This window comes from Aythya fuligula, chromosome 14 (assembly GCF_009819795.1).
Source record: "Aythya fuligula isolate bAytFul2 chromosome 14, bAytFul2.pri, whole genome shotgun sequence".
Lineage (NCBI taxonomy): Eukaryota > Metazoa > Chordata > Aves > Anseriformes > Anatidae > Aythya > Aythya fuligula.
The window spans coordinates 9,679,955-9,810,726 of NC_045572.1; the positions used below are offsets into that span (position 1 = coordinate 9,679,955).

General features: G+C 44.0%; 5 protein-coding genes across 5 annotated transcripts; all 5 read left to right on the forward strand.

The window, feature by feature from the left end:
• Nucleotides 1-3,889: 3,889 nt before the first annotated feature.
• Nucleotides 3,890-63,306, forward strand: ERGIC1 (endoplasmic reticulum-golgi intermediate compartment 1). The gene is made up of 10 exons (XM_032196699.1): nt 3,890-4,001; nt 25,239-25,300; nt 31,700-31,772; nt 42,015-42,109; nt 42,737-42,861; nt 45,529-45,633; nt 49,644-49,704; nt 50,738-50,838; nt 53,579-53,701; nt 59,447-63,306. Exons 1-10 carry the CDS (start codon nt 3,982-3,984, stop codon nt 59,552-59,554), a joined length of 873 nt encoding a protein of 290 aa, XP_032052590.1. The 5' UTR covers nt 3,890-3,981; the 3' UTR covers nt 59,555-63,306.
• Nucleotides 63,307-64,217: 911 nt separating this feature from the next.
• Nucleotides 64,218-68,509, forward strand: RPL26L1 (ribosomal protein L26 like 1). The gene is made up of 4 exons (XM_032197215.1): nt 64,218-64,273; nt 65,117-65,289; nt 65,984-66,124; nt 68,338-68,509. Exons 2-4 carry the CDS (start codon nt 65,122-65,124, stop codon nt 68,464-68,466), a joined length of 438 nt encoding a protein of 145 aa, XP_032053106.1. The 5' UTR covers nt 64,218-64,273; nt 65,117-65,121; the 3' UTR covers nt 68,467-68,509.
• A 709-nt stretch (nt 68,510-69,218) lies between these two features.
• Nucleotides 69,219-78,411, forward strand: ATP6V0E1 (ATPase H+ transporting V0 subunit e1). The gene is made up of 4 exons (XM_032197173.1): nt 69,219-69,353; nt 70,845-70,892; nt 75,232-75,359; nt 78,153-78,411. The coding sequence occupies exons 1-3, from the start codon at nt 69,250-69,252 to the stop codon at nt 75,323-75,325; spliced, it is 246 nt and encodes an 81-aa protein (XP_032053064.1). The 5' UTR covers nt 69,219-69,249; the 3' UTR covers nt 75,326-75,359; nt 78,153-78,411.
• A 1,941-nt stretch (nt 78,412-80,352) lies between these two features.
• CREBRF (CREB3 regulatory factor) lies at nt 80,353-99,546 on the forward strand. Its single transcript, XM_032196799.1, has 9 exons — nt 80,353-80,445; nt 87,390-87,567; nt 88,619-88,744; nt 89,362-90,439; nt 95,286-95,480; nt 97,238-97,427; nt 97,859-97,932; nt 98,069-98,191; nt 98,433-99,546. Exons 2-9 carry the CDS (start codon nt 87,559-87,561, stop codon nt 98,546-98,548), a joined length of 1,911 nt encoding a protein of 636 aa, XP_032052690.1. The 5' UTR covers nt 80,353-80,445; nt 87,390-87,558; the 3' UTR covers nt 98,549-99,546.
• A 5,565-nt stretch (nt 99,547-105,111) lies between these two features.
• Nucleotides 105,112-109,791, forward strand: BNIP1 (BCL2 interacting protein 1). The gene is made up of 6 exons (XM_032197240.1): nt 105,112-105,195; nt 105,324-105,416; nt 105,592-105,683; nt 106,148-106,249; nt 106,929-107,047; nt 109,140-109,791. Exons 1-6 carry the CDS (start codon nt 105,112-105,114, stop codon nt 109,334-109,336), a joined length of 687 nt encoding a protein of 228 aa, XP_032053131.1. The 3' UTR covers nt 109,337-109,791.
• The last annotated feature ends 20,981 nt before the right edge of the window (nt 109,792-130,772 follow it).

A 130,772-nucleotide genomic window follows, 5' to 3' on the forward strand; every position in this document is an offset into this window, starting at 1 on the left:
CATACTGTGTCAAGACTTAAGGCTTGGTTTTCTGTTCCCCAGTATTTGTAAAGTATTATCAACAAGCAGCTTACTAAAATCCAAAGAGGAAGGGCTGAACTTTCATTACTGATTATACTTAGCACAGCACTTGTATTTGAATTCCTCACCTCCATGCGCATCCTGTTCCTTCAAAAAGACTTCCTCATATGCTGTTATTTATATTTTTTAATGTTTTATAACATTTTCTGTTCATTCTCTAAAATGTTTTTTCCTTTTCCTGAACGGCAGTTGTTTAATGCTTCATGCAGCCAGCGACACACCCAGCAGAATACAACACATAATCAAGTAAACACACCCTGCAAAGCAATGCGCTCACTTAAATCCCAAACCCACCCTGACACAAGTGCTGCAAGCATGTCCTGTGAATACATGCACAATGGTAAAATGTCGCAGCGTATATACCCTGCCACACACTGTCCCAAAGTAAAAGCCTCAGATCAGCTGTGAGCAAACACCTCGGTAGCAGGAGCAGAAGTGAATAAGCACTGCACCTTCCTTAACAGTCACTTCACATTCCCAAATGATGAACAAAACCTAGGTGACCTAAACGATGACTGTATGTGCCCTGCTTTACCTTTAGCAAACAATGCTGCTCATGACCCAGTCACAGCACTTACAATATGTTCTCAGTTCGAGAGCTGTAGTACGAGCCAGAGGCTCACATAAAACTCAGCCATGTGTAAGGAATCGCAAACAAAACAAAAGAGGAAATCACACATGAGTGTTACAGGGCATTTTATTATATAAAGTTATACTTAATGGGTTACACTTTCTTAGGAACAAAGGTGACAAAATAGAGGTCATCAGAATTAGCACAGATTACTATAAACTGTATTAGCATGAAGTTAAAAGTAAAGAATAGCATGTCACTGAGAAATGAGGAAGATCTAGAAAACCTGGACAGGCAAAAACTTACTTGTAAGAACAACTTTATGTAGTAAGTATTAAGGAAGATGATTAAAATAAAGCACTTGTGGGTCACTTTCTTTCTGTCTCTCCTTTCTTTCTCTCCTTTCTTTCTGTCTTTCTTTCTGTCTTTCTGTCTTTGTCTTCCCTAGGAAGGGGGCAGCAGTTTTGTTTCTATAAAGCATTAGTTACGAATCCAGATAGTCATCCATGATCTGATTTATCTATAAGAAAATGAACTAAAATGAGGAAAATATTCATTTTTGTGCGTGTGTGTGTGAGATCAGAATGATGAACACAGAATTAGAAATGAGGGGATTTGTTTGCTAATTTTAGAGGTGAAGGTGACCTTACTCTGTAATCTTAGGTGAGTCAATTCATCCCTCTGCTTCAGTTTCTTCATTAGTGAAAGAGTTCTCAAAATTTTTACTTACTGATTTCAGAGTACTAGTTTGGCTCAACACTATTAATGCTATTTGAAGAGAAATGATTAATAGTTTTAAGGCTACTATTATCAGGAAAATATTACCTTATTACTTACATGAAAAAAATATATAGTTAACTTTTAAATCAGTTGTCAGTATCGGTTTACTTATTCCAGTTCTAATGATGTGACAAGCACCTCAAATAAATCCGGGCTTTCAGTTCCCATTCTAATACACAACATGATCTAAGCAGCCGCACCCAGCTGGACTGAGGACAAATTCCAGTGCTTATCTCAGTCTCACTAGAAGCCTTATGTAATTAAACAATATTGTGACGAGGGTCTTATCTCAGAGCATTAACTTCTTCTTCCCTTGGCAAGGATGTAAGTGAACTGGATCAAATTGGAAAGCTGTCCTGGCGCTGCTCTGAGTCCATTAGTTCCTTCAGAGTTTGACCCTTTAGTTGCAAATAAAATCTTCCCAATGTGAGCTCTTACTACTTGCAGAACAAAAACATTCAAGGCCACCTCCAGATTTCTCTACCGTACAAGTTAAGTGCTTCTGTAACCACTTCAGCACTATCTTGGCTCCTGACAGAGTTTGTCTTTGCACCAGATGGTTAATAATAGTTAATGATATCCGGGCCTTGCCAGGAGCCCAGACTAGCACTTGGTTGTGTAACTACAACTTGATAGGCACTGTTTTGTTGTGTGTTGCCTTTTTTTTTTTTTTTTTTTTTTTTTCCACTACAGATAGTACCCGCTGGCTATGCCTACGTAATCGGTTTGACCTCATGAGAGATGAGAACTGTCTCATTAATTTCAGCGTGTTGTTCAATTTTGGAGCACAATGCAAAGTGCAGCAGGATTTCGTGGCCGATCAGTTTGCAATCTGCTGAATATGCTTGCACAATGCAGTTTGGATCATTTAGATGTCTGAGATCAAAAAAACAATTAGGTATTTTTATCTGTTCCCTGGGGGCTTCTGAGGGATTGTGCCTTGTTATCTCATCCCTGGGATTCCTCCACTTTAGTTTTAAATACTCCCAGCAAGAATTATTCTCTCTTCCTTTGAAAGGCTATGGCATTGATTGGCATTGATTAACAGCTCTGACTCTTAGGTAGTTTTCCTGTGCTTGTTTCAATCTGGAATTTTTTTTCCAAGTATGGGTCGGGTTTCTGGGTGAAAGGGAAGAGTGGAAAGATGTGAATCTCTAAGCATGGAGATGATGATAACATGAGAAAGCAAGCTGCAGAACCAAGAAGAAAAGCTGTATTTAGCAGAAAGCATATTTAGACTGCTGTCATTTCTGCTTTTAGAGTGAGAAGACAAAAGTAGTTGTGTTCTGTTCCTGCACTGTAATTGAACATTCACAGTATGTGAGTGATACCACTCCCAATTGCAGTCCTGGACACAGTTTATCTGCAGCAAAAAGTCCCTGGCTGATGCTATTAGCTGGAGACATTAGGAAACAACCTGTGGTGCAGGCTCGTACACGGAGCAGTGTGGCACTAGCGATGTGCATTGCATTAAACCCAGCAGGGATGAAGCCAGACAAAAGCATCAGTGCTTCAGGCAACATGGCAAGACAGCAGATCAGAGAGACGCTGGTGATGGGGAAATGTCTTGCCTGCGGAATAGGGAGCTTTTTCATACTTTAAGTCTTTGTCCTCCTACAAAACTGCAGAAAGATATTCAGGAGAAAGCAAAGAGCCGTGCTGGCACCAAAAGAGTTCACCCAGCGCGTGTCAGCAGGTGCAGCAGCGATGCCAGGGTGCTTCTCCGTCCTTTACGGTCACTTTGAACCCTGACACATCTCCCTGTCTATCACTGCAGCTTTCCTCTGTCCCCAAACATAAGCTGTCATTACTGGGATGCTGAAAGCACAAGAGATGCCTGACAAAACCCACAACACCGCACCCATGTGAGCCGCCACGCTGCGACCCACGTGCCTGGCCGTTCCCACTGGATCATCCAGGGCAGGCCGTGATTTGGATCTTTACATCTCTCTCTCTTTCTATATATATATATATAATTTTTTTGAGGACTGCTGAGGAGCCGGTGACCTCTCGCAAACACAGATGGTGCCTGTGGAAAGCCAGGGAGTGGGGAGCTAGGCAGGATCACCTCCCTGCAGGACAGGGGCTGTGTGGCAGCGGATCCTAAGGGTGTGGATCCCAAGGGTGCAGATCCCAAGGGTTTTGGGCTCCCAAGGGTTTTGGGCTCCCCAGGGTGTTCATCGGGGTGCTGCAGGCGCTGAGAGGACCCGGGGAGGCGCTGAGGGAGCCATGAGCACCCCTCACAGCCTCGGGGTGCCTGCGGGGCGCCATGGCGGGGGCTGCCTCAGGGCTGCGGGGCACCGCCAGACCCCGGGGCTCCTCCAGCCCATCGGGGCGGCTTCCTCCGGACCCGGTGGGCATAACCGGGGCCGTCGCCCCCTCGATGCCCGTTAACCCGGCGGCGGAAACGACGGCCGGGCCGGGCCGCCCAATGGGTTGGTGCAGCGCGGCGGCGGGGCCGGCACTTCCTGGGCCTTGCAGCCGGCGGCAGCGGGGCGAGAGCCGGGGCCGGGGGCCCGCAGCTGAGCCCGGCGCCCTCCACCAGCACCATGCCCTTTGACTTCAGGAGGTGAGCACGGCCCGGCCGGGCGGAGCAGGGCATAGGGATAGGGATGGGGATGGAGCCGCCGCCTCCTCCTCCTCCTCCTCCTCTTCTTCTCCCCGCCCGGCCCCGAGGCCTCCCCCGGGTGGGTGAAGCCGGGCGGCTCGTCCCGGGGTAGGGAGGAGCGGCAGGGAGGCGAGAAGTAGGGCTGGGAAGGGACGTGGGAAAGGCAGGCGGGCGGTAATTAGCCTTATATAATGGCGTTGTGCAAAGGGGAGCGGGGCGTGCGGAGTTTCGGGCGCCCCCGGGGGCCGGGGGTGGAGCGGCGGGGGCTGCACGGCCGCAGGCAGCGCCTCGGTCCCGGGGGGGCTCCTCCTGCAGGGCCCCGGGGCTGGAGCCCTCCTGGTGGGAGCTGCTGAATGCCCAGAGACCCCTCGGGTTATGGTGGAGCCGGGGGAGAAACCATTCGTTTCCCGCATGACCCTCTCCAGACCCTAAGAGCTGTCCAAATCCATGCACGTTGCATGCAAAGTGCAAGGATTTGTACACATTGCATGCACAGTGCACAGATTTGTACACGTTGCATGCACAGTGCACAGATTTGTACACATTGCACGCAGAGTGCATGGATTTGTACGCATTGCATGCAAAGTGCACGGATTTGTACACACTACATACACACGACGTGCAAAGTGCACAGATTTGTAAGCACTACATGCAAACTGCACAGACTGATGCACTTTGCATGCAGAGTGCACAGATTTGTACACACTTCATGCACACTACATGCAGACTGCACAGATTCATACGCATTGCAGGCAAAGTACGTCGATTTGTATGCACTTCATACACACTACATGCAAAGTGCACAGATTCGTACACACTACATGAAAACTGCTCAGATAAGTCTCACCTAGGTTTCATCAGAACGTTAGGATTTCAATAAGAATACATGAGGTTGGGGGAATTCAGAGGTGTCAGGTGCTTCTTGGTGCTTCACATGTTAAACCATCACGAGCCATCCAAAACCAACCCTGTGAGGTGGCCGGAGAAAACAGCGATAGGGTGTTGTTTTTTAGTTCTCCCAAACAAAAGCTGTGTACTGTGTTTTTGCTGTAATTCTAAATCAGGCCTCTCATTTATACAGGCTAACATGATCTTGTATGTGATCCGTGAGGCACTATTGAACATGGAGGCAGTTGCTTCTGAATGAAAACTTGCTGACGCTGGAAACAGCATCTGCTGGATCATGTGGGATCCGGGTCCCAGAGCCCTGTTTCTGCTTTTGTCTAAAAGTTGGTAGAAAAAATCTTCTCGGCTTTGGAGACATTCTGCCAGCTGCAAGTCCTGTTGCCGTCTGTTTTCAGACTTGTAGAATACACGAACAATGAGGAATCCTGGGTTGTGGCTGTCACTTTATAATAGCAGATACAGAAAGTGTTATTTCTAATGTCTATAAAATGTAATTTTTGTTGGGTCTCAAAATGCACATGTGGAAAACAGGCTCTTAAAGAGTAATCACCCTAAGAGAAAGCACTAGTGATAAACTTCAGAGTGGTACAAAGGCATTGAATAAAAGCTGAGTTTCAGAGGTTGGATTATTGAGTTATAAAAACATAGAGGCATCAGTTCCAGTCTACATTCTAAAGATTCACAGTCCCAAGTAATTTCTATGTCACCAGGTTGGAGGATTCGAAGTAGGCATTTCAAAGCACCTGCTGGTATGATGTAAGCGTACTGAGGTTCATCTTTTCTGCAGAGATGAGACTTCAAAAGGCTGCAGTTGGTATAGCCAAGAACTATATTTTATTGTACAGAGAGACTGTTGTCATGTGCAACAAACTGCTTTCCTGTTTTAGCAACATGAACAAAGTTCAGGAACAAAATTTTTTCAAAGGTTAGAGACAGTCTTTTTAGCTGATGTGGTTTTTGTTCATTGTGCTGCCAGTGGAACAAAATCTGTTGAGGTTGGAAAATTTTACTGTCGTAGGTAAAGAATGATGCATGCATTAAAGAACTTACAGTTGCTTCCTGACAATGACATAACACACAGCACAATATTCTTAGAGAAAGAAAGTTACCACCTGTAACGTTTCTCAATGAAGAGGTGAAGAGGTTTTTTGTCACGTAAAATGCGAGGATTTTCTTTCAGAGATTTCAATTGGATGTTCCCTTGGCAAGGTACAGCTTGGCACCTTAAAATAATACTTGAATACTTTAAAGTGTATTACCCTTTTGTATAATTAGAGGGTTGGATTGTTTAAAAAATGTTTTTAAAATGCCCCTACATATCTTTTAGAGTCCAAAATTTAGAGGTTCAGGTGGAAAGGTATTGTTATTTTCTGGAAGCCACAGGTTTCACCAAAGAAATCTCTATTCTTCAAGTAAAAATCAAAACATTTCCAGCCATTTGACTAAATCTTTTGTATCTCCTAGACTCTAGGTTCAAATTTGTCCAGATTGAAGAACCCAAAGTGCTTAAACCAGTTTCTTGGAAGTTATCTACCAGGTTCAGGGTCTGAGGCATATTGGTTGGTATCAGATGTGGAAATAGTTTGTTTTGTTGCTTGTTCTGTACTTTTTCTGTAAGACGTCTGTGTTCTTGGCTTATCAATGATACTCTTTGCTGATAAAAAGTACATTTAACTCATAAATAAAAGAATATCTTTTACAGCAAAGTAATTTCAAGTGAATAAATAATTAATTCTGTCCCGAGTAACTTTAGGCCATTAGTAATCCTTAGTACTTGCCTAATGCTTTTCACTTTTTCAAAGCATTTCATGTTCACTAATCTCTACAGTCCTGCTGTGATGTTAGTAAGGAACCAAGCTTTTATTTTCCAGACTGGAGGCTTCGGTACAGGTCTGTTCGGTGCCTGGCATGAGACACCAGCCCTCCTGTGGAACTACTAAATCAGTTTGTATTTCTGGAATGCCCGGTTCCTTCTTAATTTTTAGAACATATTTGGCTGAGAGAGCAAAAGAGGTTTTTGCTTGTTGCATTTCCCCCTGTGTGTTAGAACTTGTGTCGGCAGAGCAGCTTCATACCTATTTGAGGATTTGGAGGTATGCAGCTGGAGCAGAAAGGGTGCTTCCCCCTCAAGCCTTTAAGACTCGGTGTCACCTGTGTTTGTGCAGCTTCCCTAGATGTAAAAATCATAATGAGATTAAACTATAAAGCCTGGGTCATCTTGAATGGTGATCGCAGGCCAGGTTTCTCACATGTTGTGTGATCCACTTAGCAGGGAGGCTTAGCTTCGGTGGTGCACAGCAGTGCTGGAACTGAGCCTGCTCTGGTGCTGGGAATTACAGAAGTAAAAATGAAGTGACTCCTGCACACTGGAAGTGGACGTGGCATAGAGAAACGTGGCTCTTGAACCTGGTGGCTTTTCTTGGCAGCTGCCTATTTGCATGAAGGTTCCTGATGGCTTTGTAGCAGCTTCTGAAACTTCGGAACTATTTTGGTAACCATAACTGATTGGACCAGGAGGAACTAAAATAGACCATTCCGAAAGCAAGTTTTTGTTCTAATTGCAGGCAATTCTCAGTTATGTTCTGACCACTGTTTCACGGGCATAGAGCAGCAAATACCTGTGAATCCTCATTGTTATATTCAATTGAACAGTTTAGAATTTATTTCCCACTACGAATCATCATGATGTTTTGATTAGGGTTTTTCTTGTTTTGTTTTTTTTCCCCCTTACGGCTTAACAACCTAACTGAAGTACTGTTGTTCACCAGTATGTTATACCTGGATTTTGGGGGTCATGGGAAAGGAACCAGGCTTAAAAAGGATTTTGACTTAAGCGCTAACTTGGAGTGGAAGTTCTTTGTGGCAAAGACTCTTACTCCCTCTGCACAGTACAATGGGGCCCCAGTCTGCCGTTTTTTGCAAGAATAGTAATAATTGATGCATTCTGCATGGGTATTCTGATTCAAATCTAAATAATATATATATATATTTATTGTTTTGGGACACAGGAAGGTCTTGGCTTTGTTTCCCCATAGTCTTTTTTTAAATCAAGTTGTCCAGTCTTAACAGAAGCTGACACACTTTCGACGTGATTGCTTTCAGGAGAGGCAGTATGTTTATGAATGTTTTTAATTTCGACCTGCAAGGTGTGATGGCTAATAGGCAGACTGATGCTCGAGACAGCTGACCTGGCATGGTTGCGAAACTGGCGATACGGCAGCAGCAGGGAGGTCTGCTTGTCCACCTTTGGTTCCCCACCAGATCAGTGAGATCAAACCGGCGGATTGTTGGCGATTTGGAGGCTAAAGAGAAAAACCTTTTTCTGAACTAAGCAGCCCCTTGGACAACGATTTCCCATTCACTTGCAAGCTGAAGGAAAATAGCTTGCTTTTAGTCTTCAGGCTTAAGGAAAGAAGGAGCAAAGCTCTCCTAATCGTACTGTTTGACGGGTTTGTGGGGGTCACGGCTTCAAATCTGAGGGGTTACAGAAAGATTTGGCTTAGATTTTTGGGGAGCTGTTCAGCTTGCGTTTGAACATTTTCCAGTTGTAAAGCAACAATAATGACTAAATGACGTTTTGGCACTGCCTAGCGAGTATCAGATGCTGGTGGAAATGTACATATTTGTTCAGGAGCTTTAATTTGCAGTCTCTTTGTGAAGTCTGAGGCGGTTCAGCTTCCCATCAGACTGCAGCACTCCATCCACCTGTTTGCTCTCTCTCAGCACATTGTTTAACAAGCCACATAAATACATAGTGGTTCCTTTGGCAAAATTACTCACTGAACTTTACAAATGAGCTCCCGGTGTCTGTCCCGCAGAGTGTGTGCAGTGGTGATAGCAGCAGGTATCACCTGCTCTTGGCTGAAACGGCGTGGGGAGGATAAGAAAGGAGAATGAGCAGCCGAGGCCAGCTGGGATGGTTTCTCCTGGTTAGATGCCTTGTGCATGCAGCAGTGGTGTAACAACAAGGTTTGCATGTGCCCTGTACTAAGTTGTCTGTGGTCATGCTCCTTTCCGCAGCCCTAAACTTTTTGCCTCTTGTATAACTCTGTTCAAGATCTTAAATCCTCTATGGGATTTACTTGGTAGCTGACTTCCTAAAGCAGCTCCTACATTTCCAACTCGTGGTGTTACACCGTGCTGTGTCAGTTAGATGTCTGCCTCTCTCCACTTTGCAGAGACCCACACTTTTGTCTTTAGCCTCTGCAATGCCAGCTGACTGTTTCAGCCCACCTGCTAACTCTACAAGCATATTTCCATAGTGAACTTAACCATGCCTGGCAAGCGTGCTCCTCTCGGCGTTGTGCAACGTGCTGGTAAACAAGCCTTCCCAGGGCTATTGCTGCTGCCTTACGTAATGGCCAGGGTTGGTGGTGGTGCCAGGCAGCAGCGTGACTAACTTAAAACAATAGCCCTTTGAGAGCACCTGAAAAATTATTCTGCAGTCGGATGGGCACACGGAGTTGTACAGACAGAGCCTGTTGATGTTTATGCCACCAATAACTGAGTATACAGTGCATGTGTGTAAATATTTCTTCCCAAGTTTCCTTAACCCTTGTCTTAAAATAGAAGTTACCTACTCCAGCTGAGTAAGTACAGGAGCATTAAAGTCTGGCTTTGTAGGAAAGTTTTGAATTGTTCCTTCTGAACTTTAACTGTCCTGCTTTGTTCATTCGTTGATGACACAGATGCTTTCTTCATGGCATCATAGTTCATTGCTGTAAAAATGACTGAATCACACAGTAAACAGAGTTGAAGCAATCCCATGGAGTGAGAGAAGCTGCACAAGTTGTACAGCTTGTATTTTGAAGAGTGCATGTGTGTTTTTTTAGGTATGTAATTCAAACAGCGGAGGTGGCGAGAAAAGAATAGTCTTGCAACCAAAGAAGAAGTCATCTGTTTTTTTTGTCTTCTATCCAAGCACAAGCTCTGAAGTGTTGTCTAGGTATTCCTGCACCAAGCCAGCTGCCCCTGGAATGGAAAACTTATTCTGCCAAAAAAACTATTAACAACAATCTTGTCGCGATCTACAGAATCTTCTTATACTGAAATATTTGACTATTTCAGTAGTGCTCATGGCAGACACGTACCAGGAAGGACTGCAGTCAGGTGGACAGTGCAGTTGGCTGCATTTGAACTGTGTGTTGGGATGTTGCTCATTTTGCTTCACTTTTTTTTTAAGGATATTTCCAAATTTTGGTGTATATAGTTTAATCCAGAGCAGGTAGAAACACAGAGTGGCTTTTGATACAGGAGGCTTCGAAATGCTGTGTTAATGTAGAACTGGTAACAGGCTTTCAGGCAGTCATGGTTGGTTGGTATTTATTTCATAGTCATGTCCTAAGGCAGATCACTTGCATTCTGAATTGCTGTCCATCTCCACTAAAACACCAGTGCAGCCAGTAATGTAAATATAACTTCGTGATATCAGATAAAGATGCGGTCCCAGAGCCTCATTGATTGATTCCACGTTGCTAAATCAAACGTGAGCAAACTGAACGGGCACCTCAGTCTGGCTGCTGGGTTGTGGCAGGCGATATCTCGACCAACAAGCGCTGGGAAACCCGGTCCCAGCTCCAAGCTGTGGCTCTGGTTTGGGTCTGTGTCGGCCGGGTTTCTGTAGGGGGTGGGATCGATGTGGGGGCTGCTTGAAAACCGAGTCAAAGCCAGGAGCTGCACGGGGAAGCCAGGTGATACTGCTGAGCTGTACTTGCTTGTAGGGAGTGCAGTTACGTGCAGCTGAAAAACAGCACTGAGTTGGTGAGGCATGGACAGGAATTCTTTTAGATTGGGATTTAAATAGGAGAACCTGAACTGGTCACGTCAGGGATTCCCTGCTGATACAGAAAAATCTGCTGTCCCGCAGCAGTGTGGACCAGTCTTTGTGCTTTTGGGGCAAAGCCTTATGAAGCTGGAGCTATTCTTCCCTTTTTTTTAGTGTCCTCTACTTTTTTTTGGCAGAGGTTATTTGTTTTCTTTGTGCAGTTCTGGGGAACGTAGAGGTGCATGGTCCAAATCTCCGATTTGTGGGGTGTCCTAGGGCATCTGGGGCTTAAACCTTTCAGAAGGTTTAGCACAAAGGAAAGGTACAAGGGTCTGATGCTACATTCCTGTTACAACATCATGTTTCAAGGTGTTCAGCAGTACTGGGCAGAAACAAAGTCTTCATGTTTGGTGATTTCTAGAAAATATGGGAAGATACCTTACAATTTTTTTCATTTACTTTTTTTTTTTTTTTTTAACTTTTAAGGATTGCAGCAATTTAATTAGTTTGGGGAGCAGCTGTATATGTTTTATCCTGTTCTCTCTTCCTCCATTCTCTCAGATCTCCAGGATATGGTGGTACCACACAGAAGTATGATCTTTTACTTTCAGTCTAGTGCAGGGCTGGGTCTCTTTAAATGCCAGTCCCCTTACTTGAACATTTTTATTTCGTGACTCTTTTCCCCTGTTTTGATGAAGCAGAGCATAGTTTGTTCACTTTATTAAAAATACATTTCTCTTTCATCCTTCATTTTGACACCTGCCTCACTGCCTAAGAGGAAATAAAATGCTTGCTGGCAGGACTCCACCATTGAGTATCTGAGATTATAAGTACATTCCTCTTCATAATTATCTTTGAAATATGCTTGAGCCTAATGTTTTATTTTGAAAAAAAATCGTGTTGTACTGCTTCCTCTCTTCCATTCTTTGGTGACATATGAAGTAGTTTACACAATTGGGGTAGCTCAGCAGTAGCGATTGCTACGTGTTCCTGGGCCATAAAGACCAAGCTCCTTACACACACTGAAAGAATAAGAGCACAAAATTTAGCAGATGGTAGACAAAAATACATTGTGCAGGGCAGCACAGTGGAGTGAGGGAGGCTGGCAGAAGGGAGGAACCAGGAGAAATAGCTCCTTGGTAAGAAATCAGTTCAAACAGGAGCGGAATCTAAGCATTTTGTGCCTTCCTTCTGCAAGTGCTGTGAGGGTTCGTAGTCTGTTGTCCTAGAAATAAATGGTTTTGCTGTTTTTCTGTTCAAATTCTTTCCTATACAAATCCCATACCTGCCAAGTAACTAGAAGCCCAGATGACATAACGCCGCAGAAGCGGCCGCCGAGCATACTTCCGAGGTTCTCTCGGCCCCTTTCCCTAAATGTCCAATTACCCAAAGGCTGAATTATATAATGAATGACAGTCCTCGTGGCTAACCTTGTTTTCTCATTCTCAGTACTCCTCCTTGTTTCAGAAACTTCCTCTGTTAGTTTCATTATGTTCTTGGAACTAGAATTAAGAGGGAGGAGCTGGCTGGCAAGGAAACCTATTCCTGCATTTCACTCCTTGGCCTATGAGTGTGGAGAGTCAGCAGGTCAAAAAAAAAAAAAAAGAAGGAAAATTGCTGGAGGATTATGCTTTAAAAATGGCGTGATGTGATGTTGGGATGTAATGTAAGTCGTGCAAAATTTGAGAATTCCAGACTTTGCTTGCTTGCAGTATAGATAAGATGGTTAAATCTGTATTAGCTCCTCCACCTCCTTGTCTAGTCCTTTGCATCCCAGAATTGGCTCAAAATAGCTCAGGATTAAGCAGTTTCCAATGTGGTTTTGAAGCCTTGAGAGTTTGTTCGTTAAAGCTCAACTTGTGCAGTATTGGTGTTAATACTTCATTGTGTGTAAATGAGGACTAGCTGATTACTTAATGATGTTTGTATGTTATCTGCTGTTACGCAGGTGTTAATCTTATTAAATGTGTTAATAACAGCTTGGTATTTACAAGTATCAATTTATTAGTCCTGCTTTGAATCTTTATTTGCATCTTGAACTCACATTCAGGGCCCGACTTTGATAGCTGTATATTACATGTTTACTTTCCATGTGTAAACACTTGCATTAACAGGATCTTTTTTTTTTTTTTTTGGGTCCCGGTTGAGGAAACCATTCCTAATCAAGGTTGTTCATAAACGTGCACTCTAGGCACAACCCTGTCACTGAACCAAGGCTCGGCTCATACGGTGCACATCACAGTTTGTTTTCATAAAAACATCTTCCTGGAGGTTTCCTTCTGGAGGCTTTCAAAGAAATTGGGACTTTGATCAGTCATACTTCATGCTTTTGCAGAGTTTTTAGTCTGTAGATTTCAACGTGCTTGATGAAAAGCGGGCAGATGTCTCCAGGTGCCTCTCTGCAAAATGAAGAAGCTAAAGAAGAAAGACTTAATTGGCCGGAGGAGAAATTACGCCGTGAGTCAGTGCCGGGAGCAGGACAGAGTTCAGGTCTGTTGGCTCCCACTGCTGCATCCCATCCGTGATCCCAGCCTCTTGCTGTGCCAGAAGCTGTCCTGAGCTGCTCTCTGCACATTATGTTCTCATCTGCCGTCAGACAGGAAACACAGAAATTTCATTTAAACAAAGAATTATCAATCTCAAAATGAAGCGTTCGGAGTCAGCAGTTCCTATTTTCTTCCCCTGCTGCTGACTTCCTGACATTGTTCTTCTCGGTCTATAAACCAGGGTGATAGATCTCACCTACTCTGCTGGCAGGGTTGGTTCTTTTTATCTGTGCTGGATTGGGTAAGGGCTGAGTGTGCCTGCAGAGCCGTCAGAGGAGGTGCTTGCCTTTGGATGGACAGGAAAGCAGTGTGATCTAAAGGAAGGATTTTGGAAAGAACTCTTGAATTTCCCCCTCAAAACTGATAATGCTTCCTATATATGTGTAGAAGAAGGTGTTAGGATAAGGCATCTGTCAATTTCCTATTGACTGTTCCAGGGTGGATTTACTGGTATGTATAAATTCTTTGTTTGACAGATCTGTAGAATAAAATTCTGGATTTATGTCCAGAACAAACAGCTACAGTGAAGGCAGTAAGGAGCTGAAAAGCCTATGCAGCTGGAAGTCACTGCTTTTTTTTAGAGTCAGGTAAGAAAGATGTGCTTCAAGAGAAGCTTTCCCAATTAAAATTGAAATAAAATCAACCAAGCAATTTAGTTCTGACAGAAATTCTACTTCCTAAACCTTGTAATTTGATTTCCATGTTCTTTCACACATTCCTGAGAGGAATTGGACCCTCTTTATTCTGACATTATTTAGGAGGGAATACAACACATCAGGTGGGTTCCTTCTCTGTGTCATTTAGGGGTCCCTAGCTCCATCAGAGATGACAGCTACTCTCAGCTCATGCTTTCCCAACATAGTGATTCGCTCCAAACTGCTGGTCAGGCCAGGTCTGACTTTTTTTGTGTTGCAGCTCTCAGACACCCGAGGTGCACAATCCTGCCCGCAACGATCGCTGAGCTGTGCTGTGTCACCTGTCCAGCCGTCTGCTCGTCCCTGTCCTCTCGCCCACGCCAGCCTAATGACGTCTGAGCCCTATCTGGGTCAGTAGGCAGAGGGGAGTCTTCCCCGCTCGTTCCTTTATCACCATTGTCCCAGGTACTCGCAGTTCTCTGGGGCCATCTTCTTTGCTATTGTGATTATTTCAGACATTCTGTCATTAGGTGCTTGGAACAGGGTAATTGGTCCTTAAGGCCACCTCGCATATCCTCAGAGTCAGCCTGCTGTTATGCTGTTGAATAAAATCAATTTAACAAGTAAAGGGAATAATCTTTTTCTCTCTGGTCATGGTCACAGTAGTTGCAGGTATGGTTTTAACAACGGTGAATGGTAGCAGTCCCTGTCCCCCCCCAGCTTCAAGTGGATGACTGGGATTTTATTTTTAAGTAGATTTTTTTTTCGTTAATCAAAAGAGCATTATGTGTGCAAACCTGCCTGGCTGTGCTGTTTGTTCTACCTTGACATTTCACTCAGCCTGAACAGTCACATTGAAAACTAAATTGGTGTTTTTGGATTTGTTCATTATACAAAAGTAACAGCTGTGCTTTTAAGGATCTTTCTGTGCGATGTGCTTCGTAGGAAAGAACAAAGCCGGAAAGGTACGCTCCGTGTTCGAGGGACCTGCCTGTGTTTGGTGGAGTAAAGGCGTATGTATTAGCCTGCTTGTTTTTATTTGCAGTTAAATGGCCTCTGAAGAGGTTAAAAGCTAGCAAGCCAGGGTTGAATGCCTGGCAGCTTGTGTTGTTCTGCTGGCATTGCCTGCCTGCTCTTACTGCCTGGTGTTCAAAAGCTGTTAAAGCAGCTTTATTGACAAGCAGGGATGAATTGTCCCAAAGCCATTATTTGAGAGCAGTGACCCAAGGAAATGGAGAAATGGTTGCTGCCTGTTAAACAGCTTTTTTTTTTTTTTCTTTTTTTTTTGAATCACTCTTAGCTGAGTGATTTTTTTGTTGTTGTTGTTTTGGTTAAAAATCTTTTCTTCTTCTGGTAGCCCTGGAGTATTCTGAATGCCTTCCTAGTTTCTGTCTGTCATCTTTCTGTCTTTCTGTCTCCATTAAAGAAGCGCTGAGGTGTCATGTTCTGGGGCAGCGATTTCTTCCCTTCTCCATCTAGTGGCTACAGCCCGAGAGTCTGTTTTCCTTCCTACTTGTGTTGTTGAATATCAGTAGATGGATGGGGGTTGCCAGTTACTGGATGTTTTGGTGGGTACTTTCTGTAATCCAGTGCCCAGTTGCTTTGTGAGACTTCTACTACATCGGTGAGCACAGACCCCACGGCATCTCGAGCTGCTGGAGAGGTAGGTTTCCACTTAGGTGATCTGTACACCTGGTTCGTAGGCTTTGGTTAGGTAACGGACATCTCCTTGCCCAAGCAGCCACATATCACACAGATACAAATGCGCCTTGACACCAAACAGCATGCTTTTGGTGGGAAGGTTTCTCTAGAAATGCCACTGGGGAGTGAAAGAAGGGTGTTTCCCTTCTGCCATTAGTCTCCAGCCTGAATGATCTTGCTCTGACAACAGTGTGTTTGTAGCTTTGTTTTGATTCTGTGAATGCACAGAGAAGGCGTCCAGCGTGGCCTCTGTATTGCTATTTTTTCCTTCTGCCTCCAAGCTACCCTGATGGTGATGGTGCAGAAAGAGGCTTCTGAGACAAACACGGTGACTAAATTCTAAGCTCCCCTTCGCAATGCCAACCTCCACTAACATTTTCCTGGGGAGAGAGACTAGGGTCTGGTTGCACACGGTTGTCTTTGAATGTCAGTAGGACTTAATCCAACTTACATTTATAATGACTGAGTTTCTTCCTGCATCCCGTGTCCTCCTTAGAAATGATAAATCATTTCATGCAAAGCGTATTGCAGGGTTCTAAGCTGTAAGTGGTATCCCTGGTAAGAGCCTTAATAGCAGCAGGTACTGAGTGAATCATAGTCCGTGAACTCTTCCCGTCTCCAGGGATGCTTCTCCCAGAGGTGGGAGCAGCAGTAATGAGAGGAAGGCAAGTTGTGCAGTCAGCTTTGCTGCGGGCTGCTTGAAAACTCCTGGGGGCCACTGTTCCAGCTCATCCCGTGTGCACTTAAACGTGGCTCCTGGAGCAGGGTCGAGGTTGCTCATTCTCCTCTCCTCACTTCACACCTGCCTTGGTTTCCTGAACTGCTAATGCAGCTCTTCTGTCGTGAAATGACAAACTTAAAAATAGACACGGCCGCACAGATCTTGTGGGAAGAGCTGGCTGTGTGTCTTTGTGCATCAGGCTTAGAGCTCCTGTGAGGAGCAGAATGAAGGTGACTGAACCAACCGTCTCCGTGCTCTGAATCATATGCCTGTACCACGACGATAAAACAGAAGTGTTTGAGAAGGCAGATAGGTAAGCAGCAAGAGGAGGAATAAAAGCATGCGGAGAGTGACGAATCCCAAGGTTATGTCCCTGTCTCCAGGGGGAGTTAATCCTTCTAAGAGTTAAGGATGATTTGTCTCTGCTATGGCATCTGAATAAAAATGTGAGTTGGCTGAATTCGCTGATGTCTGCATGAAGTAATTAAAGAGCATAGTGTAATTCAGAAGGATGTGGCCTAGAAATGAATTTATTTAGAATGTCTAAATTTAGATGTAGGATGTCTAGCTGCTTACCAGGAAAAGATACTCAATGTTTTCTAACCTGATACCAGGTGGAGCTGCCTCGGGATGCCTGCTACTGAGGATGAAGTGGATGCTGGGGTGGATTTGGCTCCTTGAGGCCCTCCCATGGTGTAGGCAGATTTCATGAAGCGCAGTCTGCGGTGGTTGTTCCAAGTGATGTTCCTAGCGTGTTCCTAGAAATTCCCCGTGTGGCAGTTGTCCTACCCATCTGGAAAAAGGCAGTAGAATCAACAAATAGAGTGCCTTATCTTTTGAGGAAAAACTTTTTTTTATGAGTTTGTTAGTGTGTAATCTGCATGAGATACCTCTCTCTGTATTTCTTGAATGTAAGTACAGTGTGTAACGGTAGAAGTTGTCTCTTCCACGTTGTAACTCCGTTTGCTGGGGAGTACGTAATGAATGGACTGTGTGAGGAACAGGCAAGCTTTGTTGTGTTAGTCAGGAATTGGCGTGTGTGTGGAGAAACACTGACATCAGGCCTTCTTGGATCGCTTTTACTTGAGGCCTGCAGCCACACTGATTCACTTCTCTTTGGTTTGCAAGAAGGACTTGACAAATAGGAAAAAAAAACAGCAGTGGTATTGCACTTGGAGATATCTCCTGTTCGTAGGAGCTGTGCTACTTGCTGTTGAATTGGGTAAGGGCATTACCAGCACGTGGGCAGAAGCACAAGGGGAAATAAGTTTTGAAAACTCTGACAAATCTATATTCCCCTGTGTAGTGGCAAGGAACATTTCTTGTGTGAAATAGTTCTTCAAATACCAACCTAATTTTGTTCTACTTCACTTCAGGACAAAAATCCTGTCTGTGTGTGTCACAGATGTCCTGCCTTTCTCTTTTTCAGCCTGCAGCCCCTCTGTTTCTCCAAGCAGTGATGTTTATTGCCAAGAAGGAACCAGCTGAGGATGGAGTTCTTATTGACCCTAAAAGCCCCTTGGGACAGTTCAGGCTGCAAGACTTCACCAGTGGGCTCTTTTTAACCTTTTTTTTTTCCTTAAAAACCTTAGGGAGATCTCCCCCACACCCTTTATTTGGGAGATGTTGTTGTATCTGATGGATTTTGATGCTCCCTGCTCGCACTGAATGAGTCCTTCTTGTTGTGCTTTACCCTGACAGGCAGCTGGGCATCACCTAGCCACTCATTCTCTTTCCCCAGGTGGAATAGGGGACAGAAGTGGAAAGGTAAAAGTGACAGAACTCACGGGATGAGGTAAAGCAAAAGCCGCTTGCACAAGCGAAGCAAAACAAGGAATCCATTCACCACGTCCCACCATCAGGCAGGTGTGCAGCCACTCCCAGGAAAGCAGGGCTCAGCATGCATAATGGGTTCTTGGGAAAGCAAACGTCACTCCAAACATCCCCCCTTCCTTCTGCTTTACTCCGGTTCTATCTTTGGCCAGTCTGAGCCATCTGTCCTGGCTCTGTCCCCTCCCAGCTCCTTGTACACCCCTGTCTCCTTGCTGGGGAGGAGCACGAGGAGCTGAAAATTCCCCGGCTCTGTGTAAGCACTGCTCTGCAATAACTGAAACATTAGTGTGTTATCACTGCTGTTTTCATCAGAAATCCAAAACAGATAAAACAGAAATCCAAAAAATATGAGCCTCTACAAAGAAAATTAACTCTATCCCAGCCAAAACCGTGACACATTTTTAGCAGTGGGCCTACAATATACAGCATGCTGGAATATTAACTCGGGCTCTGCAGTACTTCAGACTTCTTATTGTAGTAAAATGAGGATCTTTATACTATTTTCAGAGTTATTTTTCTGTATCTGTACTCAGTAGCCTCTTCTTTGTCCAGTTTAGTCATATCTGCTGTAGAATCACAGAATGTTCGGGACTGGGAGGGACCTTGGGGGATCTAGTCCAATCCCCCAATCTTTGAATCTTTGGTTTCTCAGTAAACTTAATAGTGAAGTTACATTTCTGCTTTTAGATGTGTGGTACTTGGCAGATCACTTCAAGTAGAGTTATTAGTTAATGAAGCAAATTGGTTCAATAGTACCACATCATCTTTTTTTTCAAACAGACATCAAAGCTACTGATGCATAGTAAAATCAAGGTAGTTTTTCACTGTGCCGTGGACCAGCTATTGAGAGTGAGTAATGGCACCAGAAATTAGTGGCCTCAACTTGAAATGCAGTATCTGCTGAAAAACAGATGCTGCTTCAAAAAGCTGGTTAATGTGGGAGGTGGAGGAACCGAGCATTGTTTAAACACCCACATTCTTCTGTGTGAATCACAGCCACGGACCCTTGCTGCTAAGACAAGATGACATGTTGTATTTACGCCACTGTTGACCAGCTAGAGGTGGAATGTCAGACCTTATATCATTTTTTTAATTGTTTTTGACATCAGAAATGTAATTTCCTGTAATGTATGATCGTGTCCTCTAGACACCTTCCCTCTTCAGTGCGTGCTGCAGACCTACCTGTGATAGAGCCAATATGCTTCAAAAAGAAGACTGATGTTTAAATATTTGTTTTTATTCTGGCAAGAAATAAACTCTGCATAAAGCATAAAAATGTTTTTCCCCTGTCTGCAAGCATTAAAGCTAAATTTCTGAATCACCTGAGAAGTGGCGAGGGAAGAAAATTAATCTGCTGCTGACTTGGAGTGCCCAGATTCTGCTCTGTGACCAAGTGCAATGTGAGTGCATTGCACTTCAGCGTGGCTGCTTGGTTAACTGGAATCTGTGTTTGTCCTTCTCTGATATTAGCTCCTTTACATATCCAACTTTCCCTTTGCTACCAGACATTCAAATCACCATTGAGTTGTACTTACAAGTACTGTTGTTGTGTTTTTTTTTTGTATTGCCTCAATTTTTTAACTTCCTGCTCCCAAAAAAAGATAACAGCATCTTACAGAGGTGTTACTCTAGTGTTTTATTGAAGCTTCTTTCAGACTCCAAATATAACAGACAGGATATTTCTATTCAGGGAGGTGGTAATCTTGAACAGAATAAAGTATTTATTGCTTAATTTCCTGAAATATTTCAGATCCAGACTTGAAACTGTTCAGGTGTATGCAAAGCACGCCTTGGCAGGAAGCCCAACCTGTAGGAGCTCCTGCTGCAGGAGTGAGCTCATCCCTCTTCTCCAGGCAGACATTTTGAGTATCCACTCTAGAAGAAAATTTAACGTTTGGGTAGGCATCCTCTGCCCTCTCTGTCACCCATCTTGCTCTGTCAATCAGATGGATTTGAAAGGAAAGTCAGGAACCACCCCGGGGCTGGGGATGTCGACTTGCTTCATTCTGTTGGTTTGACCGACCAGCGCCTTTGCTGAGCTGGCTCTGGACGTAATTGCTCATGGCTGTCCCATTCAGACGAGTGCTGCTGCATCTGCCTGGGGCTTGTTAAACATTTTGATGCTCTCTGTGGCCCTAGGAGACCCTGAAAACTGAACAGGAAGAGCATATACTTCTAAGAAAAAATGCTTGAATAGTAACAGCTCATGTTAGTCTAGATACAGCCTGAAGTTCATCTACTAGTTGCTGGCACTTTGCATGTGCCATCTATTTCTTGGGTCCATCGAGGTACGCCTGCCTGCAGTTTTACCTGGCCATCCACTTGTGCAACTGCGGGAAGGTGAGACCAGACATGTCACGTCCGTGTTTCGGAGAGGACTATTGCACACCTGTCCGTCAGACAGCCTGAGCTCTGCCTCGGATCTCCTTTAATCATCTTAAGGTTTGTGGATTCTGTTTGAGCTTCCTAAAGAAGAGCTGCTCGAGGATCATTGTTAAACATGCTGCTTGACCAGTTCATTGACATTCCTGCCAGGGAGGTGAGAAAGTTTCTGGTTTTGTCCTTCCAGCTTTGGAGAGGGGAAAAAAGTATTGTAGTGTTCCCTGACGTTAATCATCGATGTTGGTTCCAGTGGAACTCTGACATTACCACCAGCCCTTTTTCGTTTCTTTGTTTGTAACCATGCTGTCCATTGAAACACAAGACAATAGATACACTGGATGTGTCAGGAAATTCCTTTGTTATACTGATGACAGCCCAGTGCTATCTTTAGCCTTGTATTCTGGTACTGCGAGGTCCAGCTCTGCCTTTATGCGGCTCTGTGTGACCTGGAGGAGAAGCTTTCCTAGCGAAAAGTTTGTTGTTTCCATCCTACAACCGTGTCAGCTGTAGGATGTTATTTTGCCTTACAAGTCTCGCCTATCTGAGCAAAGGAAGAAAGCTGCCAAAAGCTCGATATAAATAACCTGCTGTCCCTCCTGTGGAAACTGTCCGTGTGCACTCTTTGGAAGCGTAAAGTGATGCATCCCTTTGTGAGAGCGGGGTAAACTCTACACGATGCTGCCAGCTGAGTTCCCTTCGCCGTTACTGAGAGGTGATGAACATGCTGTAAATCTACGCCCTGGTTTCTCGTGATTGTTTAGGATCTAACTGCACAAATACCAAAGTGGGTATTCACAGCGTAGTACAGTGTGTCTCGCTGCATCGTGAGCTGTCTGGTAGAACTTTTCCGAACATCCCGTCTTCCTCCGGCGTTAGTAATACCTTCCACTGCTTTTAACGTGCTGGTATCAGACATCCATAAGGCAGCTTTTGCAACATAGAGGGCACAAGGTTCCTGTCTGTTCCCAGGGTATAAATACTCCTCCAAGTGACCAATGCTTCAGGAACCTTGAGGCTTTCTGGAATTTTTACTGCAGGTGCTTGCAGGAACATCTGACCTGAGGGCAAGTAAAACCTGTTCCCCTTTTCCATGCATCCAACTGCAGGCCTCCTCCCTCCTAGGTTACAAATCATCTGTGATGGCTAATCCTCATTCTTTCCTCTTCCCAGGACAGTGTAAGTGATCCCCTGGAATTGCTTTGAACTCTGTGACAGAGGCAAGAAGCCAGTGGCTTTGAGTGAAGCATAGAAATTAATCAGATTTTTAAACCTTAGTTCTGATAGGAGCTTTGGCTTTCACACATACCTGATTTCTTGGGGCATAGGCTCTCCTGTTACAGTAACTCTTCCCAACTTCACAAAATTAAGAAGTTTGCTTGATTTATTTATTTGCTAAAATGATTTCTAATTAATGAAGTCTTGTTTTGGTTATTGCTGGGATCTCATCTCTCTGCTGTCCCACAAGCATGCTTTTCCAGCTGTCATTGAATCCTGTGCAATTTTTAATCTCCTTTTAACTGTGAGTTTAAATTAGAGTTAACTGAAGGTACCTTTTTTCCCTGACCAGGCCAGTATCTCCATCATTCTTTTCAATGTCCAACGTCTTGCTCTCCTTTTTGTTTTCCCCTTTCTTCTCTAAATGTGCAAACCCAGCTGCTGCCTCCATCTTCCTGGATCAGACTGAGTTACACTTCCTCAAGCTGTGGCCAGTGCCATATGCTTTATGTGAAGATACCTGGTACCTGCAGAGTATTTTTCAGTTACCAAACCATAAACCCTCTGAACCCAGAGCATGTCTTTTCAAAGCAGATGAATATTCTGTCAGGATACTTGCATATATCCAGTCCTTTTTCTTCTGATCTGCTGGTCTCTTGGACTTCGTAGTATCAAGGGTCAGTGAGCAATGTGAGCCAGTAGTGTTTGTCTCTAATTCCAAACCTGTCTCTTTCCATTCCCTTTCTGTTAATCATTTTGACCACTTCAGCATCCTTTTCCAGGCTTAAACACACCTCCCCTGTTGGCGTTCCCTTCTGCTGCTTGAGTCCGGCTCTGGACATCATCCTTCAAGCTCCTGCACTCGTCTGTAAGATCTCGGCTGAGCTCTCCTTCCTCCCTGCCACCCAGGCTGCTCTCGTGGCCTCTCCTGGAGATCTTGTCCACTCTTGGTTCAGCGTGGGTACTTAGTGCCTGTTCTTTTCTAGAAACATGTTAATTCTCTGAAATGTACCCATTTATGCAGTCCTCCTGGGTTGTTCTGTACTGTATGAGCCTCTAGACTGTAAATTCAAGGCCGGGAAGTTGTTAGCCCAATGTTCATGCCTCGTTAGCAGTGTCTGTTCACTGTGCTCGTATATTAAATGATCCTTGAAGTGTTTTAAGGGCCTCGTGAGACAAATGCTGCACATATGCCATACTGTCCTTACAGAGAGGCTTGAGCCTCTAAGGATAGACCTAGAAGTTTTCAAAACTCTAGGCAAATCAGATCTGGAGATTTGCTTAAATCTTTTCTTAGTTGTGGCATGAGAAGGAGAGAGGGAACGTAACATAGCTGAAGAGATGGGAAGCAGAAGAGCACGCTGAGAGGGTGAACTGCCTTTTAAGCACTTAAAGCCAGGAGATGAATGTGGCTGGCAGACGCTGATCATCAGCTTTCTCTAGTGTAGCCTATTCCTAGCGTACTTTAGCCACGTAAAACTTGATTTGTGTGTTTTGGTTGTTACTTATGTGATTAAAATGACAGAGGAGAGAGCCACACTGTGACATTGGCTTTCCACTGAGTTATTTAAAAAGCTGGGTTGCTTTTTTTAAACCTGCGATAGGTCATCCTTTCAAAACTCGTAAATATTTCTGATCGTAAGAAAAAAACTTCCTTTTATAGTATCCCCATACTGCTGTTTCTACTGAATCCGCTGTAGAGCTATTTCCTATTTCTAATTGCTCACTCACCAAACAGCTCTTTTTTTTTTTTTTTTTTTTTTAATGTGCTCTTTCTTTCTCAGCTTTTTCTCCCCGGTGCTCCATTATTGTGACTGTAGTGAGAGGACGCCAGCTTTCAGCATTTAATGGGCTGCGAGGAGGAAAGATCAGCTACTTCCTCTGCCCGTGAGACCGTGATGTCAGCAGCTGCTCCGGGCTGCTTTATCATCCGCTGCTGCTGTTGCTGTGGTGCACAGGGAAGGAATGTAAACAGCTCTTTCCAGATGTTCTCGGGGCAGCTGGAGATCCATAAATGGCCTCTTTGGTTCAGGAATGTTACTGATCCATCTAGGGGATGGCAGGGAGTGGAGTCATAAAAACATACAGCTCCGTGCCTATCCTGTGCAGCATGCTCTGTCAATTTTATCTCATGAGCAAGAGCTGTGTGCTGCTGGCAAATGTGCCGGCTTCATCTCGCTCTGTGCTGGTGTGGCCACGGCAGCACAGGGCCTGGATGTGCTGCAGATACTGAGCTCATCCTCACGAGACCCTTCAGGGATGTACTCTTCCTACTTTATAGGTAAAAAGGATGGGTGAGCATGCTCGGGGCTTGAATTGCACAGGCGAGCTACCATAATAACCAGCTCTCCTTCCTTGGCCTACCCGTTCTTCCTCCAGCTTCGACTCCTGGGCAAGCACAGCAATAGTGTCCCAATCCTGTGTGTGACAAACGCTGTTTTGTTCACCCGTTGTACCCATGATTTAATTAGATACAGAGTAAAGGAAAGAAGGCTGATGTAGTTTTGGAGCTCTGAATATAAAATTTGGCGTAGTAGGAAGCACTGAATCAACATGGGGCTGTTTCATCTTGGTGCTGGATAGAGCAGAAATTTGGAAGCCAGCGTCTCTCATGCTTGTTCAGGACTGGAAAAAGCATCAAATCTCACTTGCTAATGGCGTATCCAAAAAAAGTCTATTCTGGGGGAGAACCAGTCACTTCCTTCTTTAGGGTGTGTGTGTTTTTAATGCATTAATTAATTTTTATTGAGTGGTGGAAAAACTGATGTCAGCGCTGCATTGCGGCTGGACATGCAGCAACACAAGGTGGTAGGAAATAATACAGCTAACATCATAAGGGCAGTGAAAGTTTAACCACGGAGAGTTTAAAATAGCAAAGTTGAGCCATATGGATATTAAAAGGTATGACTGAATCAAAACAACTGTCTAATATTAAGTTGGATTTTGTTGGGGGAGTAGCAGACTTCTTGGGTTAACTGAACTTCTGTGTATCCAATGTCCAAGGGTAGGTTTCTTGCCTCAACACCTTGATTTCTGGCTTTGGTATTGGCAGTCTTTGGCTACCGTGGGATACAAAACACTAAGTGCAATGTAGATTGTCTCTCCCTGTATTTTTTGTGAGGCCTTTATTATATTCAGGAGTCTGTAGAGTATCGTTTTCCTTTTACGGTGGTCTGTAAACTTGTCCAGCGTGACTTCTTCCCTGGCACCTGTAGCAGCTCAGATTGCAAAGATCCATGACAGCAAAGCAGAGGGAGGTGGAGGGAAGTGCTCTGGAAACTGGAGCCAAAAAGCAGAGCAGTTACATAATTGTACAGAAGAAAAAGCACTCTTTTTTTTTTTGTTTTGTTTTTCCTTTTCACATCCGTCTGCAGACTGAAAAAATGCTGTTGGAAAGCTGGATGGAAAAACGTTCAGCATCGTTCATCCCTGTGGGGACATGAAATGTATTGAAATATTCCACCTGTTTTATGGCTGTTACTTTTCCTTTTTCAGGTTTGACATCTACAGGAAGGTGCCAAAAGACCTTACACAGCCAACCTACACAGGGGCTATTAGTAAGTAGCACTTCATTTTGCTGTCCTTGCATACCCCTGATCTAAAATTAAAGATCTTTTGGCTTCTGTGTCTTTAAAGATATTTTTAAAGGGATATTAAACACTGGAAATGGTATCCTTTGTTGCTGAGACAGCTCATTTTACCCAATCTGTAAGGTTGCACTAAACGACGGGGTAGTTTGCATGGGTTTTAGGGATATGGTTTAGTGGGGACTGTTAGCGTTAGGTCAGAGGTTGGACTTGATGATCTTGAGGTCTCTTCCAACCTAGAAATTCTGTGATTCTGTGATTTGGAATTTCGGTAACAAAAAGTAGCAAAGATATATTGTTATGAAAGGCAGCTCCTAAAAGCTAATGCTGAAATACCTACTCTGCTAGCTACTGAAGTAGCTAGTGAAGCTTTCTGCTAATCTTCCCAGGAACAGAAGCTATGAGTCTGCTCCAAACACTGGGGGAGTGAACGACGGCAGGTTTTTTTTGCCTTTCTGTGATAGGCATCCTCTTAGTGTGAAAAACAGCCGATAACAGTTGTGTTCACAGTTACTGAGCTCAAGTTTTTGCTTGCTGAAGAGACACGAGGAATCAAGCTGCTACAAACGGGGAATCCAGGTTTGAATTCTGGATCCATAAGAGCGGGGCTGATGGCAACATGCAGTGGCCAACAGTGAGGATGGTTTGAAAAATGGATATTTCTGACATCCTAAGGGGATTCATTTGATGTTTTAGATAGGACTTAATGAACAGAGATCTTTCTTTGTCATTATTTCTCATGCTTTTAAAGGAGAAAAGTTACTTTGTCAGAAGCCACCGATAGTGATCCACTCTCACTCCCATGTATCAATACATAGACTTCAGCTGATATAAATCTCTTGCCTTGGGCCTCTTTTCCTTCCTTCCTTCTCCCAAGGTAGGCTGTAGGCTGAGTAATGCAATTTCACACAATTATATCCAGTGAGTGCACTGTGCAGAGGTAAACATTGATCAGGTTGATCCTGCCAAGTCTGTAATTAGGCGCCTATTGCAGCTTTCCTGTTCCATTGAACAGTGACTTCCTTTGATCACAGAGCTGTGATCCATTCATCCATTCTTGTAGATGGGTCAGTAGCCCTGTATGTCACGGCTGACGTGAGTGATGTCATATCCCTTGATGACAGCAGGCATCAAATAGAACTGAGTCAATAGCAGTGAATCAATGGGGCACAAAGCAAAGCCTTTCGTGAGCTGGAGAAACTCCTCGCTCCTTGCTGTGAGGGTGGCTGAACACTAAAATAGGTTGCCCAGAGTGGTGTGGAGTCTCCAACCTTGGAGATACTCAAAACAACCAGATCCAGCCCCAAGCAAAACCGGGGTGTTGGATGGGATGATCTCCAGAGGTCCCTGCCAGCCTCAACTATTCTGTGCTTCTGTGTAGATAGCACCGTACTGTAAATATTTACTTTCATGGAGTCCTTGTCCTCCCTGTTCTCCTGACCACTGAATTACTTGAATGTTGACTCCCTCCTAGGTTTGCTGAGACGGTGAACAAAGCTTGAGTAAAATTGTTTAGTAATTTAGAGGCGTATAAGATTTAGTGTTCTTTCAAGAACACTTTGAACTTGCTTAGTGATCCTGCCTTCTCTTCTGTTTTGGAAACGAAGAGTTCCCACACTGTAACTGGTTTCCCTTTGAGAATTTGTCTTGTTATGAATCACCTGCAAAAGAGAATGTTTTAGAAACAAAAAACCCATCAAAGGCCATCCAGCAGTGTTAGGCTTTCAGATCTGCAGTAAACAGCTCAAGTGATAAGTGTGTTGTGGGAAGGCTTGGAGGCTGTGACTCTTACTTAAAATTATTAGCTGACTTATTTCTTTCTATTGTTATTTGCAGCTTCTCAGGCTTTGATTTTCTTCTCTAACTGGTTCTCCTTCTTTTTGTCAGTGTTTGCAGACAGGTTGATAGAAGCTTTTGAACCACACGGGCAGCCAACAACCTGTAGTGGCTTTGCATATGAGGATCCTGGCTGCAGCTTTCCTAATGGGCTTTCTGTCTGACCAAGCCTGTGACTTGTAATTTGAAATCCAGTAATCTTGAGTGTTGTAGGAGGCCATGAATGAGACCGGCCCATTGCCATGCCAGTTTGAAGTCTGGGAAGGTCTCATGATTTTGTGATAAATGCTTCAGGGTATTCAGATGGTAAGAATAATAGGGGCTTTAGGCAGGGGAAGGTGCTTCCTCATAGAAAATCTGGTAGGGTGTAGTAAATCTGAAATGGCTATGGCAGCATCTGTATTTTGTCTTTCTTTAAGTCTTCCAAAGTTTACAGAGCAGATCCAAACTGCAGTAGCTGACTATTGACCTAAGCCCTCTTCACGGGATTTCTCTTGAGACTTCAGCTCAGTATCAGTTCTGGTGCTGAAAGCTTTGAAGGCTTTCTGGAATGAGAATGGCTTTTCTGCAGGATTCCTCCAGTTGCTTTTGGTCTGTAAGAAGCTTGATGTTTATCAGGGAAGAAGGAATAGATCAAATTACAGCGGAAAAGAGATGTAAGTACCAACACTGCCTCCACCCACCATGGATGAAGTGGCCAGCTCCTGTTGGAAAGACGCAGCTCAGAATAAGTGTCTGCTCTTCTCCACCAAAACACCGTAACAGTGTCGAACACAGGCAAGTTCAGAAGCCAACTGGCAGGTTATTGAGAGTCTTTCTGTTATGTAGGTTTTTGTAATTTCAAAAGTTACAGTGAACACTGCATATAAGGTGTTTCAGATCTGTGTAGAAACCCTTCTGGCTACTCAAAACTGGTGGGAACTAAGGAAACAAGAAACATCCCCTGTAGTTCAGTGGAGTGGGTTTTGCACAGAACAACACACCCACTGCCCTGGACTTCTCCGAAACGCACGTGGTAGTTAGGCATCCCCTTTTTCTCAATACAGATCTCTTCTTCCAGACCACGTTGTAGTCTGTGTGCCACTCAGCTGTGCTATTGCTGTCCCTCTTCCACCAGGTGCTTGTGCCAGTCTTCGCGAGCCTTCCCACCCCTGTGCAGTGTGTATGTGATGCCAGCACACGGCCGTTCTAACAGACCTGAGTGTCATGGTGACAGATTGGCCATGTTAGGGTATGTAGGCAGCAGTGGCACGTGCCATCTGGCAGCTGGACAGCAGCAGTGTGACTTCTTAAGAGAGGGGCTTGCAACTCGGGCAGCTGCTGTAGCGATCCTTCTGTGCAACAGTCAGTGTGGACGCATAGTTTGCGTGCACGTGTTGTATGCACACATGGTAATGTTATCCAGAAATACTCCATGCTGTATGGAGGCTGGAGTTTTAAATACACATCAGGAAATATCAAAGTTATGATTCACATGGCATCCGTAACGAGACCCAATCCTTGCACTTCGTAGCAGTTTGCTTCATTGTACAATAAATACTATTAATTTTATGCCTTAATATAGACATGGGTTCACATTCTCAGTCTGCATGCTGTGTTAAACAGTTTGCATTTCTTTCATTTCTTGCAGGGTGGGGAGGAAGAGTCAGGAATGTACCTCGATGGAGCGTATATCAGAAGGGGATTTGTACAAAAGGGCTAGGTTCTAGAAAACAGAGTAGGAAAAAATGCTTGGGAGAGCTTCTTATCCTTTTGGGGTTTCTAATCAACCAACAGCAGTATGTTCCTGTGTGCCTAATGCCAACAGCCTTTGATATATTGATCGTGTTATCATACTAAAAGAAAAAAGAAAAAGAAACCTTTAAGAAACCTGTCTTAGATGGTCTTTCAAGCTCTGTGGGAACACCACAGCACTCTTGCAGTTAAGTTAAGCTTTATGCATTAATTTTTATTGTTTTGTCTGATCTCAGTTTTTAATCTACATTTCCAAATGTAATACAATTGTCAAATTGTGGATGGCAGGAACTGTGCATTACATGGAAGCAAGTAAAGTCCTTCACTATGGAATAAGTAGCTGAAGCAGAGTGTGTAGATCGTTACACTGGGAATGTTGTGTGTGCCTGCAGTTCCACACGAAGGACAGGAATGTGTGTTCTGTGTGAAAAAACTTTGGCACAAGAGTCTGTTCAAGACACTAAACTTTCACTAAAGACACCCCCTGCTCTGAAGATTCTTTTTGGAAGTCTTGCAGACTTTTTCTAGTGTCCACAATGTCCATTGTCAAGAAGTTTCAGAACTTACGTAGGTGTCATGTAGAGGAAAACCTTCCTCCTCTTGTTTTGAACTGCCACCTTCCATCCTGTTTTTGTAGTAGAAGAGACAGCAAGTGGTTGTTCCCATTCATCTCCTCCAGGCTGCTCATGACTTTATAGACCCCTGTCATGACCACTATCTGTAAGCTCTTTTTTAAGGTTGAAAACTGACTGCAGTTCAGAGACTGGCAAAAGTATAGAAAGCCTTTGAAAGTCCCTGACAGGTGTTTTGGGGTATTCTTATGGGACTTAAATACAGGTTCCTATAATTTTATTGTGCTGTATTTGGTAAGTATCATAACAAGTCTTCACTGGAAGAGTTGAATTGGAAAGTGAGCTTGAGGGAGATGATACTTTCTATACCAGGAAAGAAGAAGGGAGTTTGATGATGGAAATGGTAGAAAAGAAAGTGAAAAGTTGGAAGAGAAAGAACGCTCTGGCAAGGAATTTATAACAGCAGTACCAGGCTGTGCAGAAGTGATGGAGAGCAGAGCTGCTGCTGTGGAAAGCCCTTGCAGGATGAGAGCAGGGCAGAGGGGAATACGGGAAGCAGTTAAAGAAGAAAGAGTTGTCTCTCTCATAATGTTCTCCCCTGCTTTCTGCCAAAGATCAGAGATCCTCTGTGTCTGCTCTTGGGTGATTAATGGTACGAAACACTGGATCAACTAGTCCTGTGTCTGACTGGTTGCTTTTTTGTGCTCTTACGTAGGAGTAGATGTTCTCAGAAGAATTTGCTGCTGTGCTTTAAGTAGACCTTCCTCCACCCCCATGCTGCATGATGCACTGTGCCAGCGGCTCAGCTGGGTTACAGCAGTGCTCTTCTGTGCCTTCACAGCCAGGAAATGTGTGACCATCTGAGGGTTTTCTTTTCCTATGAATATCCCCTCTTGCTTCCCATTTTCCTACTGGTCTTTGGGTTTGTTTTTTCCTTTTCTCCTCTTCTTCATCCTACCTAATGAATTTTGGGGGCGTCTCTCTTAATCTGTTGCACTTCTGAAAGGGTCAGTAAATGAACCCACCCTTGGAGTGACAGACGAGGAAGGGGAAGCAGTGCACTTCTCCTTCCTCAGAACTATCGGCTGACTAATGTGATGGATGAGGCACAAGGCTCTGGGTCACTCAGGCGTCTGTCTCAGCATTCGCCCTGAGTACCTCCTCTTTCCTTCCCATGCCTCTCACATTCTCCACCGAGGCAGTTTGGTTAAAATTGCTCCCTGGCCAGTTGTGGCTTGAACCTTCCAACGGAATGGGTTTTCGGGCTGTATAGGTCATGTGGAATAAAGTTGAGGAACCCGTTTTTTTTTTTCTTATTTATTTCTCAACCTTAATTAGTGGCTATGGTAAAATGGTCTTGTCCAAAGAGTGCTTGGTCATCGTTACTGTGCTGGGACTGAGGGGTGAACCAGACTGTATGCCTGCTGTCACAATCCTGGAATAGCATGCCATTGCCCTCTTCACTCTTTTTCATAGTGATTCACGGTGAACTTGGATATTTTATTGAATGTAAATGCACGCTGCAACCCTGTCTCTTTGAATTGACACATCCCTGTCTGCTCCAGTCATCCCTACTCAGTAAGATTTCCAGCTGTCCTTCCTCCCAGCCTTTGTTGTGTAGGACACTGCCCATCACTGCTGCATGAAGGGCACCCTGCAATGCTTTGAACAGTTTTCTGATGAAGATTAACCAGTAATACACCAGTAACTTTTGGTTCCCTTCTTTTAACCGTAGGTTGGCTTTCTTAGAAATAACATGAGCCCTGTGTCCAGGTACTTAGCATTTACTTTATTAGGAATTTTTCTTTTCTAAAGAGTCAATTTGTTGCCAAATGGAGAAATTAGAGAAGTATCAGGCGTTATTTAGATGAGTCCATTATAGCAGTGACTCTGCTGTACCGACTCAATCTAGTGGTTAGTGGAGGGAGGCTGCAAGATGACTTACAGATAGCCTTAGGAATTGACAAAGAACTGAAATGCCTCCTAATTCATGAAATATTGCATAGCTGACTAGGGTTAAGATACACAGCAGGATGCTGGGTGTTGGTATGCCATGGAAGTCACTGCTCTGATGGCCTCATCTCGGTCATTGTCTCAGGAGAGTGTTAGTTCTCAAGTATGTCTGGGTGGCATATGTACAGGGGGAATAATCTGCCTGCGTGAAAACAGTTTGTGTCTTTGTTAGAGATATGAAATTAACCTTTTCCTCTACTCTCCTCTTTTCCAGTCTCTGTCTGCTGCTGTCTCTTCATACTGTTTCTCTTCCTGTCTGAGCTCACCGGATTCATAGCCACTGAAATGTAAGTAAAAATCACGTTTTCCTTTGTTGGAATGTATTTTTATAGATGATTCTTTACAGCTTTACTCTGTTATATTGGAAAAATATGCCAGTAATTTCACTGGCCCAGTTAGTTGGCTAATAGTTTAGGATTCCTTTAGGTTGAGTTAAAATTCTCAGACACTCATACAGCTTTCAGATTTACTAAGGTAGACTGGGCAAACTTGATTCTAAAATAATTTTGTTAGAGAAAATTGTTCCAGACTTGCTTGATCATTTATCAGTTGCATACTAGATTTTTCTGTTGAGCAAGGTGGATATTTTTGATGTGACCACAGATCCCATAAAAAGCTTTCATCCCCTTTCAGTCCTCTGATGATAGGCGTAAGGCACTGTGAGCGCTAAGATCAATGCCAGTCAGCTGACATTCCCTTTTTCTCCTTAAGTTCTTGATTTCTTGTCCTCATCTGGGATTTGTTTCTGCTCTCCTCCTGACTACGTGCTTTTCTCTACCGATTCAAAGTGATTCTGGAAAAATAGTGTCTTTTTTTTTCACTGGTGCCTCCTGTTTAAATGTGTGGTGCCAACTGGTTGAAACCTTGTGGTCTGTGCTCCGAGACTGTTGGGTCTTGTTGCTGATAAGGCAACAAGGCTGATCTCGGACAAGTCATTCTCTTTTCCCCTCACTTCCCTGTGGGTAGAATGGGTACCCCATTCTGCCAGTCTTCACTGGATGTCTTCAGAGATGCTTTTGGGGAAAAGGAATTGCATAAAATAGGAATGCTTACTAGTTTAGTGTTAATAATAGCATTTTTGCTATGTCAGGTAGAACTGGATGTCTAATACATTTAGGTAGCTTTACTCATGCAATGAGTTTTATCTTATTTCTTTGTACCTGTTAAGCCTTATTTGAAAACTTAGTTGACAGGTTTTTTGTCTGAAGAGTTGTCCCTAAGTGACCTCTTTGGGATCTGCTCTGAGCAAAATAGAAATTATTTCTGCTTTTAAAAATTGCTCATAGAATAAATATTTTAGTTAAATGGATTTTTTTTTTCCTGTTCTTACGTTCCTCCTGTCTTGAAGTTAACTTTTCTTAGTAACTATTTACCTAAGTAGCTTCAGGGTTCTAGGAAACATTCTCCATCATCCTGCTGATGTGGCAGTGAGCTCACTGGACTGTGATGCGGTTTTCCTGGAGAGTCAGGAAGGGTGGAACTTCTGTCAGACTTGTGTACTGGTTGATAGACACACATGTCACTGTGAGCACAAAAGCTCTGAAAGCCACTGAACTCGTGTGCCATAGTTTCACTGATCATGCTTTGTGTTGCTTGTGATGACCATGTAATTTTTCAGTGTTTTTATGTATCTCTGACTTGGGTCAGGAGTTTAACTTCAAGAATAACTTTAACCTTGAGTAATGTTTAATGTTAAGACAGTACTGTAATCTAGCTCTAGCTATTTTTATGCCTATTGCTCAATTGCTTCAGAGATCATGTCCCTTAGTCCTTGAAAGTTTCTTTGAATTCAGTTCCATGCATTTGCTTGTGAAATACTAGGGTCACCCTATCAAACCACTTCTCTCAGGAGCTAAATTTTCTTGTTTTTCTTGTTTATAAAAAATAGAGAAAAGCAAGACAAATTGCTTCAAGTAAAATAGTACTTATCTTGCTATCCTTTTAGATCTCATTTTCTTAATTTTTTTTTAGCTAATGTTTTATCGGAGGAATGAGTAATATTTACCTAATTTTGATCAAATTGAGCGTCTGTGCCGTTAGGTAGTGATAGTTTCCTGACTACAGGTTTCTTTTTTGAACAGCAAAGTTGTATAATTCTCTGACGCCTCTTCATGCTTGTTTCACCTTGTGACTTTCTGAACAAGATGATGCATTTTCCACAAAGATGTTAGAAGTGCTCTAAGTTCCTGAACGTTCAGCTGACAGGATTCTTGTTAAAACCTCAGAGAGTTGGTAACTGTCTTTCCCAGCAGGAACTGGGAAGAGGGAGGAGGTGTCTACAAGCAATAAAACAGTAAAATTTTAGAGGGGATGTCATGGAAGAGACTGAGACAAATGAATGCAGGAAAACTGCTTCGTCATGGGCAGACCAACACAACAGCTCGCTGAATATGCAAACCTCCTTTCGATGAGTTATAGGTCAGCAAAATCTCTTGCTGGGAAAGATCAGCCACAGCATTTGTGAATAGGCTCCCCCTGTAACAGTGGAAATACTTCAGAATGTCATACAGCAAAGTGCTTCCCAGTTCAGTAACTCTAAAGCAGAAGTACACTTTTCTTTTTCCATTTCTTACTCATTGCTTTCTCTTCTGGGAAATTCATGCCTTAAAAGTGTACAAAGATGTTGCTAACCTTTTTTTTTCCTCTAGTGCATTACTGGCACTATGTTGTGAGGCAGTATAGTCTCATGGTTTGGAACATGGGTGCAGAAGTGTGGAGCTATATGTGGTCTGGAACAGTGTGAGAACTCTGTACCACCATTATAAACTGGGTGGTGGTAGGTAACAAGGGAGATGCTAGCTCAGAAATATTTTTGAGCCTTGTTTGCCCACAAATCAAATACTTTTGAAGATTCAGGAGATGCCTTTTGTGCAAACGGTTCAATTCCCATCACCTTTTATTGCAGGTTTCAAGTTTCTTTTGCACCAGGTTTCTTTTTTATATCTGTTACATCTCTTGCAACACATATCCCTCCCATCTTGAAACTTCCTAGGTCAGCCAGGATTTGAATGATTAACCAGTGTGTGCACCAGCATGGGGTGAGCTTTCCTGCTTTGCTAGTGCCAGCTGTATCAGTCTTTCTCCTCTTGTGTAACATTTCCCTTAAAGCAGTCACGTGCTTTACAGAGCCAGATTGCATGGGGATAGCTGCACATTTTTGATAGCAAGGTGAAACTGAGAGCACTTGGCCTGGTGCCTTACAGCCTCAGAGAAGTACCAGGTTTGCTGATACGGACTCGCACTTGCCTCACAGCCCTATTACAGCCGGTAATTGTGTGCGGCGTGTGTGCACTGACAGCCCGCTTGAGGGCAAGTCAGCAGCAACCTCAACAGCAGTGGTACCCAGAGGATTAACTGTCTGACTCTTACCAATGGCTTTTTTTGGTATATGGATCTGAAGCAGGAGGTTGGTGTGGTTTGCTGAGCTCATGTTCACTGTACCATGAGAAAGTAAGATCAGCTCTGCACCACACTAAGCCCTGATACTTGCTAGTTTCTCCCCACTGTTGGACTTCCTTCTACATTCATGTGACTGTAGCAACTTAAATTCCTGCTATTACTAGAAGTCTGTTTGGTCACTCTTGCCCAACTCCAAATCTGTTTTTCCTTGACCAGCCCGTTGTCTTAGTGCTTACAGTCTCGACTACTAAAGACTTGTCTGGGTGGCAGAAAGCCAAGAAATTACACCTTCATCTTGAGGATAACAGTCATAACACTGAACCCAAACAGATTGCCAATGTGAGGAAACCAGCGTGCATCACGGTGGTTACGTCACAGCTCAGCGTGTGGGCATTTCTAATGAGCGTTCAGATTGCGTCTGTGGCGGGGAGCTTGCTTCAGCTAGGAAGCTGAATTAAGATGCTGTACACGTTACAGAGGACATGCAGGAAGTTAATGTGGCATAGGTAACGCACTATAACTGCACATCCTATTTTGCTGCTTACTGGCTTCCTGTGTAGATGAGCCCTGAGCAGGCTAGAAACGTCCTAGCTGCTCGTGTTAAGGATCCACTGCATGACCCTAGCAGGCAGTCCTCTGAGCAGCCACAAAGGAAACCAAAGCTTGGTTCTTAGGTGGGACTAGATCCTCTTCCGGAAAAGCACAGCGAAATTCTGGTGAGGGAAGAGATTTTTGTTTCTTTACTCAACCACAACCTATCATTGCCCTTAAGGAGGGGGTGAGTTTAACTCTGGAAATCAAAGATAGTCATGATTTTTTTTTTTCGACCCATACTGGAAGTGACTGAAGACTTCAGAACGGCCCAAAACAAGACCTTAGATCAAACTCCTTAATTCTGTAAAAGACAGATAAAGAAAAGGAGGTCCTTGTCCCACATTCGAACATCTGCAAAACTGGCAGTACCGAACACATTTGCCCCACTGAGCAAATGACTCAAATGGCTGCAGACATAAAGCCAAAGTGTTAACTGTGTCCGGTATTTCCTGGGCAGGATTGACAGGTTGAGAGTAGATTGAAGGGTAGAAATTGCTTGGCATACCTTTAACGGCCTTCCTCATTCATCTTGCTGTCATGCTGCAAATCAAGAACGTAGAAATCACCTCTCTTTTCTAATTAACCCAGATCAGTTCCAGAAGTTAATAGCCGGCAAGATGATAATCCTGGAGTTTTATGGCCGTAATTAGGTCATGAATTATGTTCTGCAGGATCAATAAGAGTTTTCCAAGTATTCCATTATTAAGAAGGAAAGATGTAATTAACTAATCTAGACTACCTTGCATTGGCAGCCAGGGTTAAGGGGTAGGAGGGTATGAATGTGGTATCTGTGGTATGAGTGTTTCTGCTCAACAACAATTCCTCTGCCACAACACACTGTGTAGAAAGCAGAAGACCTTTTCTGGTAGTGGTGGTGGTGTGTGGGTGGTGTTTTATTTATTTATTTATTTAATTTTTGTTTGTTTGTTTTAATTGAAGTAATGACACTGAACAAGCTGAAGTGATGAGTTTGTTGCTTGGAAGGCTGTGTCCCCCTGCAAGGCAATTAATTATGTAAGCAAGGATATCTGTAATAAAAATACTGCCTTTCTATACAAGTATAAATCATCAGCTATGTCCAAATCCCTCGTTCATTTAAGGTGACTGTGGCACTCACTGGGGGCACCTGCTTGCTTTAATCGTTAGGAAAAATACTTTGGCTGGTCTGTGAATATCACACAGCCCAGCTCCTGTGCTGGGGCCAGGCAGCACAACTCAACTGTTCATGCAGGCTTTTGGGTACCCCAAATATGAGAGGAAGCAAAAAGCCATGTGATTGCTTGTTCACACTGGATTCATTTGCATGTCTGAGACTGATCCTGCAGTGAAGCACAATTGTTATCATACCTACCTCGAGAGCTTTTCTGTCCCTTGGCTCTCCAAAGTATTTGAAACGTGTCTTGTGGCTCTTGGCCCGTGACGATTTCTCACCATGACTTGCAGGGTCAGGCGGTACCTGTTGTAAGCAGCAGGTGCAATAAGCATTTCTGCTGCAGGAAACTGTAGCCTCGGAACATGTGCTGCATGCACCAGGAGCACAGCGCTACAACTCCGGGCCCCAGACACCGGTTGGAGATGCAACTGCAACTCCTCCAACACATCCAGTTGAAGCAGACGAAATGCTGGAGCAAGCTAGACCAGGAGGTGAAATATGGCCTGGTAGTCGGAGGGGAATGGGAGCTGCAGTCTTGCTCTCTCCACGGTCTGACCTTGAGATAGTTTTCTGTAGAAGGACGTAATGCTTAGCTGCCTACCTCTCAGGGGTGTTAAGAAGCTTAATTAATGTTTGCGTAGTACCTTGGAGATTACCTAATATAAGGTGCTATATATTTGTGAAGTGTCGTTATGCCATTTGTCCTAATGTACGTGTATGGGTTAGCAGGAAGCGGAAGGTGCTGTTGTGATGTCATTTGCAATTTCTGATTCAAATCTACATTGACGTCTTTTGAACCCTTCTTCTTCCTGCCTCCTGGAGAACTGTAATTCCTTCCTTTGTAGGACAGCTGTGAAGCATAGAAAACACACTGAGCAAAGACCTAATGTGGGACAAAGACCTTCTAGATGACAAATCGATTAAGATTCAGAGCGTAAGAAGGAAGCTTACTAATGGCAGAGCAATAGATGTGCACAATTTATTACACAGCAGAGAATTTGCAGATTTGCTTATTTTTTCTTCCCACAAATTGAGGACACGATGGTTTGTTTGTCCTGTGTTGGGTTGTCTCTTGTTTGGCACAAACGAGAAGGAGGTAGCTCAGGACTCTAGGCTTAGGACAGTTGTGATGATGAGATGAAATGGCAAGCAGAGCCAAGAGGGCTTGGAGAGTTTGCCTGAGAAAGTCTTTTGAGAGAAGATTTTGGCTGGAGAGTGAAGAATTCCTCCCGGGATTTAGAGGAGAAGGTAAAATGCAGCTTGCTGGAGTAAGTGGTTGTATTTTTTGTCTGTATGGGAGATGACTGGGGAGGAGAGTGCTTGTTTTTTTCCCTCTGAAAGAGGAAAGGGAAAAAAAAAACTGCTATTTGAAGCAAATGCTAAGCCAAGGAGGACAGAGGACAAGGACGATGTCCTTAGAGAGCACCCAAGGCAGAGTGTGAAGCCCTGAAAGGCTGATGCCTTGTGTCTCCTCTTGTCTTCAAAGGGCCACAGGCTCTTCAGCTGTGGAAGTGCTCAAGTGTCTAATGAGGGTAGCCAGGATTGCTGGATAGAAATAAGTTATTGGGGAAGTTTTGTTTCTGGGGAAACAAAGCTGTTGTATCATAAATCTAAGTGCCAGAGCTTGGAGAACAAGTCTTGGCCGTCTTTGGATAAAATCTTACAGAAATGCTGAGCCCTCTTGCTGCTCTTCCCCCCTTTCGTTCTGTCTCTTGTGCCGCTTGCACAATCTGCAATCCTAGATGACTGTTTCTGTGTAATGCTACAAATTTATAAGCAAACGGGATGAACATCTATCACCAGCAGCATTGCTTAGGAATGCGAAGTATTTCAAAGTGGCTCTTTCTAGAAGTGAAGCAGATTCTTTCTGTGTAGCTCATAGCCCCTGCTGCGCAGAGAAACTTTCCTCTATTTCCTTGAAGCAGTGATGGGAGGCCCTGGTGAGGGAGAGGTACACCTCCTACATTTGCTATTGCCCTCGTTATACTTTCATAGCTCCGCACCTCACCTCTGCTTTATTATACCACTTTTATTCAAACAGACCTTAACATCGACCAGTAAAATACCAATTCCTACTTGCTTGGGGTCTTTGGAGGAGGTATGTGCCACCTCTGGAGTCACAATACAGCCCTGTATGCTGCCTCTCTAAAGAGCTTTAGAAGCAGCTGTGTTTATGGCGTCCTGCCCGACCTCAGATTTTATTTTCCTTCTGACTGTCCCGTATTCACCGTTCGGCACAGTTGCTCTGATCCTGGGACACATTACATTCCGGAAGAGACAGGTATAAATTACAGCCAACTTTTCTTCTTCTGGAGACGTTATCCCTTCAGGGGGAGTTGCTAGAGGTGGCAAATACTGCCTTCCCCAACATCCCAGAACTGTCCGATGAAATAAGAAGGCTGTGTGCAATTTGTTTTTGCTTTTTTTTTTTGGCCTTGAGGAGGAGGATGGCAGCTGAGATGTGAGTGCCAGTTCTCTGCTAACTCCATCTAGATTTTTGGGGGAGATCTGGAAGGAGCAGCCTTGACCCTGGAAGTCTGCTTTACCTGTGAGATTTCCAGAAAGTGTTTTGAGAGTGAGATTTCCAGTTTGTTGAAAGAGGTTTGCCCTGGCAAGCTTGGCCTGTGGTACGTTCTCACCATGCCCAAGGTTCCCCTTGGTGAAATGCACCTCAGTAACAGCAGATCAGTGTGAGGGGTGCAGTTTGGAGCCCCTGCTAAGAAACCTTGCTGGGTTTGTTAGCACAGGCCCTCCTAACGAGCTGGGAGGAGGCAGCAGCAGCCAGCAGGCAGGGTGCCCCACCAGAGGCAGCGCTGCAGGCCCGAGGGAGGAGAAGCGAGGAGATAGTTATAAGCTGCTAGATGTCTACACGGTGATAGACAGGGCTGTGAAATTCCTCATGGATAGGAGGAGCAGGGGACTACCAGGTGAAGAGGAGGAGGAGGAAGCAGCCGTGAGCCTTGCCCAAGAGACAGGCTGGGAGCCATCGGTCCAGTGACCGGAGCTAGGACGGGACGCCGGTTCCCTTTATCTCTGTGACTGATGGGCGGCGTGACGTGGGCAGGCTGACCTATTTCTCTTTGCCTCAGTGATCCAGTCTGCAACCAGGTGACCTCACTGCTTTGCCTTCAAATGTAAAAGCTTCTTTTACACGTAAAGGCCCTGTGTGGGCAGTGTATCCATCGACTTCTACCAGCAACCGCTTCTTGCTCACGTATCGCTGAAAGGCCTACGGGCGTTGCTTCACGCAGCACGCCTGACTGCACATCTTCTAGTTTGTTCAAAATTGGAAATCAGCAACTATAAACATTGACCTTCCTAGGATTTTTCTCCAAGGAGCTGGGATTTATCAGCTCAGGTGCCAAACCTCACGTGCTTCTCTGCTGGCCCTGGTGTGGATGCTCCTTTTTGCCACTGACATCGGGTTGCCTGCAATGCTGGCTGGGCACAGACCCATCTTGGACAGCAGAGAGCTGGGGAGAAGCCAGGTGTGGTTACGAAAGAGGCTGGCTGGCGACTGGGATCTGGATGGGAGAATGCAGAAAGGTGCATTGCTTGGGGGAACTAACGCCTCTCCTGGCTGGAGTGCTCCTCACCGCCGTATTTGGACATATGACTTAATCCTGATCACTACCCAATCTGCCAGTAATGAACACGTAGAAGATTTAGTGCATTCCACCTGGAAGGAGAAGGCTCAGCCAAGAAGCTACTAACTAGGTCGCTGATGAGCAATCTTGCCTCTCCCTCTGTGTCATTTTTGTTAATCACTTGAAAAATACGTTGAGTAATGATTGCAAGCAACTTGTCAAGCCAATTAAAAACAGAGAAAGGTAGGGCTGCGAAGCTGAAGACAAATGCTGTGCTGGTTTTAAATGAGTGTCTGTAAACCCCACTGACCCGTGAGTAATTACCTCAGAAAAAATTGGCAGCCGTGTGTTTCTCAGTCTGAAGACTTGTTTCTTCTGAATCCACAGGGCAAACAGTTCATTATGGACCAGAGATGTATCACCTGAACAAAATCACTTTGATTCTGTCTTGTTAGCTGCCCTTAGTCTGGTTTGTCTATTAGCATATGTATTCTTTGGCAAGGGCTTGTCAAAGGGTTTCGTGCACTTTGAGCATTAAATAAAAATAAAACAGAGCGCTTCATAGCAAAGGTAGTTTATTTTATGCACCTTGCCTAAACATAAGTTCCAGTAGCTTTATTATCTGTCCTGCTGGAAGATAAATTGTCAAATCTTCTCACTTGATGAAGCTGAACCATGTCAGACTTCGAGAGAGAGAAAGAGCTGTTAGGTACCCTCGGCATCTTCTTGGGTCAGTGTGGTGTGTTTTGCTGGATTGGGTTTCAAGGACATTTTAGCTCATTTGTTTGTGCTTGTGTTGGTTCTTTTGGTTTATATTTTATCTCAGATGGATTGCATGTGCCAACAATAAATATTTATACTCTTGTATTCTTTTTTACTGTATCTCTATTTTGTCTTCTGTGAAATCTGTTTCATAGCACCCACAGTGCTGGCACATCATTACTTGTTGGGAGACTGTTGCGTAGTGTGTTAGATCCTGCTGCCCAGGATGTTTCCTTCCATCTGTTTCCTGGCTTGAATCCTTTTCTCCTCAATTTCAGTCATTCCTTTTGATTATGGCTCACAGATTGAAATGAAACATTAAGGAGAGAGGTACAAGTGGAAAAGTGTAAGAGGAGACGTTGGCATGCAAAAATAGAGTACCAGTGATGGGAAGTGAAGAAAAAGGAAGAAATGCAGGCAGCTTTCTTGCCTGGCATGGTTAATCACACAGAGGGCCTCTCATGCCCACTGGCCTGCCGTGCTGCCTTCTCCTGCCACTGCTGTGTCAAATGGGTGGCAATAACAAATGGCAATTAGTTACACAAATAAGCTTTCCTGTGGGATAGTTGAAAGCAGCCTTTCTCTAAAACTACTTATGAAATAAGTGGAAAAGCTCATGCTTCCTTCTTTCTTAAAAGGAGTAACGTCCCAGGTGTGCAGAGGGCTAGCAGACCTCCTGCCATCTCTTCAGCATTAGGTTCTTGTTTTGTGTCAGTCATGGAAGCCCAGGTTAGGGAAGGGGTAGGAAGCGTACATCAAAGCAGTTTTTCTGTTGGGACAAGGGAGTAGTTGCCTAAAGCCACCATATGCTGCACTTGTCAAGCGATAAGGAAAATTAAAGGGATTTGTCCCCATGCAGTTATGGAGGGCTCTTCCTGCTCTGTCTTGTAATTCAGGCTGTCATGCAGTCAAATCCTGTGCCTCAAAATGTCCTTTTTCCCCTTCCATGCAAAGCTGGTTGTTGAGTTTAATTTTTTTTTCCCTTCTGTGAAAAGTAGCTGTGATTGAACCCACCTGTGTCTTCTGTCCTCTAGAGTTAATGAGCTGTATGTGGATGACCCAGACAAAGACAGTGGAGGCAAAATAGAAGTGACTCTGAACATCAGTTTACCAAACCTGAATTGTGAATGTGAGTACCCTCTTTCAATTACATGTTTTTTGTTGTATTTTAAGTACTACTTGGACTAGGCTTGAATTAGTACAGTGACCCTTCTTCTGTAATAGGGTGGATGGAGATCAAGTCACTGCAGCCTTTGCCAATATTCAACAGCTTTGTATTCCAGGCCAGGCCACCTGTTTTCTTGGACCCTGTGCTCTCTGCAGCCCATGTCAGTAGCTGATCCCCCTTGCTGGCTTCTTTCTAAGTCTTGTTTCCTTTTTTATAGTGACCTTTTAGTGTCTGGAAGCCAGAAACCTCCCAAGTTTCTTTTGTAACTCTGAGCACACCAGCCATTTATTGCCTTTTCACAGATCACCTGCCTTTTCTACCTAAAGTTTTTCTGATTCTGAAATTGAGATTGAAGTTGCCTGGCAGGTCATAGGAGATATATTTATGTCAAATAAACAGTCTGAAGAGTGTGGTTACAAACTTCATTCTGGTATAGCAGTATTTGACAGATGATGCACAGTTTAGTCATGTGTCAAGTAAAAAGATCTGTAATTTTTCCCGGTAAGAGCAGTGCACGCTTTTCCTATGCAACCTTTTCTGTTATTTCTTAGATTTTGATTTTTGTTTCCTCCCCTCCCACCCATGCAGTAGTTGGACTAGACATCCAGGATGAAATGGGAAGGCATGAAGTGGGTCATATTGACAACTCGATGAGGATACCTCTCAATAATGGGGATGGCTGCAGGTTTGAGGGACATTTCAGCATCAACAAGGTGAGTATGTGACAATGGGTGAGTTTGGGCTGGCTGGGGAAATGCTAGGAAGATCTATTTGTAAAAAGCTCGTGAAAATCTGTGTTCGTGTCTCTCCTGCAGGGATTACGTTCATGCCCCTAATCAGTAGGTGAGGTTGATGCTCTTGGTGCTGCAGAACAATATGGGGAGAGGAGGCTGTGTAGTTAGAGCCACAGAGGACATGTTAGATCAGACTTACTCTCCAAAGCAGGTAATCCAGATAGCATTCCTTAACAGTAGAGTGGCTCTGTGTTGCGGCCAGTGCTCTCTTTCAGTGCAGCAGCCTGATGTCTAGGGGATGTATGAACTCCCTGCGAATGCCGAATGGCTTCTGTGTTGACTCGTCACGATTTTTGCACCTCCAAAATGTGACTCACTATGCAGAGGTCTTTGGCAGTGTCTTTATCCTAGTGCTCTTTTGTTCCTAGAGCTGCAGAATGACAGGAATGTTCCTGCTAGAGGATGCCAACATAACAGAAACGGCTCCATGCTGAGATGTTTGGAATACATGCATGAGGCCTGTGCGCATGCTTTGTAGGAATGCTTTGCTTCTGCCTCAAAGAATGAAAATCCAGGCCTGGAGGAGGCTCCTCTCTGGGCTGGGTGTGTTCAGAATTGAATAATCTTGCTATGTAATGCTAGAGATGACTAGATGGGGTGGGGGAGGCAGTGGTGGGGCCCACTGATGTCTTAAGAAGGGCACACCCTTTATTCACGCCTCCTCATGTACCACAGGCTACAAAATCCTACTTCCTTCTCCTCCCAGGTCATGTTAAATCGCATCTAAAAATAACAGGCAGAACCTCTTACTGATTCTGTGGCATGGAAAGGATTAGGGACTTAAAAAAAAGAAAAAAAAAAAAAAGACATTTCTTTCCTGACCTCTAAGCCACCAAAACTACTGGCAGCTGGTAGTCCACAAAACTGGGAAAGGGTTTCTTGAAAGGTAGTTCTTGTTCTGTTAATCCCAGAAGCACAGAGCTAAAACACTTCGGGATTTGTGCAGTGTATGTTGTGCATTCTGCGCAGCAAAGCAAGTCGACAGGGAGTTGCTGTATGAGGGCTTGAGGAGCACCCTTCTCTGCTTCGTTTGTGCAAAGCCACTAATCACCTTGTCCCACGTAGTGTCTGGGACTAGAGGGAGGGAGCCTCACCCAGGGCTCCTGTCTCTGAAAACCTGAGGCTCTTGTGTCTGAGGGGAAAGTCTTCAGACCCTTAGCAGAAGTTTTAGGGGTTTCTATGTGAGCTGGTAACTAGAGTGGGACACAGACCTGCTTTGAAACGTGACCAAGTGTTACGGTTGGGCATTATTCTGTGGGGCCATATGCATGCATAACAAAGACACTCCTCTTTTTAAAGAGCTTATGTAAGTTAGTTATAGGAGCAGCTGGTGGCTTGATTAGAGCCAGGACACATGATAGTACATGGCAGGGCATCAAACCTGGAGGGGAAGGACAAGGTAACAGTGAGATGATTGTGTGTAATTCTTACTGCAGACTCTGCCACCCTGTTTACCAAGCCTGTGGATGACACAGCTTATGTCCACGCCTGAAAGTGTTCTCAGGAGTGCACTGGTGTTCCTCAAGTCATTTAGTTTAGCTTTCCTGAAAGCACATGTAACCAGCATGTGGCCTCCCTTGGCCCTGATGGTGAAGTCTCTGCAGTAAGCACAGTGGGCCCTTGCTGTATAGCTGTCATCCTGCTGTTGTCTGAGGCACTGTCAGGTTGATTCCCAGCTTTGCCAAAGGGTTTGCAAATGAAACCCATTGAATTTCCCAGCCTTTTCTCCCTAGGAAAAATTTCTTGCATGCTCTCTAACAGTGATTCAGCTGAAGTTGCTGAAAGACTTCATAGTGTGGGTCTAGAGACCTGAAAAGTTTGTGCATGCTAGAGTGATCCAGTCAGAATGACACCCGTGCTCGTTTCCTGTATTGAAACTGAGACCTTAGGTGAAATCTGTGTTTTTCAGAACTTTGTATTTCCTTCAATTAAGAAAAAATACATATAGCAAATTCTGTATTGGTAGAACCAGTGTCTAGAAGCCAGATACTTGCCAGGGCTGTAAGCTGAAGACCTGGCACAATTTATATAGGGTGCCCCAAAGTTCTTGTGGGTAAGAACGAGTTTTATATCAAAAGAAAACTACCAGTCTTCTCAAATATGATTTTTTCCATGACTGTTACTAAAGTAAGAAAGTATGCACAGCTTTCTTAGGTTGTTCTGCGACAGTGGGCCCATTTACAAATGTGAGATGTGGGAGTAAAATGTTAAGCAATTGTTTGTTGCCTGTCAGAGACGTGAATCTTATTTTAATGGGAAAGAAAGACATAGCCTTAAGTGTTAGGAATCCTTAAAGTTGGGAGTGATCCACTCATCACCTCCTAGTCAGCAGCAGTAGCAAAGAGAAGATGCCTGACTCCTGAGATGTAACAGATCTCCACTCTGTATAAAACACTGTGGTGCTGATCATGTGCAGAAAGATATTTCAGAGCCTTTCTCTGACGTGCCAGAAGTTGTCCGCTGCAAAGTAGATACAGCCTGCCAGGCTGGATGGATCCAGGCATTTCAGCTTCATATCACAGAGCCTAGCAATGCCTTGAGGGATAAAATGTGAAATCCTGTCTTCCTTGTCTTGACTAATTTTAGGTCCCTGGTAACTTTCATGTGTCGACGCACAGTGCCAGTGCGCAGCCTCAGAATCCTGACATGACTCACATCATCCACAAGCTCTCATTTGGGGACAAGTTACAAGTGAGTTTGCTTCCCTGAAAATTTCCTTTCTCTAGGGAACTGAATGCAAACAGAGTAAGTTGGGTATTGGACTGTTCGGTTTTATGAAGGGACCGTGTACAGTGTGGGGGGAACGAAAGAATGAACTGCCTGGGTAATAAGCAAGCACATCCCATGGATCCATGCAGTACGCACTCAGTCCAGAGCAGTTTGCAAGTGTTTGCATGCCACCACTTCAGGAAGGAGCAATGTTCAGTCACAGAGTTTTCAGTTGTAGATATTTTCATCTGAAACCGAACGTGCCTTTGGAAAACTGGGTCCGTGTTCCTGCTGGGAGCATTTCTGCAAAATACCATGCAGTACTGTTTTTAGTATTAATTTAGCAAACATGTCTTGACCCTCTTTGCAGAAGAGCAGTGAGTAAGTATACTGAGGGAAGATGTGTGCTCTCTTCTGTATTTACTGTGGCACCAAGCAAGTTCTTTTTAATTCACATCACCAGACTTCTATAGCAGACACCTATTAGTCAAATTTGTTCTGTGAAACACAAGTTAGACTTAGAATTGCCAGTTCCCTGCTGGGAAGAAGCTGAACGCGTGCACTTGCCCTGTGGATAGAGTTTCACCAGGTGTTGCAAGTTATGTAATAATTCCTGATTTCTCAATAAGGACAGATTACAGTGCTTCTCTAGCCTACTTCCAAGGAGCTAGCATCATAGGTGGGAGTTATATATGTGCACACCCAGTTTGCGACTCACCCTAAACATTGCTTACCTGTAGTCTCTCTGTAATCTTCTTTCCTCAGCACAGACGTCTCATTAGTCTGCTTCTTGTACACCCACTTCCAAAACCCTTTTTCATGCTAACAAGTCTAAGCGTTGCTTTGTAGTCTTCTGACTCTGCTCCCGGCTTCTTTTAGGAAATATCTTGTGTGGGAACGCTGCAATATTAGCATATAAATAAGCTTGGCTTAATGTCTGTAAAGCACACTGAGATTATGAAAAATATTAGGTAAGTGCTAATAGGGAGTTCTGCAGTTTGCGTGGGAAATCGGTGCTATAAGGTAGTGTTCCCATTGTTTTATCATGGAGTCTTTGAGCAGCGTAGCTGAATTCATGATGTAGCATCAATTCTTATTGATGTGAATCAGCATCAATGAGACGAGAAGCCTGGGCAGTTGGGGGCAAAGGAGCGAGCGTCTTCTGTGCTGGTGGTGAGAAACCTGTTTAGCAGATCTGCAGTTGGCTCATGATTTGGACAAGTTCCGATTAGTCTTTTCAAAGCTCAAAATAACTACTCATCATCCCCATACACAAGAATGGAGCATGTAGGTGCTGCCGATCCTGTAGGCAAACATGAGTTTAACAGCACAAATTAAAGAAGTCTGTGTTCACCAAACAGGTGCTATCAAGACTCAGCAAGCAGTGTGGAGAGCCAGCAAGTATGGAGAGCTTTACAGCTATGTAGATGCATCTTTAAATATTTTTTTTTTGGTTTGTCTTCCACCTGCTTTGATATAATATACACTCGAATTACTTAAAGGGGGCTGAGGAGCTTGTCTGGTTCACACGTGTCATGTGCTGGGAGTTAGTTCTTTGTAGATTGTTGCCAGCTCTGTCACTAAGGTGCATGCTGCATTCTCCAGAAAAAAAATAAAAATCTGTTTGAAACAGAGATTTAAATCTTATCTGGCATTGAATGAGCATTGGTTCTTCTATGTTAGTTCATGTACCATAGTGGCGGGCTTCTTGTAGATTTTTTTCTAATGCAAACAATACCAAAACTCAAACTGTTTAGCTTATTGCATGACAGGTAATCAAGTAAAGAAACAGATGTGGAAAGTAGGAGATTATATGTTGTAAATTGTAAAATTGTGTTAGGTGCCGGACCTTTGTGTTGAAAAATAGTAGTTTTCACAAGAGGTCTTGTCTTCCCATGATAGTTACAAGGTTGGAAGTTATTTTAACTTGCTGTTGGACTTTGCCTGATTAGTCAAGTTATATGTATGTCTTTGAATGCACTTCTAGAGGCTAAAACCTGGGGTGCTCAAAGCCCTGGCAAGCATCTTTTTTTCTGGAGGTCCATCTTGTGTGAGGATCAAGTGTTGGCACTAACAAGCAACTGAATAGCCCCCTTTGCTTTCAGTGCCACTGCTCAAAGCACGAGGTTTGGCCTTAGTGTACTGCAGTGTAGTCCTGAGAATGTCCGGCTAAACAGGCTTGCTTAAATTCTCTGTTGCAAAACAATTCTGTTACTGCAGCCAAAATCTTATTGCTTCTTGAAGTCCCTCCAGGTATTTAACAAGGTACAAACAAGTATGTTCCCCCAAGGAACACACCTGTGCACTTTGCAGAGCAGAGATTAATTAGCAGTCTACGGACAGCAAGTACAGCACTGGGAGTCCAGAATATTCCACAAGGGAAATCACGGTAAAACATCAGGCTGGGAGTTACAGGTGCCATCCGTGCTGCGAAGGCAGGAGAAGCAAGTGCAGCAAAGGGCCTGATGACACAGGAACAGGAGCTTGTGGAGATGTGTGACTGTGTGGAAATGCTGTACTTTGCAGCTCTGCAAACTCTTTTAGAGAGACAGTAGATCAGACAGTGTGGAAGCTGGGGAACCAAGGACAAGAACATAAGTCCAAACGTACAGGTACTTCACAGGATAGATACAGTTGTTTGCTGAATAGTGACTTAAATATTTCTGTTAGAGTGGTTTAAATGGACCTGAAAATCTCTGGCCCAGGTATGCAGTAAGCAGCTTACTTCTCAGCAGCATTGGGCATGGTACATAATGCCATAGCCCAAGCTGGTGGCTTCTCTTTCTTTGAAAGCTTTTTTACATAGACGTGGTCCATGTATAATAACTAAGAAAGAATGTGTAGGTACAGATGTAGTTCAGAAATAGTTGCTGTTGTGTAAAATATTTGGAATCCCAGCAGAGTGAAAAGCACCGTAGGAGGTTCTGCTGTTCCTTTCACTCCGTGTTTGTTACCAGCACCTTGCTAGTTGAATTTGCTGATGATTTTGTGTCTTTAGTTTCCTTTCTGAGTAGAGAAACTAGTGCAGTTGCTTCTTCCTCCAAATAATCATCTACTCTGTAGCATTCAGAACAGGGAAACAGCCGTTAGTATCAGAAAAATGCATCCACATGCTGACTGTTATTAAGAGGGTCTGGGAAGGAAATTCTTGTATATTGTCCTGCTAATGAGGTAAAACTCACACATGACCGAATACTTCTTCCTAACTTCTCTTCCCTGGTGTCTGAGTAAAGGTCAGGAATTTCTGGGTTGCAGTTATTTGTTCCTTCTGTATAGCTTACTGTACGTTATGTGAATGATGCAACATCGATTCTACAACTGTTCTGTGGGGTTTCCCTTGTCTAGAGTTCACAAATTGATTATTCTGGTGGTGGACATTAGATTCCAGATGATCATAGTATGTGGAAGGTATGGGGTGGAAATCCTGTTATTCTGGGCAAAGCAATACTTGCGTGCCTGGGACCAGCTGTAGGAAAAGCTGAATGGATGGCAGTGCTGGCATGTGTCCTTCCCAGCTCCAAGGGCATAGTGTGCATGGTGTGAGGGCTGGGCTAATGAATTAAACTGTACAAACCCAGCTGCTCTGACATAAGGTACCTTTGCAGGAGGACTCTGGAGTTTATCCTGAATCTGACTCCCATTTATTTCCCTTCAGCCTGATAGGTGAATTTCACAGTTAGCTATGCAAAGCTCTTAAGAAATATCTCACGATGCTATTTCACAATTGGCCTCTTCCAACTGCAATTCCTTTACCTTTGGAGTGGCTTTGGAGTTTCATCTTGTAAGACATTGTGAAATCAACTTTTTTCCTTGGAACCAACCCTTGTGCTGATGGTCACTGAGAGATATTTCAAGTCATCTTGTACTGGGTTGAGGCTTTGTTTTTAGAGAGGTTGAATCAGGCTGATCTTGTTACAGGGTAGGATAGGGAAGCAAAGGTCAAGAGTAACAAGTTAGAGCATAGCTTTTTCATCTGTCTTTGTGCTTTCCAGGTCCAGAACATTCATGGAGCATTCAATGCCTTGGAGGGAGCAGACAAACTCAGCTCAAATCGTATGTATTCTTGGTGATTACAGGTCTTAGCCACTCTGCAGGAGGGAAAACAGGGCCATTCATGCAACACTGGTGTATCCAGAAGTCTTTAATTTGCTGCTTTAACCAAAATGATCCAGACATTTCTGACAGACGTTTCCATTTCCTCCAATACTATAGATGACTTTTCATCCAAAAGGTCCTTTGCAGTTCTTCTGCATTCTGGGCATTGCCCTCTGCTGTATGACCATCTGCTGTAGAATTAGATCATGTTTTTTTTATCCACATTATATTCCTGTAGCTCCCCTTTGCTGCTGCCACCACCACTAAGGCTTTTCCTTGTTGTATTGTAAGTTAACACCATAAGTTCTACCCTGCGGATGGAAGGATAAGTTGTTTTTCATTGCCCTTCTTCATTACCAACACCACAGAAATAAATTTCTAACATACGCTACAATTCAGCTTAGTTTTTCTCATTCAATTCTTTATGTTCCTGTAGGATATCAGTTTTGCCCATTTCTTGGAACAAAATTTCTATGGCCATTCATGAAGATAGCTCTTTTTTTTTCTCCAAGAGTCAAATGCCTTTGTGTTACATTTGACCAAAGGATCTTGAATAAAAACAATTTAAATTATATTTTATAACTGTTACAAAAGACACAAAAAATGGCCCAAGCCATTAAAATAATGTAAAATGAGTAATCGTTAAGCAGCTGTAGGAGAAGGAAGAAGAGAAAGGAGTAGAGATGGGTGCACAAAAGAAATAGGCACACAGGTTGTGCCTCAGCACTTTCTGTCAAAAGCATCTGAGCTCTAACCTTAGCTACTTCTTGATTTAACCAGGACTGCTTTTCATGGTGTTAATCATTTTTAACTGCAAACAGCTAGGAAGTTTCAAGTGATCCAAACTTGGAAGGTAATGAGGAAGGAGATACCTTTTCTGTAATCATACTTGTTTTAGTTGATTTCCCATATTTACTTTGAAATGTTATGCAGGCTGTGATTCTGTTCTCTGAATGCTAATTTATACTTTCCTTTCCTTTTCTGACTGCAGCTCTAGCCTCTCATGATTACATACTGAAGATAGTCCCAACGGTGTATGAAGACATGAGCGGCAAGCAGCGATACTCGTACCAATATACTGTAGCAAATAAGGTAAAGAAGCAGCAGGTAGTTCTCAGAGAAGCTCCTCATTGCAGCCCAGTGGATGCATGGAGGATCTTCAGTCATCATTCCTCGTCCCTCTTGCTCCTCTGCTCTACAGCCATGTACATTTGTTTGTAGGTGAGCAGTAGCCTCTGCTGGGAGAAGGAGGAACTGAAGCTCTTCAGAGTAGGGCTTTCTGTTGCTCCTGGTTCTGGTTTACTAGTTGGCTTATGAAATTCAGTCAGTTAGTTGAGCTGACTAGGGAGGAGACTCATTTCTGATTTTTTTCTTCTTCAGGATTTTATAAGTAGTAGATCTCTCCTATTACATTGCATTTTAAGTGTGTGTCAGAAGGGGAGATAGGAATTCTTGGGCTTTCTTTAATTTTTCAATTCCAGTATTTTTTTTATTAACTCAGAAAACAGCCAGTATAAAAGTAGCTAAATAAACTGAAATGAAGGAAATAACACTCTCTGAATTAGCAGAAAAGACTTGTACCAGAATTTTCAGCATTTTACAAATGTTGCTTTCTGATACTCAGCCATTGAATCTGCAGCAGCAAATATGCAAAGCTCGACTAGTTCACGTTATCTACTTTATTATACTGGATTATGATAGTTACTGTAACTTTATAATTCTTGAATGAATTTACAATAAATGTGTAGATACTTGCATTTTAATAATAAAATGTATTGAACTTTCTTCTTTAAAAAATATATTTAATTATTAAGGTAAAATTCCTCATTCATTTTAAAATAATTTGCCACCCAGGTGCTAAGTGAAAGTCCAGAATCTGTTTCTAATAGCTAATGACTGCTAGTGTGTCATAACTGAGATTCAAACACACACTTTCATGGGCTAGTTCTCAGATTAGTGTTCCTGTCTAGTGATTTTGGGGTTTGCTTGTCCCAATGATTTGGATGTCTCTCTCTATTCAGATAACAATGTCTTCTTTCTGCTTTATGTCACCACTGCTGTTCTGATAAGACTCTTGTGACACAAGCTCTGAAAGTAATTTGGAAAACAGACAGCAGGAGCTTTTGACACTTCTGTGAACATGGTTGCAAGTTCAGCCAAGACTGACTCATTAAGGTAGAATTGCTGGTGGAGAAAACAGGAGAGGAAGGAAGAAATGAAGTCAGTTCTGTCAAAACTGAAGAGCAGAGAAACAGCACTGCCTCTGCATTTTCTTCTCATTAAAAATGAAAATTTTCATATCACTGTTTTTAGTCTTTGACTGCCTTTCTCATTAGTGGGAAAAAGGAATTGGAAGCCATTGGAATAGTCTGGCATAGGTTGGCTAGTATGATGACATGAAGAAAGTTTTAGCTGCTAGATCCTTTTTCCTCACTTCTCCAGGTAGCTGCTCTCAACATATGCTGCAGAAAATGTCTGCAAATAAGAGTCCTGAAAATATCCTGACATTTCAGCACCATTTTACTTTTCTTGTCATTCATGGAGGGGAAATAAACAAACAGAAAAACCCAACCTAAATAGAGCAAAATTTGGGAGTTATGTGGGACCAGTGAAAGAGATTGGTAAGAGATTGATGCTGGCTCATTGTTTCCCTCTGATCTCAGAGGGAAAAGTAGTTGTCTTTTTTGTATCATGCTCATGGGTGTCATATTGCTTGTCATTTCTTCCTCTTTCCAAAATATACGAGCTTGTCTTTGCCTCTGCATGGAGAACTGAGACTGAAAAGGTCATCTGAGTTGGCAGGCATGTCACAGGGATAAAAGAAGGGAAGAGCAGCTGGGTAAAGAGGCGGTGTGTGCCATGCAAATGCTGATGGCTCTGACCTGAGTTCCTAGCAGATTTTTCTTTGGTTTCGCTTGTCAGTTGAGATCAGTGTCCTGCTGCTTGAAACTTGATAGATGTTTCCACTGAGAGCACAGACAAAATATTAGCTCAGAAAGATGTAACACTTGATACTAAGCTGATGTTAGTATCTGTTCTACATTGGTGTTGTGCACTATGTCTTACCAGGGCGTTGTCCTGTGGCTGATACATAGCACTGTGCCTCTTCTTAATTAAATGGCTTAAAGGAGATTATCAATGGAAATCTAAAGATGGGTCTCTTGAACCAGCTTGAAATATTTTTGTAACCTTTGCCAATATTTTTCTGTATACAGCTTCATTCCAGCTTTCAGCATGATTTTTAAACCCACTAAATGGGTCTTTAAAAGAGCTGCTTTAAGGGCTCTACGTGGTTCATACTGAGTAGTGAGCAAAGCATTCACATTGTTGGTCCCCATGTGAAGGGGGCCTCACAGACAGGAATTGCCGCTTGCTATTCTGAGTGCATAGACAAGCAGGGATTTTCAGGTTCTTGCAAACTAAGTTCTGTTTGTTTGATGAATGTCCCAGCATATAATTTACATGTTGACAGTACAAAAACTTCATCTGCAACCATTTAGAGACTCCTTGCATTTCAGTAGAGCAGATCTAAGCTAGGCTAATCAGTGACCGTCTTTCTGCTTATTTCTGTAACTTTGAATGAAGGTGAACATAACATCATCACTCTGTGCCCATCTATATCATAATCACACTCTGAAGAAATTATTTTCCTCTTTGAAAAGGATAGGGGAAGAAATATCATACTAGAATTAGCTATTTATTTCTTTGTCTGATCATTAGTACAGAACAGCCAGTTAAGGACCAGATCCACAGGTGCTGTTTTATTGCAGATGCTGTACATGGAATGAGACTGCTCACACTTTGTGACATTTTTCCCCACTTTCTCTTCTAGGAGTATGTAGCCTACAGTCACACTGGCCGCATTATCCCAGCTATCTGGTTTCGCTACGATTTGAGCCCCATCACAGTGAAATACACAGAGAGGCGACAGCCTTTGTACAGGTTTATAACATCGGTGAGTTACTCTAAATCTCTGGTTCTCCTTTTTCCCGCCTGCCTTCCATTTCTTTTCTGAGCCTTACATTCCCAGAAAAAATTGAGTTTCTGCTTCAGAGCGTTATGACATAATTGAAATAAAGCAGTGCATCACCACGCTTGTACTGAAGTGTAAGTGAGGTAACCGGTAAGTCCTATACTCCGACAACTTGATTTAATAGTTGGGCACAAGAAGGAAGAACATTACCCTATTACAGAAATGCCAAACTCTATCTAGGCAGGATGAGCATGATTGCAGCATGTCAGAAACTTGGAACTAAAACTAATGTGGTGTGCAGTAAAGCAGGCTTCAGTAAGACCTCTCTGATGATGAGGTCTAACTTGGAGAGAAGACAAGGCAGTTTTATTCAGTATAGCTGCTTGGTTTAAATGGGTATGCCAGCTCCAGAATTCTGCTCCTGGGCAGAAGTGGAGAAGAGCAGCATTATCAAATTCCAGAGGTGTTTTCCTGACCAGCTGTGTTTTGATCTATCCAGATAGCATCCTGCAGTACTGATCTCAGCATCTGTAACAAAGCTGTACTGTCCAAACTGCTAGTTAGGCTAAGAGTTATTTCAAGATCTTCCAGAACTTTAAAAAATGTCTTGAGGGAGTTGGCTTAAAATGTAAACTGCAGTCCCTTTGTGCCAGTGAGGCATGATGCAACATGAAGTAGTTGATAAATTGTCTGGAATGAAGACCTTGGATTTTGATTTTTAAACTGTTTGAATATTTTAATTGGAAGTTAACATAAACAGTGTGGCTATGTTGCACTTAAGGATTTTGATTTTGCAGTTTCTGATAAACACCAAATTCTTTTCACTTAGCATTGGAGATGTGTGTGACCTCCAGGATACACACATACCGAGACAGAGGGGCTTGAAGCAAAACCTAAAAGTCATGGTTTAAGACCTTCTCATCTTAGCATGTATGTCTGGCTTCCAAAGATAATCCTAAAAAAGGTCAAACATCAGCATTTTATTACTTGGCATCTCACACTGCCTCTACATGTATTTCTTTCCTGAGCACTATGCTCTCGTAGGTTACTTAAGCTTCTTGGTGGGGGTGGAAGTGTGGAGGTGTTTTTAACAGGAAACAATGTTTAGAAATCACTGATGGCTGGCACTATTCTTTGTCGTGTCTGCTGCTAGTATTGATTTACTGCTGATATGCCCCTGTATGCATATAAATAGCATCTTTGTTGAATGTGATGCTGTGCTTCAGAGCTCACACCAGGAGTTCAGAGGAGAGGCTTTCCTTTCTGATTGCCACGATGACCTTTTGGATTTAGGATCGCCCACTTAGAGCTTTGCCCCGTCCTGTCTGTACAGTTAGGTGCTTTCTGGCTGCTAGATTGCTGAAGAAGAGATTTAGAATTGATTTTTGTCTACTTCAGTCTTAATTGGCTGTAGTCTGAAGCAGCTCACTTGGGGCCGTGCCAATTTAACATCCTTCCTGTGGAGTCGTGCGGGTGGCAATGGTATCTGCAGGAGCTGTTACGCAGCGTGTCAGACACAGGTTTTCCAGACCCTTTTCAGACGGGGCTGACTGAAAGGCAGCTGATCCTGTTACAGGTGCTGTGCCGTGGCTATCAGCATGACCCATCTGGCCCTAGTGCAGACGATCTGCTCTCGCATCCGTTTAGGCTAGGAAAGTTTTACGCTAGGGCAGCTCTGACTTGGCGTGGGTGTTAGAGCATTCCAGGTGGCACCGGAAAGGTTGGAGGGGAGCAGGGCTGCAAAGGATTAGCACACCTTTTGTCCTAGGTTTCTTTGCCCTGTTTTGATGACACAGTCTGCTCTGTTGTCCTTTCCGCTGCTCCAGCCCCATCCTGTATTTCCTGCGTGGCATTTTGCATCACAGTTGCTTTGGAGACCGGTTCATGATCATCACCACTGGGCTGAGGCTGCACCTACCTGGCCCAGGCATCTGGCCCATTGTGCTGGGGCATCTGGAGTCGTTCCTGAATGGGGCTGTGCAAACGCGTCAGCTTTTTCTGAGCCGCAGCTGCTTAATTTTAAAATGACAAGAGGGGCTCTGGGGTGGGTGCTGTGACACCTTTTATCGAGCAGATTACTTACTAAGGCACCCGTGTGACTTCCAGAATAATAAGTGTGTCCTGGGGAAGTGAGAGGATCCTTAGGGTTTGAAAGAAACTTCAGCAGGGTTGGAGATGTAGCATGGTGTGTCAGGGTAAGCCGTGTTGACATTGGAGGGACAGATACGCTGAAAAGGGACGATCCCATGTGGAGTGATCAGGTGGAAAGGGTATTGGCTGCTCAGCAGAGAGCCCAAGGAATTTCATTCTGCTGTTGGGAAGGTTATCTGATGCTCTTTGTTGGTATTGCACTTGCCTCCCAAAAATTTCAGTGCTGCTAAGGGTGGCATGCCTAGCATTGGTCGCTGGCCCTCTGTATTCCCAGCTGAACCACTGCACTGTGTATTTCAGCACTCAAACTCGTGCCTGTTCCTTGGCTTTTGTGGTACTCAGAATTATCCTAATTTTCTGTACCATGCTAGAGGTGCCTCCTGGGTAGGACAAAAGGCATTGATTTAGGGTAGGTTTTACTTTACGTGTCACACTTCAGAAAATTCAGTACTAAGGAGGGCTTTGAATTGCTTGTAAATCAGTGCTGCCACTGTTGCCACATTGTGAATTTGCCATGGATCCTGGGGTTAACCACACACCTAGCACAGTGTTACACACAGTAGTTTTTGCCCATTAAATCATACAGTGTAAAATCAAGATACATCCCAGTAAAGAGAAGCCATTCATAGCCTTGTGGTTGAGGTTGTGGTGCAGAGGGGAAAGTTTCACTGCTGAAAATTCATGAGTTCTCTTGCAAGTGGCCAAGCTGACAGAAGCGTTTTATCGTGAGGTCAGTGTAGGGACTGGAAGAGGACAGCAGGCAGAAAACAAGCCAAATTTCTGGTGAAGCGTTCAAAATCCAAGAAAAGAAAAAACAGTCTATTTTTTTTCCTGATATGATAGGACTAGTCAGCCTGCTAGGTGTGAAAAGAATTAAGCTGGAAGTAATGGGAGGATATGGGTTTCAGGGAGAATTATTTCCGCTGTGGGACTTGTTGCCAACAGGTAGCACAGACTCAGTCCCATGGATTTTTTTAGAGCTAAGATAGTGTAGTTTTACAAGATGTGCTGCAGGTCAGCCAGAAGCCTCTGGGTGGAATTCTGCAGCTTACTGTATCAGGAATTGTGTGGTGCTCCTACTGGTCTCCTTTGTCCTTTAAATCACCCCCAGATTTAAGACCTGCCAGAGGTTCACAGTCACATCTGACCTTTGCCTTTCTGTCGTCTTGCTTGCATCCTCGCCTCTTGCATATCTGTTGGTGTTCTGCTTTGGACTTAGCCTGCATCCCAGCAACTGTCCGATAATCGTATGCTGTTAAAAAGCCTCTTGTACGTCCCATGTTGCATGGTCTCTCACTTCTGTAATGTCTACATTTCTGTATTCCTTTTCCTTCCTCCTTTAATGCTTAGACCTGAGTCAAACTCCTGGGGCCAAGAACAAATCATTCGCAGCATAAAACCCCATTAAATATGAATAAGGGCACGATGCCTGCCTTCCTTCGGCGCTGCAAAGGAACAGAGCTCCGTACGTATGAGAGCAGCGATGATCCAGGAGTGTGGTGGTGCAGCTTCCGTGCTGACCTAGAGACCAACCCTGGCGCTGCCTTTTTTTGTCGCAACAAAGCAGAGCACTGTGTGCGTGCTTGGAGGCAGGCTCCAAGCGAGTGCCAGGTGTGTGTGAGTCATAAACACTCAGCAGCACGGAGCAGTGCAGATGAATATATATTTTTTTTCTCTTCCCCCCCCACCTTGCGCTGCTGCACTGAAGTCACATTTTCCTACCGTATGATGCAAAATCTTCGTGTTGGACGGTTTTGCTGTTTGCAGAGTAAAATCTCCCGTCAGCTGAGCTGCTCTGAACTGAACTAACCCAACGCCATTGCTGTCATTTTCCCTGAAAAATCACCCTGTGTCAGGCTGTGGGGATTTGGGGGACACAGAGGGCAGGAGCTGGCCTTGTTCCCTTTGCCTCAGGCTGCTGCTCTGGTTTCTGAAGCCCTTATCTTCTGGAATGCCAGCCATCCCTCAAAAAGCCATGTTTACCTTGCCTTGTTGTCCCTGCTGCTTCTCCACGTCTCACTGAGCTGACTGCACACAAATACCCTGGTTATAAATATGTGTCTAAATGAGTGATGTATTTCTCTCTGCCTTCCCTCGTCATTAATGACCTGTTTGTTCTGTTGCCATTGTGAACTCCATGCTGAACCCAACGCTGCTGCTCTTACGTTGCTCTTTTGTCTGTAACTCTGCCCATGGGATTTAGTGGGTTTTGGGGCACAGTAGGTCAGTGTGGCTCCGCTTCCCCTCTGCGTTAGTTGCATTGCATTTCCCTGAAGCCCTGCTTTTCTCGCTCACAGCCAGCTCCTCTTTTCCTAGGCAGGCCCTTCTCAGGAGATAAGCCCTGCGTCGTGTCCCATCCTCGCTGACCCACTGTCTCTCCTCCTCAGAGCCACCTAATCCTACCCAATGAATTACATGCAAAAGCCCGAATTAAAAGAGCATCACAGTTACAAAGTCAAAAAATGTGGGCGTTAGGAAATGCCAGGTCCTGTGTAATTAGAACTTAGCTGTTAAATGTCATTAGGTTATGTTACTGTGCATCACACTTTCCATGTGAGCCCAGCCCAGCTCGGTGTGTGGTGGGGTGGCACCCCGGGAGCACCGTTCCTTCCCATCGTGCGGTGTTCACCTGCCTACCGCCGTGTTGCTCTCGGGTGGTCTGTGTTAACCCAGCCTCAGGCTGTGTGCTTCCACAAGGACTCTGAGACAGCTGTTGTCGTGGTATTGGACACTTCAAAGGCGTTTTCCTTCGTGGTTTCCCTAGGAGGCAATTTTGGCCTTGTCCCCACTTCATAGATAAAAGAGTTGAAGCGATGTGGTGCAGTGCCTGCAACTGGTGCCCCCTGATTTTGGGTGCTCCATGCCAAGTTGCCGTTAGTTTGACATTTCAGAATACTGCTGTGTTTTTCTAACCTTCGAGAACCGCTTTAGGCTGTTACGCTTATCAGAAGATTAAACTTTTCCCTACATCTGTTCTTGAAAATGATTGTATGTTTATGTAATTCTACCCAAGACTTCTTGTATGGAAAACCTTGGCTCACAAGCGGTTAAGTTGGCAGAGCTTTTGTAAGCAGCCCTTGTAATGGAAAGTGTTAGACAGACTTAGCTGTAGGTGTCACTGGTAGCTACTTTTTTCTGTTAGTCACTATCCTTAACATGCTATTTAAGTGTCTTTTGCCTGTTTGCAAATGCTGTATCTTGTGAAATAGGGAAAAGACTACAAGGCCGTGATATTTATAATAGAAAACAGTAGTAGGAAGATGTGAGCAACACAGAGCTTCTAGAAAGCTTTGTTAGGTGGAGTTCAGCCTGGAAAAGAACAGCGTTTATGCTGTACTCCTAGGAGCTGGGTTTTATGACTGGCTCAAGCTGTGATGATTCTGGATAACACTAAATTATTCCACTACAGAGAACAATTTTCCTGAATGATTGTCATGTAATTACTGCACTGTTACTCAGTTCTTAGCATGCTTCCAGAAGATACCCTAGCAGTAGGCAATATCTTTCCTCTCAGCTTCAAGCTGCGTAAATGTTTGCCTCCTTGCTAACGTTTGTTTCCTCTTTTGTGTGTTTCAGATATGTGCCATCATTGGGGGAACGTTTACTGTAGCTGGGATCCTTGACTCCTGCATTTTCACAGCATCAGAAGCCTGGAAGAAGATCCAGCTGGGGAAGATGCAGTAGCAGTGAAACTCGTCTCCAAGGACAGGGTCAAAGATTGAGAAACCTACCACTACCTGTTTTTGTCTTTATTTTCTATTTGATTGAATCAGTAAGTTTTTCTCTAATGAGGCTGTTCAGTGAAGACCTCTTCAACAAATCAAAGAAATTTCCATGCATTTCAGAGCTCTGAGAAGAAAAAAAAAAATAAAATCAATGGAATCAGGGCTTAGATTTTGATTCTCTCCCCCCAGAAACAGGTTGAAATGCTATATATGAAATGTACTGTCAGATCTAAGTAAGGAGAACAGTATCGTCTGTGGGAGGTTCTGATGGCAGTGTACAAACTAGGTAGTAGATTACAAAGAGTTAAGCTGTCTTTTGGCACTTTTGGGATTTTGTTGGATTTGCATGATTAGACAATCGACTTTTATATAACGCAAAGTTATACATTAGGAAGAAATTCCACCTGTGGTGCCAAAAAGGTGATGTATCTGTTGGTGAGGAATGGAAAGTGTTAGTTCCTGTAGCAAGCTTTAGAGACAGAGGGCAGAAATAACATCAAGAAATGTCTTGGGCTTTTATGGAAAGCTCTTTTGCTCAGATATGACCTTTCTAATGAAATGAGCAAATTTGAAAAGGAAGCTTTCCCCCAGCTACTTTTTCCTGGATGATCTGTGATCCAGGCAGAGGAAGGGCCTTTCTTTTACTCTGGATGTAAAAGTGGTTTAATTTCTTCCCAGAAACTGAATATCCAGTCTTGTGTTTACAGGTGGCATGAAGTAAAAACCAAACCGAGCAACACAGTTTTATGTGGCCTTTGCTTTGAAAGGGAATAGTTGTCTTTACAGCATTAGCTTTTTTAATTTCTTCTGTGTTTGTTTCTTTAAACACAGACCACCCAGCAGTCTGGACTCTGCAATTCTGCTTTAATATTATTATTATTATTATTACTGTTGTTGTTATTTTGAAAAGGGGTTGCCCATTCTATGTGTCCAGAAAAATGATGCAGTCTTCTGGGTGGATGAGCACAGCTTACTGTCTTGCTTTGTGTGTGTATATTGAATACACCTGGAAAACACAGGAAGTCTGTCTCTTCACGGTTCAAGGTGCCTACCTGTTTCTTTAAAATCCAATCAGGCATCTTTCCTGAGCCCTAGACTGACACTTTGCCCACAGGTACACCGACAGCAGGGCAGGCATTCCCACAACCCGGCCCCTGCTAGCAATTTTCTTCTATTCCTTAAAACGGTACCTGAACTTCCATGCCCGTTCATTCAAGCCTCGTCTTCTGAGACCTCCAGGAAATGGAGGTGTGAGGGGGAAGCTACTGCCAAGCGTGGCTTGTATGCAACAGTAGACATGAGTTCACTAATAATGAGACCAATGCCCACCAGTGCATTCTGCATAGCCTCCTAAATGTTCCTTGAGTAGTAACAGTCTCTGCATGCTTTGTGAGTGTCTGAGCCGAGGATACACAGATTTTAAGTGTTCCAGGATAGACAAAAATCATAACAAATTAAAATCCTTAACTCAATCGATGGTATAAATTCTAAGACGGGTGCAGGATTTCTCTTGGATAATATCTGCTGTCCATTGCCTTTTCCTGGAGGCCAAAGTATCCAAACATTTTGTTGTAATAATATGAATCTTTGAATATTCAGTGTTAATGCTAGAGTCAAATACATTTCAAAAGTATTCCTAATACATGTCTGTTGAAATTGTCTCATTCTTTTGGAAGTAGGGAAGGTAGCCAGTTTTATCTGCACACACACGTACATGCCCACACCCCCCTAAGAATAAAAAGGCCAACAACCCCCCCGCCCTACCCTGGCCCATTTTCTGCCCTGTAGTGATTCCTGACCAGTTACAGCATTGGAACTTTTCCTTGTTCTTATTATGGACTGATTGCTGTTCCTTTAGGTGTAAACTGGACTGTGTAATTTCCTGTATCTGTTAATGTATGGATAGATTTTATACATTTTTGCCATTTACAAAAATCAACTTGAAAACAAGATGCTTGTCTTCATTTCGGTGCGCGTGTCCGTCTGTCCACGAGCAGTACCCACTAGGTGGCGGCGGCTGCCTAGTGGCAGCCTGGGGTTTTTCCATTGCAATTCCTTCTCCTGCTGCCTGAAGGATTTCTTTCCTCTGATCCACTGTCACCAACTGAAACTTAAAGCAAAAAAAATCCTAGTTTTTCCTCTTGAATTTGTTGGATCTTTGCTTACAGCATGCGAACTTGATGGATTTCAGGGATGCAATGTTAATGTCTTAGCAGGGCATCCTTCTGAGTGATGCAAGAGAAGATCCCTGCAGCACGGTGGATTGCGCTGTCAGTTTTCTGAAGTTTCTTCCCTGTTATAATTTCTTCAACAAAAACTAGAAAAGTTGGTTGCAGATTCCTGCGTGTCTCCTGCCTCCGGTGTGTAATTTCTGCCCTTCTCCTTCCCCCCCATCATCTGAATTAAACGCTGCCTTCTGCGCAGTCCAGGCCAGTTCTTTAAACCAGATCAGTGAAAATGTTTCGCTTTTTTTGGAAATAACAGATGCATACTTCAATGTGCTTGCTTTCTCTGCCAAAATGTCCACTGCAATAATGTAATAAATCACTTTATTTTTTTTTCCTAAATGTGGAAACCAAATTCTAATAAAGTTCTGGCGAAGCTCTGCTGAAGAAACAGTCTGCACCTTAGTTCTCTAAGCCAGGTCTAAGCCTTTGAGCACTACCAAGCCAAGGCTGACTCCAGGGTCTGCCGTACATTGTGGCATGCTTGTCCTTCAGGCATGGCTGGCTTGGATCAGGTAATGTTGCTGCATCGTGTATTTACAGAAGGATTTGCTCTTCTCTCCAAATGTAAAAGTGCAGTGGTTACTGTCATAGCAGTCCTGCCCCATGCATACATGTGTCACTAGATTTCACTTCTATTCTCAGACATTTTCTAGAGATAAAACGATGCTTTGAAACATCAATGCAAACAACAATAATCTCAAGTCATAGGGGAAGGAAAACTGTTGATTTTATGTGTTCATTCATCTTGACTTTGCTCTTTCAAATCAGTATTTTGACAGAAGTATTTGTGGTTCTCCAAGAACGACATCCCTGTAGGAAGTAAAATATTTAGCACTTGTGTATATTCTGGTTTAAATAAACCTCTTCGAAGCTGCGCTTCATCATACAATGAGAACCTGCAGCACGGGATGCTTTGCGGTGGTGGAGTTGGAATTTCAGCTCTAGGGGAAGCTGTGAAGCTGTGCTTTGGCATGTTCAAGAACTGTGTGGACTGCTAAAGTGTTTTTTTTTTTTTTTTTTTTTTTTTAAGAAAATGGAAATTGGATGAGAAGAAAAAAATTGAGATGCATTTATGAATGTTTGATGTACCAAGTATCTGCATTTAACTACTGCTCTGTAAAAAGTGAAACCTGCAGTGTAGATGGCAATGTTTATAGTTAATTTTCTGACTATTTCTCATTTAAAGTTGCTTCCTGGTTGTGTGATACACAAACTTTTGGGGCTGAAAATGACTGCAATGAGTATCTGCTTTAGAACAGCCCTTTGAAGTTCCAGCTGGGATATGGCGATGAGGTGTTTCTCAATAGTCCTCGGAAGAAGGGGGAGAGGGGCAGGGGTTGTAGTCCTGTAACGCGGTACGGCAATGTTTAAAGCACAAGTCAAAAGCATTTTTACAGTGGAGTTTATTCAGGAGTTCTCGCCTTTCCCTTTTAGTTTGCAACCTGATGTTAATAAAATCCTAGGCTTTTTAGTTCTACAATTACAAATAAATCTCTCGTGTTTTGATTGCTTTCTTGTTGCACTGCCATTGCAAAATCATTCTGAAAGGGTTTTTGTGTTTGTTTTTAGTTATTGCTCCAATGAGCTCAGCGTTATGGCACAATGCGATCACTGCTGGGGTTAACGGGGCTCTTTTGTAATCAGCCCTGAGTCAGGGCTGGACGTTCAGTGCTTGGCTTTGCATGGTACCAAGTGTCCTAACCTCAGGTTGGGGTTGTTTTTTTTTGCCTTTGTTTTTTTTTTTTTTTTTTTAAATGAGGTGCGTGGATTGTGCTTGGAACTCGCTGGTTTTGGCTTTGTTTCCTCGGTGAGTTGATGTGTAAAATAACCCCGGTTTTGACCCCCCACCTTTTAATTTCCGTCTCGTCTTGCTTCACGCAGTATTTGGAAATCACACTGAGGTAATTAGGGAAGATTGAATTGCGCAGGGTTACGCCAGACTGAGCATGGGCGCAGTGTGTCCGCACCACGTTCGGTAATTAGTTATTTTTAATTGGGGGGCTGCTCCTGCCTCGCTCCTGCCCTACACCGGGCACTCCCAGCACCTCCCTTTGGGAATGAGCTCTGAGGGGAGAAGCTTCATTTCTACCAGAATGAAGCAATTGGGAATAATTTCCTAAAAAAATGAAGTTGTGGGGAAGGTTAAAAAAGGCGGGCTCCCCTGAGGGGGGCTGGGGCCGGGCCTCGGCGCCTCAGGGGAGCCCTGAGGGGGCCCGGGAGGGGCGGGGGAGGGCTGCCCGCTTGGCCACGCCCCCTTTCACCTGGCCACGCCCACATCCCACATGGCCACGCCCCCTCTCTCTCCGCCTCCACCGCTGGCCTCCGGCCGCCAGGGGGCGCTGCTGGCGCCCGCCCCCCTCGCGAGCTCTCGCGCGAACCCCGCGGCCTCTTGCCGGAAGCGGAAGCGCCTCCTTCTCTTTCCGGCCGAGCGGCGCGGCGGCAGCAGCGGGGTGAGGGCTCCGCGGGCGGGCTGCGAGCATCGGCCGCCATCCGCCGGCATCGGCCGCGCCTGGGGGCGGGCAGCGGCCGGGACCGGGCCCTGCTGACGGGATCGGGCGCCGCTGGGCCCGGAGGGGCCGCTCCGGCCCGCAGCCGGGGCTGTCTGCTCAGGCGGGGCCCGGTGCCGGCACCGGGCGGCGCGCGGGGGTGGGGGGTGGGGGGCAGGCTCCGCGCAGACCTCGCTGATTTAATGGTCTAACGCAGTGGAAGGCTGAGATCTTCTGGTTAGCAGCGGGGGGAGGCTTGGCGTGGACAAACAGAAGGGCCCGGGGCCAGGCTGTCAGGCACGGCATAGCAGTGCCCTGGCAGACAGCGTTAGGCGTGGTTATTGAGGTTTAGGGATGGCCAAATGCAGTTCGTTTAGCAAATCTGTTACGTGCTGCAAAGTCTGATATTGCACTGCACTAATATTGCAGCCTCTAAGCTTTACAAGTATTCTATCTTTGCAAGTCTGAAACGTATGCTCCCTTCATAAATAAAGCAGATGTTTACATTGGTGCAAAATTAAGACTGCTCAATCAGATGTCCCACACTCTGAGTGCACTTAGCTCTGGATTAGAAAGAACGGTCTCATGCACACACAGAGCACATTTGACAATCCATAGGGTCATTGTCAATTATGGAAGAGCCTTAAACCTTGTTTAAATTCCATATTGTAAAGCTGTACAAATTTGGAGTGGGAGTAAAAACAGCTCAACTGCATTTTTAACTTTTAGCGTACTTAAAATAGGCAGGCAATAACAGGAATGCGTTTGAGTAATATGTCTCTCAAAATGCTGTTGTTCTTCCTGCAGCCAAAATGAAGTTCAATCCATTTGTGACCTCAGACCGCAGCAAGAACCGCAAACGGCACTTCAATGCACCTTCGCACATCCGAAGAAAAATAATGTCCTCCCCGCTCTCCAAGGAGTTGCGGCAGAAATACAACGTCCGCTCGATGCCCATCAGAAAGGACGATGAAGTCCAGGTATCTTTCAGGCTGCACTGTCACACTTGAAGTTCATTCATATTTTGTTTTCCATGCCAAATTCAAATCGATGCTACAGCGTTGCCATGAGTCTTGTAAAAATAATACAAGTTAATGTAATCATAGCTTTGGCCTGTTGAGTATTTCTTAAGGTCATGTCAGTGAGAAGGAAGATAAGAGGAACATAAATCTGGCAGTAGAATTATATGCGTTGTTCACATGTGTCATTTAGTTGCGTGCATTGATGGTCACTCTGGATTAAAGACTTTAAAGAATAAAGTGAAAAAATGATTTCATTTTTGTAGGCTGTTTGCTACCTGTACTATGGGCAGGATCAGTTTAGAAGTGAATGAAGTTAGGTGGCCTTTTTGTTTTAAAATGTAATGTAGAGACAAATTAAGATGTAAAACTGTTGAGGTTGACTGTTCTGGTTGAAAAGATTGGAAGTTACTTGATTAGGGCTTACTGCAGGCAAAATGAGGGAAAAGGACAGTTTTGATCCATGGTATTTTCCATGTTAGTGATCACCTGAATCCAGTAACTGATAGCTTTCTGGCGTGAGTAGAGTTGGGAGCTCAACCTCTGCAGTTCTGGTTTTCTGTTGAGATAATTACATTGTGTTTGTTACGGCCTAGTAATTATTACAGAGGTATTTTGTAAGTTTTGGGAACACGTTTTCTATGTTCTCTTGTAGGTTGTCCGGGGGCATTACAAAGGGCAGCAGATCGGCAAGGTGGTCCAGGTGTACAGGAAGAAATACGTCATCTACATCGAACGTGTGCAGCGTGAGAAGGCCAACGGCACGACTGTGCACGTGGGAATCCATCCTAGCAAGGTGCGTAAAGTGACATCGGTGGTGCACAAAGAGGCCTTGCTGGCAAATCAAAAATCTGCTACTTGCATAAGTAGAACCTTGTTACGACATGTGAATAACAGGCTGAGATTGATTGGAATGGGCGTTAATTAACAAAGAAAAGCTACAGTGTCACAGTAGCCGGGAAATAGTGGTTGGAACCAGGAGCTCTCAGATGTTTTGGAGGCTTATTTGGTAGAGAAGTTGCTACAGACTTCAGAGTGTACCTGAAATGCTTTTTGGAAGAGCTTGGCGTTTTTAAAGCACAAATAGTTTTACTTTTTTTAATGATCGTTTTGGGAATGGATTGTTTAGAACAACCCTTCATTGTTGCTGTCTGGCACTGCACTAAGGAAGTGTTGGAAATGTTTGGATAGATGCTCAGAACTGTGATTTGTTCTTGCGACTGTTAGGCACTAATTTCACCTGAATCTAGTTTTAGCCTGAAGTGTTTTACAGTGTTTAGAGTTAGCAAAAAACAGGCAAAGCCTGTTTAGGTCATAATAGCAAAACATTTCCTATTAAACAGAACAACTAGACAGAAACCTAGTTCGAAGCAGATGAAATGAGTCTGCTTCAAGCCTGCCGTGTGGGCATGGGTATTGAAGTGCTGGTGGAGGAAATCCAGTTGTAGCAGGTTTTCTGGTCTGAAAGGTTGGTATGTACGGGAGAGGCAGAGCAGAATGGTTCCAAAACAGCCTAATGACCTGTGTGCAGGAACAACATTTGAGGTACAAGGTGACACTGATGGAAGCAGTGTACCTACAGCTGGGTATTACTTCCCTGGTAAATAGCAGTGGAAGAAATTGAGCTTTGTGCTGGTCCTGTGGTTCTGTGAAAGCTCACCTTAACTGGGATTGGGACCTTGGGAAAGGTTTGTACAGATTCTAGTTGTTAATGCATGAGAACAGGGGAACACTTGGTTGCAAACTGGCAGTGGGATGGGTCAGTGGTGTCTTGCCCACCCTTTTTTTTATATAAAGGGATGATTGAGACCGGACTGCACAGGGGAACTAACCAGGAGCATTTAGCTGTACTGCAGCCTATATCAATTTTCTAGGATTTGATTATGTCAATTGTATCTTTAAAGTGTTCCTTTCAATAATATCAAAGTATTTATTTCTTTGCCAGTTTTGGGGGCAGAAAAAGAACTGAAGCTGTCCAGGGGCTGAAAATCAGCCCTTGGGTTTTCTTCTGCGTTGTTACAAAATGTCGCTAAGGATCTGGTAGCGGATGGATTGGGCAGATTATCTTTTATATGCCCATGGTAGTAATAATTGATAATTCCTGTCCATTTTACAACTGGTCAGTAGCAGATTGTGTTCTTGAAAGCGTTCTCCATGTACGAGTCAGTGATGCGTGGACTTCATTGTTCCCTGCAGTAACGCCAGATGTTTGGTTACTCCAGGCAGTATAGCAATGACACAACAGTGGCCAGCAGCTGCGTGGTTTTCTAGTGTTCCAAAATGCAGGTAGAATTGTTTAAAACACGGAGAAATTAATAGAATCATTTAGGTTGGAAAAGCCTCATGAAGTCCAACCATCCACCTGAGTCCAGCACTAAACCATGTCCCAAAGCGTCACGTTCACACCTCTCTGAAATGGTGTCAGGAACGGCAACTCCACCACCTCCCTGGCAGCCTGGTCCAGCCCTGACCACCCTTCTTGCGCCAAAATTCATCCCATTAGCCAACTTAAGCCTTTTCTGGCACAGTTTGAGGCTGTTTTCCTCGCATCCTCAGGCTCCATTGCTTTCCTTTGTGGTGCTGGGAAGAAGAGTCAGCTGTATGCCGGTGCAGTGTCCATCGTGTTTGAGCAGTGCCTGGTGTAACAGACAGCGTTCCAATGAAAAGATGGAAATTGGGTTTACTTCAAAGTAATGATTTCATTCTGTAGCTGGGTCGAAATTTGACCGCTCTTCAGTTAGCTCAAATGTGGCCATGCATCCAAGCCACAGTCCAGATATTTTGATTCCTTGAATGCACCTGGAGAAATCAATACACCGCAGCGTTGTGGAACATGTGGGCAGCTCGGTACCTCAGTTCTACTCAAACCAACTTAAAGAATGTGTGGTAATAAACTGTGCTTTGGTAGTGTGCTGGAGGTGATGGGCCCAGGCCACGCTGTGTTAGCTCTGTGCTGTCAGGCTGCTGTACTTCATGCCGAGGACGCTGAATTCTTTGTCTTTTCCCTAGGTGGTGATCACAAGGCTAAAGCTGGACAAAGATCGCAAGAAGATCTTGGAGCGTAAAGCAAAATCTCGCCAGGTTGGCAAGGAGAAAGGCAAATACAAGGAAGAAACAATCGAAAAGATGCAAGAGTAGATTGTTTTCTATTTGACACCATTAAAGAACTGCTAAAACTAAACCTGGTGTTGTGTCTTCTGCGTTAGCAAGTTTTGATAGTGTCCGCTCAGCGTTGAAATACTTAATGCTTAAAAGTTAATGTTTTAAGTAATACTTATAAGTTTAGTGCTTAATGGTGGCTATGTCAAAAGCCCAGTAACCTACAAGTTTTCTAATCATTTTTGCTTTTAAGAAACCATTGACCTTTTCCCTGTAAAGGTGTGTTTCAGCCAAAGCTGGGAGGAGCGGTGCAGGACAGGTACAATCCGGGTAACACATCTAGTGCCTGGTAAATTTTTTTCACTGATCTCTGACATTCACTTAGAGAAGTCGACAGCTTTAAATGAAGACGTTAATTCTGTGTGCCACACACATTGAACGTGTTACCGGCTACTTGAACCAAACTATTTCTGGCCCTCAGCCTTTTTCTGCAATCCCCTTCATTTAACATTTTTCCCCCAATCTACGGAATTTGACAGCAGGTGGGGCCATCAAGGCCTTCACGGGGCACCTTGCGGCCACTGCATGTGCCGGGCTTTGCCCCAGCCTCTTCCCTTGGTGCCCCCTGCGCCGCGCTCGGCCCTGCCCCCCCCTCCCAGCACCCTTGGGTGCTTCCCTCCTCGCGGGCACGCGCCCCGCAGCCCCTCCCGTGCGCGCCCCCGCGTGACGTGGCGCCCTCCGATTGGCCGCCGGGGCGGGGAGGAGGTGGCCCCGCGGCGGCCGTGCCCGAGGCCGGCTGAGGCGGCGGCGGCGGCGGCGGCCATGGCGTACAGCGGGCTGGCCGTGCCCATCGCGGCCGTCACCGCCTTCTGGGGGGTGGTCGGCGCCCTCCTGCCCTGGCTCGTCCCCAAGGGGCCCAACCGCGGGTGAGTGACCGGGGACAAGCCCCGAGGCTCCCCCCTGAGGCGTCCCCGTGAGCCGCGGCCGGGCCGGGCCGGGCCTCGCTGCGCTGTGAGGGGGCTCCCTGAGGTGAGGCGGCTCCCTGAGGCCGGGCTCCCGGCGCTGCCTTCGCTTCTGCCCCCGAGGCACTGCCCGTAATTCCTTCCCCAGCCCCGGCTTTGAGCTGGGTTCGTGCCCCGGGACCTCGCTGGCCTCGGGTGTCCCCGGGAGGGGTGCGGAAGGGGAGCTGCTGGCTGTGGGGAGCGGGCACCGGCAGGGATCCCTGCCTCGGCCTCAGCTCCGGCAAACGTGGGTGTTGCAGGGCTGTGCTGCTTCCTCGATCTTACCCTTTAGCAACCAGTAACAGGCCGCTGCTGTTCTTCTTCCTCAATCTTATCGTTTAATACCGCTGCTGTCTTTGATTCTGTGCTGACACTGCATAGCCCGCTAACTTCTCATCTCGTTTCGTTTCTTTCTCTGTTTAAAAACCACCAACCAAAGGCTGTGTTTGAATTGGCCTCTTCGTCTTCTAACCAAGAAAGTCAGTGCAGATTTTAACAGGGTTAGGAATTCACATTGTGCTAGTTGAAACTTCCAAGCGATGGCTCCTGCCTGGGACCATGTGGTTAGGAGGGGTGCCTTGAGCTCTGTGCAGGCTGTGCTGGTTCTGTAGCACTTGTCAGAAGGTTGACCAGGTGAATGTGTATGGATGGGTTGTTTTTATTTATGCATTTTTATACACCCACACGTATTGAATGTTATCCATGTCACAAAAGGGTTGGAAGATGCTCACCTAGTACGGGTTCTTTGGGCGTATGCAAAAGAAAATTAAAACAAACCAACAACCTCCCCCACTTTGCTACTAAGTTCAGTGTAAACTTATTTCCTATCCTCTTGTTTTAATACCATTTCTGTAGACTTACTACTGCCAGTTCCAAGAGCAGGCCGGCTTTTACTTCTTAGCTTAACTGTCATTTGTCACTATTTTCTTACTTTCAGTAAGAAAGCAAGCTGATTCTGCAGATAAAATCTCAAGGCCACTTGAAGTTGTTCTGTGTGCAAAAAAATCTACATCGATGATAAAAAAAAAAAAAAAAAAAATTGAAATCTCTTTGTCAGGGAAGATTTCTGTAAGCAGAGTTTTGAACATGAAGAAAATATTTTCCTGTGGTATTAGAAAATCCAGCTTCAGAAGTTGGATAACTTGCTGGTGCACATGGCAGTGTGTGTAATGGAGCAAGGACACTCCCTGCGCTGGATTTTACTCCAGCTAAATACTGCTGCATGCTTCTGTTTGCCCAGTGTCAGTTCTTTTGTGCAGTTTTAGCCTCTGCAGTGTGCTCAGCTGGAAGCAGTTAGAACGTTGACGTTGAGTCATGTTGCATATGATCACAGCTGAACTTGTTTTTTTTTCCCTATGCATCTTGTGGTCAGTCACAACATGACTCTTAATCAGCTGTGTCTCGTTCTTTTTGCAGTGTTATCAACACGATGCTGGTGACCTGTGCTGTTTGCTGCTACCTGTTGTAAGTATAAATACTGTCTTGCCTCTTAATCAAGGTACGTTTCTCATGTAAGAAATTTGGGAGGAAACTCGAGCAAATGACTCACAGAGGCCTGGATACATGATGTTCCTCAACAGCCCTTACAATTCTTGATCCTAAAGGCCTTCAACATGGAGAAGAAAATGTTTTCCTGGTGGTGGAAAGTGCATTAAAATAAACCAGAATTCCTCTTGTTTTGTGTAATTGCCCTGTGGCACGTACTGTTGAGTACTGCAGTGCAGTGACTCGATGTTGCTCCTTTCCAGGTCACTGGATTATTCATTCACAAGTTTAATGACAGTGTGTCAGGGAAGCTATGTGCAGAAGTGACTTTGAAAGGTACTTGGAAAGAACTTAGTATGGAGATTAGACTGGTGAAAGTGATTAGATCTTTCAGGATAACTAGTAATAAAACGATTACTTGAGTAATTTCAAGTACTACTTGAATAGTATTTATACTTTGCTGAGTATTTAGGTATTATTTACATACTGTGAGGAGCTTAACATATTTAGAGAAATGCATCTCTATTCATTCCTAAGAACTGGCAGCCAAAAACCACGTTATCAGTGTTGCCACGTTTCAGGAGAGGCCTTGTTGGGTTGCCTACTGCACAGGCTTATGCACATTTAATTTACTTTTGTAATGTGATATTCAGGTTTTATTTGGGCCGTGAAGGCTCCCTACCCTATGCACCAATTATTTAGCAACCTAATCTCATGCTAGGTTCCAAACGCTCAGGTAAGAATGGTCAACTGGATGCTTATTTTGGCAAAAGCGTCAAAATGGGGTTCAGATTATGGTAAGATTGGGGGGATGCTTTTTTTTTAATTTATTTATTTAAGTTTAGTTTCCTTGTTGAATTTCTTCCTATGCTGCATTTTAACAGAAATCATGTCCTAGTCTTCCAGTTCAAGTTCAGAGTTTGCTGGTTTTGGCATTGCTCTTTGAGGAAGGACAGTTTCCTTGAAGTCAAGGCCACGTGGCATCCACAAAATCCTCCCAATTATAATCTGGAACGTATTTGTCACAGAGCTTCCTAAGTTTGACTTAGTGTTTTGAGCACTTCAAATTTTCAGTGGTCTTTCATTGTAGGTCTAGTGTTTTTTGTACTGAAGCAGATCTATTACAAAGCTGATGTCATTAACGTGATTTACAGTCTGCTTTTGCATGCCCAGTGAGTGGGTGCCTCTGTCTTCATTCTTAACCTTGTGGGCTGTATCTCGTGTTCCGTGTTTCCTTTGGCTTTCTCCAATTGCACCTTGAAAAAAAGAAGAAAAAGAAAGAAGGAAACCTTACTGTGTTCTAAGCCATCAGTAGTTAAGCACGTAAGTTTATGTGTAGTTTCTGCTTGCCAAGATGGAACAAAAAGCAGATTTTGCACCCGATGTTCCAGGACAGAACTTGCCTCATCGCAGAGTCATTGTGTTGTCATGAATTCTGTATGGAATGTTCCAGTCTTGCTGAAAGGCCAAAGAATGGTTTCTGAGGATTCTTCATCAGATACAGTGTTAGGGGCTGAAATAACTTCTCATCTCAGGTCTTTGTGTGTCCTTAACAGGTGGCTGGTACTGCTATCTACTTCTTCATAGGGTGGTTTGAAACTCCACTGCTGCTACTCTTGTGTTCTTGATCTTTTCTTTCCATTTGAAATGGAGAGGAAAAAAATGAATTTCCTGTTATTATTAAACACCAGTTGATTGACAAATTGATTTGAATCAGACTGAATTTAACCAAGTTTGAGTCGATCACATTTCAACTTAAACCTATTTCTTCTGTGTTTCGATTTAACAGTGATCAATTCAAGTAACCACATGGATCATGTGGTGTTAATGTGCTTGTTCTGTGCGGAATTTGTTGTGTGTGTGTAATTTGTGTACAGATTTTGTATCCAGCCACCTTTTAAAGGAGAACATACACTCTGATAAAAATAAAAGGTAAAGCGTGGGGGGTTACTGCTGCAGAAATTCCAGGTTGCACTGTTTTGTCTAAAGAGCCTAAATCTCTTCTGCAGTTTACAAAGCAGCTCCTGCAGCAGTACTGTGATATTCTACTAGCAGAGGACAGGATGTTTGAAAAATAATATTATCTGGTACTGATCCTAAAAGGATTAAAATACGGCTGCCCAATTTGACATTTAAACGGAGATAAGAGGACCTTAATTTGTAACATGCAGCACAGACAGATGGCAGTTAGGGTAGGAAGACCTTTTAAAAATCTTTCTGGTAGAACATAAGGGACTTTAGTTTCCTTGTATGAGCTGGGTAATTAGCACTAGCTGTTGTAGCTGCTATCCGGCAGGATTTGAGGACCCGTGGGTGGCTCGAACGCCATACCTGATTTTAGCAGCTCCAGCACGCTGCACGTTGGGCACAGGGGCTTGCTTTGTCTTGCTCTGAATGCCGCGTTTTGTTCTGCCTTGTCACGATAGATTGTCACTTGGCGAGACACAGGGAAAGCTTTTTCAAGCCCTGTGTTGAACGCAGGGGAGCCACAGAGCTCAGAGCTGTAAATGATGAGGCCCTAGCCGTGCAGGGAGGAGGAACACGCTACAGACCTGTAATGCCGCCGTGCTCGGAGCCAGGCATCCAGCGTGGTCCCAACAAACAGCTTTAGAAAAGTGCACAGCTTCTGCTGAAAGCCTGGTGACACGGCGATGACGCTGATACTTAGAACGTGCTCCCAGCTCGTTTAGTGCACAGCCGTGCTGGTCTGAGCTCAGGCAGCAGCGAGGGGAGGTGGTGGTGCACAGCGTCCCTCCCTGCCACACGGCGCGAGGAGAAGCCTGTCCTTCAGGCTTTCGGTGTTCTGTCCTCCTCCCACTGCTGGTAGTCCGGGGTATTAAAGGCAGATGGTACAGTGCTCTGGCACCCCTTTTTCTATCTTTTCTCTCTGAAAATGAACCGTTCAGAGTGAATTCTGTGCAATTTTTAAGAACTAATTTGCTTTTACCATAAGTAAGTTTAATGTAATGATTAATAGGGTTCCAAAATACGTTGTCATCACTTCAGTTAGCAAGGCCAGAAGCAAGTCAACCTAGTGGCTGTTGGCTCGTCTTGTTAGTGTCTTGCTGATGTTTCAGTTGCTTTGTTGTCTCTGTTGGGTATTTCAAGGCTTGCGTGGCTGATAGACTGCTGCAAGCTCGGCGCTTCGTTTTAATTGGAGCCCTAATTTGCACAAAACTGAAAGCAACACTGAAAATAAATATTTGTAATGTTTAAGAGTATTACTGTTTCGTTGTCTTTAAGTCTGGCCAACACCTTTTGCCCGTGGCTGCTGTAGCCTTCTTACAGCCGACCTGCACTTCGTTTGCTGGTCAAAGCATCCAGGTTTGTGTGGAATTTTCCATGACTGCCTGAGCACTCTGATCCATTTGTGGCAGCTCCCATTACAAAGCTGCTCTGCTTTTTCTCCTCCTTACAAAGCGTTCTGGAAATAGCAGATAGATGAACCAGTGTGTTCGCTAACCGTGTTTATACAGTTAGCATTTAACGGAGACTTAAATCCAGGGAAGCATCCATGGCTCTCTCTGAACCTTGTAATATTTACAAAGCAAATGTGTCTTGTAGCAGCGGAATATTTATTTCTGTTTAGCTTTCCTGGATATTTTCCACAAACTGCATTCCTCTTGTTCTGGGCGGTGGCTGTGGCTTCTGCAGCGTCGGTTTGGGAGTGCTGCGATGACAAGATGGCTGTGCCTGATGAGCATGTCGTTGTGCTGATTGATTACCTGATTTATTTTATGTTCTGGGGGGTTTGTCTACAATTTTGCTTCAGGTCCCTGTTTCTTTGACGTCTGTGCCAGGTTTAATCAACTTTTGCTCCAGCACTGATGGAAATTATGCCAGGCTTGCAAGGGCAGGCTGCTGTACCTGGAAAATAACAGCAGATGAGGGAGAGTGGGCTTCTCTGAGCTTGGTTGTATTTACTTATTTATTTATTTTTGGTTATTTAAAGGATGCTTCAAAGGCACCAAGAAAAGGGCTGACTTTTTTATGTTTCTATATTCTGAACCCACGTTTATCTGACTGTCATATATTTCCTGCCAAAGAGAAACTACGCGAGAGTGCTGTTGGTGGTTTTGTGCTGCTTCAGATGGAAGAGGACAACTTGTTTCAGCTGGGACGATTTGGTCCCAGGTCTTCATTGCTGGTATCCAGGCACTGTGTGAGCTCGAGCAAGGTTTTGAGCTGATTCGAGCCCTTGCTGAATATTGTCTTGTCTCCTCTGATAGCGCCTGTGCTTTGGCCAAGCCTTCCTTGTGTAATAAATCCTGTAATGTGGCTGATGTTCTCTCTTTTGGGTTGGGGGGTTGTCTTGCAGTTGGCTGATTGCGATTCTGGCTCAACTCAACCCTCTCTTTGGGCCGCAGTTAACCAATGAAACAATCTGGTACCTCAAATATCACTGGCCTTAAGGACAGCTGCCCACTGCTGCAATTTATTGACCAGGTGAGTATGTTCACATCTATTAGTGCGTGTGGTATGTTAAATGATTCAGGAGAAATTGAACAGCAGTGTAAGCAGCAGGTTCGGCATCATTAACTGTTTTGCAGGAGATATTGATTTTTCCAGGGACGGCAACAAAACAAACGTTGGGTGTTAATCTTGGCCAGACACTGTGAAAGGCTTCGGCTGAATCATTGGGCAGCCTTTGCCACCCGGTCATGTGTGTTCAGCACGCAGTATTTATAGGGAGAACGCCGCATTTCTTCATCCGACTGAAAAAACGTAGTTAGGAGGGAAGGGCCTCTCCATTAACAGCTAGCATGAGTGGATTTCCTAATCTTTTACAACTCTTGAGCCCTTCTCCCAGCCCACCACCATTTCATCCAAGAACTGTCCGGGTTTCCAAGGCAGTGTCCAGTTGCCTCTATTTGTCTGGGAAGCCTGAGAGGGAGCTGCAGGTCCAGGGGCTCTTCACCTCCTGTCGATGTGCACCGCCAGCACCTACCTTGCAGATGGCTTTTATTTCAATGCCAGCCTGGCTGTGCCGAGTCGTAGCTCAGCCTGGTGGTGATTGCATTGTCACAGTTGTGAGGCGTGCCTACTGACATGACCAGCAAAAATACACAGTTTTGTATTAAAAGTAGCACGGTGACTTCAGGTATCTCTGAAAGGGCAACGTTTAGAATTAAAGGTTCAAATGAAGGTTTTGCTGCAGAAGGATTTACCCGTGATCTTTGTTTTTATGCTGATAACACAAAGTAGCTGAACGCCCTTAGGGTTTTTACCTGTTTTTTGTTTTTTCCTCTTACTGCTTTAATTGCCTGCTCCTTTGCTCTTATTACTTTAACTTCTGTTTACAGAAGTCCAGCAGCAGCAGACAAATGGCAGTGGATGTTATAGTTCAGTTAAATGCTGGCTGTAAAGCATCCTGAACATTCACCCTGAAGCAAAGCTCCACTGCTTCAAAGTAGGACTCATCCGAACTGGGGTAGTGTCAGACACTGGCATGTGGATTTGCCTGCGTCTTCTCTTCTAAGCAGCAAGCAATAAAGGTAGACTTGGCCCTGCTTCAAGCAGAGGCCTGTGATTAGGTAGCTCGGGCAAGCTGAATGTCCCGGGTGCATTTTCATTGCTCTTGTGTGGTGGTAACACAGAAATAGTTAGCAAAAATGGAGACCTGAAGTGTAGTTATCTGGAGAAGCAGATGCCTTGGATTTAAAAACTGGGCTCACTCCTGGCTGATACACGGACTGTGTGTTGCTACCAGCAAAGACCAACTGCAGATGAGGTATGACACTTGTAGTCTAGGCGTCTGCTACAAGAATCTGGGCTTATCTCCACTTTCCTCTTATCACTTTAAAGTTGTACTGAGGAGGAGAGGGAACTAATGCATTCTGGAATGGACGGAGAGATTACGTGAGGGGTTCTAAACTTACTAATGGAGAATTTAAGTTGTATGTAGTGTACACATTGCTGCTACATGAAGTAGTTTGTTTTAACCTCTGATGCATGTGATTACATTGATTTAATTTTGAAATAAAATGAAAATTCTAGTCCTTGAGGGAAAAGCGTGTTTAAAGAAGAAGTAGAAGCAAATAATAATCCTCAAATACCACGGTTAGATACCACGTTCATTCTTGCCTTTCGGTAGCAGAAACGTGCTATTGCAGTACTCACAGTTCTTCATGGTCTTGTTCCAATTACCCCTGCAGAGCTGGGTGAGTCTGGCTGCACGGAGGTGGCTGCTGTGGGCAGGCTGCGGTGTCCTGCCTGTCACTTCTGTGCACTTAGGGGCTCCAGACGAGTTTCTCACCAGACTGGAGCTGTGAATCGGATTCCATGTGAAAGAGTTGGGGTCCCTCTCTCTTACCTTGCAAAGAATTCCATAAATACAGCTACTGTTTATTTCTCGATCAGTTGTTTTTGGCTAAGATGTGCCTTTGCAGTGTTCAAGGTGCATGCAATATACTCCTTTCTCTCTTTAGCCTCTGTTTCAACTGAGGTGGGGATGGATTAGTATGGACAGAGTGTGAGGAGTTAAAAGAAAATGAAATACTAACTCCCAGAGCAGAGAGACTGTTGTTCTTTGTTTTTTGTTTTTTTTTTTTTTTTAAATGAAGGTAGTGTAAGCAAACCTATTCAACTTTACCAGTGGAACAGGCTGAAAATACATGCAGAAGGCTTACTGCATTCTAGTAATGCCTCTATGGATGCTGACTTGATTGATCTATACCAAATTACAGAAGTTTGGTCTTTCTCTGTGGTCAGTATCCCTCTAATTTAAGGGATGCATCAGATGGCTGACTATAATCAAGTTAATGGCTCGGAGAGCAGTATGTAAGGATATGCAAACTTCTTCAGCTGTGGTAAGTAAGGGCTGCAGCCTCTTTCATTTTAAAGCTGTGTGATGCAATGCCTGCTGTTGTCCTTACATTTGTCTCTCCAGTGTGTATTCTCAGACCATGAACTGCCTTTGCACAAGGTCTGTCATCTTGATGGCTGGATGCTGCTACAGCCAGCAGAATTACTTGAAACTTTCTAAGAGTAGCATAATTGTTCCACCAGCTCATAATATAACTAAAACTACCTGCCGTAACTTTGGAAATTAAATTGTAAGGAAAGCAAGGAAGTAGAGATTGTTCTTTTAACTCCATAAAGATGAATTACCTACAGTTCTTAACAACTTTTTGGTGCATTTTTGGAATGGAAATAGTTGTGGTTAACTCAACAACCTGGTCTTCAATTAGTAAAACACCTCCATGGAAAGGCGTAATTAAATTGCATCTTGCTTTGCAGGTAAAGAAGAGATTTCCTGCAGATGAAAAAACTCCACAGATCCAAAGATGCCCTTAACGTAGCTGGTTGGATACCAAGCCTGCATTAATGCCTTAATACTTGTATTGTGCTTTAAATGGCTTGTTAAAAGCCCTCTATTTTTTTCCTACTATACTGTTTAAGAGTGTGCCTAATACAATTTCTAACTCCTCTTCAGTACTGTACACTTTTATCTGTTACCTTCAGATGTGATTAAAATTTCTAATGTTTCTTACAGAGACATAGCTTCCCTGTTCATTTTACTCTGTAGGAACACTAGCTAGAGGTTTGTCGTCTGTGCTATTCACCCCTGTTCTGTTTGACTGCACTTGGAAAAAAGTATGCAATGAAACTGTACGAGGAGAAGAGAAATAATGCTGCCACATGTTGATTGCCTTTTTTTTTTTTTTTTTTTAAGTGAGTTATGTTTGGGGGAAATTCAGCCTTAAATTTCTCGTACTTGGAAATAAAACTAATCCTTTGCTTTATACAAAATGCTATTGTGCCATGTTTAACTCTTCTGTGGTTTTAATCGGATGCTAGTTAGCCAGAGTTCCTCTGAGGACTAACGATGTACTTGGGAGGGGAGGATAAGATCTATTGATATAACATAGGGAGGGGATGAGAAATGCTTCAAGATGTTGAATATTTTGAATATGTAGCAGTTTAAAATATCTCGATCTGCTCATCGTATTTAATATTCAGTGGTATCAGTATATATTAGTATTTACTGTTTTTTTAAAAAAGCTTTCTATTTTAGGTTCCAAGCTCTCACTGCTGAAGCTACAGGAGCAATAAAACAGTTCACACGGCATATTTTGCTGGTGGTGAATTTCATGCAAAGAATTCAATTTCAATTCAAAACCCGGACAAACAAGCCATTCTTGATTTTATATTTAGATGCTTTTCAGATGAAGAAATTTCCCTCTATCTGAATGCTTAATATTTGCTTTGAAACAGATACCAGCTAGTAGCATGATTCAAGAAGATAAAAGGGAATGTTTTGCCTCTGTTTTGTGAATGTTGTGCGACCTGTTGTCTGCCTTGTGACTGCCTACTACCTGTGTGCCAGAAATTAATGCTGCTGAAGACTATGAGTGTGTGTGACTGCAGGAAATTAGAAGAGAGATTCAGTCGCTGTGTTTAACAAACAACTCGGGTATCAAAGCCTGTGACAGTTTCTTGGTTTGTGACAACAGGAAAGGATGCAGAATGTTAAAATATGTATGAGAGAAGTTTGCTAGTGCTTGAAATAGGTAGCCTGGATCTGCAGCGAAACGCTCTGATCTCCTGAGGGATTTTGATAATTTTCAGAAGTTTAAGAAGAAAAAAGAGGGTTAAAGAAAGTGAAGTCTTGAAGACTTCGAGTCAGAAGCTGACAGCCTGTTGAGAAAGTGTTAGTGTCATTTTGCTTGCTTTTAACTGGTTTTGTCAGTATTGTTTGGGAAATGCAAGTATCTGTACAGGGGGCTGCTCTTCATGGAGGTTGGCTTTCCTGTGCTGAGAATAATGAGTTGTCAGGGTGGGTGGTTGGCCCCTTGTTTCCAGAGCTGTGTTACCAACAACATGTGTGTGTGGGAAAAAAAAAAAGGCATTGTTTGTGTTTCCAGCTATAGGTGCTGTGGGGTATGGTGGGGAGCAATGGTATTAACATGGATGAGTGAGTTGCAAAAAGTGAAGAAAACGATTAAAAGAAACAGTTCTTCATGCATGGCATGATAGGAAGGGATAAGAATGGCTGGGCCTCTTTTATTTAGTAATTTCATGTTTTGTGAGTAACTGAGGCTGACCACCTGTAAGCTGTAGCAGTAGCACAAACTCAAGGCAGTGCCGAGGAGAGGCACGGACGAATGCTGTAAGTGTGAAACTGCGCCCACAGCCGAGCGGGGCTCTTGCATCGTCCCCTCTGACACGAAACCCTTCGCGGGGAACGTGTCCCAAACCTGACAGGAGGACGAGCAGAGCACATCCCACCCCCCCGGCCCTCCCACCTCCCTCTGCCCGCTGCCAGCCCGCCACCCTCCCTTAAATACCCCCCCCGCGCGCCTCTCCCCTATCACGTGCCCGGAGGGGCGGCACCCTATTGGCCGAGGGGCGGGCGGGCGGCTCCTCCCCCCCTCCCTCTCCTTCCCGCCCTCCTCACGTGAGGGGGGCGAGTCACGCGATTTCCGGGAACCCGTCAGGAAGGGACATAAACAAAACAAACCCGCAGCCGCATGGAGGGTCCGGCCCGCAGCCCGCGGGGCGGCGCCCCCTGCTGAGCCCCGGCCGCCCGGTGAGTGCTGGGCCGCGGGGAGGGAGCGGAGGCGCCGGGACTCGGCCTCACCCAGCCCCGGGGGGGGGCGGCCCCGGTTGCTTGGCTGAGCCCTGGGGAGGTGGGGGGGGGAGACCCCTGTGGGAAGGGTGAGGAGGAGGAGGAGGAGGAGGCCGTGAGGGGGGTGCGGGCAGCGAGGGCTGGGGCTCGCCAAGCGGCTGGGAGCGGAGCCGCAGCAGCCCCGCCGCCCCCTGGCTGCACAGCCGGGGGGGTGTGGCTGTGCCGCTGCTCGGGGCTGCGGGGGGCTGCCCGCGTCCCAACGGGCTGGGATCGGGCTGCGAGCTGGCGGGGAGCCCCTGCAGGCTGGCAGGAGCAGCCCGGGGCCGTGCGGGCTGAGGGAGCTGCGGGACGGCTCCGGGCTCCTTGTGAGGGGGCCCCTCTCCGGGGTGCCGCCGGCCGCACTCGTGCTCCGGGACGCCGCCGCCCCGCCGCGCTGCCTCCTCTCCAGCTCCGCGCTTCCCACCTGTTGCAGCCGGGAGGCTCCGGCTCTAACCCACAGCGGGGGCCGGGTTCCCTCTGCTCGCCCTCGGGGCTGCGCGGAGCCGCCCGGGCGGGCCGCGGGGCTGCACCGGCGGTCGGTGGCAGCCCGCGGGGACGGAGCATCGCCGGGGGGAGCGGTGGGTGGGTGGGTGCCGGCCGTCCCCGGCCCCCGGGAGGGCCGCAGGGCGGGGGGCGGCCCCCACAGGGCAGGGGGAGCCCCCGGCTCGCTGCCCGCCGGGCCCGGGGGGGATCGGGGCGCGGGGCCCGGTGCGGGCCGGGGGCGCTGCCCCGCGGTGCGGCGGAAGGGGGTTTGTTTACATGTCGCCTCAGCCAAGCTTGAAAGAGCCGCTGGGCGGCTGAGCGACGTGCGAGGCGGCCAATGGGAGCGCGCGGCGAGGAGACGTGAACCAATGAGGGGGCGCGGGGGGCGGGGCGGGGCGGTGGCGGCAGGGCTAGGCTGCGCTCCGAGCTGCCCGGCGGGGCGGCCATGTTGGCGGGGAGGTGTGGTGGGGGCGGTGGGGATGGGGCTGCGCCCGTCAAACACACCCGGTCTGACGGAGTTTTTAACGTATTTTCAGTGTTTTTTAACATCAGGCTGTTAGCTTTTGGCCTGAAGTCGCCCAGCCAAGTGGCTTCTTCGCATCCTTGTGGGGAAAGTTAATTATAATCGCGTGTGTTTACGTACAGGGTTTCAGAGGGGCAGGTGCTCAGAAGCTGAGGCAGGTTCGGTGGCGGCAGGTTCGGCGAGGAGCCGGGCTGCTGCGGGGAAAAGAGCTCGGGGGTACTTGGAGCAGGAAAGGTTTCTTACGGAGCTGTCAGTGCTCAGCGGTGGGACTTCTGACGGGCATAAATAACACGGACAGCTCACAGCCAGCAGCTTTGTGGCCGTGTGTTGACCTGAGCAAAAAAATAATTGTGTGTTTGTGGAGAGAAACCTGCAGCAGAGCCATCAGGCCGCTGAGCATCTTTGCCGTATTTTTCTAAGTAATGAAGGTTCCAAGAAAAAACACCCAAACTTTCAGTGCACGACTGCTTTGAAGTCCCTTCACAATTAATAGGAATTAATGGGGAATAAGAAAAAGTTTCCGCCTGACTAATAGCCTGATACAGGATGGTCTAAAGAAATGAATGCAGATTTAGATTCAGGCGACTTGCACGTCTGTGGTACGTGGCTTGTGAAATCTAATTAATTTATGTTTTGAAATACGAGTTTAATAAGGATATTTGGCACTTCTTAAGAAGCGCTTGAAAGTTGGTATTGCCTTGAAAATCAAGCTGGAAAATTTCTGGAAAACTAACGTTTAGATTTATACCCTACTGTAATAGTTTCACTTTTTTATTATTATGAGAAAAAATATCCCCATGCTGCTTTTGAACTTTTCTGCTGGTTTTTGACTGTTTGGACTGGTGGTGTTTCTGACTTTTTTCTGACTTACATTCACTTACGAGTTCAGCAGTCGAGGGTCAGTAGGCTCCTTTTCTTGGCTGGTTTTGAAGTGTGCTGTGCTGATAACCTCTTTCTAACAAAACATAATTTTACAGTATGAAGTAGAAGTAGACTAGGTTGTACCGTTCACTTCATCCTAAGATATTTTTTTCTGGGCACTGGAGAAATATATTTTTTTTCTTCAGACTTTGCACTGTCAGAAAAAAATACATAGAAACAGCCATGGTGTAGGGATGTAAAATGTTTCTGGAGATTGTAATTTAAACTGTTGTCTAGCATTGCTTTTGTTTTCTGTCACGGCTTTGATGGCACGCTGTTTCAGGGGAGATTGCTAGCAATAAAAACTAAAACAAAATAATAAAAAGTTGAATGTTAGTCTTCTAACTCTCCTAACTCTACAGTGGTAATTTAATGCAATTAATATTTTAACCGTTAAAAGGTTTTTTTTTTTAATGGATTGAAGTATGTTAGCATAGTTCTAATAAGTTTAACATGCTACATTTCCTGCTCTTGGCAGTGAAATAATAATAAAGTCTCAGTCCTTACCTAATAATAAAGTCTCAGAATGTACAGAAAAGCTAATGGTTCTAACAGGAAAATAGTATTCTGGGTGCAGTTGTTGTAAAACATGCAGATGCTGTGCAGTTGGTTTTGGTTTTTAAATCACTTTTCTGCTTTTTGTATAGTGATCAGTTATTTGCATCTGCTTATTTGCTTCTGCAGCCCTGCTGTTGTGGAATACCCCTCCAAAATACTGGGAGCTGATGTAAAAGGGAATAGCAGTTCAGAGGGAAATATGCCAGTGGGTTCTTCTTGGAGTTTTATCCCCTCTTTTGCCTGGGGTGCTGCATGCGTGATTGGAGCCCAGAGGTTGTCTTTGCTGTATCGCTTCCAGATCTTGACGTCTGCTCTGAGCAAGTAGGATTGAAGATTAAAATTATAGGGAAGGTCAGTAGAGGAAAGGGAACGACGACAGCGAAGTAGCAGTTTCTGTCTCCTGAAGGGAAGAGGCTTAAAAGAAGTGAAACAATCTTTGTGCCTTCAGTACTTTTAAATGGCAGCACTCCGTCAGACCTAGGATCTGGATGTCGTAGGCAGCTGGTGTTTGTTCTCCAGGACAGAGAAGGCAAAACGTATAATGTCTGAGATGCTTCTGCTGACGTCTTGATGCAAAAACCTCACTGAGAAGGTAGAGGAACTTCGCTGGGTGAGCAGGGGAACGATGCTATAGTGGGTGGAAGCAGAGGAAGACCTTTTACAGGACTGTCTTCGCTCACCCGCTACTAAATAAATAAATAGACAAAAGCAAGAAAAGAAAACTTGAGTGACTTCATGTTGGGGGAGAAAAGTAAAAGGTTGTTTTTTTTGTTTTGTTTTTAAGTCTGGTTAACAATTGAAGATTGATGTAGAAGGAAGAAAAAAAAACGAGAATGTTACACTGAGAAACAAAACTAAGAAAAATATGTTCTGTGCCTGAAGACTGCACTGAACAGAGTATGTTCTGTAATAGGAAACAAATTGGCACAAACCCTGGAAGGAAAAAAAATTAAGAGAAGCGTAGGAGTACTTATTGCACCTCTAACTGTACTGCTTTATAAAACACTCGGATACAGCAACCAGCGCGCAGCACAGAAAGGTTCTTTTAAAGCATGTGGCATCGCTCTTGTGCCTTCTCTGGAAACAAGTGTGGCTTTTTGAATGTTTTACCCTGGCTTTGGAGGCTCAGTATTGACAGGCTCTCCTGACATGCTTTCATTATTACTGTTTGCATCAGAACTGTGACTTTGACAAGCCGTGCTGTACAACGCAGTCACTGCCATGGGAAGTGTAATTGTGCACCTGACGTGCCTGCGGGAGCGTTTGGCTGCTGTGATAATGGGCACTGTGCAGTCCATGAAGTGCTACAGCCGTGCTCCGCGTGCTTTTCGAGTTGTACAAAATACATCTGAATTCAGACAGAAATAGCGACTTTAGTTAGAGCTGCAGCGCAAATGATTCGTACAGGTGGCTGGGGAAGACTTTCAGACTTGTCAGGCTGTAAGCTGGCAGAGGAGGTTTTTCTCTCACAGGGGCTTCTTTGGAGGTGAGGTATTGTTGCAGAAGGGTTTTTACTCATCTGGCAAATGGCACACGCATGGGAATTGCCATCTGTCTCCTTAATGCCGCGTGTTTTGAGTTCAGGTCCTGCTATCTGCCAGTTCAGATGCCCTGCTCCATCAGTAATGTCCTGCAATGAGCCTGCCATTAGGGTGTTTGAAGTTCAGGCTTCCCGGGTGCCTTGGGACTGCTATTAAACTATTATTGATGCGCGTTTTCAGTAAGTGAGTAAACATGCAGAGGGTTTTTGTTAGGATTTGGCTTTAGATTAAGGAATTGTTAACTCTTTAACACAGTTTTTGGTTACTTTCATCCAAACATCAGCAGTGTGTGTATGTATGCTGTAGGTGCATATACGTACCCCAAATTCTTCAGTGTTCAATGAACGTAGCTGCTCTCAGATGTCGCACCCAAGTTGGTGAGTGAACCTTTCTCAGGAGCAGGGCTGCAGCTCCACGCCGATGTGACTCAGTCCGCAGCCACGGACCCAGCTCAGGGGCTGGTTCCTTAATCACCGTGATCTGATTTCACTGCAGGCCGCTGCCAGGAGGAGCGGCGGCACCCTGCCCAGCGCCCCGGGCGCCGTATTCCACCTGCGGTGAAGCCGCTGTGAGGCAGCCGTGGGATTTCACCTGTGGATCCCTGCGTGTGGGAGAGGTTAATGTGAGGCATTAATGGAAGTTGTCCTAAAGTAGAAATTCCTGCTGTGTCTATTTTCGGTAATTCTTATATTGCTGTTCTTGAGCTCTGCCCTGGATCTCTCGCTTCACTGCAGTCTGTATTCCTTGCAGGTAGTGCCACTGCCACGGCTGTGCTGGTCTGTTCAAACTCAGCCTTGAGCTGAGGCTGTCCACGATGATACATTTTGTAAAAACTGGGCTTCAGCTGAAGTCTACAAAGTTTCCTTTGCAGGCAGTTCAGGGTTTACATCTAAGTTTCGGTATAAGTGTTTGACTGGGGTCTGATTTTAGAGTGGTCCTGTGCACAGCCAGGAGTTGGACTCGGTGATCCTTGTGCTCCGCTTCCGACTCAGGACGTTCTACGATTCTGTGCGTTCTGACAGAAACATAAAGATTCCCTGGTAGAGAAGAAGCAAGCTTCTCCTTCCGTTCCCCTTTATATCACGCAGTGGCAGAACTTCCATGTGAACGCAGCTGTTGTGGGTGGCGTCCTGCTGCCGACACCAGAAAGTATTAATGTGATATTCCAGAGAAAAAGGCATTATTTCTGCAACTATAGAGAAAGAAAGAAAGACAGCACTAATGTGTAGACTGATATTAAAGACAGTATCTTTCTCACCTCTTCCATTGCGTGTGAACACCATTTATTTGTTCTGTTTTGTTTTTTGTTTTAAATAGGCCCTTTCTAAAGCATTAGGCAAGGCCAAAAAGTGAATTTGTCATCCATGCCAAAGTTATCAGCGTAGGAAGGACCAGCTCTGTTGCTGTGTCGCCTTCCCTGTGTGAAGGAAGACGGGTTGTTTAGCACGTTGCCCAGGGACACAAACTTAGCCTTTAAATGTCACTTTCAGATAAGTAAAAGGAGTTCCCTGGAAGTTTTAGAGCGGAAGGAAAGCTTTCTCAGAAGGCGCTGGCTCTTACTTGCCGCAGGACCCTAGAAGGGAACGGCTGGGCTTGGCAGCGGTAGCGTGGTTTTATTGGGAACTGTGATTTGTGCAGGACTGGACTTGCAGCTTTTGTTTTCCTCTTTATACTCCAGCTGAGGTTTGAAAAGCAGCATGTTTTGATGACTGAAGAATTTTTTGAACAATGTCTGTTTTTACCTCAGTTTGATGATATATATGCGAAACTTAACAGAACAGCTGAGGTAGTATCTGGAAGCAGGAATAATCTGCTGTCATGTGCTGGTGGGAGGAGGTTCCTGAGTGTAGGAGAAGACTTTTACTTTGCTGGGTGCTTTTCAAAGCAAGAGAATAAACACTTGGAGCAGATTGCACCAAACTGACTTAGAGCAATGCCGAGTGAAGAATTCTGGTCAGAAAAACAACTCTGTTTTCACTGATAATGCTGAAAAACGGTGTGATGGTTCGGGTTTTTTGGACTGTGCCTCTCTAACAGCATTTTCTTCTAAAAGAAGCATTTTATATATGGGTAGGGATGTCCTGGGAAAGCTAGACAATAAGAAAGCAGCCTCTGTGAAGGCAGTCACATTAGATACTAACATCTGATAGCACGGATTTTTTTTAATCTTATTTTTTATATATATATTTTTTTTTTACTTTTTTTTTTTTTTTTTTTTTTCCCTAAAATTCCTGTTACTTAGGAATTCTGTTGGGCAAGTCTGTGTCTTCCCTTCCTATACTTTTTGGACAGTGAGCGTACCTGCTGCAATCCCTCTACCACTAGATGTTGCTATATGAGTGATTGATGTAATCTTATCTGAAGCTGCATGGATTGAACTCCTAAGAAAAGGAGGAGATATTCCTAAAGCAGTGTTACTGTCTATTCCAAAACTAGTATTTTGAGACGTTTGTCTGAAACATTTTTAGAATTCATTGGCTCTGTTATATTAGTCATAAAGGTTTTTTCTTTTCGTGTGCCCAGCGGTATGCTAGTTATTTTTCCAATTAGGCAGGCTTTTCTTTTCACATGGCTGTAGAGCGCACAGTTTAGGTAGTGAGGAAAAAAAGGCAACAAAATGTAACTCAGCCAAAAAGGTTTTCACAGGAGCTCTGTTCTGTAGCATCAACGGCTTTTCATCTGGTGAAAAATGGCAGGGGAAGAAAATTGCTGCACATTCTAGCATGAGCAATAATCACTTTTCAGGGAGAAATTTTCGTTTTAGTTCACTTTGGCTGTTTTTTAAGCACTGTTGGTTTCGGTGACAGAATACTTACCTCCTTGGTGTTTATTCTACACAGAGATCTACAAACAGAAGAGCTCCATAAGGGTGAATTGAAGTTATCCTAAGGAAAAAATTAATTGCATGGATTGTGTAAACTCACTGAGACTGAAGTAAAGCTGGAAAGGAACCTAAAAGTGAAAAAAACAAGAAGTTTGGAATTGGATTTGGGTAATCTGGGCTTGGAAATGCCTCAGGTAAGTCTGAAATGTTACGATTGTATTTGCTTCTGCAAATAATTTTGCTTCCTTGTTTAAAGAATAGAAAAATGTAAGAACAAATTTGTCTGGCATCAGTAGGAGGAACGTAGAAGAGACTAAATGGGATATATTTTCAGGGTCCTGGCAGACTTGAATCAGCGGAAAGAATTCAGAAGAGTTTATGTTTTTAGGGTCCTGGTGGTATCTATGGTGGGAGCTGTGTTTCTGCTCTTGGTGCTGTATTTGTTCACACGGCAAGAATCAGCAGTCTGCTTGATGAGGGTGAATGCCTGGAGAGCAGCCTTTTATTACTGCAGTGATTCACACATCAGCACACTGAGTGACTTTCAGCAGTGTAGTGTTTCTCTCTTCCCAACCCTCAAGGCGAGTTTGTCTAGTTGAGAAATAGAGGTCTGGCATTAAATGTTGCAGAAGGCTGTGCTGCCTTTTGCCTGCATGCCTAGTCATCCTGCATAATGGTGTTGTTTGCTTTTTTTTTCTTTTTTCCAAAGTTCTGCTTTATTCTTGAGAGAGAACGCTCTTGATTTCGTTATAATATTTTTTGCTGTTGTTACAATCTCTGGTAGAAGTTTAACAAGTTCCAATGGTTCTAAAAACAGCCAACGCTGCTTTGGTCCAAAATGGTGTGTATTAGGGTGAAGGCCCTGCAGGCATGGAGTCCTGTTGATATTCCCAGATCTTGCCAGCAACTCACTCTCCTCTTCTACAAATGCCTAATGTATCCCTAAACTTGGCAAACACGTGAGAATTTCAAACCAACCAAATAGAATGAATGAGCAATGCTCTTGCAGCCATATAGTGAATACAAATGTGTCCTTTGATTAAGAGCTGCATGTTGTTAGCTGCTCTGAAAGCATTCTCTCACTCTGAGCAGTGACGTACTTATCCGTGTAGGTAAAAACCTTCCAGATGCAAGTATAACAAGTTCAGAGACTTGGATGAAACGACAACACCCTTACATTTTATTGAAGTAAAGAATCTGCTTTTTTATAGCATGCTTCAATATTCAGTATCAATTTTGTTGTAGCCCAGTGTGAGTGGAATGGACCCTCCTTTTGGGGACGCCTTTCGGAGCCATGTGTTTTCAGAGCAGACTCTGATGAGCACAGATCTCTTGGCAAGCAGTTCAGATCCAGACTTCATGTATGAACTGGTAGGTCATCTTTCTGTGTGTGTGCATGCGTCCTGCTCCTTGACTAACACCCTGAGTTCACGTAGTAATAAAGGTGTATTTGTTCAAGAACGCTGTAGAATTATTCGTTACCGCTTGCCACTGCCTAGGGAAGGGCCTAACTGCTTGGCCAGCAAATGTAATGCTTCTTCCGTAGACGCTCGTTACAGCTGGTCATCAGGAGAGGCTTGATACACGTCTCAAATGGAGCTGCGTTGGTGTTTACGTCTTTGTGCTTGAGACGCTTCCTTAAAAAACATCTTTTCTGCAAGAGCAGCTCTGTGCTACTTCACCCAGGCTGTGAATGCAAGGGAAGCAAAATACAAGTTGACTCATGAGCTGTTTACAGTAGCATTCATGATTTTTTCCTGCATCAAAGGAGAAAGGTAGCTCACTGTTAACTGCTCGGCTTAGAAGGAAGTTTTCCAGGGACTGGTAAACTTCAGCGCATTCTGTTAATTAAGGTTTGTCCTACGTTAATGGAAACTAGAACACATTGCCTGTGGTTCACCGTATGTATTTAAGTAGATGACAGATATGATTTGATACCTTTTTTTTTTTTTTTAAAACTCCATTTTAACTTGTCTTACAATGCACAGGACAGAGAAATGGACTACCATCAAAGCTCCAGAGACAACCTGCTTTCAATGGAGGACTGCAAAGACCTTGAGAACTTCGAGTCTTTTACGGACATCCTGGACAAAGAAGTTGCTCTCACCTCCAAGTGGGAGCAGTGGGACACGTACTGTGAAGACTTAACTAAGTACACTAAACTAACCAGCTGTGACATCTGGGGAACAAAAGAGGTGGATTATCTGGGCCTTGATGACTTTTCAAGCCCATACCAAGATGAAGAGGTGATAAGTAAAACACCGACTCTGGCTCAGCTTAACAGTGAGGACTCCCAACCTGTTTCAGATTCACTCTATTACCCTGATTCGCTCTTTAGTGTAAAACAAAACCCTTTAAATCCTCTGTTACCTGGCAAAAAAATTGCAAGTAGAGCAGCGGCCCCGGTCTGTTCCTCCAAGAACGTTCAGGCTGAGGCACCTCTATCGGACTATGTTCAGAAGGCAAGCAAACCTGCAACTCAGCCTGCTTCCAGTACACAAATCATGGTGAAGACCAATGTGTACAGTAATGAAAAGGTGAACATTCATGTTGAATGTAAAGACTATGTTAAAAAGGCAAAAGTAAAGATCAATCCTTTACCACAGAGCAGACCAGTGGTGAGCCAAACACATGCAGATGCAGCAAAGGAAAACACCTGTTATTGTGGTGCCGTAGCAAAGCGACAAGAAAGGAAAGAGTCCCCACACAGTCACAGTACACCTCCTGTTTTGCCTTTTAAAGAGACTCAAGAACTGCTCCTCAGTCCACCCCAGGAAACCGCAGGACTTATTGTGGGGGAGAGCAGTCTTTCTGCCAGCACATCAGTGTCGGATTCTTCACAGAAGAAAGAAGAGCACAACTATTCTCTTTTTGTAACGGACAGTCTGGGTGAGCAGTCAGCCAAAGGAGACCCTGATGAAGATGAGGAGGATGAGGAAGATATTGAAGATGAGGACCACGATGAAGGATTTGGCAGTGAGCATGAGCTCTCTGAAAATGATGATGAGGAAGAAGATTATGAGGATGATAAAGACGATGACATCAGCGATACTTTCTCAGAACCAGGTACCAGCAATGTTGGGGCTTATTAACGTTACGGTTAATGGATTTGTCTGCCAGGAGAGAAAGAATGCTTTTGGTTTAAATAATTACAGGTGAACATCACTGGGCTTAAATTCTGAGCATTCATCCCAGATTTTTTAAGCACTATTCAAAATGTAATCAATGAAAACTGTACAAGGACTGTGTTTTCCCTGTTTTTGGGGGATAAAAAAGGGATAAATGGTGGTCATACTTCAAAAGTGGTAATAGACAATAGAAGAAAACAAGTTTGTAGCCTAAAGTCATAGAGCAACTAGATGCAATTGATATCTCCCATTTTGTGGATTAATGAATGATAGGATGTGCAGAGCTTTCTAGGGCTTCAGTAGGCTGTGCTGTGAATTTATCCAGAGTTGTACCTCTTGATAGCTGGTATGAAATTGTAGCCCAAGCGAATGCGTTTCATAATTACTTAAGTGCTACTGTAGGTATATTTTTCCACAGAATCCACATAATACCTACCACTGAAACTAATAGAACTATTTCTTGGTGGCTTTCAACAGTAACACTTAGTGGGTCTGCAAGTACAAACGGAGCGTTAACAACAAAAATAAGAACCAACCTTCATCCAGAAGGTAACAGAGTGGTAAGATTCTGTCAAAAGAAAATCCACAGGGACAGGACTGTAACCAAGTATTAAGTTAATTGTAGAAAGTATTATATATAGTATTCCCGGTTTATGAATGCTTTGTAGTAGAGTATAAGAATTAAGGTGTTCAGACATTTGGCAGTATGTAACTTTGGGGGAGAAGAAAACCAGCTGAAATTCTCCCCTTTTAAAAACAGCAGCTTCTCTGAAACCTGCTGTTGTTTGTCATACTGCGCTCTGAGATTAAATTATTTTCTAAGTAGATTTCCTGAGCTAGAATTAAACTTGTTAAGCACTGTGCCCTTTATGTTACTTTTTCAGGTACATAACACATTTGTATTAGCATTTTAAAATCGCTTCCTCCCTTCTTCTGAATTGAACTCCCTTTACTTGCCGAGGCTTTCAGTAGCTATTACAGCTCTGTAATGACTGCTGTACTACACAGTGCTTTGCAGCCCACAGAGGCATGTTGCACAGAAAGCCTGGTAATCTTGGAAAAGAGATGTTGTATTAAAATGCTGGGATTTCAGTTGGTGGAATTACATTAACTGCTGGTTGTTCGTTCAGATTTTGCTGACAAACTCTCACCTTCTAAATGTATCTGTATGGTGCAGTGTAGGAACTGAGGAAATTGGCTTCTACAAGCCTGCTACAAGTCAATGAAGACATTCAACCTCCAGTACAGTGATATTAAAAAATAGTATCAGCACATATTTTTTAGTATATAAAGAGATATTGTTTCCAGGTATTTGAGTTCTGTCACTCATACTTTGTGTTGCCTTTTTTTTTCCTCCAAAAAAAACTTTACAGTAAAGGCAAATTCTATGGAAAAGGCGTCTAAATGAGCATAGCTCTGGAAGACTTAACCTTCCAGAGTTTCCATGAAACCAAAATCTCTTCATAAAGAAGTGAAGATAGGACAAAAACTTTGTATTTGCTGACCCTCTGATGTGTGTACTTTACATACAGTTTGCCTTTGTTTATTCTTCTTCGCATGTGTTTTGGGAATGTGTGATATGCTTTCTTAGAGCATTGGAGTCAGTGTTCTCTGAGGAAGTACTTAGTTATAGTGTTCTTCAGGGACTTGGGAACATAATTGAAAATGTGACTGGCTTTCACCAATGCTTTTATTGTAATCAGAATACAGATTTAGCATTTTTGGTCCCCTATAAAGCTTAACTATTAGGGGAATTAGGAGCCCCGATCTGTTCTAGCACTTAATATATATATTTTTTTGCCATTTCTAGTGTATTTTATCTATCCCATTTACTAGAAATATTTATGAATGACTGCTTTGCTATCAAGTAGTGAAGACGTTCGAGAAAGGAAAGATGCAAAAATTGATTCAGTTTTCAGTAGTACCGTAGAAGAGAGAACTAAAGGAAAAAGTGCATGTAGCAACAGAGGTTGTTTAAAGTTGCACTGCCTGTTTGAGCACCTGTACTGTCAGCTGGAGGAAAAGGGCTCCATAAGTGGTTTTACAGAAATCATTATGATTAAATGGTTTCAGAGAAGGGTGTTTTTGGTTTTGTTTTGGTTGGGTTATTTTTGCTTTTAATGTGGTAAAATGCAGAAGTCATGTCTGTGCTGTTCTCTATCTTTCTTAGTCTAACTCTTGTAAATGTAACCCTAAATTAGTAAGGGATGTGAGCAAAGATTGTTAGGAGTGACTTGCTAGGGACTTGAAAAGTAAATGCAAGAACTTTTACACAGATTTTTTAGAAGCTCGATGAAGAAAGTGAGATTGCTGTATGTTGCTTGCTAGGAGGAGAATTCAGTGAAGTTTGATACAATGCAGGAAAGCTACATACATCTTTTGCACTGCTGTATGTTGCAGACTACGTTAGGACATTGTGCACTAGACTATGTAGCTCTAAAATGATGGCAGGCCAATGTTAGACTTGCAAGGCAGGATGCATTAAGTCAACATAATTTAAATTGCCAACTTAATTATGGTTTAAATAAGCAAACAGGAAGTCTTGTTTTTAACCTTGTTTTACATTTGTACACATCAGCTATTGAAGAGATTTGTTTTCATTGGTTGGCTTAATTCTGTGTTATCATGAAGATAGGCTGAATTTATACCTAGCTGTATAATGAGTTATGTAGCTTATGTGATGTTAAAGTGGAAAGTAAGGTGCATTTTCTTAAAAGAGTATTTTGATACTTATGTCAAACAGCATTTGGGTCAAAGGGAAGTATAATTCAAAATATCTATGGTATTTGAAACTATATTTAATGTAATTTGCCATAATCACTTTGTCTATATAAGAAAAAACATGTTCTTCAAAACATGCTTCATTTGATTTTTCCTTTTAAAATACTGTCCTTTTAATAAACCAGAGAATCAAAGTAAATGAGTTGATGGCATGATTAGAAACAGAACTTTAGAGCTGGTATCATCCTTCCATGTAGCTAACTTTTATTCGTATGTTGGGTTATGAGGTGAGTCAGACAAAGCAAGAAAGTTTGTTTTTTGTCTTTCAAATGCTTTTTCAAGTGAAAACAGATAATTGAACGGACTGTTTTAAAATAAAGAAGATGTTCTTTGTGCTGTCATTACCAGATGATGCAGAACTCAAGCACATGGGCCCATTGAGCTTACAGTCCAGGCAGTGGTTGTTTTTTTTTTAAGCTTTGTTGGTGTATAAGGTGTTTTGAAATCTACTCTTTTTTAATTAAATATGAAGCATGATACAGCACTTTAGTACAAAAGGTGGTGCAGCATTTTTTTTAACCTTAGTACAAGTTGCATTTATTTCCTAAAGCATTAGTAGACTTTTAAAAATTGTATTTTGTGTTTACATAGAATCACAGAATCACAGAATTTCCTAGGTTGGAAGAGACCTCAAGGTCATCGAGTCCAACCTCCAACCTAACGCTAACAGCCCTCCACTAAACCATATCCCTAAGCTCTACATCTAAACGTCTTTTGAAGACTTCCAGGGATGGTGACTCCACTACTTCCCTGGGCAGCCTGTTCCAGTGCCTCACAACCCTTTCAGTGAAGAAGTTCTTCCTAACATCTAACCTAAAACTCCCCTGGCTCAACTTAAACCCATTCCCCCTCGTCCTGTCACCAGGCACGTGGGAGAACAGGCCAACCCCCACCTCGCTACAGCCTCCCTTGAGGTACCTAAAAAGAGCGATAAGGTCGCCCCTGAGCCTCCTCTTCTCCAGGCTGAACAAGCCCAGCTCCCTCAGCCGCTCCTCGTAGGACTTGTTCTCCAGGCCCCTCACCAGCTTCGTCGCCCTTCTCTGCACCCGCTCAAGCACCTCGATGTCCTTCTTGTAGCGAGGGGCCCAAAACTGAACACAGTACTCGAGGTGCAGCCTCACCAGAGCTGAGTACAGGGGGACGATCACCTCCCTAGCCCTGCTGGTCACGCTGTTCCTAATACAAGCCAGGATGCCGTTGGCCTACATAGTTACAGTCTAAACATTTATGCAATGTGGATAGTGTCATTATAGTTGCCATGTACTTGAAGAACAGTTTGCCATATCAAATGCATTGTAATACACCTCTAAAATATTCTGTAGCTTTACTGTGGATAATTTCTCTTCATCTTACTGAAGAGGTGGAGAAGAGATTGAACAGCTTGTGTCCAAACCCTTTCAATTTAGATGTTTTTTTTGTACGGACTTTGGGTCATTGTCCCAGTAACAGATCCCCATTCCTGCAGTCTAATAGAGATGGATGGTTTGATTTATTTCCCAAGGGTACTTAAACTCAAGGTAGAGCAATGATTTTGCTTTATTTATTAGCTTTTGCTAATCCATCTTTATTTTTATCATCTACTTCTCTATGTTTTTTGATTGAAGACTAATTAAAATGTGGAGGAGAGTTAGGATTATGTTCATGCAAACTACTGGAGGACGCTGTAAAAGTGGAGGGACGCTCTCCAACAGCTGTTGTCCGTACTCTACAGTAGTGAGATCGTGGGGGAGAAGAGCGATAGAGCTTAAGGGGTCAAAGAACCAAAAGGAGCTTTCAATGCATAAATAATTTGTCTCTATTCAGCACCATCACTAGCTCAGTGTCTGTCCTTGGATTTAAAGCAAATGCCCAGTAGTTGTCGAGGTTGAAAACCAAGTAGATTAGATAACGTGAAACAAGCCATTGTCGCTCTTTTTGTGCTTACCTTGAACGTTCAGCCTGCAGTTAAAAGGCTAGAAATAGTCTTGTAAACATTATATAAACAATGCAATGCGTTATTTTAGGGTATGAAAATGATTCTGTGGAGGATTTAAAAGAAATGACTGCAATATCCTCTCGAAAAAGAGGCAAGCGAAGATACTTCTGGGAGTACAGCGAGCAGCTAACACCGTCACAGCAAGAAAGGATGCTGAGGCCATCCGAGTGGAATCGAGATACGTTACCAAGTAACATGTATCAGAAGAATGGTCTCCATCATGGTAAGGATAGAGTCCTCGTACAAGTGAATGGCTTTCACGCTGACACTGTCAATAGCCAAATTCCCATATGCGAAATGGCAGAGAGCTGCATTTTGGCCATGGAAATAAATCCTTAAAACACTGCAAGTCTGTTGCTTAATTAGCAGAGTTCTGTGCTGTGTCCAAGGAGGGCACAGTGAATGTACAGTAGTAACTTTCAGTGTGGTTTCTTCCAGAGGAAGGCGGATGAATCGGGAATTGTAACTTCCAATAGCTTTCAGTGGAAACCCCAAGAGCTCAGAATTTTCTCAGTGTGATGCTGTAAACAGCATGGGTAGGGCTCATGACTGATACCTGCTCCCTGGAGCTGTTGGACAGTATCAGTCTTGCTTGTGTTCAAGTAAGCAGCAAGTGATCTGCGATGCAAAGTTCACATTAACTGCGATGTGAACTAAAGGACAGGCAGGTGATAAGGTGTAACTGTGTCTTGCTGCTCTTCCTTAAGTGTTTCTCCTACCTGTGTAAATGCAACACAGTGAAGCAGTTACTTTTCTGGGAATGAACTATTTCTTTAAAATACCCTTTCAGAAACTTAGACTGATTGGTCCAATAACTGTGTCTTTCATTCCCGTGACTTTTTGATTACTAACTTGCTGTACTTTAAACATGACTAACACCACTGAGATCAAACCACATGTAGCAATAATGTTTGTTCTCTTGTCACAGGACCTCTTTGGTAGGCTGTTCCATTTGGTTGTGGTTTTGAAGAAACAAAATTAAACCAGTTTCTCTGGCTGTAACATGAATATTTCCTTACAACTGAAAATTATCTTTAACATTGCAGTTTACCTTCTGTTAAATAAAGATTTTTCTACTTTACTTATAGGTAAATCCATTAATTAACTTGAGGATTCAGTCTTACTAGGCTCTGGTGGGAGCAAATGCCCTTTAAGTCAGTGAGTTGTGTATGCAAGGGATTTATAGGATCAAATGCTAGTTAACATCCAGAAACTACAGAATATTACACATGCAGGATTTTTGTATTACACATGTACCAAGGTCATCTGCCACCTAAGATAAATTATCACCTCCCTGATCAATATTTCTGGAGCAGGTTTTGTCAGTTTTATTAACATTTTCATGTAAGTATCAGTAATAATTGACATTTAAGACATGTAAAAAATGTCGAGGAATAAGGATTTTGTCTTGAATGTGCATTTCTACCATAAAAGCAGCCCTTAAATAGCTTCAAATACATCAAAAGAAGGATCAGCTGAACCTTGTGGGTTATTTAAGCTTGATATCAATGAAGATCATGCTGGTACCAGGCCTCTCAAATCTTTCTTAACACAGAGCTTTCAGAATAAGATTATTTAGGAATTTAACCAGCTTGAGTGTCCCAAGAGAATATGCTGGCTGAACAGATGAGTTAGCAAGTTACAGCTGGGGCAAAATGACTGTGTTTGAACTTGTGATGTACATTTTTCAGCACAGTTATGTGCATACTGTCCATCACACCTAATACATTGCTAGCCCAGCCAGCAGTATTTGCTCTTATCTGATCTGGATATAATATGAATTGTACAGAGCAGTTTGTCTGGAAATGCTCTTTCTATTGTGAAAGGCCACAGAAATCACATGATGCCAGACCATTCTCTTGTGACAAACAAAGGAACTTAAACTGCACCAAAAATAATACATATTTAAGAATGTTTTTTCACAGGTTTGTGTACATATTGTGTCACTTCCCAACCCAATTTTCTACATATTCAAAACAGGAAAATATGCAGCAAAGAAGTCACGGAGGACTGATGTGGAAGATCTGACTCCCAATCCCAAAAAACTTCTACAGATCGGTAATGAACTGAGGAAACTGAATAAGGTGATCAGTGACCTGACTCCAGTCAGTGAACTTCCCTTAACTGCCAGACCAAGGTCAAGAAAAGAAAAGAACAAACTGGCTTCCAGGTAAATACTCGCTCACACTACTTGGATGAGTACATTTGCGTTACTAGAGCTGTCCAAGACTAATTTTTGTCTTGAGATCCTGCTTCACTGTGGCAGTCCCTGTTGATGGTTTTTTTTTTAACTGTTAATCGGAAAGCAGGACAACTGGCTCTATGGAGATGCAGTTTGCCTAGTCCCTACTAGATATACTTCCACTGGAAGCTGTCTCAGCTGCAATGCAAATGGTTGTTACAGTCTCGCAAATGTGAAATGTAAGCAAATAGAGGCAGTAGTGTGCTTTCAGTGGACGTGAGTGAGTCGATACGTGATTTTGTTTGTCAAAGCTCTGGGAGCACTGGTTGATAAGTTGGTGTGGCTAACTGAAACAGATGCTCTTAGTATTCCGGAACATTTGTTAAAATGTTCTAATTCTTCCACTCTTCTTACTATAGGGCTTGTAGACTAAAGAAGAAAGCCCAGTATGAAGCCAATAAAGTAAAACTCTGGGGTCTCAACACAGAATATGGTAAATACAACTCTTCACATGTTAGTTTTTCTTGTGTTCTTAAGGCAAGTTTGTGTTAACTGTGTGTGGACAAATGAGCATCTCTTTTGTTCTGGGGGGAATGTGGTGTAAATCTAATCCATTTTTTTCTTTGCAGATAATTTACTGTTTGTGATCAACTCCATTAAACAAGAAATTGTTAATCGAGTGCAGGTGCCTAAAGATGATAGAGGAGTCAACATGGAACAGAGATTGAACGTACTCATTAAAGATACACTTGGTAAGCAGTAAATGTAATGTATTTGCATGTATGTGAAGAGATATGTCATCTGCAGTCTGTTAGATTGCAAACAATTTGTGGCATAGAGAAAAGAAAGAAGCATTTCGTAACTACAGCTGTAACTAAGCCTTTTGCTTGGTTACTAAACAAAATGTTCTTTGCCTTTGTTACTTACAGGAACGTGCAAATATGTGCAATTAATATTAACCTTACAGTGCGTTTTCCTACCCTCTGTTTTTAGGACTGCCTGTAGCTGGACAAACATCAGAATTTGTGAATCAAGTGTTAGAGAAGACTGCAGAAGGAGACCCAACGGGTGGCCTTGTAGGGTTACGAATACCAATGTCAAAAGTTTAAGACATGATTTCACCTGTTCTCATCGGTCAGATTCTTCCTGTGTTGTCAAGTATTTCATTGTAAATTGCATTCTGGTCTGCATGTCAGTTTAGCATTATGTAAACACTTACAATTAGGTTCCATTGTTTTTAAATAACAATGTAGTAAACAAATCAGAGCATGATATAAAATGCTTAATAGCATTTTTGGAGCATAAACTAGATAGTTCTAAAGCTGCTTTAAGATTAAATACAGACTTGAGGATTCTTTTTAAAATTAAGTTATCTAGGACCAGATTTATCACTTTTATTTTAGAAGCAAAAACATGTTTTTGCTAGTAAAAATTTTTAGCATATGCCAGACATTGTGGCAGGTTTATGCTCCAAGCAAAATAAGAGGAAGCATTTTTTTGGTAAAGCTGTCACTTTAGGAGTTTTTTTTGGTTCTTTTTTGTTCTTTTTTAAATTTGTTTGTTTGTTTTGGAATAATTGGGTTTTCTTTTTCTTAAAAAAAACAGTAAGGTTTCTTTGCAACCATTAACTTGTACATAGCACACATGGCTTTAGAGCTAGTGTGCCATATAAGACTTTAATTTTCTAAGCTTAATATAGTATTTAAATGTCTGTGCAAGCAAGAGAAAAAAGTATATTCTTTGTGCCTTGTATTTTGGGGGGAGAGCTATCAGTATAAGCTGGTAAAGTTTTGTATGAAGAAAACCCTGAGGGGAGAAAACAAGCTGTACAGATGGTGAGATTATAGGTTTTAATGTATTTGTTCCAGCTCTTAACATTTTTGAATGTATATAGGAATATGTTGAAAATGTAGATATATGCCACAGAGTCTATGTATTGTATAAAAGATGGCTCTAGAAACTCAATTTCGGTACTTTGGCCGGAAGAAAACAAATACTTGCACATTAATGCGATTGTTTATTTTTGTACCAAAGACAAATGCAACTGATATGGCGAACTGCCAGTCTAAGTAAAGTTTTGCACAGCTTATATGATACTGTACTGAATTTAAAAAAAAAAAAAAAAAAAAAAAAACAAACAAATGAAAAAAAAAAAAAAGAAAAAAAATTAAAGGTCAGGGTTAGGGATCTTACTGAACTGTGAATTTTTTTGTTTGGGTCCAATTATCTACAGAAGGAGCATTCATACATAACAATATTATTTTGCTGTTCTTGTAGTTCGCTTCCATGGTAGATAACTTGGTGGCCGTCTCGGAGTCTTTAAATCTTTTTTCTCTGCACTTACTGTAGGAGATTTTAATATATTTGGATTTTAGTAAGCTATTGGTAAAATAGTTTTCAACTTTGAGAATTTAAAAAAAATATTTAGCTTGTTGTAGTATACTTCCAACAAACAACCAAAATAAAATTATTTTTATTGTAATGTGTATATATGTAAAGAGAAAAAAGAGCTACAAATACCTAATTCCTTAGTTGCCACTTTTCCAGTTTATGTATTATTATGCATGTGATGTTTCCAAGGATCAACACAGGCTTCAAACAAAACAAAACAAAAAAAAAATTTATAGACTTTTATATTTTTGTACAGGTATTTCGAAACTAGCTTCTTCAAACTTATACGTGACTTATTCTTGTTAATTCAGTAGTTTCTATGATTGGGGAATATTAACACAGTTCTTATTTGCTCTTCTGCTAATAAGAGTTGGCTTTGTAGTCAGTGTTAACGTACAGATTAAAAGCTTTAGCCCTTGATGAAAGTCCTTTATCTCAAGGCAAGATCATTCTCTGGTTTCATGGACCCCCTTTTCCTCCCTCTTCTTTCTCTCCCTATTTAAAGATGACAAAACACTGTTTACTGAAAATAGAAATACCAAATATTTTCAAATGTAGCTGCTGAAAAAAAATGCAAAAGTTCATGAAGGCTTTCTCCCCGCTCCCTTTGGGGAATTTCTCCACTTCATTTCTAGTTTGTCTAAGTTTGTTTGTACTGTGATTCCTTTCTGTTTATACGTAGGTTATTTTTATATCAAAGCTTCTACTATATTAAAAAAAAAAAAGTCTGAATTGGTCATAGTGCATTAAGAGTTGCAGATGAAGGTGGCAATCCTGCCACATACTTATGAGCATGCACACAGCTTACTTTGTATCTAAGTACTTCAGAAAACTCAAAAGGGAGGAGGCCAAAATACCACTACTGAGCTGTACAGAAAGATTTTCCTTCACAAGACTGAACAAATACCCAGGGCAATTAGGCAAAACTTTGTAAATCCACTTAAGATTTGCACAAACTGAGTGGACTTTGGGTGTTTTTGTTTCAGGTGTTTTTGTTGTCGCTGTTAGGGCGAGGTGAGAGTTGGCTGCTGCTTTACACAGTGGGTCAGATGCATTCTTATTATAAGCATTGCCAATGTTACAGTTATTCCAGAGATGCATACTGCCCATTAAACCTCAACAAAGAATGTCTCTTGTGAAGTTAAGGCCATGTCTGTACAAAGATTTAAATACTGTTGCTTCTCTCTGATGAATGGTGTTAACACACTGCTCAGATAAGAGAGGTCCTTTATGCTATATCAAAACTGTGTAGACAAGGCAGCAGTTCTAAATATTAAGAGAGCAGTCTTGCAATCAGGTAAAAACTTTTTATGACAAATTAAACTGACAAGGTATTAAAAAATCCCTTTTTTACTGCTCAGAAATACTGGGCAAATATAACTTTATAGCTCTTAATTTTTGTCTGAAAACCAGAATATGATTTTGGTCTAGCATTTCAAAGTAGACTTTGAATCTTTAGTGAATTCCATACCTTTGCATTTCAGTGTTTTCTATGTATTATTTTAAGTTAAAGCTTTTGAATAGTTGAGCTTTTTAATGTTGACACTTTATTTTGTACCTATTTATATGTATGTATATCTTAGAAAAGCACTTTGTTTAAAAAGGAAAAAAAAAAAAAGCGTTTTATATGATTCCTGCCACTTGCTGCTAACTCTGGGCTGGTCAGAATGCTGCAGCGATACTTGATATAAATAAAACCTGGCAGTAAAATGTAGAGTAAAGATAAGACCTTTTGCTGGTTTAACTTTATCATAAAGGTGACATAGGCAAGCTGTGCAGCTTTACATTTTAACCAGGGGACTCTGTGGCATTTAAACCGTCTAGAAATGGTTGTACTTTAATGCCAGTAACAATCTGCTTCCTCTAGTGTCATTAAAATATATACATTTAGTGTATACTTATCACAAAAAAAAAAATCTTATAAGGGTATAAAAAACAACAAATGTACATGTTCTGTTTTTTGGCAATTGTGGCATGCATTTTTGGGTGATCTTTAGAGAAGGCCATTTTCTAAAGATTTTCAGTGTTCATACATGGTATGTGGATCTTAATGAAGTCCTGGATTCTTTTTGTTTGTTTTTGAGTGTAGGCATTGTGAATATTCACTTTTAATCCTATATCCAAAAACAATTACATACTTTTGATTTAATACAAACAAAAGCTCTTCCTTTTTCTGATACACTGGATTCTCTAGAATTTGTTTCCATATTAAAAGCATGCTGTTATAACTGCTCTTGTTAAAATCTCGTCAGTCTGAACTAGGTGCCACACTTCTTGAATTGATGGACTGCTTGTTCTACTGTACCATGTATGATTCTTGTCCTTTCCTACTTCCTTCATTACAGATTATGATGTGGCTTTATATTGTGCCTTACTTGTACATCTAGAACTAAATGTTTTTCATTCCCCCTGAACACTTCAAACCTAATCCTTCCTAAAGTGAATCAAAACTATAAAAGAAGAGTTTGGATAGATCTATTTTAGTTTCTCTCAATAGCAGTCATTTTCTATTTATATGGAAGAACAGTTTTTGAATGGCCTTGCAAAATGTGGGGGTGTTCACGAAGGGCATTTTTAGCCCTAAACCCCTTTTTGCTAACACTTTCTTTTAGGGTTTATTGAACACATTTACTGATATTTGGTGAGTTCTTTTCTTGGATGAGAGAGACTTATTACTAAAACTGTGTTTAGGTGTGGACTGGCTGGATTTTTTTTACCATACCAGTTGAAATCATTGTGATTTAATGAAGTTGCATTGCTGCAAAGTTGATGTGAGAATCAGGCTCAGCTGTGTTCAGTTCCTAATCCTTTTTAGATAGTAGACTTTTTCCATACTTAGAAAAGAAGGCTAGGAAAAAGTTTTAAAACAAAACAAAACAAAAAAACCATCTGAAATGGATGAAGGGTCTTTTAACTAACCTAAAAGCAACCAGACGCTTCTGAAATACAGTGGTGTCATTTTTTATTTTATCTGAAAAAGATCCCATCCCTCCCCCCCAGTATTTATCTGGTATTTGCCTTCATTAATAAAACAGCTTCTTCACAAACTGTAAAGAATGGGTGTGCTTTTCTTTGACGTAAATCATTTAAACATAGCTATTTTTTAAAGCTCTAAAAGGCTTTGTCAGGAGAATTTCAAAGGGTTGTATATAAGTTGCCTTTAACAGAAATAGCAAATGCAATTCTGTTCCTCAAACTTGCTTGCTAGTCTTCCTGAAATTCTGTTGAGGCATAACCCAATTATGTACCATGAATGTTAGGATCTGTATTGGCCTTGAGACCTGAATTTCAATAATGCATCTAATCATGATGATGTTTTATTTTTAAGTTGGAGGCTTCAGTTGGAATCACCTAGTTAAGTGTGCTGCTAGACATGGCTGGCATCTTGGCTTATTGACACAGCCTTGCACAGAGCTGAAGTTTATGTTTACCCCAGGGATCGTGTGAAGTACATTTCAAACAGTTGCTGCTTCTATGACTATTCTTCTTGTAACTGTATTAAGGGCATTAGTATGTTGAGAAAACACCACTCTTTAATATATCCCAATACAAATTGGGATTCTTAAATATCATTAATGACAGATGGCACTTTTAGGCTCTAACTTCTTTGCAGTGTACAAAAATATCTCTGTCTTCATACAATTTACATTTCTCAATATGCCATGTTTTTCCCTCAATGCTTTTAGCATGATAAGAAGGTGCGTGTGCACACTGAATTACAATCCTCAGCCTCTTAGACATTCATGAACTTCCACAAGAACAAATACTGACTATGCATTCCTTGTCTTTCTAATTAGTAGTGGAGCTAAATGTGGAACGAGAGCTATTTTAAGCCACACTTTTTTTTATAAATAAAATTCTAGTCATTTTAGATAACATCAGTGTTCTGAGTTGTTTTTCAGAATATTTTTTTAAAGAATATTTGTTACGTATCTGAATGTTGAACTTGAATGAGTTATCTAGCTACAGTAAGGAAAACTGGATTGAATTTGGCACACTCCACCCTATTAAACTCTTTTGATTAAGAACAGAGCCTAGTAGTAGTATTTAATTTTACCCATTTTCTTACAATAATGGGTATTCATACATTCTTATCTGAATCTTTCTGTTGAATTGTTGAAGTAAAACTTGTCATTGTTCAGTATTTGTGGTTTGGTGAATTCTAAGGCTGATGGCACATGGGGATGTAGGTGATTGACAGGAAAAAAAAAAAAGCATTTTAAGCAAAACATGGCATCGTGTTCTGCCTAGATACTCTATAATCTACTTCCAACTGGAGCTCAGAAAAACTTAATGAAAGTCTTGTCTCTGTTAGAGAAAAATTTACCTTGTTAAAAGCATGATTTGTTAAGAGTTGCAATGTTTAATGTTGGTTAATAGTTGTGCAGTTTTTCTTTTTCTTTTCTTCGAAAAGAGGCACAATTAAACTATTGACTTTGTTTACTCTGTCACCCTTGATCCCTAGCACTTCTATTCAGATACAAATTCATCAATGTATGCAACATCCTTTGTAATTTAAAATAAAAATTGTGGAGGAAATACTGTCTCAAATCATTGTGTGTGTGGAGTGACAGCGAATGGTGTGTGCTCTCTCCCAGCACTGTGGTATGGGGCACAACTTTTCTTAGAGTTACTATGATTCTTGATTTGGGTTTCCTCATGAAAAACGCTGGCTTAACACTTAGCATAGCCTTGAAGGCCTCCCTTGGTAGAACAGGTACAGTAACGTGATGGAGGACATGGCAGCACTGACAGCATTCCTTTGGGAGGGATCACACAAGGTACCTTGCTCTCCGGTCAGCGCTCCCACACGGTGCTTCCCTGGCATTCCAGAATGCCCTTGAAGGTGGTCTCTTGTCTTCCACCAGCAGCTCGTTTTGTCCAAATCTTTCTTTCACAGCATCCTCTGCAGGCAGGGGGGGGAAGACGAACAGCAGCCTGTAGAAAAGAAGCAGAAGGGTCACTGCGCTGCCTCCCGTTTCGTTCAGGGACGCAGTTCTGTGACCCCAGCCCCTGCCCCTCACAGACCTTACAGCCCCAGCCCCACACCCCAAACCCAGCGAGCATCGCTTCCCCCGACATCAGCCGCTTTAGGGCCGAGCCGCCTGCCCCTCATCCACCCTGAGGACGCCTCCTCGCTTCCTCAGGGGCTCGGCCGGGGCCGGAGGAGCCCCCACAGCCCCGCCGGCTGCCTCAGGGGGAGCTCGGCGGCCGGGTCATGCCCTCAGCGGCGCCCGCAGGCGGCGCTGGAGGCGCGGGCGCTGGGGCCTCTGCTCGCAAGATGGCGGCGGCCGCCTGCGTGCCGGTGCGGGTCTGCCACCAGGAGATCGTCAGGTTCGACCTGGAGATCAAGGCGGCCGTGCAGGTAGCGCCGCCCGGGGCTCCCTTCACCCCACCGAGGCCGCGGTTCTTCCCCTCTCTCTCCCCGCCCGGCTGCGAGGGCGCCCTCGGTCTCCTCAGGCGGCCCCCGCTGACCGGGCTGTTGTTTTTCAGGATATTCGGGACTGCCCGGGGCCGCTGAGCGCCCTGACGGAGCTCAACGCGGCCGTGAAGGAGAAATTCCGGCACCTCCGGGGCCGCATCCAGGTGAGGCTGGAGGGGATGAGCTGAGGGAGGGCTTGAGGCCGTGAGGGTGTTAATTCCCCGAATTAATGGCTGCTAATTCGCCCCCTCGCGGAGGGGAGGTGTGTGTGTGTGTGAGGGGGGGTCCAGGCTGCAGGTGGCAGCGGTTGGGCTGAGTTTTCGTCTTTTTCTGCCCAAGGAGCTGGAGCAGATGGCGAGGGAGCAAGATAAAGAGTCCGAGAAACAGGCCTTGCTGCAGGAGGTGGAAAACCACAAGAAGCAAATGCTCAGGTAGGCTGGGAGGCCAGTGCTGTTGACGGGTCCCCTGTGCCCTCAGGTACCTGACTTCCACATGGAATTTCAGATCCTGGTTTGCAAATACAGCCAGTGGCGTTGTGCTGTTTTGCCCAAGATCAAGAGTGGATCAGGGACAAAAAGGATAGGGCTCACTTCTCCTGTGTCTCTCCTGTTCTGGTTTTCTGACCAGACGCTCTTCCTTTGAGCAGCTGGACCTGTAAGCAGGTGGCTTGAGAGTATTTTTTGACTCCTAGCCCAGTATTCTTCCCCTTTCTCCATAAATGCTACACTTAGAAGAAGAAATGAAAGGAATGTGTATTGTTATTCTATGATATGATACAGAGAAAGCCCGTGTACGTATCATACATATCATATGCTCAGTTAAGATGACTGTGAAAAGTGTTTCAGCCTGCAGGGTGCTACCATCATACCACAACTTTGTGCTCTTGTGATTTCAGCAATCAGGCAGCTTGGAGAAAGGCAAACCTGGCTTGCAAAATTGCTATTGACAATGCTGAGAAAGATCAACTGCTGCAGGGAAGAGACTCCTTGAGACAAAGGTATTGAATGATGTGAAACTTAAACAGCATATGCTATATTCACTAGTGTAAGTGGAAATGATGTAATATTTCGAAGTTATTAGGTTGCATCTTGAACATAACTTTTCTTTTAAGGAGGGTGGCTGTTTTCTGTGGAGGTTTAAACTGTTAAGAATTATGATAATTTCAAGGTGTTGGCATCTCGAAGCAGAGAAGGGGTTGTGGTAGACTTCACGGTTTTCCTGACAATCTTTTATATTAATTCCAATTGAGGTCATAAAAGTGTAATGGATCATTGTGCAAGCTGTTTCCACATTTAAAACTGGATATAAGCTTCTATAATTTGTGTATTGAGAAATTTTCTTATTCACTATCATGAAGCAGCAAATGGGATACCTAGGATAATGAAGTGGTAGTTTGTATCAGTGCTTCCATGCCACCTCTTGAAGTTGTACCATCATGGATGAATAACTGGTAAAATGTAGGCCTATTTGAGACTGAGCCACAGTTATTTTGGCTCATGACTTTAATATTTTGCAATTTTTCTGTGGTGGTTTAGTGAAGATAATCTCTAGTTCTTATGCAGTAGAACCTGTTTGCGTCTTTTGTACACAAAGTACAGTCGTACTTTCTTGCAGTACCCAAAGACACAATTTTATCCCTTCATGCTTTAGGGTTTTTTTTTCTCTTCTTTTTTCAGGAAAACTACGAAGGAAAGTCTGGCAGAGAGTGCAAGTAACATCACGGAGAGTCTGATGGGCATTAGCAGGATGATGTCACAGCAAGTCCAGCAGAGCGAGGAGACTGTGCAGACCCTAGGTACAGATGTAACTGGGTGAATGGGTGGGGGTTGGATGACTGATGGTCCTTTCACTGGTTCTGTTAGGATGAGGAGTGGTAAACTGTCGTGATGTGGAGCACAGTGGAAAGTGCTGTAGGAGAACTTGCTGTGATGATAAGTAAAGACAGAACTCCTCTAACATTTGAGCGTAAACAGAAAATATTAACGAACATTGCATGAAGCTGTTTGCTGGAGTTTTTGTTTCATGAGTGTGAATAAGCAAGGAGTAGGGGATAGGATGAGGAGCTCTTGTTCTAGTTTCATATAAAAGCAGTTGTAAAAGCAGTGTGAGCTCACACGGTGTTGAGTGTGTTTGGTGTTACTGTGTGCTGCTGTCCTGGCATGCATTTGGTAACAGAGAAAATAAAAGCATAGGTACAAGTCCATACTTAGAGGAAGCTTGGTATGAGTAGGAAGACTGTTTTCATCCCTTTTCCAGCTGGGATGACTAAGAGATGAGGCGATCGAGTGACTTGAACCCAAGGTCATTTGCTCTGTCAGCAGTGCATCAGGGACTGTGAAACCAAGATTTCACTCTGTTCTTTGGCTTAGACTCCTAAGACAATAAATCAAGTGACCTGTCAAAATTGGTGATTCATGAACCATTTACAAGTTGGATCTGCATTGCCTGGGCCTCTCACTAGCTGTGCTTTTGTGCAGAAGAGAGAACAGTTTAATGACTAGGATAAATAATGCAACTTTTGCCCTCCTTCGGGGGCTTTCTACCCCCATCCGAGGATGGCAGCTGGGCACAGTTTGTTCATGCAAAAGTAGCATGTTTCTTCTCCCATTAAAAAGACAGTTTGGCAGACACTTTGTCACCCTGTTTCTGACTGAACAACACTTGGAGTTCATCAAGGGAAAAGCTATAAAAGGTCATTTACAAAACCCAGCTGCAAATTTTGAATTGGCAGTTAGAATTTCCTTTTTTTTTTCTGGGCAAGTCTTATCCTAGTACATGGTGAATATATGCAGCTAGGAAGCTCTGCTTTGTCCTCAGTAATGGAAAGCAACAGGTTTTCTTTTTTCACTTAGATCAGAATACTTCTTTAAGATGGAACAAAATGATTTGCAAAGTATTGCAGAAGTACTTCCACTATGCTTGCTTTTGTGAACCAGACAACATACTTAGAGTACTTTCTTTAATCAGTCAGATCAGTACAGAGTGATATACCAGCGTTCACTCTAGTACAAAGTACGCATCCTGTACTGGAAGAAGGGGACTCCAGGGCATTTGCTTTCTGTCCATTAGTAATTTGAAAGAAGGAAGACTGGTGGGTCTCAGGGATTTGGTTGTTTGATTGTCTGTTTTCACAGGGAAAATGAAGCTGAAAACGATCAATGTTCCATCTTTCAGTTTTGGCATATTCTCAAATTCTGTCTTTAATCAAGGTTTATTAATATGCTTTTTCTGTAGTTGATTTTGTCTTTCTGAGTAGAAGAAAAACAACAAGAATTCATTTGTCAAAAAGAATTGTGTTTGTCAAAAATGGTAACCATAAAACAAATTTTTAATTGTTTGAACAGAAGAATTAAGGAGCTCATGCTGTTCCATTCTGCTTTTGCGCACTCTCTAGCCCCATCTGAATCATAATGATATACAGCTTTGACTTTGGGGAACAGTTTCAGTTGTCCATTGGATATATTCAAATAATGACTTGATCTGCTGCTGCTAGAACTGATGCTGATAGTGATGGTGTTTTTTCTTAAATTGGTGGTTCTAACGCCATTCTTACATGTATTTCACTCTACTTCAGGGAGCTCTCAGATAGAACTGACTTTGTTTATAAAACTAGATTTGATCTGTTAACCTAAAAATTAAAGAATTCAGTAATGGGACGTAGGGCCTTTAAGTCATTCAATACTTTTATTATGCTTTCCATTTTTCCTTATCACGTCAGGACTATTGAGTTGTAAAAAATTCTGCAAGAACACAGCCTGATTTTGTCTTAGCCGTAAGTCTGACCCAGGAGGATCTCACAGTCACTACCCGTATTGCATGCTTATGTCCGTTGTCAGGTGTTTTTGAAGCGCAACCAGCTGAATCTTTTTCTTTTTTGTTTGTTGCAGCCAATTCTTCACGAACCATCCTGGAAGCAAATGAAGAATTTAAGTCCATGTCTGGGACAATTCAGTTGGGGCGAAAGCTAATAACAAAGTACAATCGCAGGGAACTGACAGACAAGCTGCTAATCTTTCTTGCCCTTGCCTTATTTCTGGCCACTGTGCTTTATATTTTGAAAAAAAGACTCTTCCCCTTCTTGTAAAATTCCAAAGCCAAACTGAACTATTATGAAAGATCAGAAAGGGATGGCATAATAATGTTAGGCTTATTATAAAAGGGATATTGCAATAGCTGAAAGAGTGTTAGAGCAGGCCTGACTTCATACTGTCCCCATGGAGTACACTACCTGACTAAGAAGAGCTTAAATGAAGACAAGTTGGGAAGAAGCGGTTAGATCAAAGTGTGGAGAGAAGAAACACCAGTCTGCCTGTAGGTTTGGGGAAGCAGACAAACACTTGAGGAACTAGGCACTCAGAGGTGCCAGTCTTATCTTTTATCCTCTCTTCATTTTGCCATGAAATTAACTTTTGTCTTTGGCTTGAACTGGAAGCTGCGTTGATATCTGTGTGCGAAGTGCTGAGAATAAGAGGAAAGATGGAAGAGAGAAAGTCACATACATTCCGTTAATAAACTATTTATTATATCTATATAAACTGGGTTTTGTTTAAAAACAAAGTCTAATGGACTGAAAGAGCCTGAATAACTTTCAATGTAAAAATTCTGCTTAATGCTTGCAGTAGTAGGTGCTTCTGAAATGTTTTTTTTCCAAGAAAGTAGCACATTTGCTCTGTTCTTCTGGCATCAAAGGACTCTCACCAAAGACAAATGGAAGTCTCATTTGTTATGATTAACTCATATAGTGTTTGAGATTTGTACAGTCAATCTGTTGAAATCAAAAGACTGTTTTTTGTTTGTTTTTTTTTTTTGCTTTACTTTATGGAATTCCACTTAATATTTTATATTTGCAAAATAGTGACAAGTTCTACATTTGAACATGTTTCTTACTCATACAGTTGGTCTTTTCTCCGTTAGTAAAATCTTTTACAAGACTGCCTTTCCCATCTCTTGTGCTCTCATAACGGGAGTTGATTTGCTTTAATAATGTAGGTACCAACATGCCACACTCTTCACATCGCATTGAAGTACCAGAAATGCACTGCAGTGTTCTTCAAAGTGGTGTCACCTTCCCCTAATGAAATTGTTTCATCGCTTCTTCAGAGCTGACTGGTAAAGTTGATGTTCTGTTTAGGAAGTTCTCACAGAATGGTTAAATACTTGTCTTAATTTCACTGATGGAAGTAAACTTTTTTAAAAGGCAGTGCTAAATGTATCTTAAGAAATACTGCATGAAGTCCTTAATGTTTAGAGAGAACAGGTGACTAGTGGATTATCTTATCACAGTGATAGTTGTTTTCTAGATCTTATTAGTGGGCACAATTTACCTTTCCACCGGCAGCTGCTACAAGCTTAGTTAAATAAGCAAGTAGCAGTAGACCGCGATAATCCAAACCCCTGTACAGGACAGTGGTAGTGGTGATTGTGTGACTATGTGCATAAATGATAAAAGCTGGAATCTGTCATCTAAGTTAAAATCAAAGCCTCTGTTTGAAGAGTTAAAATATTTGAGCCTTTCTTCCTGGTGCAGGAACAGGAATTTGGAAGCCTTTCCACTAGGACTGATCCATCCCATAGAGGGCAGTGCTGTGTATCTGTCGTGAGCGTTTTCTTGCTCTGGCAGTGCTGTAATGCCCAGGCTAGATAATATGAAAAAAAACAACACATCCATTCTGTGTACTCATCGTATTTCAGTGCAGCCGTCCTAGCTGCTTCTCCTGAGATGCAGAATTACACAAAGACTGAAGTAAGTTGAAACTGTGCATGTTCCAGTTCTAAGTAAGAGGGGAATTACTTTGTTTAAGAAAAGATATGTTACAAAAAATCCACACATTTGGACTTGTTAATAATAAATAAAAGTCCATGGACTAGGCTCACAACAAAGAACGTTTCCTCTGGCTGGCTGTTCAGCTTACGTGTAGTGCCTCCAGCAGCAGGCTAGAACATTCTCAACCTGTCCCCCTCTGCACTGATGCGTAGAAGTGTCTGTGCACTGATATGTGTGCAGACCATAGGCTTCTGTCCCCCCAGTCTTCGAAAGTCTTTAAATACAACTAGTATTTAAAGCATGCAGATTATTTAGTTTACAAATACATCTCAAATAAGTTGCTGTGCAGCAGCTCCTATTTTCTGGACCAGCACTGCAATGCTGCTTCATGCAGAGCAGGCAGGATTCTCCTTTCTAGATGATTTTCTTACTTCTAGGCTGACTGCAGCAGTCCTTTATTTTTTCCCTGAGCAAACCACTCTTGTCTTCCTGAAACGCAGCACCTGCAGGTGGTCAGACACTAGCTGCCTCAGTATTTCCTCCCTCGTGTGGACACAATACAAAAATAGGTTGCTGTTAATCTCTGAGATACTGGGACGCTAAGCAGATGATAGAGCTGTGCTGTAAGCAGTGATGCAGTGCGACCATCTGCAGGAAGTTTCACTTGGTTTATCTTTGCTACGTGTTCCCCTCAGAACAGAGACAAACCTTAAAAACCAAGCAGACTTCTCACAGTGCTGAGAGTTTCAGTACATTTTGTTTCAAAGGGGTGATCTTTATGTATGGGCATTGTAAAGTAGTGGAGTGAGGGGAAATAGAAGTATTACCAAACGTCATTTGCTCTGTTTTTGCAGTGATACTGAAATTGTAGCTCTCAGACCTTGACCCGCTGGCATGCACTGAGAGCAAAAAATAACTGTTAAGGATCTTCTGTGTGACATTTGTTCTCTGTCACATCCGGATTTCATTAAAAAAAAATTTTAGCCCTTTTGTATACATAACTACCTTCTCTGTATAAACAGACTTCAAATTTACAGCCCTTGGAGACAAGCAAAATAAGTTTTTTTTTTTTAAAAAAAAAAAAGGAAAAAAAGATCAAAGGCAACTGGACCTTTTGGGAGAAGGAGGAGTAGAAACTTTGCCTGGAACCCATGGGGTCATTTGGCAGCACTTGGTACTCAAACCATTTCCCTCCATGGGAAGGCAGAAAGCATCCAGCCTCCTAACAGGCCACAGACTGGAATAATTAATTAGTGGAGGTAGTGAGATGAATGCTGTTTCCTCTTTGGGGTAAGACAGGTGATTTGATGAAGCACCATCTCCAGCAGGTGGGGCCAACCACCCCAAGGTGATTTAAGGTGCCTTAATGGACTGTTCTGCTTGGTGGTTGGGTGCTGGAGCTCCCCTGGGCTTGGCAGGATGCTGAAATCAGCCCATATTGCCCCCAGCTGAGGGGTGCACTCAGACATCAGCCCTGCATGCTGCAGCATGGCATCTGGCTCCCTCCTGCCCTCCAGACCTCTCTCCTGCCCTCAAGGTACGTGCCTACATCTAAGTTTTTGAATAACCAAGCAGGAGCAGTACTGGGGGGAGAGGAGGTGATTGTTCCTGGCTTTTGTTGTCTCATATTTGCAATATTTGTCCTGTAACTGTGGAAAATTAGGTTTGTCTGGTTCCCCTGCCTCTGGAGAGGGGTTTTATTTGTATCTTCTGCCTTCTGGGTGGGCTTGGTGGCCATCTCCTGAATGGGAAGAATTGCCCAGGGTGGTGTGTCTCAAGGTTCTGCTGCTGTTGTGTGTCTGAGGTTGTGTAGTGAAAGGTAAAAGCTGGCATCACAGCAGTTTATTTGAAAGCAAGTAGTGTTTCCTAAGGCATGTCACCCTGTGAGTTTGCCCTGATGAGTGCAGCAGAGCCACTGGGGTGCTGAGAAGAAGGCAATTCCCCTTCCTACCATGTGTTTTGGCTTAGATATCATTCAGGGAGCATGGGTCAGAGCTGTGCTGAGAGCAGGAGCTCCAAGACTCCTGAGACAAAAGGTGTTTGGGGAGCTTTGGAGTAAGAAAAGAAGAGAGTTTGGGGCTGTGCCAAAGGACTGCACTTTCTTTGCAAAATACCATGTGTGAGCACAGGCACTTCAGCTCTCTTCAGCCACATTTAGTGGCATCAGTTCTGGTGTTAGATGAGCTGGTGCTTGGGTTTGTGCTTGTACATGAAGGCACCTGTGTGACAGCATTGCTACCCATGGCTTACACAGAAGTCAAAGCAAACAGCGCTGCTCCTGGTGCTCTGAACTGCTCCTCTGCCCCAGGCAGCAGGTACCAGTGGTGGAATAAATAAATAAATAGATAAATGTGGTGGCTGTGAGCTGATAGCGGAATCCACTGCTGAAAAACAATTCTACTTTAAAAGCTTGTTCCTTCAAAGACTACTGTCCCTTAAAACAAAGAGCACGTAACTGTTACGAGCTTTTATAAAAAGTACTGAAGTCTTCCTGCCCTGGAGTTTGGGGGCTGGGACAGGCAGCTGGCAGCAATCAAAGAGCTGTGAGTTAATGAGCTCCTCATTAAGTACCTGTGCAGCCTCCAGCCCAGCCCTGGCAGAAGCCATTTGAAGGATGTTGGTGTCTTGTTGTGGTGCTGGGGCTCTGAGGGATGAGGGTGGGGGCAATTCTGGTGGTTTGGTGGATTTGTAAGTTCTTTACTTAAAAAAAAAATTGCTGGTTTGTGGAAGTCCGCTTCAGTTCTTGTCTGTGGGGTCCAACCAACTGAGATAAGGTTGTGATTTCTGAACATCTGTGGAAAAGGGGAAGAGGAATGGGAGTTGATCCTCAGTCTTGACACACATACATGTATGCTTATTTACAGAATTTAACGAATAATAAATGAGGTGGTTGCTGAACAGGCAGCGGCTGCAGTTCAACATGAACCTGAGGGAGAGAAATGGGAATAGTTCTAACACACTGTGTAATTGTGCTGTAAAGACTTGCTTGATCTGTAATTCTTTGACGTTGGTTATGGTGTCAGCAAATAAAGGAATATTGCAGGATAATTCTCTGTGGGGAGAAAAAAAAAAAAATGTAATTTTTTTCTGCCTTCTAAGAATTGAGGCAAAACTAAGCGCGTATTTGAACTTCTCCTTTTGAAATGCTTTCCACATAACTGGCTTTACCGAAATGGAAGGGTGAATTCATAGCTTGGAAGTTTCTAAAAATGTCTCTGCCAAATGCGTGCGGCTGCTATCGCATGCCAAGTGGTCCAGAGCGAGCCAGGCTGGAATCTCTGGGGGCTGAGAATATCCAGGGGGCATGTGCGTGCTTGTCTGCAAATATGCTGCGCCCTTCTTTTGAAGGGGGGGGGGAATTATCCGAATGTGTTTGTAATGGTGTGATCCCACCAGAAGTGAGATATTTTAATGAGATGTGGTGCCTTTAGGATTCTGTATTGCTGCAGAGTGTGCCAAGCCCTTCGTGTAATTGGTGCCAGAGTGCTTGTTGTGTGCTGCCCCTCCAGGTGGGTGACAGTTCCCCAAACCAGCAGCAGGTGCAGCCTGCCGAAGGCACTGAGCTCTACCAAAGCAGTGTGGCTGCTCCTGATGCCCCGTGGTGCCAGTGCCAGGTATCCTCAATGGGTTTCTTCCAGCTGCTGACATGACCAAAGCTCGGAAACGCAATGCATTTCGTAGGGCTGGAAGTTTGCTCTGGTGTTGACCAGTTTCCCTGGTTATCTGTGTTTGAGGGTCAAAGAGCAGCAGAGGTTGGATGTGCCTCTGGAGATGATGTCTGGATGCACCTCCAGTGGAGGAGTCACTGCCCAGGGCTGTGTCCATGTGGCTTTTGAAGCCCTCCAAGGAGAGACCTCACAGGTTCTCTGGGCAAACTGCTCCAGTGCTCAGTCACCTGCACAGCAAAGAAGTGCTTCCTCGTGTTCTGATGGATCCTCTTGTGTTCTAGTCTGTGCCCCTGGCCTCTTGTCCTGGTCCTGGGCACCACTAAAAAAAGCTTGGCTCTGTCCTCTATGCATGCTTCCTTTGGGTATTCACATATATTGATAAGGCCCCCCTGGCCCCCTGTTTTCCAGGCTGAAGAGTCACAGCTCTTTCAGCCCATGTTCAGTCCTTATTTCCTTATTTGTACTTTGATGTAGGGTATGTGTGTGTATATATATATATATATATATATTTTTTTTTTTTTTTATTATTATTTTTTTTTTTACAGTAGCTGAAAAACAAGTTCAGCTGAAGAGGTGGAAAGAACCTGTGTTACATTTTGAATTTCAGTATAATGTTCACCTTTCTAATGCAGCTGTCAATGGTATCACCAAGCACTTCTCAATCGTGTACATCTCTAGGCATACTTTTTAAGGAATAATGGGATTAGTTGATGACAATGTAATCTTGCCTGGACTTGATGGCTGTAGGATTTGTCATGATCTATAGAGAAACAGGAAGGTTAACTGAACCTAAAATGCTCACAGGTAGTGAAGACAGACTTTTCATGCTCCTTTCCAGTTATACTGCAGTATCTGGAGCACTGTCATCTTTCCAGTTGCGTTTCACACTGTGTCTTCGCCTCGTGGACTAATTGCAGCTGGGAGGTGCAGAACCAGCTCTTGCTCCGTCTTCCTCTGCATTGGTCCCACTGTGCTGTCAGGTTTTTGGTTGAATGAGTGCATCCAGGGGCTCTTGCGTCACTTCAGTGCTATCTAAATGGGTAGCGAGGGTCTGAGTAACAAAGGTCTGCTTTCCTCCTTCTGTTCTGAGTAAGGCTAAACCTACAGACACACTGATTAATAAGGGCACATCCGTAAGGACCTAGTTTTTAGAAAGAATGTTTCTTAGTCCAGTTTCACTTAGCTTGGAGTGTTTCCATGGTATGTTGTAGCCATTGCTATCCCACCTGGATAGGTAGGAAGTCTTGGATTTATGTGCTTTTTTTTGCTCATAATTTCTTTAAAAAAAAAAAAAAGAGAAATACAAGCTTTAATAAAGCTGATTATTTCTCTTTATCATCAGAGGTCACCAGTTTTTCTGATCTATTTCTTCTTGTTAGATGACTTACTGAGGTTTTTAAAGGATGCGTATTCCTACGCCTCTAGTACAAGATCAGCGATGCTGCAGCTCTTGACAGGCTCCTTCCTTAACATGGCATTTCTGGTGCTGCATGTAAGTGGGTTTCATGCAACTGGCAGCCGAGGGGAATGGCACGCTTCCAGCACAGACTTCAGGTAGTACTGTGAAGAAGAGATGCGATAAATACCGGTCTCACTTCTCACGAAACAATGAGTATCAGATGCCACAGGGCTGGGTGAATCGCGAGGCTTCTGCAGCCTTGCGAAGTCATTGAAATTTTTAAGTCATTTTATTTTTAAACGGGCAGCGTGAGACCGATGAGATGCTATCGCTGCCGACCTTTGTCTCCTGCCGCAGTGGCGGAGCTGCCGCGCGCGTCCCGCTTATCTCCCTGCTCCGAGGCTGCCAGGCAGGGTCGCGGGCTGTGCCGCCGTCCTGCGAGCTGCTTTGCCCTGCGTTTGGTGTCGGTTTCTGCATGAAAGGAAAATGCCACTCGGCTGCTCTGAGCCTGGCCTGGTGATAATGCTGCGTGCGTCCCTCCGCTCCCGCGATAAGCGCCCAAAGGGCAGGCAGGGAGAACGTCTCCGCGGGGATCAGCGCACACCAGGCCCTATAGATAGAACCACATATATATAGAACGACATGAAAGCTTTCTGCTCGCTTCTTTTCAACAGCGGGCCGGCTACGTATCGCGTGCAGGGACGCTTTCGGACCTGACCCCTGCAGGGGTCTGCTCTGGCTGTGCCCGCCAGGCCCTCGCTCTGCCTCGTCCCAACGGGAACGCAGATTTGAAACTGAAACCCGCGGCCCCTGCAGGGTGTTGGTTTGTAGTCCTGATAAACGCCAAGAGCGGAGAGGTGGATTGGTTTCCCTTTATCTTCAAAAAGGACAGCAAGGAAAAAATTTCTGTTTGGATTATTGGCTTTTCGGAGGTGTCACCCAACTCCCCAGCAGTTGGTGCTGCTGCTGATCTGAGATAACTCTGTCAGTGGCATCTAGGTGCTGACATTATTGCTAGCTAGTCTGAAAGGGAGATAAGATTTTCTATATTGAGTAAGGCTATTGATCCAGTTGGCCTCCTATCCCGTGGCTGATAATAGCAAATGCTTAATGCATCCAAGAGAAGGGAGCCTTCCCTTCGGCTGAGTCTGCGCTCTGATACAATGCTGTGTGTTTGGGATTAAACAAATGAGTTCCTTTCTGGGCCATGTTTGACAAAGCATTCTTCCTTTGCCTCTTATCATTTGGATATAATATTGTGTGGGTTGCTACAGATCATAATGTTGCTCACGTTAGTTTGTGTCAGAGCATATTTGCAAATAGCTGAAGCACAAATGCAGGGAGCTCAATGCGAGTGGTTTGGTGCCAGCGACTCCCAGCTCTCAGGTTGTGGCTGCTTTGTGCCAGTAAGCAGTCTGTTTCTTCAGAACCAGCCAAAAAAGGAGCGGAAGGGATTTCTTTATGTGATTATTTTTATTTATTTTTCTAATAGTTTTTGTCTTGGTACTGGTATCTGCTATTGCTAAATAACAGACTTTTACCCAGAGTTAGCTCCTGATCTCCCACAGACTGAACTCTAAATAGCTTTGTAGGCAATTGGAGAATATTCGCAATGAAAGACAGCAAATGGGGATTCACTTCTGGTCGTTACTGCAAGTCAATTAATTTCTGTGAAGACGTGGGTACGCAGGTTTACGTACTGCAACAAGAGCTTCTGGTGTTACTGCCTTGTGAAAAGCACATTGAATTACCGCTGTTAGAGGAGCCTGCAAATGTTAGTGAGCTTTAAGAGAGAAAATGCCAGCAGCGTATAATACCTAAAATAACAAACCGTAAATATAGAATGCTCCTTTCGGGAAGGGGGCAAAAAACCCCCAACCCTCCTGCGTTTATTTATAAACTTTGATTAAGTCTTTGCTTTGGCAGAGCTATTTTGGGGGATTGAAGCTGACGTTAACAGCCCTTTCCACACTGACCTATGATGCGTAAGGCACGGGATTTAGTGTTGGAGTAGAAACCAGACCTGTATTGTTAATTAACATATCCGAACGTTATGAAGTACCTTGCCCATGACCCAGTGAAAGAAAAAGCTCCCCCAGGTAAGTGGAGCTGCTCTGTATCTCTTGCAGCCCTTGCACACCTCCGCCTCGCTGCAGCTTGCTCCAGAAATGTGCTCATCAGCCCCAGGTGCTGCTGCTGACAAATAACATTTTCTTTGCCTTTGTACACGAGGGCATTAGATGGGGTGTTTCAATTTGCGATCAATTATTTTTAACTGGAGAATGATAGCCCTGTGTCTAAATTATCTCGGGGCTTAATTCACATCAGTTAAACCTTTTCAAAGGCTTATTAAAATTCCTTAAGTGTGTCCCACTTATCAGCAGCTGAGTGTCGATGGCATTATACAAATGTTGCTATTGGAAATCACTGAAGTTTTGTTTGACTCTATTAGTCCCATATATACGTACTGCGCCTCTGACTATTAATACTACTTAGTACTTACACGACTCCTTTCATCTGGCGATCAGGAGGCATTGCCCGGGGAGGCCAGGATCCTTCTCCCCTTTCTAAATATGGGAAAACCATCGTGTCTGGTGGCTGTCTCATACCAGGGTTTGACTTCTCCCACCGAATGTTGCCAGACTTGGCTCCCTGTCTACCCTGATGAGTTTTAACATCTCCTTTTAATCATCTCCTTATACTGGTGTAGCACCTGGGTGCTGCTCGTTGCTCTCTGCATGAGCATGGGGCAATGGTGTGGCTCCTGCAGCTAGGGCCCCCAAGGAAAGAAGATGGATGGATGCAGGTGAAGGAACGAGAAAGTGCTGTGCTGTGCAAAAGGCAGTGGTGGCAGTTGCTGACCTGTTCTGGAGCAGAGGGAGGTTTGAAAAGAGGTTGGAAAGGTTTCTGATGGGGAGAAGGCTGGGTGGCTGTTTCCAGAGTGTCCCTGTGCTGGCAGGAAATGTGGGGAAGCACAAAGAGGCTTGTCTGAAAGCCTCATCAGAGCCTGGTGTTGACATCTTGATACTGAGAGAGGATGAAAAAGGGAGGGACAGTCTCTGAAAGGCCTCCAGTGGCACTAGCTCAGTTTTCCCATGCTAATCTCCAGCAGCAGGAAGGAAGGAAAAATCGGAATTGTTGAATAAAGGGGCTACCTGCCTGGCATGGGATGCAGCTGCTGGAGCGTGGATTGCTGATGTGAATTTATATACAAATATCCAATCGGAAGTGCTTGGGTTAGTGATCTTAGGCAGCTCTCCCCTCTCTCTATTTTTTTCCCTCTCCTGCAGTGTCAACAGCTAGCTCCTGCTCTGTTCAGGCAGGTGAGGAGGTCGGTTTGCATTTACACGGGTCTGGGTTTGCCTCGTACTGAGCTCTGCTGCACCAAGGTCTCCTCCTGACTCGGTGATCGTTCATCCCAGAAGCCACTAGGTCGCACTGTGAAATAAAGTTCTGCCGAGCCCTGCACCGCCTCAGCACTCACCTTCCAGCTGCGCCTCCTCGGCACAAAGCGAAGCCCGATTCCATGAGGTTGAATTTCAATATAATAGAGCTGAAGCTCAATATAGTTGAGTTAAGGGCGGTTTTGAAACTCTCTGGCTTCAGGCAGGGAGAAACCAGCTGTGATACTTGCTGCTGTATGTGCTCTTAGACATTTTTGGGGCACTATTCAGCACTACTTCATTGTGCACCCACTGGGTACGTGAGTGAGCTGCCTGCTTGTGTTGTGTGAGCCTCTGCCCTGCTCCACCAGAGGAAAGCCCTCATTTGGACCCAGCAAGGTGTTCTGCTTTCAGTGCTGACGGTCATTCTGAAGCACAATAAACTGCAACGCAGATGCTACAGGCATTTCCAAAATGATAAATCTTTGGGCTTTGGTGGCGACAGCAGCATGTTTTAACTGAGATGTGCTGCACCCAGCTATATGGCGTATTATTTTCATAATAAGCTGTTTTGCTCTATTGGAATGTAATTTCCAATTTTCCTATGTAGAATTTATGAAAAACTAGTGTGCAGTTCGGTGCTCAAAACTATTTTAAGTTAAATTGAGTTTCTTCTATCCCACTGAGACTTCTTAATTCCTATATATTTCTAATTTCCTTTGGAATATATCACAAAGGAAAATGTATTGATTTTGTTATGTTAAAGGCTATTCTTCTGAAGGAACAGAGTTAGATAAAACTTTCTTTTTAGTTACTGACTTGTTTTTATTAAAATTACTTCAGTTAATCCCAAGTATTTATCTGATACATTAATCCCAGCACTATTCTAAAAATAAAATTGGCAAAAAAAAAAACAACGTTGAGCTTCAAGTTGGCGAGCTAACTTTTTCTGCGTTCTGTTCAGTGCAGCTCTGCAACTGCATAAGGGCTTGTGCATGCTTGTGTTACAGTTAGCCGCTGGGTATTTCTGCGGGACTGCAGTGGGGCCATATCGCTGCTTTTTAAAATTAGATCCTGCTCTGACGGCCACAGGGAGAGGAGCCGTGATAAAGGGACTGAGCATCGAGCTCTGCGGGAACTGCCGGCCTTGGATGCTTGAGCTGCAGAAATACCGAGCCACCGCCGCTGGAAAAGCTTGCCTGCTCCTTGGCTGCAGGGCTTGTGATCGCACCCTGCTTGGTGTCAAAGGCTTTGGAAAACTTTAGCATCAGCCTGCGCTGCGGAGCTGGAAATGAGGAGCAGGAAATTATTATCCGGTATCTGCCGCACCTCATGTAACAGCTTTTCCATCTGCGAAGTAATTACGTTCCCAAAAGTATTTCTTGAATCAGGGAAGTAATGTGACCAAGGACTATGTTTACAGAGTCTTTCATCTTGTGTAAGCCAAAGATATCCCAATTTAAGCTGAAACAAATGCCCTTATTCTGAATGGGTCGATGTTTTCACCTTTTTATGTGTTTGGCCACCGAGGCTTACAGGAAACGAACATTTTGGCATCACCTGTTGCTCTGGCTGTGTCTGTGAGTGCTTGCTGGGCAGTTGCTCTGCCTTATCTGGTTACATCTGCAACATCTGCAAATAAGTTATGTGGTATTCTCATCCCCCTGAGGATTTATGGTGACCCCTCGGGGACCTTAATCACTGGATCAGTACCCTTCTGACACCTGTAGATCAACATAAACTTGACCCTTGGTCTTGACAAATCTATCACCACAATACCCTTTTTCTTTTTTTTAAGCATCCCCATTGCTGGGAACTGGAAGGAAGCGATGATGGTGGCAGGGCAGCCCCACACCCGTCTCAAGGTCAGAAGTCAAAATGATAAAGGATTTGTGGGTCTGTGGTACCCGGGCACAGCCATGGGGGAGCCTTCAGGGAGGGCTCCTCTGGGCTTGTGGGGTGCAGCCAGCCCCCCGGTGGGGCTCGGCGAGACGCTGGCCCTACAGGGCATCCTATAACCTGGGGAAAGCCAGCTCTGAGCCCTGTGTGTGCTCGCAGGTGTGTTTTCCTGTGGCACTGTTAGAGCTGGCCGGTGGCTGGAGGAAGAGCTCTGTAAAATGCTGCATTTGGTGAAAGCTATTTCCCCTTCTAGGGCTCTTGCTGATAAGATGGGATGTGCTGCTTTAAAAAGCTGCTGGTTGTGCTCATCCTATCTTTAGCTCAGGTCACCAGAAAGTGTTTTCTCTCTTTGAAAAGTCAGTTCCTCTTTCTGCGAGGCTTCCCTCCGCTCGCCCCCATCCATTTTTCCATCCATTTAGCATGCGAGCTAATCCCTGCTGCAAAGCAGGGATTTCTCTCCGTGCCTTTTCAGGCTGCCTGCGTTCAGTAGGCAGTGGAGGACCTCGTTCCTCACCTGAGCCATCTGCCGCTGTTTGCAGCACTGTATGGGAGGTTAGATGACCCCTGTGAGGTTCTGTGTTGAGTGTTAGGGCTAAAATTTAAATAGGGTCTTCCCAATTTCAAGATCTCAGCAAGTTGGAGCTTACCTAAAAAAACAAACAAACAAAAAAAAAGACTGCAAGAAGTGCATACTACACAGGAAACACATAAGGAGCACCCTGCAGAACAGCTAATCACTGCAAAACTATTTTCAGAGTGGTTATGCTTTATCCCCAAAAGTTTTCCACAACACATCAGTGACTCAAAAATTCTGAAGTTATTGGTTCCTTTCTTAAGGAAAAATATAAAATTTCTGTAGCCCACAAGGTTTCCTTGACTGATTCTGGATCTCCTCTAAATAGTTTTATTTTCCCTCGGAAGGTGGGTGTCGTGCTGATATCCTGCTTGATACAACAGGAATGGCCTCAAGACATTTGTAGAGGGTGACGCTCTTTAACTGACACACAATAATCTGCAAAATTTATTTCTCCTAAATGGTATTTCACCAGAGGAAAAAAAAAAAAAAAAGACTGTAAGTGGGGAACTAATTGCTTGAATGGCCTCTCCAGTCCCAGCCACCTGTACCTCAGCCTAAACTCGACTCCTGTCATTTATGCTCTTTAAGTGTGTCCCGTTGACTTCGGGATGAAAGGACTGAGTAGAGCTAATGAGTGCCAACGTCTTGATTTTTGGCTGCAGTTGGGAACAGCTGCGCGTGGGGAAGGAACCTGCCCAGCAAATGAAAGGAATGGCCATCTGGGAGGCAGGGGGAGGAGGAGATAGGAGGCATTTCCTTCTGCTCTGCAGTTAGTCAGGCTCTCTGCCTTTCAGGACAAGTCTTGGAGGGCCAGCTTGGCTTTCCTGCAGAAGAATCTTTAACTGCGAACGCAAAATTAATGTGTTAAGGGGGAGTTCTACTACTGGGAGCAAATAATCGTCTGACTCAGCAAAATAAACCTCTTTTCTGTTTTGATTACATGCTGAGATTTGAATGGATTTACCCCTAATTTGCCTTTCTACCTGAGACAAGTTGAGCGTAACGGTATTGACCCTCAACAGAACAGTGTCTTGTGTCACCACAACTCTGATCATGGCTTTTTTGTGCTGAAAAAGTTACTCAAACTGAAGCTTGGATCTGAATTACGTGACACTTAGGAACGTGTCCGTGTTCAGCCTTTGCTTTGGTAGCCCATTTGCTCTGTCTTCAGCTTTTAAGGCCAAAGATCTTGATGGCCTGGCCCGGTATTTTCCTTGTTATTTCTTGTCCCTTCTCTGTTTGAGTAACTAAAAGAGCAGGATGATGCCTACTACCCAACGTAGCCATCCTTGCAGCAAGGCTTGTGTAACTCCTGTCGTGACCAAGAAGCCCAGCAAATCTAAGGTATTGGAGAAGAGACCTCCTGTATCATGGTAACGATGGGTGTATGTATTTAGGAATTGTAGAAAGGTGGAGTAAGGGTAACACTGAAGCTTGTGTACAACAGGGATCCAAACCACAGAGCTGTTGTCTTCTGTGGAACGATGAGGGATGCTCTGGGTGCGTAAAAAGGAAGGGGGGAGGGAAGCCAACACTTCTGCTTCCCAAGATTTTTGTGGAATGTAAAATAAGACTGGCACCTGAAGTTGATTCTTTTGTTCAGAAATGTTCACTCCACCAGGGTGCAGGGGCTGTGGTGTTAAAATTTTGGGGTTTGCCCCTAACTCCTGATTTGATTTAAATCCCTCTGCCTTGATGTGCCATCTCAGCAACGTGTAAATGGTGATCCCAGTAGTTTGCAGGGAGGGTGGCGCTCATCTGAGTAGCATTGTGTGTGTAGTGCTTTAAAATGCCAAATTAAAAGAACTGAAGCAGTATTGATTATTGGTTTCTAATGGGTTCTAAAGTAGATGTTTGGCTGTAGCTGTCAGCTCCTGTGGGTGCCCTGCTGATCCCCACATGCAGCACGGATCGGTGCTGCACAGGTTGACTTCAGCACGTGTCATCTGGACCTGCACGGCCAAAAGGCATCCATCATCTCCTGCTGTGACCTTGTACCACCTGTCTGTCCCATGCAAGGCCAGCAATTAAAACGTAAGGTAATGAAGACAGCAAGACATGAAAGGGCTTTTCACTAGCTGATCAAAGGGGCAGAGTGCGGTGTTTTCACAACCAGTATATTGAGACCAATGGGACTAGAAATGTGGTTGGGAAAGAAAGAAAAGATAATTGGAAATTAACCTATAAACATCCCTGTCTCAGTGTGCTGCACTAGATGTAGTTCTCCTGTGCTCTTATTTTGAGGGAAAAGCATCAAGTACTCATTTCCACCTTGTTACCTGGGGAATAATCCTTGTGTGTATAAAAATGACGTGCTATAATGTTAGTGCTAAGGACTGAATAAGGAAACTTGGCTTCCAGTCCTAATGCCTCATCATATAAGAAGTTAATTTAGATTTAAATTCTCAAGGAGAAACAACAGTGGGCTCAAAATTGGCGTCTTGGGCCTGGCTCCCTGAGGTGCTGCAGCCCAGCAGCTCTTGTGGATTTGTTTTTGTGCATCTAAAAGGAGAAATTAGCCCAAGGTCTCAGACAGGCAAGCTGATGCCTGCGAGTGGTGGGGGAGAGATGCTGCAGAACATCTCTTTTTAGAGCAGCAATTCAGCTTTCCTGTTTTAAGAACTATGGGTGAGTAAAGCAACTTTTCAGCATTGGTCTAAAGGGGCTGTCCATAAAGATGAGAGCGAGGAGCTGCGTTCCCTCTGTGGGGTTTTTGTACATTTAATGGTGACAGCACAGGACTCTTACAATACCCACGGATGTGCAGGGTGTGGATTGCTTCCTGGGCATGCAACAGATATAGGTGCTCTGGGGTATGGTGCATAACAACTCCCCTAGCCCTCCCAGCCAGAAACAAACAGCAGCAGGATGCTAGAGCCTCAGTACAGGAGGATGCCAGAAATGCAGCCGGGTGTCAGCGTGTCCATTACTTCCACTCAAAGTCTCACATGCTGTCTGTGCTGGTATGAGAACCTTCGTTGGGATTAACCACGGCCATAAAGTGAAGTGTGTGTACTTGCGGGGTGGATCTGGACCTGTCTCTGTGGTGGTGAGGGAAGCGGCAGCTGACACTGCACAAAGCATAAAGCAGCACACGGAACCTCAAGTCAACCGAGATTTATGTTTTCCTTCCCAGAAATAGCATAAATCATCCCATTGATATCATTAGAACTGACTTGCTGAAGCCAGGCAGTACAAATTTATTCTAGTATTTTTTTTTTTACTTAAAAATATATTAAAAAAATTACTTATTTGACTGAAGCACTTTTTCTTGGGGGTGGTGGTGGTGGCCTGTTTTTTAACGGCTTCTCTTGATGACAGCCAGCCAGCGCTGCACATGTTTGTGTGCTGCACCTCCACTGGCTGCTCTGAAAGCAGCTTTTATTTCTCACAGATAGTAAGGGGTACAGAAAATCCTGGCCAGGAAGATGGGATCTGGGGACAATTTCTAGGAGCCAGTACTGTGACTTATTCAGAGCCTATGCTGGAGGACAAAGCAATCTATTTAGGAAACGTCTGCTGTGCTAAAATAAACTCTGGTTATATTCTTGCAGCAGCAGAGTGCACCAAATCCTAGTCCCAATATCCAGAACACCTATAAAATATTCCTGAGAGGAGGTGTTTTTAACCCTGAAAATTAGTCATCTGCTTAAACAACCAGATTCCTTGGTTCCAGGACCAAAACTCTAAAATAAATAATATAAAAAAATCTTTTAAAATTGTTTGTTTCCTAATAAATAATAGAGCATTTCATAGAATTTGAAGTGCTGGACAAACTTACTTTTCCTTCTTGGGCCTGTTAACTCTTGACCTTACCCACTCCACAGTAGCATCATTCATGCCTGTTTCTCCTTCAGCCTCGCCATCTCCACAAATAGCGATTTAGTTCCAGAACGTCTCCCCAAGACCAATAAATGCTATCCAAACCTAAGGAATAAAATTGTTTTGGCTGCTAAGAGATTCTGCCCCTTGGTAAGTTGATTTTTATTTTGGACAACTTCTTTTTCCAGCACATCAAACTGGGCAGGCATTAAGCACTTGCTGCAGACCACGGGGATGAGCACTGCGCTTGTGTGGCCCCCTCTTTGTGTAGGTGCAGGGGTCTGCCTGCGCTGACCCCGTTGCAAATGGGATGCCTCCGCCTGTAATGGAGCTGGGGAAGCAGCACAGGTCCCTGACGTGCAGACCTGTGTTTTAGCCATTAGCCTGTGCTGCTTTGTTGACACCAAACAAATGTTATTTTAAGCAGGGATGACTTAACAACTGTTTTATGGTCTTGGTGGAGTCAGTGCATCAGTGGTTCAGCACAGAGAGCTGGTTTAAGCGTGCCCTGCTTTGCTCTTCTCAATTCTCATCTCCCTTCCTGGGTTTCTGTCATCTTTTCCTTTTGCTTGTGTTCAGGAAACAGTTTATTTTTTGTCTTATTCTGCATCTTAGTGTATTCATCAGGGCTCCATTTACACTGTTCATGTGTGATCTGCAGTTCCAGCAATCCTTTTACACAAATAAGCTAATCTATTATTATTATTTTTTCTTTTACTGATTTCAGGCAGCCCACAGGCTCTAATACGCATTTCAGCCAACAGTCTGGGGCAAGCGTATGCAGTAGTGTGCTGGCAGTGGTAGAGATGCTTTAAAGCTGGTTGGTTAGCTGAGGGACAGCCGTACAACCTTCACTGTGGTGAGAATCAACACAGACCTAGTTCAGTTGCTGCCCCTGGTGATACTCTTCTGCTCAGTGCTTTCTGAGGACTAACAGGTGAGATGCAGTGGGAAGGGAGGAGAGGGGACTTTGAGATCCTTAAAAATCCTGTGTTGGCATCCAGAAAGGAAAAACAAACAAACAAACAAAAAAAAAAACACAGTGTGGGGCAATGCATGGCCTGTGAAGTGGAAGAAGTAGTAATGATGAAGACCATGGATAGAGGCTGGATTGAAGTTTGTACTAAAATTACAAAGCAATGTGTTTTGAGAGAGGGGGAAAAACACCCCAGTCCCCTGTGGTGTGGAAGTGAACTAGGACCCAGTTAGGGAAGGCCTTCCCTCTGAAGGAAGCTTTCTTAGTGAACGGTGCTCCGGAGAGGCAGTGTTACAAATGACTGCAGGAGACAGGTAATGATTTGCAAGTAATTTATTCCGTGTCGCTTTGCTAAACCTCAATTAATCAACTTCCACAAATGTATTGCCGGTGCTTGGTCTCCTGTTGGGAGATGTCTCCGTTTCCCTCTCTCTCTCTGCATAAAAACGTAGCACGAAGCTCATATTGTAGTAAATCAAGCACCCAGGAATGAAAGAGCAGCCTCCAGTCTGAAAGCTCCCCGTCTCCCTTTCTCACTCTGGAGACAATGAGGAATCGCGTTTTAAAGGTGTTGATTCTTCTTAATAATCCCCGTTAACAAGAAATCACTTACTGCTGATATTGATCTAAACTGTTGTCAGTGAGATGAATTAGGGGCAGGGGAGAGAGGGCTGTTGATCTGTTGTTTTCCTGCCGGGCTCCTCCAGCACACTTTGGCTAATTCCTGCCAGGACCAAACCTTGTTTTGTGACTCCACGGAGTAACTCGGTGTGAAAGCTCCCAGAATTTAAGGAATATCTGGCCACAGATGCACTCTAGGAATTGTAGGGGTGTTATTTAGGAAAAACAATTACCTCAATTTCTAGAAAACTGCCAGAGACGAGGGATTTGGTATCAGTCCCTTACAGCTGACATGTTTATTTGTTGTTTTGGTTCCTTTACAAGTTGTATGAATTCCAGATAGTTTGTGTAAACCCACCGTACGCAGGGTGTCTGAAGAGAAGTGGTGCTGAGCTGCACTCCTGTTACCTTTGGATGGAATTGGGGGCACTGAATCATTCTAGATAAAGCTGGCCTACAACAGGGGGAGGGGAAAATGCCAGTGCCAGAGCGTGCAATTCAAAAAAGCTGAGGAAAGGGCACTGAGACCAGATCCAGGTACAAAGCTCATTAAAAACCTGTGTCCTTCACCCCTTAAAATGCCCCAAAACACTGAGAGGAGCTCTGATTTCAGGCTCCCTAGGGAAACACTCGTACCCTGTGCTTTTCTCTGGAACGATGCTTTCTAAGCATGTATTTTTTTTGATGTTGCCCTATAGCACTGGAGCCATTCAGGCTCAGACAGAGACAAGTCACGTTTGATGCCTTCAGTTTTTGTAAGCAGTTGAGAGGACTGGACTTGTGTGAGGGCATGCTGTGGTGTGTGCCAATAGCCTCGGTGCCTTCAAAGTCCTGGGAAAACCTTTTCCCACCACTCAATCCTTTTGGCCACACCGGCTCTGGAGGCTGCTCTTGCAGGAGGTGAGCAGGACCTGGCAGAGCAGCACTAGCAGCAGTGGGGTGCTTGAGCACGTGAAGATGGTGAGCACTCTGTGGCTGAAATCAGCATGCTGGGGGTTAATTCCTAATGAGCATTAATTCTGTCCAGCTTCTCCCAGATCCATCTAAGGAGAGGTCTTTAACCATACCTTGCTCTGGCTGCCGGAGCAGGGCTGCAGTGCTGTGCTCGGCTTCAGCCCGCTGCTGCTCTGTCCTCTGCCTGTCTCGTGTTGGGAACTGGCTCCGAAGCTCCAGCTGCTGCTCCAGGGCCATCTTATCCTGCCGTGCATCTGCTCGTGATGCAATCCCCGCAGGGATGGGGAAGCACGGGGAGGAGAGGAGCGTGTGAGGGGCTGTGCGTCCATCCCGTGTCAGAACGAGCACAGGACAGTCCTGGAAATTGGACCCGAAAGTGGTGTCCAGAACTGCCTTTTGGAGTAACAGCAGGCCAGATCCCAGCAGACATCTGGGTTCCCTGATAGCTGTGCTGCTGAGATGGGAGTGGGGGAAAATAAATTTGAAGAAATGACCACGTGTGAGGAAGGGAAGGGATGTCTGGGGTGTGTGGAAGCAAGAGGGGTGCTATAGACCACTTAATAAAGGGCCAGGGCTCTGAAAGAAGTGAGTCACATTTTAGCTGATCTCGATGCTTTCCCTCATATTAACTCAGGACTTGTCCTCATCGCCTGGGGGCTCCCTGTCAGCTCTGATCCTGGCCAAGCTCTGCAGCAGCAGGCTCTGACCGCAGACGATGCCAGCAGCCTTGGGCCGGGCAGTAACGCTGTGCGTGCCTTATAGATAAGGCAAACTGAGGCACAGAACTGCCAGTGCCCCACGGCATAGCACAGCGGCAGAATTTAAACCTGGCTCCCTCCCTGTGGCTCTCAGGAAGGCAGACACCTCAGCTCTTAGAGCAGGCTCTTCTCTGGCTACCCTGCCATCTCTCAGCCACCTGCTGAAGTCTGAGGGTTCCCCCAACCCACAGCCTGTGTGCAAAGAAGCCAAAAGTTAACATCCAGCCAGCAATCCTAGGACAGGAAAGGTTTCATGCAGAAGTACCCTTTTCTTCTGGGGCTGGCCCCAGCTCCTGCATGGTCAGAGGTGGGCAGAGTGTGTCCGTGCTTTGGACCCTGCAGCCTGGTGGGCTCTGGCCCCCTTGGCTGTAACAAGCCCAGTGTCCCCCTGCCTCTGCTGGGTAAGTGTCCCCAGGGTAGGCTGGCCTTGGGGGGGACAGAAGGCCCCCCTCTGCACAGCCCCATACAGGTGGCTGTACCCTACACGGCATTAGGGGCTCTGTGAGCAGCACTCGGGACTTCTCTGCCCCTTGCAGACACCAGGAGGAGGTGGGAGCTCCTCATCTGTGCCATCCCGCCTCGGGGGGTGCGGGGTTGGTCCCTTTGGGAAGGAGGGACGGAGGCTGCAGAAGGCTTCCATTCCCCAGCAGCCTTTCATCCCATGTCCCAGGGCCACAGCCACCCTGTCTCCATCCCTGTTTACTGATGGGGCCGATAGGGCCAGGACAGGAGGGGATGCAGGTTCCCCTAATCGCCTTATCACCGGGCCGGACAATCTCAGACACTCAGAGGATGTTTTGACTGCGCCGAATTACACTGTTTGTTGTTTCTCACTCCCAATAATTGACATTTGATAGCGACTACTGTAAAGGCTGCGAGGGGCTGGGGCTGAGCAAGGAGAGAGGCGGGGGGCCCTTCCCCTCCGGCAGCCCCCGGGCCCTGTAGTTTAGGGTTTGGGCTGTTTTTCCACATCCCCCTTGCACTACCTTTCTGTGCGAGGAAGAAATCAGCCCCCCTAGAGCCTCCCAGCGCTGGGACCCAGCTGGGAAATGGGGTGGTGGGGACAGGACTGGCCCCAACCCCTGCCTGGGGGGTGATAGGAGGGGAAGGAGCTCGTGCACAGCGGTCCTGCCCGGGCTGGGGCTTCCAAAGCAGATTGAAAATTAATTTTTACAAGACATTAAAAATGCAAGCACAGTTTGCACTCACCAACGCAACAATCTCCAAAATTCAGGGAGGGCTACAAGAAGGGGAGGGGTGGCAGCAGGGGGGGAGCCCCCAGGGGACCTCGGCCGTGCAATGAAGGCGGGGGACGCGCAAGAAAAGCCACTCTGTTTAATGACAACTCGCTGAGCTCCGTCAGCTGCTACAGCAAAGGGAAATGTGGCGGGACGAGGAGCGGACAGTGCATTTCGGGACTAACGGAGGTTTTAGTGCATAACCCTACAGGAACCGGGGGGTTTGGGGGGGCTTTGTTCCCCAGGGGGGCTGTCCTCGGCCGTGCGCCCCAGCAGCAGCCTGGCAAGGGGCAGCCCAGGGGGGCGCTGAGCTGGCCGGACAGCAGTGACCGTACGGGAAGTGCAAAACTTAAAGGTGGATCTCAATAATAATTAGTAAAAGAGTAAAAAATAATAATAATAATAATTACGGGTTGTAGGGCTTGGCTCGCTGTTGTTCGGTTAGTGGGAAGGAGGCAAGC

What these genes read in the sequence shown, in the direction of transcription:
- ERGIC1 (XM_032196699.1), top strand. Translation starts at nt 3,982, where the DNA reads ATGCCCTTTGACTTCAGGAG. An exon ending in AACCTACACAGGGGCTATTA is followed by an intron (nt 25,301 to 31,699) that starts GTAAGTAGCACT and finishes CCTCTTTTCCAG; the next exon opens with TCTCTGTCTGCTGCTGTCTC. An exon ending in AATATACTGTAGCAAATAAG is followed by an intron (nt 50,839 to 53,578) that starts GTAAAGAAGCAG and finishes TTTCTCTTCTAG; the next exon opens with GAGTATGTAGCCTACAGTCA.
- RPL26L1 (XM_032197215.1), top strand. Translation starts at nt 65,122, where the DNA reads ATGAAGTTCAATCCATTTGTGACCTCAGACCGCAGCAAGAACCGCAAA. An exon ending in GAAAGGACGATGAAGTCCAG is followed by an intron (nt 65,290 to 65,983) that starts GTATCTTTCAGG and finishes GTTCTCTTGTAG; the next exon opens with GTTGTCCGGGGGCATTACAA. An exon ending in TGGGAATCCATCCTAGCAAG is followed by an intron (nt 66,125 to 68,337) that starts GTGCGTAAAGTG and finishes TCTTTTCCCTAG; the next exon opens with GTGGTGATCACAAGGCTAAA.
- ATP6V0E1 (XM_032197173.1), top strand. Translation starts at nt 69,250, where the DNA reads ATGGCGTACAGCGGGCTGGCCGTGCCCATCGCGGCCGTCACCGCCTTC. An exon ending in CCCAAGGGGCCCAACCGCGG is followed by an intron (nt 69,354 to 70,844) that starts GTGAGTGACCGG and finishes TTCTTTTTGCAG; the next exon opens with TGTTATCAACACGATGCTGG. An exon ending in GCTGTTTGCTGCTACCTGTT is followed by an intron (nt 70,893 to 75,231) that starts GTAAGTATAAAT and finishes GTTGTCTTGCAG; the next exon opens with TTGGCTGATTGCGATTCTGG.
- CREBRF (XM_032196799.1), top strand. An exon ending in AAGAACAAACTGGCTTCCAG is followed by an intron (nt 97,428 to 97,858) that starts GTAAATACTCGC and finishes TTCTTACTATAG; the next exon opens with GGCTTGTAGACTAAAGAAGA. An exon ending in GGGTCTCAACACAGAATATG is followed by an intron (nt 97,933 to 98,068) that starts GTAAATACAACT and finishes TTTTCTTTGCAG; the next exon opens with ATAATTTACTGTTTGTGATC.
- BNIP1 (XM_032197240.1), top strand. Translation starts at nt 105,112, where the DNA reads ATGGCGGCGGCCGCCTGCGTGCCGGTGCGGGTCTGCCACCAGGAGATC. An exon ending in ACCTCCGGGGCCGCATCCAG is followed by an intron (nt 105,417 to 105,591) that starts GTGAGGCTGGAG and finishes TTTCTGCCCAAG; the next exon opens with GAGCTGGAGCAGATGGCGAG. An exon ending in AGAGACTCCTTGAGACAAAG is followed by an intron (nt 106,250 to 106,928) that starts GTATTGAATGAT and finishes TTCTTTTTTCAG; the next exon opens with GAAAACTACGAAGGAAAGTC.